General features: G+C 48.0%; 2 protein-coding genes across 2 annotated transcripts in view; both read left to right on the forward strand.

The window, feature by feature from the left end:
- The first annotated feature begins 6,562 nt into the window (after window positions 1–6,562).
- SLCO2A1 (solute carrier organic anion transporter family member 2A1) lies at window positions 6,563–89,218 on the forward strand. The gene is made up of 14 exons (XM_019436925.2): window positions 6,563–7,081; window positions 43,617–43,754; window positions 48,878–49,040; window positions 68,207–68,434; window positions 69,290–69,388; window positions 71,723–71,859; window positions 73,624–73,702; window positions 74,255–74,419; window positions 75,471–75,660; window positions 77,591–77,756; window positions 80,112–80,275; window positions 83,674–83,738; window positions 86,177–86,300; window positions 87,255–89,218. Exons 1-14 carry the CDS (start codon window positions 6,986–6,988, stop codon window positions 87,373–87,375), a joined length of 1,935 nt encoding a protein of 644 aa, XP_019292470.1. The 5' UTR covers window positions 6,563–6,985; the 3' UTR covers window positions 87,376–89,218.
- Window positions 89,219–116,414: 27,196 nt separating this feature from the next.
- RAB6B (RAB6B, member RAS oncogene family) overlaps window positions 116,415–143,364 on the forward strand; it is a 59,254-nt gene continuing 32,304 nt past the window's right edge. Inside the window, exon 1 of the mRNA XM_019436910.2 lies at window positions 116,415–116,596. Coding sequence (XP_019292455.1) covers window positions 116,527–116,596 — 70 coding nt within the window. The 5' untranslated portion in view covers window positions 116,415–116,526. The remainder of the gene's footprint in view (window positions 116,597–143,364) is intronic.

Genomic DNA, 143,364 nt, shown 5'->3' on the forward strand with positions numbered 1-143,364 from the left:
TATTTGTAAAAGATGAAAATTAGAGACATCCCCAACATTCAACACCAGTGCAGGGTTTAAATAAGTCCTCATTACTCTTAATGATAGAGAACAAACTGTGGGTCGATGGAGAGAGGTGGGTGGGGGATGGGCTAAAAGGGTGATGGGCATTAAGGAGGGCACTTGTTGGGATGAGCACTGGGTGTTGTATGCAAGTTATGAATCACTGAATTCTACTCCTGAAACCAATATTGCACTGTATGTTAATTAAAATTTAATTAAAAAAAATAAAATAAATAACTCCTCCTTACCATTTAAAGAATGATGAGCCCTTCTCAACACAGAACAATACTTATTGTTAAAAAGTAGGACACAAATGGTATTCTGTGAGTTTTCTAAGTAAAAACATACTCATTGTGAAGAATTAGAAAAAATAGAAAATTCAGCAAAGTTTAAATAGCAGTATGGAATGATGGGTGAATGAAACATCTTTTCTCTCTCCTAGTAGAGTTAAGATGCAGTTAAATTATTTTTGAAAAAGTATAAAGATGAACAAAGTTTAAAAAAAAAAAAAAAAACAAGCATCATGGCAGAGACCAGGCCCTGGTTTTCTGTTTACTTGGTAACATTCATATGACAGGATCCACTGAGTCCTGGGCTGCAACAGGGCCAAGGATGATGTAGGTGTTCACCGACTGTGTTATGTGGGACCCCAGCAGGATCAAGAGGCAGAGGCGAAGTCTGAGCTCTCCAGGAATGGCTCATTATCACACAGGCATGGTGATGAGCCAGCACAGGATGACAGACTGTGATAAGTATCCCTCTGGTATGACCCGAATGGGGGTGGGTGGGGTGCAGAGGCTTGGGCCAGGCTGGGCTCCTCACGCACAGGGAACAGACATGGGAGGGATGCAGGGTGAGGTCTATTTAGGTTTCTCCTTTTCCTGCCCCTACCGTGCCTCCTGCCAAAGCAGAGAGTGACCTCCATGGAGTGAGACTCAGAGGAAAGAGCACAGCCAGGCCTTGAGAAGTCTTTCCTGGAAGCAAATGGAAATCCACCCACTGCGGTTCCCCTGCCTGTGCCAAGGATTGCTATACCCCAGGTAATATGCTGAGAAGCTGGGGTCCTAGGAGGCAGAACATCCTGGCACTGCAGTGCCCTTCTCTCATCTCACTGCATTTTCTCAAGGAAGGGGAGGGCAAGGTTGGCCTCAGGTCCTGAAAGGGACATGTGGGGCTGAAGGAGTACAGGGTGGGCCCTATGGAAGAGAGAATGGCACGCAGTACGTGCTGCAGAAATGGGATGTGCATAGTGGGGAAGAGCAGAATGGAGTGGCATCTTGGAGCAGGATCTAGGAGGGCCCCAGCGGCCCCAGCCTGTGTTCAGACCTCACTTGAGGAAAGCATTCCAGGCCAGTGATGCTGGCAGCAGAGGTTCTGAGGGGGCAAGTATGGGCAAGACACCAAAATGGGCTTCAGACCCCTAAAAGACCATCATATGGGTGGGGGGTTGGACTTGGCCTGCCTGCCTGCTATGACTCAGTCTCTGTGAATAAGAACCCCCAGGAGCTGGGGCTTTGCACTGGGCTGCCAGTGTCTGGATCCTGGCTCTGCCACTTACTAGCTATGTGTCCCCAAGCAAGTTATTTTACTTCACTCCACATATAAAGTGGCACTAATAAAAGTAATCCCTCTCATCGGGTTGTTTTAAGGATTAGATGAATCAACACTGTATTGGTCTCAGGCATGGACAGTCAACACTGTGTGTTTGTTAATTAAAAATATAAACTAGTGGCCAGGTGGCCCACAAGGGAAGCAGGCTGCCCCACCGGTGACAGTGACAAAGTGGTAGAGCAGTTGGCTGCAGATGTGCCCTCTACCTGTCACAGGGGCAGGGGGGACAGTCACTGGGGACATCCTCCTCCATGCCTGTATATGTGCAAGGAGCCAGGTGGCCAGAGTTAATTCATGATCACACTTGAGTATCCAAATCGCCAGGAGACCCTCACCAGCTGCTGCAGGAGTAGGGGGTGTGGCCTGTGTACTGATTAACTTACCAAGGGACCCATGCCAACCATCAATGAGGACAAGGTTGACAATAAGAAGCCTGGGGGTGAGGTGTGGGCAGAAGGGATGGCTTCAGGCAATGGGGGTTTGACAGAGACAGTGGCTTGGAGGCCTCAGGACAATGAAACCTTTCCCAGTCACTGGGTCTTTTTGGAGTTCAGTTAAGCTCAATTCCATTTAATAAACATTTTTAAGCAACAAGATATGCTGGGCCAAATAAGGGACACAAAGAGAATTAACAGAGAAGCTCTCAAGGAGCTCACAGCTGAGTTAGAAAAAAGAGATATAGGGGTGCCTGGGTGGCTCACTTGGTTGAGCATCCAACTTTGGCTCAGGTCATGATCTCACAGTCTGTGAGTTTGAGGCCCACATCAAGCTCTGTGCTGACAGCTCAGAGCCTGGAACCTGCTTCAGATTCTGTGTCTCCCTCTCTCTCTCTGCCCCTCCTCCCCTGCTTGTACTCTGTCTCTCTCTCTCTCTCAAAAATAAATAAACTTTAAAAGGAAAATTAAAAAAAAAAAAAGAAAAAGAGATATAGAGCACACTTATTACCATCAACACTGCCAACCATCACAGCAAGAGCAGATACCAGCACTGACACCTCATTATACACTATAACAGCCCCGGAAGGTGCACATTAATATCTCCATCTTAAAGAGAAGGCACTGGGTATCTGGAAGGTTAAACAGGCCCTCTAAGGTAACAAACACAGCTGAAGAGAAGGGTGGTCGGCATCTATGTCTGACTATAAGGTCTGCGCCCTTAACCACCATATGTATTGTCTCCACTGTCACCTGTGATAAAAAAGGCAGAGACACGTTGTATGCACTAGGGAAGAACCCTGAGCCTTTACAGTTTATTCATCTGTAAAATGAGGATAATGACATCTAGTTTTCTGAGAAAGCAGGGATAATGTATGTGACAGGTCTGCACCATGCAAGGCATGTTTCTACTCTTGTTACAGAAGCCCAGAACAGGTAGTAACAGGAGCTGCTCTTGAAGGGTAGAAGCCAAATACGTACTATGAGGCAAGCAGTGCAGGCAGGGGGAACAGCATGAGCAAAAGCTGGGAGGTGTGAACCTTCAGCTGGTCCAGCACGAAACCTGAGAAAGCAGGAGATTCAGGCAGAGAGGAGAGCCCAAAGCTCTTCCCTCCCTTTCTTCCCTCTGCAACTCTGGGAAAGTTGCTGATAGCTCCTTTGCAGTTCCTCCTCAACTCCCATACTCTGATCTCTGCCCACTGGAAACACTCTTGCCAAGGTCCTCAATGCCAGCCTGTGGCCAGCCCAATGGCCATTCTTAGGTCTTATCTTCCCTCCTCCACAACCTGGATGTGTTTCCTGACCTTCTCTTTGAAGCACCGCTTCTCTATTGGTTTACTTTCCTGCCTGCTGGGCTCTCCTCTCTGCTTTGCTGGCTCCATAATCTGTGCCACCTCTGAATACTGCTATGGCCGGTCCTGGACCTACTTCTTGTCAACACATTCTTATTGGGAGACCCATCTGTTCCCGAGGCTTACCTCCATGTGGGATGTCCAAGACCCAATCTCTAGTCCAGTGCCCACCCTGAGCACTGAACCCCTATACCTCCCTGCTGGGCATCTAGACCTGCATGTACTTCCAGGTAGTTTGAACTCAAAATGAGCCCGGCGGGGGGTGGGGGGGGGGGGTCCCTGCATATGCCCCCTCCCCAGTAGCTGCTGCTCTTTCTGGGTTCTATTTGCTAGGGGTTGGCATCACTAATACAATCAGATCCTGGGAGTTGTCCCTAACATCTCCCTCACTAACACCTGGGTGCCATCTCCTACCAATGTCTCTCACATCTTTCTCTCTCCCCTACCACCCTCCCCAACTGCTGCAGAATACATCCTCATCATAGCTCCTGGGGTTCCTTCCACGGATAGCCCCAATGCTCTCCTACCCAGCTGTCAGACTGGCTCCCTATTGTGTTTGGGGATAAGGCCCACACTTCCTAGCATGCCACTCAATGTTCCAGCCTCTTCATCACATTCCCATTGTCCCTGGGTCTCCAGCCAGACTGAAATCATGGAGCAGATTTAGATGAATCTTACCCTAATTGTCCCAAACTTTCTAGTCCCTGGGTCTCAGCTTGAGGATCCCTTCCTCCTCCAGGAAACCTTCCTCCTGCCCCAAAATGAATTAGGGCCCCCTTCTGTGCCCCCATAGCGTCTGTGCACAACAGAGAGCTATGTTCTCTTTCTACAACGCATAATGCTTTCTTTTCTTGCTCCCCACCCTGAGACCATGGAGTCTTTGAAGTCAGGAACTGTCCTTGTGCTTTATTTTTTCTACAGTGTTAAGAAATATTTGCTGAAATCAAAGGATTTGGGAAGGGTCTTGGAAACAGACCCTGGGGGTGCTTTTAGGAAATCAGTTACTCTTTGTGCAGACACTGTAAGTTTAATACACGATATCCTTTCTCCCCTCTTCCCTAATAGAACCCCAATTTTGTTCAGGAGGTAGCAAGAGCGTAAACTACATTTCTTAGTCCCCTTTGCAGAGGGTAGCCATGTGACCTAGTCTTGGTAGCTAAGCGTGCATGGAAGAGATTTGCTTCCCTGATGTGAGCACAACCCCTTCCTGTTTCCTGTCTTCCACTTCCTTCTTGGAATTAAGAGAAGAGGCTGGAGGTGGAGCAGCTATCTTGTGACAATGAGCCAGCCACACATTAAAGAATCCTTACGGGCCTAGGTCATGACCCCTGGACTGCCTACTAGCAGACTTTTATTATGAGAGGCAAATTAATCTCATTGAAGCCACTTTGGTTAGGTCTCCATTACAGTTAGCTAACCCCCCCTCGTAAGAGCAGATAAAGGCAGAGATAACCATCTGGGAGCATTTCTGAATATGCCTTTCCTTTGGAGATGATGCTGGTCCTGACAACCTTACCCCAAAGAGGGTAAGGTTCATGGAGGAGGATAAAATGAGGGTTGGAGAAGCTGAATCTCCCTGGGTTTCTATCAGAGGACCATGACAAGGCCTCACTCAGGGTTTGAGGAAGAAACTCTAGCTATCGCAGGTGCAATGTGCCTGTGGCCTGGGCCTTCTGTGCTCTCTGCTTGGTTTACTTGTGGAATGAGTGTGCTGGAATAGGTAACTTTTCAATGGGCATAGGGCTTCAAGTCTGGGCTTTGGAATCAGGCAAAGCTGGACTTGGGTTCCAGCTCTATCACTTACTAGCTGTTTGTCTTTCACTCTTTTTTTTTTTTTTTTTTAGTTGACCTCTCTAGCATCATCATCTATAAAATCCAGATAGTAATACGTACCTATAATTGTTGCTAACCCTGGGGTTCTATGGAATCACGCGTGTGGCTACCCAACATAATGCCTGGCACAATACACTGTGAGTACTGCAGCATACATTGGGTGCTCTCGGTGGCAGCCATCATTGTGCTCCAAGTTCTCTAAGAGGGCAGACTAGTGACTTGGAGTTTCCTGCCTGTTCTGGGGTCTGAGGCTGCTGCAGGGCTCTGGAAAGCCTCTCTAGATACCCTTTACTCTGTGGGTGAATGAAGTGGGCAGAGGCGGTCCACTGTCCAATGGCTTTTCTTCCGGCACTGCCTGCTGTTGTGTCCAGGGTTCTTGGACCACAGGTGCATAGGGGAAGCCCACAGACAGAGGACAAGCCCAGACCAGGCCCAGAAAGGCATCATCCTGTGGGTCTTTGTCTTAGCCAAAGTTTCCTGGGCATTGAAGGTGGGTTTATGCTTTTCCAGGAGACAGGGTGGGCTTCCAGAGGTTGGCTCATCAGGAGACTACAGGGATTAGGGAGCTGGAAAAATACTTCCAGAATTGGATTCCTTACTGCAGCTGCTTTTGGCATAACTTTCTTATCCTTCTCTTGAAAAGTCTCACCTTCTTTCTCTTCTCTGCAGTAGGAATTCTAGTGGAAAAAGTCTTGGGGGAAAAATAAAGCTGCTGTTCTATTCCAGCCCTGAGAAGGAGGCCAGTGGGGTGCGTCCTGTATGTCCACGGGGGGTCCTCTCTCTTGGCCCGAAGTACTTCAGGCCAGACCCAGCCATGCTGACACTTGACAGCGCCCGCAGTTTACCTTGGCTCAGGTCCAGAGAGTTCGGGCCCTGCCCGGGCGGCCCCCTCTCCAGCGCAAAGAGCAGTTTAAATATAAATCAGTCCTCGACACAAACAGCCTCAGCGAGTCTCAGAGCCATCACCGGAACTGAGAGCCCAGGTTTTCGGCAAGTGCAAACAAGCAGAGACCCGCTCCGTAAATCTCCCCGAGTGCGTCGGGAGGGGCGCCGCTGCACCCCTCTCCTCTTGAAACCCCGCTCCCTTCCAGTTCCCTGGCTCCCGTTGGCCCCTCCAGCACCCCCTCGGTTCTCCTCCTGCCCCCGGAGTCCTGCCAACCTCTTCTCCGGTCCCTTCCAGTCGCCCGCCTGTCGGTCCCCGCTGCACCCCCCGTCCCGCCAGTCCCGCAGGCGCCCCCACCCTCCTATCGTCCCCTGCCCCTCCAGCAACTACCTCCCCTCCCCGGGGCCGCCGCTCCCGGCTCCCCAGCAGGCGGGACCTTCTCCGGGGCGGTCAAGCCTCGCGGGTCCTAGCCAAGCTGCGGGAGCAGAGGCGACCCCGGGCCGGGAGCGAAGTCACGCGCGGCCAGCCGCCGCGTCACACCTGTCTGAGGGGCGGCCGCGGCGGGGGCGGGGGCTCGCAGAGCCTTCAACAGCCGAGGAAAAGAGGGAGGAGGGAGAGCGCGTTTCATCATCGGCGACGGCGGCGGCCACTTATAAAACTTCTGGGCGCGCACTCGCTCGCGCAGTCTCCGCGCTGCGAGCCTCCTGCGGCCGTCGCCGCCGCTCTCACCAGCCACCCGCGCGGCCGCCCCGGCCCGAGGCGCCCGGCCCCTGCTCGCCCCGCCGCCCGCCCGGGGCCTGCCGCCGTCCCGCCCCGCGGGGGCCGCCACCATGGGGCTCTGGCCCGAGCCTGGCGCGCGCCAGGACAGCGACGCTTCTTCGCGCCAAGCCGGACGCTGTCCCCGCTCTGTCTTCAGCAACATTAAGGTGAGCGGAGAACCCTCGACCTCCGGGCGCACCTTTGGCGGGCCCGGGCAGGGGTGCTGCGGGAGCCCGGGGCGGGGGAGGGGGCGCCGGGGCTCCCCGTCAGCCCTTAGTGCCGCGCTCTGCGAAGCATCCCTGCGGGCCTGGCGGCGGGCTGGGGGCGCCTGGACTGGCGATCTCTTTCTGGGAGTGTGTGCGCGCGTGTGTCTGTGCGCACGTGTGTGCACGGGTGTGTGTGTGTGTGTGTGTGTGTGTGTGTGTGTGCGCACACTCACGCCCTCGTCGGGGTTAAGAAACAGGACAGTGACAGTACCTATTGGTTCAACTCTGGTCGGATAGTGTCTTCCTCTTTGAAAAAAGAACATCTCGCGGGACACTTTTTAGGTCTCCTGAGGGCAGTTTCTTCGTGAAGGGGTGAGCTTGGAGGTGCCGGGTGACAGGCTGTGGTTCCTCTGAGATGGAGGGCAGAGCCTAACTCATCCTGGGGTGGGTGGCAGAAGAGATGTTTTTCTGCCCGACGAGCAGCGGTACAGGGGCTCCGCTACCCCACCGCTCTGCCGCGCGCAGGGTTCAGAATTCCCCCGGGCTGGCAACCAACTCTGCGTGCTTCCTGGTCTGGAAAGGGCCCCAGGAAAGCAGCAGGCCCTCGCGGTATGTTCAGTAACATCTAAGCAGGTGCCTCTCCCCTAGCAAGTTATGGGGAGTGGCTCTATGGTGAGGACACTTTCTTCCCCAGGGGGTCGGGAATGTTTACCGCTTCCTCACCAGGCCAGGGAGGCCTGGAACAGTTGAAGCCTGAAACAGGCTTTTTTTTTTTTTTTAAACTGGTTCTACCTGAGCAGAAGTGACCTAGAAGTACACGTCCTGAGAGGACAGAGCTGCTATGGTGAGGACTGTAGAGTCCACATGAGGGCTCCTTGGAGACAGTGGGGGAAGAGGGGGGCGGGATTAGGTATGGTGCAGAGAAGTTGTTTCCAACAATCATACAGTCAGATGGGGCTAGGTAAAGCTTCCAGTGGTGCAATTAAAGGGATGGTCTGGGAGGAGTGTCTCTGTGAACTGATGATGTGAGTGTTGAACAGAAAGGGATCTGGAGGTCACAGTGAATCCCACGAATGTATTTACTCATATTGTTAGTAGAGGAGCTGGGATCCCCACTTCTGCTTCTGCTCTATCCCCACACCACAATAAATAAAGGCTGAGTTGATTCCATGGTTGGATGTAAATAAGACATAGACATTTTGAGATGGTTTCAGATAATCCTCAAATTGCCTCACCTTTGGCTAGACCTGGATGGCCAAAACACTGTGTGTGGCTTTGGTCCCACCATTCAGAAGAGTCTTGGAGAAGTTTCAGTAGAGAATTGTAACAAATTTGGTGTTTATAAATTAGGAACTGGGAGGAAAGGGTGGGAGCAACAGTTGGGTGGTCTGAAAAGAAAGAGGCCCAAGAAAGAGCCAGGGTAGGGGCAAACTCTCCCTATTTTCACCAACAAGGGCAAGAGAGATAGATTGTCCCAGAACAGTTTCCTGACAGCAAGGGTAACCCCCCAGTGAGGTTGATTCATTTAGACCCACCCTGAATCCCTAAAATGAGTTTATGGCAGCAGTTTCTTTGAAGATCCATAAAAATGAGATAATTTATCACATGTTGATGATTTAGCCACAAGTGACTGAGGCCTAGACCCAGGCCAGTTGGCCTCCTGAAGGCTCATACCAATTAAGAGTTTTTCTTAACTCTAAAAATCAAATTCTCTTAATTATTACCTCCATTGATCCATAGTAACACTGAGACCAGAGTTTGGAGAGACTTACACTTAGCTTCACTTAATCAACCTGAAACCAGGTACAATTTGGATATCTCAAGGCAAATCTGGGGCTTGTAATTCCATTAAACTCACTTAAGCCTTTTCTTCCAGGGGGGTGGTAATGGTTGTTTGGGGGGTTGCTATTTGTTGGGAGATTCCTTCCTCCCAATGAGAGGTTGGTTGAGTGGCTGCCCTGCACTCTCTCACTGGGGTATGGATGGCACATGTTTTGTGACATGTGTGACATGGGGGATAACAGGGGATGCCCAGCCCAAGGACCCATCATTTTTCTGGGTTCCTCATTGCTGGGACAGAGTAACCAATTGGCTTTATGACATTCCTGCAAAACCCCACATACCGTATGGTTTAAGGGAAGGGAATGAGGCCAGGGGACTTAGATTCACCTCTAAATCTAACCTCTTACTAAATAGGTGACAAAGGGGAGCATTTCTTACCTTTCCTGGACTGCAGAACCTTTACGTAAAAAAACAAAACAAAACAAAAAACAAAGACAAAAACAAAAAGCAGGTACTATGAATGATCCCTACCTCATGGGGCTCCTTAAGGATTATGTGGGATGAGGTGTAGGAAAAGGGTTTTGTAAACCATGCAAGACTCTCCAGGACTGACATCAATAAAATGTCAGTTCTTGCCTCTACAAACAGGACTGCTTGTTTAAATATCATTTAGGATCTGTTGTTTCACCAATTATGCCTCACATGAGGCATACTTAAAAGAAACTATAGTTAGCAGTCATGTCCAAAATAAAGGTAATAGTAGCTAACACTAATGAAGCCATCTGGATGTACCAAGAACTTTGGATATATTTCACCCATATGTAATCCTCAGTACAATTCTATCTAGTGAGTATTATTACTGTCCCCATGAATGATGAGGAAAACTGGGCTTAGTGAGGTGTAGACACATAGCCAAAAAGGGGTGGAGTGTAGAGGAACCAGATATGTGAGATTGCAGGGTCAGAGACTCTAACCACCATGCACCCTGCCCTCACCATCACACAGTGCTACTCAATTCTGGCTTAGCACTTAGGGATACTGTATGTATAGTTGTTCCCAGAGTCAGTACTGTTTTCAGTTCCCGGTGACGCTCACATCCCAGCTGTGAGCAGGGGTCACTGTGGTGGCTGCAGGATGGATATCCCCAGTCACTAACAGGCTCATTATACCTTTTCATTCTTCATAACTCTCCCCTAAAGAGCTTGGCAACTCTCACTTATGGGGTGAGGTTTTTGTATGCCCTCCTGTAGTAGTAAATATAATTGTGTTTAATCTGGAGACATTCTCAATTGCCTCTGGCTTACAAGATTCTTAAGAAACAGAAGACCTGCTCACTAGTCATTGTCAGAGAGAGCAGTTCAACATCCAGAACTCTTAATTAAAAACAGGTTCATTCAGCGATTATGGGGGTGTGGGTGGGGAGGTAGGAGACAGCCTTTGTGGCTAACTCATCCTGGCAGCCTCAGAGAGATCTGTTTCTTCTTAAAATGAAATTTTGGGGGGCAAACTGAGGTTATCTTATAAAAGGAGTAGATGATTGGTAATTGCTGCCCAAATTTCACGAACTCCCACACCCCAGGTCCCAGTTTAGGGAAATAGTGCATATCTCATCAGTGAGGGAGAGTCCAGTGGGAATGGAGGGCAGGGGAAGTACAGTGGTGAAGAAAAGGGTAGGCAGATGTCACAGCTTGGCCTGAGTGGCCTGGGGACCTTCGATCTGGGAGGGAAACCCAAAAATGAGGAAGAAGTGCTTTGTTTTGGCTTGTGTCTGTAACTTCCTAAGGCCTTTGACCCCCAACTGTGGGGAGGCATCTTGGGCTTAACCTCTTGGTTTCCAGAGGAAAGTGCTATATCCACCAAACTGATGCTCACAAGTGGGGAAAACACTTTCAAGAGAATCCCTGGAGCTAAAGAATTACTTAACAGACCTCATGGATTAAGAGGTGCCCATTCCTCCCCCAGGCTGGTGGGTGTTTCTCTGATGTGAATGAGGACAGCATTCATCTATCCCCTGAGAGGGCCTGGCATGCCCACCCTGCTTTTGTGTGGGGGCCGGGGGAGGGGAGACCAACGGGAACTGGTTGGGTGGGGTCACAGGTCACTGAGAGCCTTTTCCTCCTGTGATAATGCTCAGAGCCCTTCTCCTGGTGATGAACTGTGACCTACACTGCCACAGAACAAAGGGAAGGTGATTTATGTCTCACACTATGGATAGCTCATCTCTTTCTCATCACTCTCTTTTGCCTGTGACAGTGACTTTTTTTCCATTCTCGAAGACCCGGATGTGATGTTGGGGTGTTGGGTTGGGACCATGGCTTTCCCTCACCTTTTTTTGCCCTGTTTATGGAATGCAGAGGAATGTGCATGGTCCCCAGGGTAGACCTCATCCTTCCTTGTTCTCCCTCTTCACATCCCTGCTTGGTCTTATGCTGTCTCATGGGTTCAGCCACTCCCAGCCCTTGCTTCACCCCACTTTCTGCCTGTGGAGGCACTGGCCTGTGGAGAGCTCCAGTTGTGTGCCAAAGCCAGAGAGCTGGGCGTGGTGGAGCTGAGAAGCTCGGGATGGTCCCAGGCAATGGACCCATCGGAGGACCTTGCCTGGGGCTGGGCGAGTCTGGCCCCCATTTTACATCATAAGATCATTGCTGTGTACTTGGGCATTGCACTGTCAGTTTCTGTTGATAAAGGACATGAAGAAATAGCTGTGTGAACTTACACTTGTCTGTACCCCACAGGACTAGCACAGATGGGTTGTCACTGTGGTCCTTGGGGGCTCCTTTTGAGGGACCATGGGAGAAAGCTGAGTTCTTAGTACCAGACAATGCTTGATTTATTTTGAGTTCTTAAAAAACTTTTTATTTTGAAACAATCCCATATTCGTAGGAAACCAGTGCCGAGATGTCCTGTATACTCTTCACCCAGTTTCTTCCAAAGGTTCTGTCTTACATATTGCACTATAATACCAAAAGCAGGGAACTAACATTGCTATAATGTGTGTGTATAGTTCCATGCAATTTTGTCACATGTATAGATTCATGGAACCACCACCCCACTGCCTCAAGACACAAGAACTATTTCTGTCACCACAAAAATCTCTGTTGTGCTGCTCCTTTGTTGTCATGCCCACCCCCTTCCAACTGACTACCGTCACAACCACTAATCTGTTCTCTATCACTGTAATTTGTCATTTTGAGAATGTTGTATAAATGGAATCGTGCAATATGTAACCTTTTGAGACTGACTTTTTTCATTCAGCTTAATACCCTTGAGATCCGTCCAGGATGTTGCTTGTATTAATAGTTTGTTTCTTTTTATTGCTGAGCTTTATTCCACGGTATGGATGTACGGTGATTTGTCTAACCATTCACCTATTGAGGGACATTTGGGTTGTTTCCAGTTCGGGGCTATTATAAGTAAAGCTGATATGAACAATCAGGTATAGGTTTTTGGGTCAGACATAAACTTTCATTTCTCTGGAGTAAATACCCAGGAGTGCGTTTGCTGGGTAGTATGGTAGTTGCATATTGATTTTTTTTTAAGAAACTGCCAAACTCTTTTCCAAAGTGGCCATACAGTTTTATATGTACACCAACAATGTAGGAGAAATCCAGTTTCTCTACATGTTTGCCAGCATTTGGTGTTGTCATTACTTTTTAAAAAAATTTCTTAATGTTTTTATTTTTGAGAGAGAGAGAGAGAGAAACAGAGCACGAGTGGGGTAGGGGCAGAGAGAGAGACACACACACACACAGAATCTGAAGGAGGCTTCAGGCTCTGAGCTGTCAGCACAGAGCCCGACACGGGGCTTGAACTCATGAACCACGAGATCATGACCTGAGCCGAAGTCAGGTGCTTAACCGACTGAGCCACCCAGGCGCCCCAAGTGTTGTCATTATTTTTTATTTTAGCTATTCAAATAGGTGTGTAGTTACATCTCAGCATGGTCTTCATTTACATTTCCCTAATGGCTAGTGATGGTGAACATCTTTCATGTGCTTATTTGCCATGTGTACGTGCTCTTTATTGGAATGTCTGTTCCTATAGTTTGTCCTTTTTCTAATTGGAATTTTTACTATTGTTTTGAGAGTTCTTTATATATATGAAATACAAGTCCTTTGTTGGGCATGTGGTTTGCAAGTATTTTCTCCCAGTATGTAGCTTATCTTTTATCTTCTTAATAGGGTCTGTCACAGAAAACATTGTTTAGATTCTGATGAAATCTAATTTATCAAGTTTTAATTTTCTGGATCCTACTTTTGGTGTAAGTCTAAGAACTCTTCACCAAACCTAGTTCCTGAAAGTTTTCTCTTATGTCTTCTTCTAAAAGTTTTATAACCTTGCTTTAAATCTATGATCCATTGTAAGTTAATTTTTGTATACGTAAGAAGTTTAGGTCAAGGTTATTTTATTTGTTTGTTTTTTGTTTTTGTTTTTGTTTTGCCTATAGGTATCCAATTGCCACTGAACCATTTGTTGAGAAGACTGTCCTTACTCTATTGAATTGCCTTTACTCCTTTGTCAAAAACCAATTGGCCATGCTTGTGTGGATCTGTTCTGGGTTTTCTGTTCTGTTTCATAGATGTATGTGTATATCTCTCTGCCAATACCACACTGTCTTGATCACTGTATCTATACAGCAAGTCTTGATATCAGGATCAGGTAGAAGATTGATTTTCAGTCTGCAGTGGTATGTGTTTATCTTATGGTTACCATACTTCATAACCCATTCAGTTTCCCTTCTACTTTGCCTTTTGGGAAGATTTAAAGACAAATTTGAAGCTTGCTTTTAGTAACTGGATGGGACCTTGTGTATTTCTGTGCTCCAGCTTTTCTTCTGGGCTTATCTAAATAGTTGTGTTTTCCCTTGAACTTGATTTGTTAATCAAGAAAAGAAGTTTCCTAAACTTTTTCTACTCTCAACCATGGCCTCGCAAGGGGTGGGGGGTGCTCAGCATCTCTCTTTCATACTTAAGAAAATGGAGGCTCATTTAAGAACACCTATCCAGTAAATGGCAAGCAGGAATTCCCTCCCAGGGTCATCGCGCTCCCTAGTTCTCTTCTTCCCATGGCCACAGAATGCCTCTCGGTTCTGGATTCTCTCATTCGTAAACATTTGGGCCTGAGCTCAGTGATCTCTGAGGTTCTTGTAAGTTCTCAGATTCTCATCTGTTAAGTTGCTGATGGAGATGAGACTGGGAGCAGGGCCAGTTGGGTCTGAGCTTTGCTGGGAGACCTGCTATGAAGCCTGGCAGAAGTGGAAGGTGCAGGCTAGGTGGTTATCTTTGGTCAATCCCCAGCTCTCTCAGTTTAGAGGACCCTGATTCTCTGGGTGTGTCCTCCTGTTTGGGATGGATTACATTTGACCAGGGTGGGGAATGAAACCAAGGCAGGGAGTGTCCTCTGGCTGTTGAAGGACAGGTGGATACTCCAGTGAGCAGCCTTCTTCCAGAGCCTGTCCTCCCAGCCTCTTTGCCCTGTTGAGCGGGATACTCAGGAGGCTCAGAGGAGATGCTGGAGGCTCTTGGTGTGGCTGGTGGGGTGGGGTGGGGGCGGAGAGCAGCACCAGCCTGGGACGGTAAATCCCAGATGAGCTTTGGGACATTCAGTCTGGTCAGGATCGGTGCTGGCTCCCCACAGGCTGCCCCCCTGCCTCCCTAAAAATGGGCAGACTAACCCTTTGTTAGAAATTTAGTGTGCTAGTTCCTCAAATTTAGTTCCTGAGTTCTGTAGGAATCTGGGAGTCCTGGTAACAAGTTTTCTTTTGTTTACTCAAACACTGGTAATATCTACTTATGTTCTGAAGAATGCCCCATCTAACATCCTTGCGAGATGCTGGCCTAGAGCACAGAGGACCTCAGTTAAGACTCAGATGTTATCAGAGAGGGCTGTAGTAAGCTAGTGTTTTTCAAACTGCCTCACCAAGATGCCCTGAATTCTAGGACAGAGTGATCAGGTTTCCACGTACGAGTAGACAAGAGGATGAAGGGGATGAACTGTGATGTGAGCATTACATTTCTGTGATATTTTATGTTTTAATCTTAAAATCAAGTGAATTTTATATTTTCCTCCACAGTATAGGTATGTGTTTCCAAAGAATATGTTCTATTTCCCCCCAAATCTTGGAGTAACATTGATACTCTCAGAAGCTATGCTGTATGTGGCTCATGTCTCCCAGATGTGACTAGCAGGTAGGGCATACCAAGTTTGGGAAACACAACACAGGTAGACCTCAAGTCAGAACTAGTTTATCCGGTTAGTTCACTCAGCCAGCTTGTGAGGCACAGAGGGAAAGGTACCTAGAAAGTTTAAGTGGGACAGACATGGGGTGTGGATATCAGACAGCTCCTGAGCTGAGCCCTGTGGGACACCCCAGGAGAGGAGCCAGCTAGAGAATGCACTGAGGTCCCTGTGGACCTTGGGGGAAAGGGATGGTGGCAGAAGGAAGGGGCTGGGAGGACAGCAGGCTTCCAGAGCCACTCTTGCCCTGCTTATTGGACTGCCAAGGAGTTTGTAGGATGGGATTAAATTGACCACTTTCTCATTCCGTTTTACATCATTCCTGCCTTTTGCCTCAGGCCCTTTTTTATAACTTCCTGCTTTACCTTTGATCCTCAGTGCTTTTGAGGGAGTTGGCGGGAGCTGAGTGTTGGTGCAGGAGCCTGGGACTCACTCACTCAGAAGCCTTTACTGAGCATTCACCGTGTGAGGCTCTGTACCAGGTATTACTGTTTTGGCATTTGGCTCCCTAAGAGGTTCCCAAGCTTCCCATAAATGATAGCCTGTAAATTCCCTTGCCTCTCAATGTGACCAACTGCCTCTTTTTGCCCAGGACGAAGGCAGTTTCTGGAACACAGAGCTTTCAGTTTTAAAACTGGAAAAGTTCTGGGCAAATTGGGACAAGTTGGTCCCCTACAGCCTCCCTTGCTGTGACATTGTACACAAATGGACTTCCACCCTCTGTGGGGCAGTGGAGATGCCGAGGGAGGGTCAGGGATGGTGTCCGTGATGGAAATAAACCTCAAGGATCTATGGTAGGAAGGGATTGTAGTCTTCCAAAGAAAGGAGAAGCGGGAACCAGGACACTGGAGGCAGACTCATGGAGCAGCAAGCCCCATGACTCCTTGTCTGTACACCGAGGTCCTGCTATCTTCCTTGCTTATCATGATTTCTACAGCATTTTTTACTTCTCATGTTGTAGAATCCATATAATTCATGATAAAACTGACATGTAGAAAGATAGTACTTCCTGGCTTATAGAATATTTGGATTTCAGAATTGAAAGTGACAAGAAAGCTCATCTGCTCAAAGAAGCAGGAATCCTTTTGAAGATGTCCTTACCTCTGTTTGCATAGCTCTAGTAATGGGGAACTCACCCCCTCTCAAGGCAGGCCCAGGACTGGAAGCTCCACAGTCTTTCAGTCTCTCCTGTGTTGAGCCAAAATCTGCCCCTATCCTTCCATGTACATCCCCAGAGGGAAGCTAGCAGAACCCCTTCTTCTTGGCTACTCTCTCGATGTTTCCAGTGGAAAGCAGTCTCCCCTCTCCCATAAGTCCCTCTAACTGGAAAGCTGCTAGGCAGGGTTGAAATGGAAAGCCAGATGGTCTGGGCTACCTTCCTCTGAAAGGTGAACCAGGCTCTGAAGTTGGACGTTGTTAAGGGGACATGTATGACCCCTGATTCTTGTTGTCCCAGATCACAAAGGTCTTCTTGCTGGTTCTAGTCACTGCTTGGTCAGCTTAGTCAGCACTCATGAGGAACCCTCGGGCTGTGTGGAGTCTGGTGGGCCTTGAGTTTTCTGGAACCAGCAGAGATCTTCCCATGATGGGGACCTCCACCCATCAGGCCCTGCAAGTTTGTTGTGCCCTCATGAGCTCCAAGGCCTGCCCCAACCTGTCTCTCACACTCCTTCTCCTCACCCCTAACTTCCTCTGTTTTCACTCCCCAGCTCTCACTTCCCCCTGACTTTGGGGCTTTCATGGAGTGTCCATGCCAAACCTGGAAGAGCCCTGGATAAATCATTGCGTCTACTCTCTGGCCTCCAACTGGAGGACATCTCTTAGGAGGAAGTAGACGAGGGGCACACTGGGGACTTACCTTCTAACTTTATCACCAGAGGGCCCAGCATAGACCCTCAGAGAGGGATCTAGCCTAATGCTAACAGGAACATACCTGTGGAGTGTACTCCAAGGATGCACCCCATACATCCCTCCCATCCCAAGTGGCAGAGTCAAATTATTGTAGAACCAGCCTTGTCTTTTGGACCATCTCCACCCCTGGACCTTGTCACTGACTTGGAAAGTGAGTCTACATAGCCTTGTGATTGTCCATTTCATTTCACATTGCCCCTGCCATCAGGAGGCTGTCCTTCTAGACTCGCCTGAGACTCCTTCTTCTTCATAGTCAGCATCCCAGGAAAGCACAGTCCCACTGAGTCAACCTATAAATTTAACATATAAATATGTAAACTTAGCAAGGAGTGGGGACAAACCTATTCTGGATGCCCTAAAATCACAAATTCAGAATTCCCACCCTCAGCAACACATTTTTATTAGCAAAACTTATGATACGATTTTCTGAGCTATCATAACATAGATGGATACATTTTATTAGGGCACATACATATGGGCAATATATGGGGGCATTGGGATATTTAGTTGTGAATGCAAATGCATGTATTTGGGGGAACCCATTATGTGCCAAATTTAGTGAAATAATAAGTGGACAAGGTTAGGTCCTTTCAGAAATGCTGTCTTGACTAAAGCCTCCCTCCCATGCTCCAAGGTGCATATTACCCACATTTTATAGGGGAGGATACTGGCAGGAAGCTCCTGGGAATTGGCACGTTACACAGTGACAAAGCTGGTATCTGGGAACTCTGTCTTATGATTCTCTTCTCTATGACTGCTGCCTGCTTCACACCACAAACCCCAAGCAGCTGAGCCAGACTGTGCTACTTCAGTCCTCCATACCAACAGACACAAGCAGGGCTGCTAATGTTTGTAGTATTTTATTTTCCCAAGCCAAATTTGGCACTGGTAGCCCTGTAATTCTTTGTGCCTCAGCTTTCCTCTCTTAAACCTTTTTTATAGGGGCACCTGAATGGCTCAGTCAGTTAAGCGCCCAACTCTTGGTTTTGGATCAGGTCATGATCTCACGGTTTGTGAGTTTGAGCCCGACATCAGGCTCTGTGCTGACAGCACATGGAGGCTGCTTAGGATTCTGTCTCCCTCTCTCTCTCTCTGCCCTTCCCCTACTTGTTCTATGTCTGTCAAAATAAATAAATAAAAACAAATAAAACCTGAACCTTTATTTTAAATAAATTATTTTAATTTATTTTTCTATTTTCTTTTTAAGAGAGAAAATGAGACTGGGCGAGAAAGGCAGAGGGAGAAAATCTAAGCAGGCTTCATGCTCAGCATAGAGCCTGACACAAGGATTGATCCCACCACCCTGGGATCATGACCCGAGCTGAAATCAAGAGTTGGATGCTTAGCCGACTGAGCCACCCAGGCATCCCCCTCAGCTTTCCTTGTTGCATGTCCCCTCACCCATGTTGATAAGGCTAGACAGATACTCCAGCTGTACAGCACACAAGCACTTAGACCAGGGACTCGGCTTGGGGCGGGGGTGGCCATCAAGTGGCTTAGAAACACTTCCTGGAAGAATAAATGGAAACCCAGTCAGTTGAACAACATTTTATCATGTGACTCAAATGCTCAGAAGCTTATAATGACGAAGTGACTTGTATATCTAGCAACTGGAGAGTCAAATACATCAGGGGACATCCATCTGTAGCATATATACAAATTATTTTTAAAGTTCTATTGAGAATAGTTTAAACTTGGGAGAAGGGTTCATTCTATAATGTTAAGCAGAGGCTGCAGGATAGGCAACCAGATGTAGAGATGATCCACATTTTTAAAAGTCACAAGAAGACTTGAAGAGGGTCTATAGCCAAACAGATAGTTCTCTGTGTGGGAAGCCTACAAATGGTTTTATTTTCCTTCCTTGTGACTTTCTGTATTTTCCATTTTTCTGCAGTAAACAGGTCCTGGACTTGTAATTAGAAAAAACTGCCAACTAAAAAACTCTAGTCTGTGGTGACCCCCACAATCCCCTTTGCAGCGAGACATTCTGCTGTGATATATGAAATGCAATATAAGATGGACTGCATATCCATATAATGGACTTATATCCATTATATCTTATACCTCTGGTCTCCACGTACCTGAGGAGGAACCGAAGATGAAGCCAGGATGGCAGGCAGGGGCAGGGGCTTCTCTAGAAAGACCATTCCTGCAGTTTCCATCACTGTCCCCCCTGCATTATTAATCTGTTACCGCATTTGAGTGCTATGGCTCCTCAGAGTTGGAGATAAAGTCAGATAACAATACTTTAATTCTAAGAGAGAGGTCAACCTATGGAACATTTTCTTTTTTGGGAAGATTGAGAGGTGTTTGTCTGCTTCCCTCTCTTTCTTCTAGTGCCCACTCCGAGAGGCTGGCTCAGAGCTTGGGAATCTAACCCTAAAGATGGCCAAACATCTTAGGGAAGTGAGTATATCTGATGGGCTCCATGCCATGAAGGAAGAGAGGGCCTGAGGAGGAGGCAGTGAGGATAGAGGCTGGGACAGGAACTGCTAAGTGCTGCCTGGGGTCTGGTCCTGAGCCTGGACTTTTATACCTGGGAAGGTGTGGGGACATCCCTGGGTGGATTTTCACCCAGTCATTTGGTAAGCCTTGATTCACTATCCACTGTTTGTAAGATAGCACTCTGCTGGTGTATTCAGCAGGAGTTTCGGAACTTTGAGGGCAAGAACGGTGTCAGGATGGCTGCCTGAGATGCATTCATTTGTTCATTCATTCACGCAACATGTCATTACTGATCACTTACCATCAACCATTGGAGATACAACAATGAACGAAAAAGAGTGGGCTATGCTCTCATGAGAGATATAAACAGTGGGCAGATGCACAGATAGATGTAGTTACAAAATGTGTCAAATAGGAGGGTACCGAACTGGCTTTTATGAGGGAGAAGGTGGTAGAGACAGAACTGGATTCTGCTTAATACATAGGAGGCCAGGAACTCTAGATTCTAAAAAGTCACCTTCATACTTCTGATATATAATCTCTCCATGGGGAACACAGCTGCAAATCATACAAGGTAACTCTCTTTTAAAGGCTCTGGCTAGTTAGGATAAGATGGATCATAAAGAACTATAGTGAATTATGGCTTCCATCAGCATGATGGGTTCACATAACAGGGGACTTCATACTATGAATACCGAGACACTGCATAAAATAGAACACCACCAAATATTTAAATGCATAGCCAAGCTTGCAAGAAAGTGAAATTTTCAGGTGCAAGAAATGAAGAATGAGTTGAATACCAAAACAATGAGTGTACCAGCTGACCCTGCAGCAGGGATCGAGGGGGAAAGTGTGTGTGGTATGACTGGATCAGTAAAGAAACCCTGAAGAAAGCCCTAATGGAGACTGGGTATTAGTAATCACACAGATAGCAACGATGACATGGGGAGCTGGTCCTCAGACTTATGCCTAAAGCTGGCCCCTTGGTGAGAAGGGAACTTATTAAACTCTGCCCACCACCCTAGGGACAGCAAAGAGGCTGATCTCTAACAGGACCTCTGGGTAAAATAATGCCTCTAAGAAATCAAAACCCCAAGTCTGTGCCACATGGAATGGAAAACAGAATTTATGCTATCCACATGATATGGGAATCTCTAAGCAAATAAATTAGCATAAGAATTGTTAGGGGGCTGGTGATAACTCTTTGCTATCTGGTAGACGCAAAAGTGAAACCACTCCAGAAGGATGCTTCTATAATGTAGACCAACCGGAATCCCCAAGGGAAGACTGCCTTTGGAAGAGGAGCTTACAACAAAAAGTTACACAAGGAAATGACCCACCATAACAACAGGCAGCAAATATATCAATGGGGGAGATTAGCACCTCAAGATTTTGAGATAATGGAACATTTTGACAGAGACTATAAAAACTATATTAAAATGCTTAAAGAGGTGTAGGAAGAAATAGAAAATACCAAGAAAGAACAAATACTCTGAAAAATGAATGGGCAGTTTTGAGAAACGTGGGAATTCTAGAAATAAAAAAATATAGAAAGTAAAAATTCAGTGAATGGTTAAATAGCAGGTTAGATAATTTCCCAATTTGAAACCCTTAACTTAATCACACCTGCGCTTAATGATACTACCAAGTGGAAGATAAGATTGAAGAAGTCACCCTAAATATGGCACAGAGGAATAAAGAAACGGAGACTATGAAGGACAGGGTAAGAGATATGGAAACAGTAAGGACAAAGTGCAATGAAGGTCTGAAATGAACAACAAAGAAGAGAGTAGAATGAATAGGTGACAGACACTATTGAAGAAATGACAGAGAATTTCCAGAGTTGAGAACACGTATGGCACCATGATATAAAGAAAGCACCATAAGTTCTGACAGGAATTTACAATTATAACATGCCTCCGGGAGCCTGGGTGGCTCTGTCCTTGGGTGACCCCCTCTTGATTTCAGCTCAGGTTGTTATCTCACTGTTTGTAGGTTTGAGCACCTCATCCAGCTCTGTGCTGACAGCACAGAGCCTGCTTGGTATTTCTTTCTTTCTCTCTCTCTCTCTCTCAAAATAAATAAACTTAAAAAAAATTTAATAAAGAAAAGAGCACACCTCTGCTTATTATACTGAAACTTCAGAACAGTAAAAATAATAATTTTAAGAGTTCTATGGTGAAGTTACAGACTACTTATGAGAATAAGCAATTAGACCAACACCTGTCTTCCCAAAATAAATAATAGATACTAGGAAATAATGGAACAATTTTCAAAATGCTAAGAGAAAATTGCCACCAAATTCAAATTTTATAACTAAATAATTCAGGGAGACAAGTTAGAGATTTTTCAAACAAAAGCAGGTAATTTACTAATCACAAGTCCTCACTAAAATAAAGAAGGGTGAAATACATAAAGCAAGAAATGAAACACAAAAAAGGATAGGATGCAAAAAGTGGTAGTAATTATTAATTGGTGGTAGGCAAAAAATAATAATGATTTATGGAGGGAAGAAACATTAGAAGGGAAAATTGGAGTTAAAATCATAAGTCCTTGGCTTGTTTGGGAGGAGAGTGGAAAAATTAATTAACTTAATTTTTAATTAATTAACTTTGTTGTCAGTTATGTATGTTAAAATGTATGCATAATCATTAACAGAAAATGATAAAATGAGGTAGATATACATCTAGATTTGTCAGAAATTACAACACATGAAAATGGGCCACTCTCACCATTTCAGAGCTAGAGAATCTCAGACTAGATTGAGACAGGAGCAGAGACAGACAGAGGGAGGGAGGGTGGGAAGGAGAGAGAGAGAGAGAGAGAGAGAGAATCCAGTTACATGCTCTTTAAAAGAAAATGTTGAAAATCGAAGGACAAAAGCAGATAAATCAGGAGATATATCAACTAAAGAGAAGATTTATCTACTTTAATAACAAAGAAGAGTTTGTTAAGGCAAAAAGAATGACAGATTGTGAGATGCTTACAATGTCTAAAACTGACTAGAGACCAATATCTAGATTGTATAGGATCTCCTGACAAGAAAGAGGCAAGAACTACAATAGAAAAATATGCAAAGGATTTGGGCAGGTGGACTAGAGTGCCAGCTGGGCTCCCTCTGCCCTCTGTACTTTTCTCTGAACGTCATTGCCATTATCGTCCCCTGTAAATGTCTGACTTCATGGCTAAGTGATGGTCAGCAACCAGCATTCCTGTGGCCTTTCATTTTAGTTCCAACTTGGAATAATCCTGGGAAAGGACTCTGGCTTAGCTGGGTCAGGTACCCTCCTTGAGGCAGGGCAAGGTCCTCTGACTGGTGGCTTCTCCTAGAACCCTGTGGTTGAATAAGGGTCCTTCTCTAAAAGAAAGAGGGAGGCAGTGCTGGTCTCAGGAGGAGGGCTCAGCAGACAAGACGATTGAGACTTCCTATGGAAAGGAAGAGAACACGCTATAGCAGACACTGAAAAGGAGATGTGGTCCTGCTGAGGGAAAAGAGGAAGCCTGAATGAAGGCACTGGTACTGGGGAAAAAGGGAAGCGTCCTGGATGGACCAGGGTTTGTATTAGATTTTTACTCCTGTTGGAACAAATCACCATAAAATGTAGTGGCTTTAAAACAGCACCAATTTACTGTCTTAGAGTTGTGGAGAACAGAAGACCTAAAATCAAGATGTTGGTAGGCCCGTGGTCCTTCTGGAGGCTTTTGTGGAGAATCTGTTTCCTTGCCTTTCCTGGCTTCTAGAAGACTGCCTAATCCTTTGGCTTATGGCTCCTTCCTCCTCAGAGTCAGCAAGTTAACATCTTGAAATCTCTCTCCCTCTCACCTTTGTTTCTGACTCTGACCCTCCTGCCTCTCCCTCCTAAGGATCCTGTGATTACACTGGGCCCACCCAGATAATCCAGAATAATCTCCTATTCTAAAACAATTAATCACATCTACTTAAGTCCTTTTTGCCATGTAAGGCAACATGTGTTCACAGGTTCTGAGTATTAGGGTGCTCAGACACTGGGGAGGTCATTGTTTTGTCTATTTCAGGGTTCAATCAAACCAGAGCCAATAGAAGATACACATATATGTATGTATATGTATTTGTATTTCAAGGAATTTGCTTATACAACTGTGGGGGCTGGATAAGCAACTCCAAAATTCATAGGGCAGGCATTCAGGAAAAGATGATCACAGGCATTGGGCGAAAGCTCCTGTTCAGGGGGCATCTATCTTTTTCATTCTCTCTCTTCCTCTTTCCTTCCCTCCCTCCCTCTCTCTAGCTTTGTTCTCTCACACCTGCTTTTAAGACCCTCTGATTAATTGAATCAGGTCCACCCAGATTATCTAGGATAATCTTCCTTACTTAAAGTCATCTCACTATATATTGTAATGACATCTGCAAATTTCCTCCACAGCAATACCTACCTTAATGGTTGATTGAATAACTGGGGACTGAAGCCTAGCCAGACTGACACATCAAAAACATTGTCACAGGGGCAAAGGGCAGTGACATTCAGGACATGTACATGACAGAATGTGGCAACAGCAGGCAGAGGGCTCCAAGAAATGTGAGAACTCCCGGGCAATAGACAACCCCAAAAGGAGTGCCGCAGGGGCCAGAGGGGCTTTGCCGAGATCACTGAGGGGAGGAAGGCATACTTTGGGGTGAGTTGCTGCAAGGAGGCCTAGAATGAGGCATTCCATCCATTTCCATCCACTTCCCATAACTGGAGTCTTCTTCCCTCCTCTACGCTGATCAGATCCCAGCATGTCACCAGTGCCTTGATACTCCTTTCTTATGTTGCTTATCAGTATTTGTTCTGTTGAGGTCACAGGCCCCTGGGCTGCAGACATGAGTAGATAGCCGTGTTGGAAAGGTGGGTGAGCTCATGTCTGCTGCTCCTAGGGCTGCAGCTGGTAGGCGTCAAGTATTTGCTTAGCTAATCTTTTCCCATCTAAAGATGCTTATTGATGATTTCATTCATGAGTCTTGAAACCTACAGGTAGCAATCCCAGCCAAAACACACCAGGTGTGGATGATGAAAACATTCCCTTGCACTTGCCTCCGACAACTCTAGTGAGGTGGCATGGGGGAGTCAAAGGAATGGGGAGGTGGACAAAAGTACACAGTCAGGGCTGGTGTGCCGGCCTCTACCAACAGTACAGCCAGAGCCACACCATGTGAGGACACCTCATGTCAGATGGGCGGATGCACAAGGGGAATGCTGAGAAATCATGAGATTTCTCGATTTTACACCCCCCTTTTTTTTTGGTAATGGATTTGCATACAGAGGTTGGACCTTGTCTCCAGGAAAGAGATATCTGGAAGGAAAGATTTAGGTTAAAGCTCAAGAGGACCTACGTGAGTCTCAGGCGGTGGTTCCCTAAGTGTGGTCCCTGTACTAGCAGCATCAACATTACCTGGGAGCTTGTGATAAATGCAGACTCCTGGGCCCTATCCCAGAGCTTCTGAATCTAAAACTGGAGGTGAGGCCCAGCCAGCTGTTTCAACAAGCCCTCTATCTAATTCTCATGCACCCTGAGATTCCAGAACCTCTATTCTGAGGCAAGGCACAGATCGGAGCACTGATTCACATCAGAGGTCACTGGACTGTCTGTGATATCCTTGTCTCCAAGATAGTCACTAAAGTGACGTATGGGAAGTGATCCCAGTAAACTGAAATGATTCCCAGGAAACGGGGGTCTCTCAAGTGGAGCCACAACTGATGGGAGGAACTTGGGGAACCTTCTTGCTACATGTAGCCTGAGGCAAAGCCAAGGGCTGTGCAGCTCAGGCCCTGACACCTGCCTCTGGGCCACGGAGAAGGGAGGATGGGGAGGGTGCAGAGGGCAGTGTGCTCAGCCTGGAGGAGCATGACCAGCCACACGTTGGAATTCAGAGAATCTCCGGAGGTGCCTTGGGCCCACAGACTTGCTGTACCAGGCTGAGTGACGTTTCAATCTCTTTTTATTCCCCCAGGTAGTTTGGAAATGGCAAATGTTCTCAGGGGCTGAGGTCAGGGGTGTTCGAATTAATGATATTTATAGCTTAAAATTAAATCCTGTAGGTAAACAGAGAATTTGAGAAATGTGCTCGCTTTCCCCCTTGCTCCTACTCCTTCCCTCATTTCCTGTGTTTGGACTGGACATGTCACAGTGCACAGAAGACCTTGGCACCCTGAGTGAAGCCTCCCCACAGTGATGGAGATCACTGTGGCCCTGTCCCTTTGTCACTCCCTGGGGTCCTGGGCAGTGGTGTGGGAGGGGGTGCCAGAGGGTGTGGGTAGCAGGGAAGGATGTTCTGGTGGCTCTTATCTAAACATGACTTTCCGGTGGGAAAGAGGCTAGCATGCCTTGCTTGACTTCCTGCCTTGACTTCTAGTATAACAGTTTCCTTTCTTCTCGAATACCAGCCTAGGACCTGAGGAGATTTTCCAAGAGAGGCTTTGGACATTTTCTGCAGTGTTGCCTGCCTCTCTCTCTCTCTCTCCTCTCTGCCTGAAGACTGGTTCCCACCCAGCTTTTCTACCTTTCCCTATGCAGGCCCACTGGTGTTTCTCCCTCCTTGCCCTCCTGGCTGAGCTGAGGACTGGAACTGGGAGGAAGGCAAACAGAGGGGAGGTGGGGAGAGGGAGACCTTGAGAGACACATAGGAAAGTCAAAGAGGCAAGGTCACAGAAGGAGTGTCCCTCTGTCTGCAAGAGTCCAGAAAGAAGCTGAAGCAATGGAGAGAATAGAGCTGGAATAGCTGGCCGGAGATGCCGACAGAAGACCACCTATATCCTGATGCAGACTTCTACCCATCTGGAGGCTAGACGAAAGACTCAACTTGGACCAAATCATGTATGTTGCTAGCAACCAACCTACTTCTGTCAGCCTCCAGATCCTTCACCTTTAAAAGCCAGAGTTCTTCTGTCCCAGAGAGCCTTGTTAAAGGCCTGTGTATCATCCTGATTCTTTTTTTTTTTCTTTTTTTGAGAGAGAGATGGTGGGAGTGAGCAAGGGGCAGAGAGAGAGGGAGAGAGAGAGAATCCCATGAGAGGCAGAGAGAGGGAGAGAGAATCCCACGCAGGCTTTGCACAGTCAGCGCAGAGCCTGAAGTGGAGCCTGTGCTCACCCGAAGCAAGGCTCGAACTCAGATCCGTCAGATAATGACCTGATTCTTCTGCAAATTTAGAAAGTGAAGTTCTGTTAGGAGGTATGCCCCAGGGCTCCATTTCAGGCATCTCATAGATGGTAACTTGCAGCTGTGTAGAGTCTAACAAAACATAGGGTTCTTTGGCCTCAGGGAGAAGGAACAAAAGGTAACGGAGATAATGGGATAAGACATCTTCCCATAGCAGCATTCTTGCAATGTTGACCCCCAAAGAATGTCAACATTGCATAAAGCCCAAAGGGGATTTATTTCAAAACCCCACATATAGCTATTGAGTCACCATTTTATTCTGGAGATTGATCCTTATATTCCATGTGGTCCAAAAGAACTTATCCTATTTTCCTGGGTATGAGGTTGAATAGCTGTCAGAAGTAAGGCTCACTATCTGTAGAGGCACCTGCTGGCCAGCCAGCCTGAAACCCAGGGATGGCTCCCTGGATGTCCGCTTGGGTCTGCCCCAGCCCCATAGTCTACATGTGCCTCTCACCACTCACCATGTTCCCACTGTCTTTTGAGTTCCCTCTTTCCATTTCCTTGGTCTTCAGATCCTCACTCACTACCTCCCATTTTCCCTTAGTCATCAAGTCATTGCCTTCCCTGGAGCTTTTCTCCTGCTGATGTCCCCTGGTCCACTGCCCCTTCTGACTGGAGGCTTCCTCTACCTGTTCCAAAACCTTGCATTGGCCTACCTCCTCCAGTTGTCCTATTCTCTCCTCTATCCCTCATCCTGTTACAGTTTAACCTTTCTAAAAATGTTTGACGTGCATTATGTCTTCCCAGAAGTCTTCAGTGATGGCCAAAGAGAGATAAAATTCTGTGGCTTTCCTTGGGCACCAATCCTCTTTCCTGACTGGGTTTTCCCCTCTCACCTAGCCAGAACTTTCTCAGACTAACCAGATCATTCCCTGACCCCAATCCTGTCATGCTTGTGTTTTTCCATTCCTCATCTTGCCTCCTGGGCTAGGATGACCCCTTTGTTCCCCTCCACTTTCTGACATTCTCCTCATCCTCAAAAACCCAGCTCTGACCTCATTTTCTCCAGGGACCTCTCCCTCACCTTCTCATATTCTGAGTGCCTCTGGCACCATTACTTGTATCATTCCTCTAGCGTCTGCCATATTGCCTTGAGAGTAGTTACTACCACTATTGTGTACATATGTTTCATCTTACTAATACACTGCACCAGAAGGGTCTGGCCCTACTTGACCCTTGGTCTCTTCTGGAATATGCTTGGCTCATGGTGCTGTTCAATAAATATCTGCTTACTATATTATTTTTAATGTTCCTTCTGGGCAAAATTAGCAATAATGTACCCCCCCCCCCAACATACACACACACAGCCCCTAGTAAAATCTATCAGCACTGGCAGGCCAAAGAATTGTAAACTATATCTGCACCTTTGGCAGAGGAGGTGCGGTTTCAGTCGTCTTAGGGAGCTACCACATCCAGTGAAGGGTAAGTCTTGACTTGTGTGTGTTTTGAACTAAGTGAGGATTTTAAGAGTGGACCTGCCCCCCCCCGCAACCCTGAATAATCATGAATGCCCTGGAATCACAGCTGTGATGGCATTAAAGTGATGTTCAAACAGAGCTTGGTAAGGAAATCACAGGCCGACAAGGAGGTCTGGGCAGGGAGGACACAGGAGAGTGTTCTAGGCCGAGAGCAGCATGTGCAGGGGGCATTACCCAGATGAAGAGAGATGTGTTTAAGGAATGGACACAAGTGCAGTGTGATGGGGCTTGCACCACCTCCCAGAGCCAGCCACAGAGAGGAAGGGGGCCTCTTACAGGTGTGCCTGCTGGCAGGCATGGTTTAGAGGGAGTCTGGAAAAGGAAAAGTCTGGAAAAGCAAGTCAACCTGGAGCTATGTCCTTTATAAGATCTAGAAAAAATGGTGAGTAGATATTCTTTGGCAAAATGTCTGCAGACGATTCTCTGATGCTTGTGAGAATTTACCATCGACCAAGGAGACAAGTCTTTCTACATGGCAGCTTTGAAAGGTACGAGGTAAACCATTTCAGTTGGAGGAGAGAAGGTGTCCCCTGCCCCATCACATTTTACATGGGTTTCCTGTGACTATTGGCTCACACGGAAAAGAGGTCTGTGTGTTTGGGGAAAATTCTCATGAAACATGAGCAGTCAGCACCGTCCAGTTGTGAATAGAAGGCAGAGGAACCTGAGAACAAGTAAGAAGACACCCAGGGTTGGGGGAGCAGAGCCTAAATTGGGCAAGCAGATCAAGGATGGGAACAGGGGTGAGGCAGGAAATGTGTGCCCAGCACAGAAGGTCCTGGCTGTCAGTGTTTGTCCACAGTGGACAATAAGTGAATAATAGAGGAATTAAGGAAATAGCTGGGGTGAGTTTGGAGGGACTTAACAACTAGAAAAATAAAGCGAGGCGCCTGCGTGGTTCAGTTAGTTAAGCATCTGACTCTTGATTTTGGCTCAGGTCATGATCTCACGGTTCATGGGATCAAGCCCCCAGTCAGGCTCTGTGCTGACAGCATGGAGTCTTCTTGGGATTCTCTCTCTCCCTCTGTCTCTGCCCCTCCCCTGGTTTCTCTTTTGTGTTCTCTTTCTCTCTCTCTCAAAAAATAAAGCAACCTACTTCCTCAAGCAGCTGGAAAGCAGGTGAGAACACGCTCCTGAGAGCTGGAGGAGGTAATGTGGTGGCCCAGAGAAAGTGACACAGGTTTCTGTGAGGGTCAGCTGAGGACACCTGAGCCAGAGGGACAGGATTCTGTCACTGAACCAAGAGGATGAAGACCAAGGCATGTCCCTTGCACTTCTAATGATTGGCAAAAGTCCTTGGTATTCCTTGGCTTATAGACACATCAATCCATTCTTTCCCTCCATTGCCCTGTGTATCTCTGGATCCCAATTTCTTCTTCTCATAAGGATGCCAGTCATTGGGTTGGGGCCCATATTATTCTAGTATGACCTCACCTTAACTTGATTACATCTGCAGAGAGCCTATGTCCAAATAATGTCACATTCCTGAGTACCTGGAGTTAGGGCTTTGACCCTAACACAATCCAAGGACACAGTTAAACCCATCATACCCGGCAAGGAAGCTGGGGGCAGCATAGGCAGTAGAGAATGTCCTTAGCATTTTTCTGTGAGTTCCAGGGGCTAAGAGAGTTTGGTGTAGAGAGACATGAAATCAGTCATGAAGATCATAACAAAGAGTGTTGGGGGACCACCACTGTAGGTGGTATAGTCCTTTGGGTCCATATCTTTGATATTTTGTCATGGGCCAGTGGGGAAACTGAGATTACTGGGTTACATGCCATTGCTGTGATCTATAGGAGGTCAAGTGGCAGAATCTGGAATCATGATCATTGCTTAGCACTTAGGGAAGACATTTTATTCCCTTGAGGTTCTGATGGGATAGAGACATTTGAGTGTGAGACAAAGAACCCTTTCCTTCTGACATCCTTCCAACTGCCACCAGAAGAACAGAGGGAAGGAATAACCAAAGAAGTGTGGTGAGTTTCCTATGGAGGAGCAGTCAATTCCCTCTGTTGCAGGTTGGGTTTTCTTTTTTGTGCCTCCTGAATGTCTTATCCTGGCTGCCAAGGGTCTGCTCCACCTGGGGCCAAGTTATTAGGGGGCTGCATAGCTTTCATGGAGTAATGAGATTTTGGAAGGGTGTGGGCATCTGTGAGATCAGCCCGTGAATCCTGGGTCCCTCGGCGTGCAGGGGAATGCCAGGGTGATCAGGATGGGGTGTGACAATGTTCCCAAGCAGGAAAGCATGTCTCTGCCAGTGACAGGCCTGTTGCAGGGGAGTCCCCACCTGTGTGGGTGCACGTGGTGGGAGTGGCGAGCTGAGCACACCTGTCTGATGCATGTGTGTGCATGTGTGCATGTGTGCGTGTGTGCCTGTGCCGTAGCCTCGGGAGGCACTCTGACACCAGAGCAGCGGGAGGGAGAGTGCTGACAGGGAGCGGTGCCCAGCACAGTGGCTGGGCCTGGGCCAATGGGCGGCCACACGCATGTCAGAGCCTGGGCCTCTCAGAGTGGGCAACGGCTCACCCTCCTCTCAAACACCTGCTGTGTTTAACTCTCTTGCAGGTTCTTGACACTTTGTTCTCAGGCCTCTCCTGTGGCTTTGATGGGCTGAGCGTGTGCTGTGATTTATCCAGAACTCTGAGGGAGGCTATGGACTGGTCTTCCCAGAGCTGATGCTGCTGAGGCCCAGCATCAGTGGGTGGGCACAGGCTGCCCACTGTGGGGGTTTCCTGGGCAAGGGCTCTTTCCTTATTCTGCCAGGAGACCCACTAAACCTTCTCAGGCTCTTCACCTGGTGGCCCCTGGCCACACCCAGACACTCACTCACCACTCCCTCCTCACCGCTCAGGGCAAGTCTCCAGTCTCTTGTCTGCTAAAAGACCCGGAAAGGCCAAGAGTCAAAGATGGGTCTAGGCTTTCATTTCTCCAAGAGAAGATGCTTGGGAGCTCTGATTTGGAGCTAGTCCAGCACTAATTCAGAGGAAAGTGAAAGAATTTATAAGGGCTTGCTAAGTAACTTACCAGCCTCCAGAACTTTTTTGGAAGATAAATGAGTACAATAGAAGGAAAAAAGCCTACCTATTTGTACAAGGAATTTGCAATCCCTTTTGATAATTGCACATCCACTTACTTATGGTTTTTGGGTGCCGAGGTTACCAGTGGTGCAATTCACTAAAATGTATTCCTTCCCTTTGATTTATTCATTATCAAGCATTTGCGGAGCCATTGCCTCTTCCTCATAAAGTAGCAGCCGCGTTCTGTGGTCATTCTCCTCCTCTGCCCTGCTGGCAGGTGACAGGTACATGCTAGGTTCCAGGATTGCTGCAGGGCCCAAAACACTCATGGTGGTTGTAAATGCAGTCTGGGCTCAGTGCCCCATAGGAACAGAGACTGTGTAACAGGAGGGCCACTCTTTGCCACCAGAAAGACAGGTGAGTAGAAGCTAACCAGGGGAGGGGACAGGAGTAAAGAGCCCCCAGGTAAAGTGAATGGCTCTGAGGCAACACCTCATCTCACAGGGGCCATGAATTTTCCACTCAGTTTTCACTTTCTACAACAGGCTGAACATAGGAGAAAAGGCCCAGGTGGTGGGTAGTGCAGCGAGAGCAGAAGGTAGACAGGGGCTAGATGGGGGAGGGAGGTGCCTCTAGGCTGGGACACTTTGCTTGTTTTCACTTTGAGATGGAGGGAATCTATTGGAGGGTCACAACAGGCTCTGATATTCATTTTCAGAACATCATGCTGACATAGTATGTGATTGTATTTCGGTAAAGTACAAACAAAACACGCAGACTAGCCCATTGGCTAGAAGCCACTAACCCATGTGGCTAGAAGTCAGGAGAGTCATTCTGCTGGAGGTGGGGAGTGGTGAGAGGGGTACTCGGGCTTTTGGGAAGCAGGACATGTTCTGTTTTTCGATCTGTACACTGGTCCTTTAAGTGTCCTCAGTTTGTGAGATTTTACCAAGTTGTACTCTATGACTTAGGCCTTTTGTGTGTGAATGTTATACTCAAAGCTCTTAAAAGATGACTCCTTGGGGGAAGGAGGGGTGCCTTGTGGCTCTGGTGGTTAAGTGTCTGACTCTTGATCTTGGCTCAGGTCATGCTCTCACAGTTCATGAGATTAAACCCTGCTTAGGGTTCTCTCCCTCCCTCTCTCTCTGTCCTTCCCTGCTCGTGCTCTCTCTCTCTCAAAAATAAACAAATAAACTTAAAAAAAAATATGACTCCTGGCTAAGGAACAGATTGGAGGGAGGAAGGCGTGAGCTTAAGAAAAGGGTAGGAACCTGATTGCAGCCAGGCGAGATCTGACATTGGCTGGAGTGGAGGGCGGCAGTGGAGCTGGAGACCATGAGCTGGATTTGAGTCTTGGTTTGGAGCTTGAAGTCCCAGGGTGAGAACTGACATTGAGAAGAGGAGATCCAAGGTAAGATCATGGTTTGGGGCATGGATTTCAGATACTGGAGGAGAGTCAAAGCTGAAATGTGTGGAATGCAGTTCATTGCAGGACCTGGGCTAGAGGAGGAGGGGTCTGCCCTCCAGCGATGGCAGGACTTCAGCATCCCGCCAGGGTGGCCCTTTGGGGGCTGGTGGGCAAGGTTCCCAGGGCCAATGTGTGTAGAGAGATGGGCAAAAAGGCTGAGGATAGAGCACAGATACCACCCTTTTTAGGTGGGGAGCCAGAAAAGGGCTCCCCCAAGGATTTCTTTTTTTTTCTTTTTTTTTTTTTAATTTTTTTTAACATTTATTTATTTTTGAGACAGAGAGAGACAGAGCATGAATGGGGGAGGGGCAGAGAGAGAGGGAGACACAGAATCGGAAGCAGGCTCCAGGCTCTGAGCCATCAGCCCAGAGCCTGACGCGGGGCTCAAACTCACGGACCGCGAGATCGTGACCTGAGCCGAAGTCGGACGCTCAACCGACTGAGCCACCCAGGCGCCCCCCTCCAAGGATTTCTAAGAAGGGACAGACAGAACAAGAGGGATGATAAGTAATATCACAAAGGTGAGGGAAACCAAGTGTGTCGAATGCTAACAAAACTTAGAGCCACTGTTGGAGGCCACTGGATTGGCAATTAGATAACTAGTAATCTTGCTGAAAACAACTTCAGGGATGCTTCCTTCCACCAAAGTCTCATAAGATCGGGCAGCTCGGTGGGGCAGGGTGATGGCCTGATTTGGCGTCAGCTGGCTGCCTACCATTTACCAGCTGTGTGACATGAGACAATTGTGTAAGCTTCCCTGAACCTCCATTTCCTCATCCATAAACAAAAGGAATCCTACCTACCTCTCAGGGCAGTACGAGGACTAACTTAACGGAGCAAATATTAATTGGACATTTATTATGTGCCAGATGGTCAGCCAGATGCAGAAGATACAGGGTGACCAAGACTGATGAAAGGGAAAGAGAAAAAAGTAAGCAAACAAGATGATATGAAGAAAGCAGACAGCCCCTCAGTGCTCCCCCATGGCCACGAGCCAGCCTCCCTTCTGGCCAGCTTCCTGGGGATCAGCTCTCAGGGTTCCAGGCTCTTCTCACTCCACATCCCCCATCCCCACTTTCTCTGTGAAAAACTAGCTTTCCCTTCCTTGCGGGCTTAATCTTCAAACCCTTCAGAGAAGCAAGGGAAAATATTAACATCCTATCTTGTTACTGCAAAGAATAGCAAGAATATAAAATAGGTAAAGTCTCCATATTAATACAGTCTGGATGTTCTTTTCCTGCCATAAGTGGATTCAAAGAAGTTTCCCTAATAACGCCTTATTTCAATCTAACAAATTACTTTTGTGCCAACTTCCAAAAAAGACAAATGGCACTCGTACTCCATGAAGGGAAGCTTTTCTGAATTAAAAACATAATAATAACTTTGGGAATTTCTGAGGAAGAATTTGGACACATATTTACATAAATGTCAATGATATGTTTGTTTCAAAGTTTTTGTTTTTCTGGGGACACTTGAGTACCATACTTCTAGCTAATCTGATAAACTCATTTAGTCTCATGTGCTCATGTCTCATCTCTTCCAGAAATTTGATTTCTAAAGCCCAGAACTGCAGGTCCCTATTATATCAGGCAGTCTCTCACCCTCTGTCCTCCATTTTATTTTCCCTCTCAAATGCTACCAGATCAATCTAGCCCTCTGCCTTCTCCCTCCCTGGGGCCAAGTGCCGGACAGGCACCAGCAGGATAAAACCTAAGACAACCACAACCAAAAGTGTTTGAGAATCACTAGTGTTAGCAGCTAGAAAGCTCATGTAGCTCCCTTTCCTGTGCCGGTGTCCCCTCCAACAAGGACTGAATGGCAATCCCCATATCTCTTTACAGATGGTTCTGATCTTTGTACTTGCAAGGCCCCCAGGGCCTGGGCTTATCAAAGGCCTGTTCTGGCTCATAATAACATTAAACACAGAACACACAAAATGACAACAAAAACTACAGAATTATGCAGATTGGGACCTTCATGGTCCATCTAGTTTCATCTTACAGGCAAGAGTTTTCAGGTGAGATTTTTATCTAAACTGAGTAGACTAGACTAAACAATGGCCAAAAGATCTTTTTTCTAATTCAGAGCGTTGGGGACCTGGCTCCAAACAGTGCCTTGGCCAGGACCCCCCAGGCGGTGTGAAAGCGGGAGAGCGTCCACCTGCGCATGATGTCCCTCTGTGCCTGCTGTGGTTTCCAGTGGCCTCCTGGCCTCCACTGAGCCTCCCTCCTCCCTGAAGCAGCTCTCACAGGCCTCAGAGAGTGGCCTTTGTCTGTCATATTAGGAGAACCCTGCCATACAGTAAGGCCATTCTGTGGACAGTAGAGGCTGGCAAGGGGGCGCTGGAGAGAACAGACAGGGGCCTGGCTTGACCACTTCCCCTCCCAGGCAGGGTCCCAGTTACAACTCTCCAGTCTGGCTACTTCCTTCTTAAGGAACAAGGAGGCTGTGGTGGAAATCATGTTTTTCTTCTTAGATTATCCTGATTTTTATACTTCCAAGGGTCTCCCAGGGCCCTGTCATATCAAAGGCTTTTTCTAGTTTATAATAATACTAAAGATACCTTTTATTATTGCCCCTATGAATACCACCAACTTTGACCCTAGGCTGGCTATTTTGAATCTCTGAACTTTATCTTGTTCAGGCATTCTTCCTGCATGGGAAAATATTTGATTTCCTGAATCACTTCTTGAAAGAGACGTTCCCCTTTGGGGCCACTGGGCCATGGTTGGAATCCAAAGCCACACCCTGCAGAAGGTACAGGAGGGGTAAGCCAGCCGACTGATGAAGGAGGCCTTTCACCTCTGAGTCCTTGCTTTGCTTCCTTCTTTTTCTTGTGTCAGGACAGGGGAAAGGGATCCCTGTTTCCCATCCAACTCTGTCTGAGGGGCCTTTCAAGTGGGCCTCAGAGGAGCTAACACAGAGCCTCCTCCCCTTTCAGTTGCGTTGGTCTGTCAGGTCACTGGGAAACGGCGAGCATCACCCTTTCTGAGTTCTCTTCTTCGTCCACGTTGCACTAGGGCATCTTGAGCCCAGGGCCTCACCTCCAAGGTCTTACCCATGTGGTGAACTGCCAGCCAGGACTGAGATTGGGCTATGAGGGTAGAGACACTGAAAGACGCAAATACACGTGGAGATGGGCAGACACCTAGAGCCAGCACCACCTTCCAGCCATGTGCCTTCTTTTGGAGATACCACTGGAAATAACACTTTGTGGAAGATTCTGATCAAAGAAATGAGGTATCAGAATGCATGAATGTAGTAGGGAGGTCGTGGGGGAGAGTTGTAGAGAAAGACCTGGATACACGTTTTGGTTTGACTACTTCGTCCACAGACAGGTGTATACTGCTTTTTTTCTCCGTTGTAAAAGTGGGCACAGAATTATCAATTTGTTTGCTAGACCTAGCATCAGGAAAGACGTTGTGTTTATGATTCAAGATGGCAGGCCAGGCACATATTTGTCTCCCCTCATCTCCATCACCCTCAGTATAATGAGAGTGATGAATAAAAGAATGGTGAAAGCCAGTAACAGAAAAGAGAAAGGAGAGATTATGAGTAGGTGAACAGTTGCAATAATCTCAGTAAGATGGAGGCAGCTGAGAACGTCGATGGGCCGAGGAAGGCCCGCTGTCAGGTGCACGCATGGGGCCTGCAGCGTGTGGAACCCTTGCACTGGGCACAGCCCTAGAGAGCGACCAATTTAGGATGTGGAGGGCTGGCAGAGACAGAGATGGGAAGTGGGGCCAAACCCCAAGGGGTTCATCCATTTACCCTTGGGAAACACAGGCAACCTTCAGCTGAGGAACCATCAGCTGACACACGTGCACACTGAGAAGGGAAGTTTTGCGCCTTCTGGCTCCCTGCCTGCTTGCCGCAGAGCAAAGTGATCCAGTGTTGGGTCATTTGGTAGATCCAATATTGTAGAACTATTGCAAGTTGGAAGGAACTGGGAGAGGGGTGGGAGATGTAGGAATACATGAGCTAAATCCTCTCCTCTAATGGCATGCAGTCCAAAGTGATAAATCAGGAGACTGCAGAACAAGCGTGTTATTCTGATATGTGTGGATGTAATCCACCGAACAGCTCAGACCAAAGGTGGTTGTCCCTGACCTCCTGCTGCACTGGTGCTGGGCTTGAGCTGAGGGCAGGGCGGAGCCTTGGCAGTCTAAGCCCTTCCGTGTTACCTGATTTTTAAAAATATATGCACATCTTACATTGATACAAAACGAAGGGAGAGAATGAAAAAGAGAAAAGAAGTGTAAATGGGTTTCTGATTACATAGGAGAGATTCCAGTTGACCGTGGAAAGGGGGTTCTGAATGCCAGCTGTTGCTCAAACCCAGGAGGGTCTTCAGCGTGGCTCTGCAGCTCTGATGCTTCCTGAGAGACGTGTGAGCCTGTCTGGGGTGTGGTCAGCTCCAGCCGGGGGACAGGAGCGGCAGAATGGTCTCTGGAGCCAGATTTTGACTCCAGAGGTTGGAGGAATGAAAGCAAGCAGTGCCTTGGGGTCTCCGCCCTCACTCAGAGAACTGCTGAGTGGTCCTCAGCACACCCCTGAACTCTCCCTGAATTGCTGGGAGGGTGAGAATAAGGTCTCACTGTGCTCTTCTTTTCTCTTTCTTCTCTCTCCTTCCCTCCCTCCCCCTCCTCCCTCATTCCTTCCTTCCCTCCTTTCCTCCCTTCCCTCCTTCCAAAGAATAGTTCCATTTAGATTCGTGGCAGCTGCCATGTATGGAGGGAAGTAGTTGTTCAAACTGGGAGGTCACAGCCTAGGTCTCAGTCCAGCCCCACCTCCTGCTCCTGAATGGTTTTCTTCCTACTCCTAGCCTCTCTTGGTAGATTAAATTATCTCAGAGATGTCACATCCTAGTGGACATCACGTATCAAGTGAATTTTTTAGAGTTTTGCCTTCCCTAGGATGTGTGTGTACAAAATCAGAATTGGTGGACGGCAGAGTCCATGATTAAACAGGTAGCAACCTCATGGGCATCACATTTCAGAACCTCTGCCCAGTGTCCCTATAATCGTGAGTGGATGCCTCAGATCATAGTCATAATGCTTAGTTTGGAAAAGAGGGTGATGGACGTGTAAAGGACACCATGTATTAGCTGCACTTTGACCCTTTCTTATTTATCTTGAGCTGCGAAGGATTCCCTCCTTGTCCTTATGGCTTACCCTCTATGGTGGTATTACTTACATCTTGAAGCTTCGCTGGGGCCCAGGGCCTCACTCTGAACCCTCACTTGGCATCTCAGCCATCTTGTCAGCCTTTTGGAGCTCTTTGGCACATGTAGCAAAAAGATTTCTCTTCTTTAGAAGAAAGACCTTCATGACCACCCCAGTTTCCCTGCTTACCTCCTCTCCAAGCCTCCTCATCATGATTGTTAGGGTTGAGAGAAGGAATGGGGTTGTGGGCATGAGCATTTGGGTCTAAGAGCTTCCCTTCTACCACGCCTTGCAGAAATATTCCCCTGTGTTAGCCTTCTCCTCGAGCTTCCTTCTACAAGATGTTCCAAAAGACATGTACAGTTTTACACACACACGGAAACCTAGCTGCTTATATTGGCACACCACACAAGCATAGCCATTTACGTGGGTTCTGACCCTTTCAAAGTGGGCTCTTTGAGTAAATAAATGTATTCCAATGACATTACCAATGCTCATATTAAAAAACAAAACCAAACTGTGGAACTCCCTTCAAAGCCTCAGAACATTATCTTGAATACCTTCATGGTTGCAAGTCCTTTTAAAATCAGTTTTTCCTTAAATCAACTTTATTGAACTCTAGTTTATATACAAAAGTGCACAGATTTTAAATGATTGATGAGTTTTGCCAAATGTATACACCTGTGTAAGTACTGCCACAATCAAAATATAAAATATTTCTACTACCCCAGAAAGCCCCTTCAGACATAAATGCGAATGTTGAACTTTTTAGTTTGGGTTTAGAAAAATCCAACAGTGACTTAGCATTGAGCCAAGAAAATGAATGGGGCAGCAGAGTGGATAAATGTGATTTTGTGCCTTGAGACCTATGTGGCTTATAGACTGATCAAAGGCAGCACTGAGGGGGCATTCATAAATGACTGAGGACAGATCACTGGAATGAACCTGCAGCTTCCTCAGTGGCTCTGATGGACGAATTTCTTGAGCAAGGACTCATGAGTTAGAGTATTTATTTATTTTTTCTGTTTACTTATTTTTGAGGGGGGGGGAGGGAGGGGGAGATAGAGAGAGAGAGAGAGAGAGAGAGAGAGAGAGAGAGAGAGAACCCCAAGCGGGCTCCTCACTATCAGTGAGGAGCCTGATGTGAGGCTCAAACTCACAAACAATGAGATCATGACCTGAGCCGAAATCAAGAGTCAGACGCTTAACCAACTGAGCCACCCAGGAGCCCCTGAATGTTTCTTTAAATACTCTAACTCATGGGGTGCCTGGGTGGCTCAGTTGGTTAAGCGTCTGACTCTTGGTTTTGGCTCAGGTCATGATCTCACTGTTCATGGAATCAAGTGTGATTCCCCGCATCAGGCAGAGTTGACAGTGAGGAACCTGCTTGGGATTCTCTATCTCCCTCTCTCTCTCTCTGCCCCTCCCTTGCTCATGCATTTCTCTTTCTTTCTCTCAAAATAAATAAACAAAATTAAAAAATAAAGATAAAGACACATATATTCACTCAACAACAATTGAGCTCTGACATGGACCGGGCATTGTTCCAGGCAATGGGGAAGTGGCACCTTAAAAACCATTCATCATCTTTCCTCTGTGCAGTCTCTGTCTGGTGGGGCAAGATGCCAATAAGTGGCAATGATATAATTTAGGAAGCAAGAAGTGCCATGAGAAAGAAAAAACAATATAGTGAGGGGATTGAAGATGATAGGGAGAGAGAGGGTTCGGTTGGAGAAGTATGGTGAAAGTTGGCTGAAAGCTGGTGATGAGGTTGGCTCTGTGAGGGGATGTAGGATGTGGAAAGGTGCCAGTTGGCTCTAGGCAGAGGCTCCCACCTAGTATCTGGGGGGGAAAACGGGGAATTTCTGTGTTTCCTGGAGAGAGAAAAGGCAGATCTTTCAGGAAAGATTGGAGACAGATTTTTTTTTTCTCCCACTGTCCTCACCTTCCTCTCATGAGACTGCTGGGGAATTTGGTAGAGGTTAGTCATTCCTATTAATTCATTACTAATTTGGTTAGAGGGAGACTGGTCTTTTCTGAGCTTTATGCTCAGAAACTTGGATACTCCAAAACTGAACTCAATGTCCTCTCACTCCATATACACTCCCCTGCCTGGGGCCCCATCTCCACACACAGCCTTGCCCCCTTTCTGGCCCTGAGGCTGGAAACTCTGCCCTTTTTCTTCCAACTCAAATCACTGATAGCTTTGTGAATTCAACCTTTGTGGGTGCCTCCCTGGATCTCCGCTGCCCGACCCTTCATCCCGATCTCATACTCTCTCCCAGGCTGTTATGACGGCCCTCACTCCTCTGCTAGATGCTGCTGCCCTTAATGCCAACTATGTGCCAAGCCTCCAAGAGGCCTCTGCAGCAATAGTATGCTGGGATTTTTAGAAGCAACCTTGAACTAGACACATAACTGAGCCACATGCTGGGCAAGAAGAGCCAAGAAGAGTTAGTTATCCAGATCAAGAAGGAGAAGATAATTCAGCGCAGATTGTGAGCAGAGACACAGACAATGAATGTGTGCTGTGGAGAACTGGAGTAGTATGACCTTGATGGAGTTTGAAGGGCAAAGTGTATGGCCATGGGGGTCGTAGCAATCTAGTGCTGCATTACAAAACAATGCAAAACTTAGTGCTTCAAAGAATGACAGCATTCATTTGCTCACAAATATGACATCTGTGTAAGGCTTGGTGGGATCGCTCATTTCTGCTCCACTTGGCATGAAGGCTGGGGCTGGAACCCTCCAGGGGCTCTTTCAGTGACATGTCTGGCAGTTGATGCTGGAACTTGAGCTGGGGTTGGCTGAGACAACGACGCGTGACCTCTCCATGAGCAGGGAAGACTGGGCTTCCTTACTGAGCAGGATGTCTGGCTTCTTAGGGTCCCAGGAGAGTCAGAAGGATTCTCTGTCAGTGTCAGGACTTAGCCTCAGAGATCACATAGCATCACCTTCTGCTTCACTCTCTTCATTAGAAGCAAGTAAATAAGATTGGCCCAGATTGAAGGGGAGGGAACACAAGACCCCACCTCTTGGTGAAGGAATGTCATTGTCACATGGGATGGCAGATATTGTTATAGACATTTTCATAAAATACAATCAGCCACAGCAGAGTAAGCAGAGGCAGGAAAAGTCTGGGATCTGTAGTATCTTAAATACCATGCCATTGCATCTTAAAAACCAAGGCATTGGTTTTTATCTCGTAGGAAGTGGGGAGCCAGTGAGTGGTGTTCATTTGGGTATAGCCTGCTCACATCTGAGTTTGAGAAAGCTGTCTCTGGGGTGGTGGGATGGGGGATTTTAAGGGGAGGGCCTGAGGCAAGGCATGCCGTGCAAACAAAGCACAGGTCAAATACAAGAGGTGCCAAGGAGAAATCACAGGGCTCAGCAAGGGCACCAGATGTCAGAGTGTGAGAAGTACGGGCATCTAGGAGGATTCCCAGTTTCTAGCTTGGGGAGCTGAGTGAAGGTGCTGGGGAAAGAAGGGAAAACAGGAGAGGTCTGTGGGGACAATGAGTCATGTTTGGGACGTGGGTCTGAGAATGTCCAGGTGGACACAGTCAGCAGACAATAGGATGGACTTGAGTGTCAAGCCCTGGGGAAAGTTCTAAATGAGGGACTGAGATGTGGGTGCCACAAATGGGTTTTCCAATGAATGTGTGCAGAAAGGGTGCTGTGTCCCAGAGATGGGGACCACAGACAGAGCGTCAGAAGAGGTCTGGTGAGGCATCTGAGATCACTTGGCTCTTTCCTGGATCTGTCCTGGGCCAGGAAGCGGGGTTCGAGCCTGCTCCACTGCCGTGTCCATACTGGAAAAGTCCCTCACTCTCCTTTACTGCCACCCTCACTATCTTAAGGTGCTTTTCCATCTGGCCGATCCTCAGCAGAAACCCCTGTACATTCGGGACTGTCTGTGTTCAATTTGTTTTCTTTTCCTCATCTTCATACATTACCCTCTGCACACAAATGGTCAGAGCCACGGCGTCATAACACGCATTGCCCAGTGGATTCTGCTGGGTGAATTTGTCTAAATAACACACTTCGGGCTTCACCTCCACCAGTTTTGACTCAGCAGGCCTCAGTTTGGGCCTTATATTTCAGAGACCTTATATTTCAGAGACACCACCAGCCCCCACTAAGCGATCATGGATGAGAACTGAGTTAAGAACCACCAATTTAGCCCTCACAGGGCTAATCAAGACCCCAAGAGGCAGGGCCAGAACTGGTGCACTCCTGGTATCTCACTGCCTGGCACCCGAGCCCAGAGTGCTGACTGCATGCAGAATACTCTGCAAGGCACTTGGGAGCCCCATGTCGGGACTTCAGTTTCCCCATTTATAAAAGACAGTGGGACTAGATCGTTTTCAAAAACATCTTTATCACAAAATCTTAAGAATCGCAATATATGAAATGAAGCTAAGCGAGGCCTCCCTAGGGAGGCAGGTATGGAGTGCTCCCTCCACCTCCAGGTGTACAGGCTTCCTTCTGTCCCTGGTGAGGAGCTAGGTGGCCGCGGGCTCTAGTAGGCGGCACTTTGGAGAGGTGTGTGGTTTTGTGGGTGTCTTGGCCTCCTCGGATTTGGAGACTGTGAGCATGGATGCATGTGTGGGCAGACAGCCAGTGCCGGGCCCTGTCAGAGGCCCCAGGCTGCCCTCACAAGGGCTCTGCCCTGGCAGGTAGGAGAGGGAATGTCAGCTCTGATCCCACAGCCTGGAGGGGGGCCCCCGCACAGGGGGTGGCCTCGGCTGTGCAAGGAAACGGAAATGAAGGAGGAGACCCAGTTGCTCTTCTAAGATGCCAGCCCTTAATTAAGGGAAGAGTTTTGGCAGACTATGAAACACAAGGGCACCGCACCCTTCCCTGGAGGAAAAGTGCAATCTCCAGCAAGGGGCACCTTGCAGGGGAGCTCAGGGATGTGGGACTCCTGGCTCTGAGCCTGCTCTGGCCCAGCCCACTGGCTGAGAACCAAAAGGTCCCAGATCTCAGCCTGGAGCCAACTCCAGGTGCTACAAACCATTGTCACCCTCCCAGCTGTGTATCTGTCCCATCAACCCCAAACTCACATTTATATTTACTCATACTCTTAGGGCAGACATATAGGGCAGGGAAGGATGAAGAGACAGTGGCCCAGGGCCTTCCTGGGACCCTTATCATTGATCCATGGAGGAACAAGCACAATCACAGATACCCCTGATAAGAGGTGATAGCAAGCTGGGGGACATTCATTCAAACCAGGGGTTTTGGGAACCCACCATGGTGCATTAGAGACCAGCCTTGGAGAATGGAAATTGATGGTGGAGTGGGGAATGGAGAACAGGTCAAGAGGAGTGAAGCAAGTGCCCTCAGGCTTTCTGTGTCCCTGAGAGTGACCTGGACAGCTGGAGATTGGCTTCCAGTCTTCACAGGACTCAGGAGGAAGGGCAGAGCAGTGCCGGGGGGGGGGGGGGCGGGCACTGTGGTGTAGTTAGGGGACAATTCAAGGTGCTGAGTGCTCTAGATGTGGGGCTGATGAGTCACGCCTTTCCCTCCCCTTGGGGGTGAGGGTGCTTCTCCAGCCCTGTGGTTTTGCGGGGACCTTCATGCTGACAGGGCTAGGAATGGCGGGAATGATGGCAATGGCCAGCAGCCCTGAGTGAGTCCGTGGGGCAAAGCACTGATGCAACCATATCATTTCACCCTCCGGACCTAGCCATAAAGTAAGTGTTCCCAAGTAACAGGTGAGGAGGCAGGCCGGACTGCTGGGGCTCCATGCCGCAGAGGTCCCGTGGTGGAAGGCCAAGGTCCTAGCCCGGGCTCACTGTCTCTTCCCCTAGGTGTTTGTGCTCTGCCATGGCCTCCTGCAGCTCTGTCAGCTCCTGTACAGCGCCTACTTCAAGAGCAGCCTCACCACCATCGAGAAGCGCTTTGGGCTCTCCAGTTCCTCTTCAGGGCTCATTTCCAGCTTGAATGAGGTAAGCAGGAGGTTCCAGTCCCTTGGACCCCACTTGTGTGCCACCCTGATCACAGGGTCTGCTTGAGGGCTCTGAGAGGGGCAGGGGAGCTGGGGATGCACACATGGGACCTAGAGACTGCTAGATGCCTCAGGCATGGAGGCAGCTACCTTTTCCGAGGCTTTGCTGAACCAGGCACGGGGCTAAGAGCCTCTGGCAGCACCTAAACTTGGGGCCTAGTCACAGCAGCCCTGCGAGCAGGTTTATTTCTTTTTTTTTTTTATTAAATTTTTTTTTAATGTTGATTTATTCTTGAGAGAGTGAGAGAGAAACGGAGCACGAGCAGAGGAGGGACAGAGAGAGAGAGGGAGACACAGAATCCAAAGCAGGCTCCAGGCTCTGAGCTGTCAGCACAGAGCCCGACACGGGGCTCGAACTCACAGGCTGTGAGATCATGACCTGAACCGAAGTCAGACGCTTAACCGACTGAGCCACCCAGGCGCCCCGAGCAGGTTTATTTCTTAGACCTAACAATCCTGTGTGTGTGTGTGTGTGTGTGACTGTGTATTCCTGTGTGTACATCTGTATCTCAGTATTTGTGTGTGTTTGCGTGTGTCACTACATATATGTATCTGTGATCTGTGCCTCTATGTGAGACTATGTGTGTGTGTTATTTGTGTCTCTGTGTCTATGAAGATCTGTGCCAGTGTGTATCTGTCTGTGTATTTGTGTATGTCATTGTGTGTGGGGGAGGTAGATGGGTGAGTGTATGAAGGTAGGAGAGGAAACTCAGCCAAAGAGCTTTCTACACTCTTGTTGTTTCTGATGCAGGCATTTGGAAACAGACTGAGTAGTAAAGTAGGGCTCTTAGCAGCAGAGCAGGAGAGCAGAGGGCAGCCAAATCAGGGGAGGCCTTTATGGTCAAGCTCAAGGCTTCCAGCTTTTGTGGTAGGTGGTAAGGAACTGTCACGGCTACTTGAACAGAGCCAGGCAGGATGAACAGTCTCATGAATGGGAACCCCCTGGAAGAGGTGACTGGGAGACACTAGAGGTGGGGGACAGTGCATCCAGAAGTCAGCTGGCTGGGAGCTGGTGCCACCAAGCCAGGCTGGAGAGGCTGGGGGAGAAGAGGACCCCAGCAACAGTGCGAATGAAGAAAAGGCAGGATTTGGCAGCTGCTGGAGTGCAGGGTTGAAGTCCCACAGACTACAGGGAGGCTGCCGCCAGAAGCCTGAGAGGTGCTAGAGGAGAATGGGCCTGGCGGAGGGGAAGGTGAGGCCATCTTGACTGTGGAGTGTGTGGCCAGCCTCCAGGTGCATGAGGCTTCGGGCTGCTGCCTGGTCCCAGAGCCTTCCAGGCTGGCGGGTGAGTGAAGGGGAGGGGAGGGCTGGGTGCAAAAGGCCAGCGACAGGACAAGGAGTTTGGCTGGCGGGAGAAGACATGGGCATCTTGCCCTGTGAGGCAGCCTCTTCTGCTCACTGCTGCAGGCCAGGCCTGGGCAAAGTCAGAGGGAGCCCTCGGGGCTCCACCCTTAATGCCTGCCACCAGTTTGCCCTGGGGACACCCGTGTTTGGGGACACTGATGGGCAGGGAGGTGTCACAAAAGGGCTCAGTAACAACTTTCAGGGGTCTAACGGGATGTCAACGAGCTGTTCAGGGGCTGCCGAGGGGCTGAGGTGTGGATGGCAGGGCCCTCCTCACCTCAGCTAGAACCGCCTCATTCATGTGTATGAAATGATGTTATATTTTACTATGGAAAAATGGCTTTTTCAAAGGGACTCCACTGCTGAAGAGAACTTTGGGGACTAAGGTCTTAAGCCAGCATCAGCCATAAGTGCTGTGGAGGCCCCACTTCTCTCCAAGAAGTGAGCCCAGGCCCTGGCAGTGCTGGAGGGGCCAAATCCAGATGGACAGGGCTCGGGCACCACAGGCCTTCCTCCCCATTGTGGGGTGCTTTGCTACCCCTCCTCACCCAGACCTTTTAAAGTCAGCCTCAGGTAGCTTAGCCTTTCTAGTCTGACAGTTACAATCATTTCTTGAAAAAATGATAGAGAAATAAAAGGATGGGGAGATAAAAATCTAAGAAGCATAAATGAAAGCTTTGCTTCTGGGTATGGGTTTCAGAATCTTCTAGAACCATGTCTAGCCAGGGGCCGGAGCAACCCCCTAGATCAGGCTAGGCTGCCTCCCCGCGTACCTTCACACCCCCTTTCTGTATATATTATAAACCATCTTACTCTTGGCCACAAAGCAGGAATCTTCTGAGCAATTTTGCCTTCTTGAAAAAGCCTATCATTCATTCATTCATTCATTCATTCATTTATTCAACAAATATTTAATGAGCACTAACTATGTGTCAAACACTGCTCTAGGTATGGAGAGGCAGAAATGAACAGACAGATAAAAACTTCTGCTCATATATCATTCTAATGATAAATATGACATTTGTTTACAGAAATAAATAAAATTTGGTAAATCAGATTACAGTAAGTGCTATGAAGAAAGATAAAGTCATGGAGTGAAGTGGTGGTTTTATTTTAAATAACTTTTTATATAAATTCTATTTAAATTATGAAAATATTTAAATAGAACTTAAATTATAAAATGTATTTAGAGGCACTTGGGTAGCTTAGTCGGTTGAGCGTCTGACTCTTGATTTTGGCTCACGTCATGATCTCAGGGTTGTGGGACTAAGCCCCGCGTCAGGCTCTGAACTGAGCATGAAGCCTGCTTAGGATTCTCTCTCTCTCCATCTGTCCCTTCCCTACTTGTGTGCATGCACGTACACACGCTCTCTCTAAAATAAATTTAAAAGATATGTATTTAAATATAACTTATAAAAATATTTAAATACAATTTAAATTATAAAATATATTTAAAATAACTTAAATTATAAGTTATACTTAATTATCATAAATATGAGTTATATTTAATTCATTTTTTATTGAGATATAATTGACATTTAACATAATATTAGTTTCAGGTATACAGCCTAACAATTCGACCTTTGCGTATATTGCAAAATGATTTCCGCAATAAGTCTAGTTAACATCCAGCACCTCACACAGTTACAGCTTGTTTTTCTTCTGATGAGAACAGTTAAGATCCACGGTCTTAGCCACTTTCAAATAAACAATACAGTGTTATTAACTAGAGTCGCCATGGAGGGCATTACATCCCAGTACTTACTTATTTTATAACTAGAAGTTTGTACCTTTTGAGCACCTTCACCCCTTTCACCCAGCGCCACTCCCTTATTTTTCAGAGAAGACCTTAATGAGACATTTCCATCTGAGCAGAGGTCTAAAGTAGGTTAGATGACAAGGGAGCCCTGTGGACACGTAAGAGAAGGGGCAACAAGTACAAAGGCCCGACGAGGGCATGTGTTAGAACAGCTAGAGGCAGAGCAGCTGGGGCGAGGGAGGAAGGGGGATGGAGGAGAGCACATCAGAGCCTTAACACAGAGGGAGGCAGGCCCCATAGGGCTCGGGAGGCTCTGGGACAGACTTTGCCTTTTACTCTTATGAGTTTGAGCAAAGGAAGCATGGTCTGACATGTCAACAGGATCGCTCTGTCTGCCAGGTGGAAAATAGGCTGCAGGAAGGCAAGAGTGGCCCCCCTGGGGCCCAGTTAGGAGGCTGCTGCAATAGTTCAGGCAGGATGTGGCAGTGGCTTAGACCAGGAGGTAGTGAGGGAGGTGGAGAGAAGCACTCAGCTTTCAGGTGGCTATTGAAGGTCCAGCCAGGGGGACGTGCTGATGGTTGCATATGGGTGTGAAAAATCAGCCAGGGATGATGCTCAGGTGTCTTGCTTGGGGCATTGGCGGGATGCAGATGCCATTGACTGAGACATGAGGTTTGGGTGTGCTAAGCCTATGAGAATTAGAAGCACACACAGAACATGTAAAGCCGTGGGACCGGGTAAGGTCACCAAGACAAGAGCAGAGTCGAGAGTTCAGGAGAGCAAGGAGGAACCAGCTAAGGAAATGGAGAAGGAGCCCCCAGGAGAAGAAAACTAGAAGGTGGGTGTCCTGGAAACTCAGTGAAAGAAGTGTTTCAGGGAGAAAGAAATGGTCACTGGAATCACATGGTGCTGAGAGGTCATGTAAGAAGAAAACTGAGAATTGGCCAGTTGGTGGTTTGGCAAGAGCCATGTAGCAAGACTCTGACCCCTATTTCCTGAGACAGGGGTGCATGCTTTTCCAGCCAGAAGACTGTGGTGTGGATAGGGCAGGGCTGTGAGTGCTGGCATTTAAGGCTCCTCCAGTCCAGGTGAGCTTACATTCTGGGGCAGAGGACATCTCTTTGGATAGAGTTGTAGTCAGAAGATCTGCTAGCACCCCTTTTATCATTTGAGACCCTGCTCCCCAGGCTGAGCCTTCAGTTCCCTTCCCTGGCTCAGGGTGGGGCTCAGAGACCACACCTTCCAGGGAGCACCAAGAATGTGGAGTTACTGATGTTTGCAGCCTGGAAAGAACTCAGGGGGTGGTTTGGTCCTCCTCCCTCACTAGCAGGAGTGGAAGTAGGCCCAAGGAGGGCCAGGGGCAGGTCAGTAGCAGACGTGCTGGGACAGGAACCCACTGCTCCAAGAGACAGGAGACCAGTCTACCTAAGACTGGGTGCTTTAAATTCAGTAGTCCCTGCTCAAGCCACCTCCTAACCCCATAACATGGGCAAGTTATCTGATATTCTGAGCCCCACTTTTGTCATAAAGAGAGAGTTGTTCCAGGATGAAGTGAGATAGCACACATTGCTTGGTGATTTTCTGACTACCGAGCCAGAGTCTTTAGGGCATTTAGAGAACATGTGCTTTGATAGGAGCCAGCCAGAACTGGAGGCTCCCTTGGACTTTGCCGCCAAAAGATTTGGTTCTAAGATGGTTGAAATTTAGGCTGTGAGCTTTACATGGTCTCTAGATACTTCCCTTGGTCTGGTCCAGAAGGCTGAGGCTGGTAAGGGTTTCTGCCAATAGGGGAGAGCTGAAAGAGCGCATGCTGGACCCTCTGTGAGGGTCTCTGGGCGAGGCTGACCCTGGGCGGCCTCTCACCTCTCTGCTTTTCCTGGACCAGGTACAGTCAGGTCTTCCCTGTGGGTGGGTAGGGACAGAGTCTCAGGTCTCACTCAGCCCCTCTGCTCTCTCTGCAGATCAGCAACGCCATCCTCATCATCTTCGTCAGCTACTTTGGCAGCCGGGTGCACCGTCCACGGCTGATTGGCATTGGGGGTCTCCTCCTAGCTTCGGGTGCCTTTGTCCTCACTCTCCCACACTTCCTCTCAGAGCCCTACCAGTACACCTTGACCAGTGTTGGTAAGTGGCCTCCAAGAGTATAAGGAAGGAGTGGGCATCTCACCAAAGTTGGTTGGGATGCCACTGGGGCAGTGGATACCATTCTGGGCCATGCTGTCCCCTCCCACCAGAAAGCATCCTTGGATTTCATTGTTTTGTTTCTCCCCAAAGCACATCTGAAAGTGAGAACATATGGAATCATGAAGAACTTTGGAGCAGCCCTGGCTTGCTGAGGTCAGAGCGTGAAGCTGGTGGCTCACCTCCCCCTGTGATTCTCTGTAATTCCCTGTGCTTTGTGCCAGGAATGACCCAGCGCACACAAGTGGGGACGCTTGTGAGCAGTGCCTGTGATGGGCTTGTGGAGGGTCAAAGCATTGACCATGATGAGATCTGTGGATTTTCTGCATGTTTGATCATGTGTTTAAAACTTCCCAACATTTTACATTCATCCATCACTCTTGAGGTCACAACACACTTACACTGTGATCTCATTGGAGTCCCCTTGACACCTGTGAAGGGGAGAGAAGAGGTCTAAGATGAGAAGTTGGCACTCAAAGCTGTCCAGTAACTTTCCCAAGGGTACCAGTCAGTTAGGGAGAGACAGACCCGGGTCTCCCGATTCTTGGATAAGTGGCCTTTCTGTGACAAGGAGTCCCTGGTTCTTAGTGATGTGCCCTGTAGTATAAGGAGAGATGTAGGAGGATTTTACACAAGTAATGAACGAGGAATTAAATAACACCTGATTGCCCAGTAAGAGTTCCCTTTTCTTAAAAAGTTATTTTATTTTTGGGGAGCCTGGGTGGCTCAGTCAGTTAAGCATCCGACCTCGGCTCAGGTCATGATCTCACAGTTCGTGGGTTTGAGCCCCGCGTCGGGCTTTGTGCTGACAGCTCAGAGCCTGGAGCTTGCTTCAGATTCTATGTCTCCCTCTCTCTCTGTCCCTCCCCTGCTCACACTCTATCTCTCTCTCTCTCAAAAATAAACATAAAAAAAAATTAAAGTGTACAATCCATCAGTTCTGGCATGTTATTTTAAAATTGTGATAAAGTATATATAAAACATAAAATACGCCATCTTAACTGATAGAAGTGTACAATTCAGTGGCATTCATTACATTCACGGTATTGTGCAACTATCACCACTATTTCCAAAACTTTTTCGTCAACCCTAAGCAGACACTCCGTACTGATTAAGCAGTAACTCCGCATTCTTCTCTCCCTGCAGCCCCTGGTTACCTCTAACCTGCTTTCTGTCTCTATGAATTGGCCCAATCTAGATATTTCATATCAGTGGAATCATACAATATGTGTCCTTTTGTACGTGGCTTATTTCAATTTGCATCATGTTTTCAAAATTTATCCACGTTGAACTTGTATCAAGAACTTAATTTGTTTGTGGCTGAATAGTATGCCCTTGTATGGATGCAACACATTTTATATATCCACTCACCTGTTGATGGACACTTGGGTTGCCAGATACCCCTTTTCAAAAAAGAAAGAAGACATTAACACCCTCTTGACTCCTCACTTCTTCCCCAGAGGTGGCCACTCTCCTGTAGTTGGTGTGCTTAAGCCCGTTGTTTATTTGTATACTTTTCTTCCTTCTACTGTTATGTCCTATTTCTTTAGTCTTATTTTTTTTCTTCTACTCATTTGGAAGGTATACATTATTAGTTATCCTTGTGTTGAAACATTAAAAAAATTATTAGAGAGTAAAATTGCCTTTGTGTTAGGGGTGACACGCAGTTCTATAAATGTGAATACATTTATAGATTGTGTAACCACCACAGTCAGAATACAGAGCAGTCCCATCACTCCAACACCCCCATCATGCTATTCCTTTATGGTCATGCTCTCCCCAACCACTGCAACCATTAGCCCAGTTCCATCACTATAATTTGTGGCTTTTGGGAATATCACAGAAATGGAAATATATAGCATATAACATCTTGAAACTAGATTTGTTTCTGCACCATAGACATTTGAAATTCACTTACATTGTTGCACGTATCAGCAGTTCATTCCTTTTTTATGGCTTAATAGTATTCCATTGTATGGCTCTACCACAGTTTATCCATTTACCTGTTGAAAGACATTTGAATTGTTTCCAGTTTGCACCAATATAAATAGAGCTGCTGTAAATATTTACATATAGTTTTTTTTGGTAAATATAAGTTTATGATGTCGAACATCTTTTCATGTGCTTGTCAGGCATGTATTCTTTTGGGGGAGGTGTCTGTTCAAGCCTTCTGCCCATTTTGTAATTGAATTATTTGTTTTCTTATGGTTGAATTTGAGAGTTCTTTATAAATTCTGAATACAGATTCTTTACTGGACATCAGATTTGCAAATATTTTCTCCCAGTCCTCAGCTTTTCCTTTATATTCTTTTAACAGTGTCATTTGCAAAGCAAAAGTTTTTCATTTTGATGAAATACAACTTATCATTCTTTCCCTTTAATGGATCTTGCTTTTGGTGCACATTTAAGAACTCTTTGCCTAATCCCAGATCAGAAAGATTTTCTCGTGTGTGTGTGTGTGTGTGTGTGTGTTTCTGTGTTTCCTTAAATTGTATAGCTTTATATTTAGATCTATGATCCACTTGAGTTAGTTTTTTTATAAGATCCTTTCCTTCTTTTTGCATATGGATGTTAAGTTGTTTTAGTATCATTTGTCAAAAAAGACTGTCTTTTCTCCACTAAATATTTTTTGCACCATTATCCAGAATCAATGGGAGGGCCTGGGTGGCTCAGTCAGTTAAGCACCTTACTCTTGATCTCAGCTCAAATCTTGATCTTGGGTTGTGAGTTCAAGCCCCGTGTTGGGCTCTGGGCTGGGCATGAAGCCTACGTTAAAAAAAAATCAATTGGTCATATTTGTGGGGGCCTTTTTCTAGACTTTCTATTCTTTTCCATTAGTTTTTGTGTCTGCTCTCTCCCACTATCACACTGTCATGATTATTGCAGTTTTATAGTTTTTTTGTATTGGTTAACATTTTATTCATTTATTATTTAAATTTTAATTAGTTAATATACAGTGCAATATTGGTTTCAGAAGTAGAATTAAGTGATTCATCACCTACATACAACCCCCAGTGCTCATCACAAGTGCCCTCCTTAATGCCCATCACCCATCTAGCCCATCTCCCACCCACCTCCTTCCAACAACCCTCAGTTTGTTCTCTATCATTAAGAGTCTCTTGTGGTCTGTTTCTCTTTCTTTCTTTTTCCTCCCGTTCCCATATGTTCATCTGCTTTGTCTCTTAAATTCCACATATGAGTGAAATCATATGATATTGATCTTTCTCTGATTGACTTATTTTGCTTAGCATAATACATTCTAGTTCCATCCAATTCATTGCAAATGGAATACACACACACACACACACACACACACACACCACATCTTCTCTATTCATTCATCACTTGATGGACATTTCAGCTTTCTCCATACTTTGGCTATTGTTGATAATGCTGCTATAAACATTGGGTGTATGTACCCCTTTGAATCTTTATTTTTGTATCTTTGAGTAAATACCTAGTAGTGCAATTGCTGGATCATAGGGTAGTTCTATTTTTAGTTGGTTTCTTTTTTTTTTAATTTTTAAAAATGTTTATTTATTTTGAGAGAGAGAGAGCATACATGTGAGCAGGAGAGGGGGAGAGGGAGAGAAAGAATCCCAAGCAGGCTCTGCACTGCCAGCACAGAGCCTGATATAGGGCTAGAACTCATGAACTGTGAGATCATGACCTGAGCTGAAATCAAGAGTCAGACCCTTAACCACTTGAGCCAGTTAGGTGCCCCTATTTTTAGTTTATTGAGAAACCTCCATACTGTTCTCTAGAATGGCTACACCAGTTTGCATTCCCACCAGTAGTGTAAGAGGCATCCCCTTTCTCTACATCCTCACCCCCACCTGTTGCTTCTTGTGCTATTAATTTTAGCCATTCTGAGAGGTGTGAAGTAGTTATCATGGTTTTGATTTGTATTTCCCTCCTGATGAGTGATATTGAGCATCTTTTCATGTGTTTCTTAGCCATCTGGATGTCTTCTTTGGAAAAGTGTCTATTCAGGTCTTCTGCCCATTTCTTTACTGGGTTGTTTTTTGTTTTTTGTTTTGTTTGTTTTCTTTTTTTTTTTTTTTTTGGTTTTTTTTGGATGTTGAGTTTGATAAGTTCTTTATAGATTTTGGATACTAACCTTTTATCAGATATGTCATTTGCAAATATCTTCTTCCATTCTGTCAGTTGCCTTTGAGTTTTGTTGATTGTTTCCTTCACTGTGCAGAGAATTTTTATCTTGATGAAGTCCCAGTAGTTCATGTTTTCTTTTGTTTTCCTTGCCTCTGGTGACATGTCTAGTAAGAAGTTGCTGTGGCCGAGGTCAAAGAGATTGCTGCCTGAGTTCTCCTTTGGATTTTGATATAGCATTACTCTTACATGCTGGAAACATAACAAGCTTTTAAAACACACAAACAACAGAAACTTAGCCAAAATAACAAGATGGGGACTTCTTCCCAAAACATAGAAGACACCAGAGAAACCCTTGCTGCAGAGATCAAAGACCTAAAAACTAGTCAGGCTGAAATATAGAATGCTATAACTGAGATGCAATACAGACTGAATACAATGACAATGAGGATTGAAGAAGCAGAGGAGAGAATAGATGATATAGAAGATAAAATTATGCAAAATCATGAAGCTGAAAAAAAGAGGATAAGAAAATTATTAGATCATGAGAGACTTAGAGAACTTAGTGATTCTATGAAACAAAACACTATCCGTATCATAGGAGTCCCAGAAGAAGAGTGGGGAAAGGGGGCACAAGGTTTATTTGAACAAGTTATAGCTGAGAACTTCCCTAATCTGGGAAAGGAAACAGGCATTCAAGTCCAAGAGGCACAGAGAACTCCCCTCAAAATCAACAAAAACAGGTTAACACCATGACATATCATAGTGAAACTTGCAAAATACAAAGATAAAGAGAGAATTTTGAAAACAGCGGGGGACAAAATGTCCTTAACCTACAAGGGGAGACACATAAGATTAGCAGATCTGTCCACTGAAATTTGGAAGGCCAGAAAGGAGGGGCAGGAAATATTCAATGTGCTGAATGGGAAAAATATGCAGCCAAGAATTCTTTATCCAACAAGGCTGTTCATACAGAATAAAAGAAGAGACAAAGAGTTCCCAGACAAACAGAAACTAAAGGAGTTTGTGACCACTAAACCAGCACTGCAAGAAAGTTTAGTGGGGATTCTCTGAGTGGAGGGGGCGGGGATTCTCTGAGTGGAAGGGAAGACAACTAAAGCAACAATGATTACAAAGGATCAGAGAACATCACCAGAAACACCAAATCTACAGGTAACACAATGGCACTAAATTCATATCTTTTAATAATCACTCTCAATGTAAATGGATTAAATACTCCAATCAAAAGACATAAGGTATCAGAACATATAAAAAACCAAGATCTATCAATATGCTGCCTACAAGAGAATCATTTTAGACCTAAAGCCACCTGCAGATTGAAAGTGAGGGGATGAAGAACCATCTATCATGCTCATGGACGTCAAAAGAAAGCTGGAGTAGCCATACTTAGACAAACTAGACTTCAAAACAAAGACTGTAACAAGAGATGAAGAAGAGCATTATATCATAATTAAGAGGCAGTTTTATAGTTTTGAGACTTAAAATTGGGTACTGTGATTCCTCCAATTTTATTTTTCTTGAAATTATTTTATCAATTCTTATTTCTTCCCATATAAATTTTATAATCAGTTTGTGTATATCTAAAAAAAATCCTTCTGGAATTTTTATTCAAATTGTATTAAATTCATAGATCAATTTGGGGATAATGGACATGTTTACTCAGTTGGCAAGTCCATGAACACAGTATGCCTCACCCTTACCCTCACATTTTCACACGGACCTATGATTTAACAAACTCTAAAGATGACAAATGTCTCTATTTTCCAACAGAACAAAGTAAGGTTGCTAGGATGTTTTACTACTTGGTCTCCTCTTCTATCTTCCATGTTTTTGTTGACCAGTACTTTAGTTCTGCCTGTCTTTAACCTCCCCCCAGTGCTCATTATAATTGTTGTTACTTATAAAGTCAGCACTTATGCACATTTACCCACACGTTTACCAGTTTCTTTGCTCACAATTGCTTCTTGCATTTCACCTACCCCCTGTTGATTTAATTTCCTTTTTCCTGAAATATATTCTTTAGCATTACTTTCAGGTGGACCCATGGATGAGAAAATATCTAAATCTATGTCAGAAAAATGACAATTTTACCCTTGTTCTTACATTGTAGTTTAGTTAGTTTAGTTTAGCTGCAAGCAGGATTTTAAATTCACAGTTATTTCTTCTCAGTGCTTTGAAAGTACCTCAAAGCCTCTGTCTTCAGGCTTCTCTCATTGGGGCTTTTCCATCCGTCAAATTGTCATCCCTTTGTAGGAATTCCATTTTTTCTCTCTAGTTGTCTTTAAGATTTTTCTCTCTATTTTTGTGGTATTGCATGTGTACCATACAGTGTCTAAACATAAGTTAATTTTTCATGTCTATTTTGAAGTTCAATGTGCTGTTTCTTTTGAAGACTAAAGTTTTTCTTTGATTCTGAGAAATTTTCAGTCAAGAATGTTCCTGATATTGCATATTGCACGGCCCTATTTCTCCTTTCTTTCCTCTAAAGATCCATAAATATATATATTTTTATTCCCGTTCTCCTTGTCTCTCATCTTTCATAGTTTCAAGTGCCTTATTCATCTAAGCTGCTTCCTTTGTGATTTCCTCAGATATGTCTTCCTGTTCACTTAGTCTCCCTCCAACTCTCTTCATCTGATGTCCAACTCCTAGTATACATTGTATATCTTAATGGCTCTATATATTTTGCTAACTTCCAAAAGTTATTATGATAGTTTTTCAAATCTATCTGCTCGATCTTCATGATTTTTGATATTTACTTATGATTTATATTTTTATTTAGGTCTCTTGAGTTATTTTAAACATTTTAATTTTATAGTCTTTTTCAGAACATTAGCTGAAGTTTTGGGAATGCTAATCCTCCCATTTTTGTGTTTGCTTGTTCTTGTTCACAGTGGCTTATTTCCTGTGTGTTCTGTCATGTTTGGCTGTGGGGTCATTTGCAGTGGTATTTTTTTCTTCTGCAGAAATTTGTGTGTTCTTGGTTGGGAAATAGCCTTACAAAGTGGTTTTGCATTTGTATTCACTTGGCACACCAGGAACAACCCTGCTTTGGTGCTAATTTTATGATAATGTATTGGCTTGGGATAAACTTGCACTTCTTTTCAGGGATGTAAGAAGGGACAGTGGTTTTGTGATGAACAGCAGTGAGAGGCCAATCCACAAATGCTCATCCTTGGCCCGCTGTATTGGAATTGAAGATGTCTGAGGATAAATGAGCCATCAGAAAACAGGCCAAGGGACAACTGATTTCTGTTTGCTTAAATACCAGGCTTTTTTTGTTGTTGTTATATGTGGAGGTCAGATTCGAGAGGTGAATCACTTAGAATGATAGAAGGGATTCCTTTATAGGTTGTGAGACCTATGGTAGAGAGAGACAGGTGGCTGGATTGGAAAAAGAATGGAACAGGAATAATAGCATCTAGTGATGAGATGTCTGTTGGGTTCTGATCATGGGAATATTTTAGATTTCTACATAAATCACCAGTGAACTAATCTTTTATCAGGAACACATTGTGGCCTTGTGTCTATTTGGACTGTGTAGGGAGTGAATCCTTCAGGTAGGTCCAGGAGGAAGACAGAACCAAATCTAGGGGTTCTACCATGCTCTTTCTCCTCCTCAGTCTAGACAAGGGGTTTGAGGCCAGCTCTGAAGGAGAGTTAGGTGTTCCTGGCCACCCTCCCAAGGAGCTGTGTGCCAAGCCCACTCCAGACCCAGTGTCCCTGCCCTTCCCCACCAGCATGAGGACTGGGTTGATGAAATCAGCAAGGGAGCCTGGGGCGCAGGGGCCAGACTGATGGGAGGGCTTCCTGCCAGGCACCACACACCATGGGTTGGTGGGTTGGCTGCCTGCAGCCTGGGCCACATACCAGTGGCATTTCCTTCGCACAGAGAAGCCACCACAGAGGGTGGTTAGAGACAGGCGGGCCTCTGAAAGCAGTCACTCTGCTCCTTGTTAAGGATGGTCCATTGGCTGGGGTTCAGCCCACCAAGATCTTCCCTGCTCAAAGTTCACTCTGGCATTCCCTCCTTGACCTCAGTGCTCTTAGCCAAACTCCAGTGAGAGGGGACTGAAGGGCATGGGGACAGGGACCACAGCTTGCCTCTCAGCCTGTGGGGAGGAATCGCAGGCCAGTAGAGGAAACTTTTTCTTTGTCGTTGCTCATTTTGTGTGTGTAAATTCTATCTGCGATGGTGAGGCCAGCAGTCTCCCTTACTCTGGCTGGGTTCAGAGCAGCAGCTGGAAGTGCTTGGGCAGAGCCACCTTCAGGGCATCTTCCCAGTGCCAGGAGGTGGGATGAGGAGGACTTTGGCTCAGGAGCCACATCCATCGGATCTATCAGGGGCTGTGTGCTAGGCTCCAGTGCAGCATGGGCTGGCACTGTGCTAAAATGTGCAAATGAAAATATTCAGAAAGTCTTACTTCATGGGAAAAGTTTGAAATGCGACTCCTATTTCAAATGCATTCCTATGGGAACTTTAGTTTTGAATTATGCAAGGCGATCAGGAACAAATGAATTTTATTAAATGCACCACCCTGAGTGGTGTTCTGGAGTCAGGCAGTCCTCGGGATTTGACACTCCCTCACAGTGCGGCCCAGGCAACCTCCTCCACAGCTCTGAGGCTCAGTTCCTCCCTACATGAAATGGACCCTCGCTCACAGGGCTTCAAGGGCTGGGAAGATGCATGCTCAGAATTTGGTGGGGACAAGATATGTATTATGCTGGTTAAACTAGGGTCCCAAATGAGGGGAGGCCCTGCTTCCTGTGGTGAGCAGAGTCTCACAGCTCATGACTGATGGGCCTGTTGTCCTGGGGGCTTCGAAGGCAGCTTCCCCCTGGTCCTCACTGTAGGTCTTCTGCTCTGGCTCAGAGCAGGGCTTGTCCCTCAACCTAGTCCCTGCTGCATCCTCCATATGTGAGTCAGTAGGATTCCTCTTAGTTGAAGCTTAGGCTGCTTTTCTGCTCTCTTCCCAGACCCTCAGTTAGAGCAGCCTGGTATTATGGAGAGAGCACGGACTTCAACATTTAAATGGCTAAGCCATCTACTTGCCAAGCTCCTACTTTAACTTTCTGAACCTCGGTTTCCTTATCCGTAAAATAGAACCCATAATACCTTCACTTTCAGGGTGTCCTGGGGGCAAAATCAACACAAGATAGTATAGGTAAAGTGCCTGGCCTGTGTTAGCTGTCCAGCACATTTTTCTTGGCCTGCCCTTGTTGTGACATTTGAAATTTGTTACTCATGAGTAATGACCCCCAGACCTATTATGTCCTGATTGCTGATTTCGTCTCCTTGGAGCAAAGCTACTCCAGAAATGAACATGGGAAATGAAGAGTAACTATGTATTTTAGGAAAAAAAAAAAAAGAGGGGCTGAACATTGTGGAAATCATGGAGACCTTTAACAACTAATTGCTAATTTTAAAAAGGCCAGGCAGACATTTATGAATGTTTAGATTTTCTAAATGTCAGAGGGGTCCGGAAATGTGCCCTGGCGCCTTTAGAGAAAAGACTAGCTACCCAGCCAAACCTCCAAGACCACTTCTGGAAGGCGCAGCAACGTTTCGGTAGATGGGAAACAGGCCAATGTGACACCAATTCTCTCAGGAGATAAGAGAGGAGTCTTCGGAAACCAGAGTCTGGCAGGACGAGGTGTAACCTCTGAAGGCTCCTGGGCCAAGTCCAGAGGGAAGTGGGCCCCTACACAGACAATGGATGCACACAGGCAAGGAGTTTCCTGTAAGATAAGAGGTGGGGGTTGGATTGTATTTTTGGAGCAGTCAAGAAAAGAAAGGGAAGAGTCATTTTCTAGTCCTTTATTCATAAATGTGCCAGCCCCTCACCCAGGCTCATTCATCCCTGAGAAGGAGGATGGGAAGGAGGTGTAGGGAGGGGAAGCCTCTGGGCCCTGAGTGACTGTGCCCCTTGCTCAGTGGATGATAAGCAAGGCTTAGAATGAGCTCCCCAACCCCCAGAGCAGAATGCACTCCACTGAATGGTGGGAGCCATGCAGCGCCCTTCCGCTGGGAGAGCTGCTCATGGCAGACCAGCTTAGGGGTGTTCAGTGGGGGAACACCCAGCTGTGGTGTGAGATGGGTATGCTCAGAAGCTGTGCGGGGTAGACGGGAAGTATGAGTGTGTTTGTGGGGTAATTGTGTATAGGTGTGGAGGGGAGGGAGGTGTTTTATGTGTAGGGAGTTGAGGTGTACTGGTGTGGAGGGGAGGTGGATGTATTTGAAGATGGGAAAGGTGGGGGTGGAGCCATATGCAAGGGAAGAAAGGTGGGGGAGGTGTTTGGAGGGTGTAGGGGAACAGTGTGGATATGTGGGGGGTGGAGATGGGGATATACGTGAGAGGGAAAAGTGAGTGTGGCAGGGGTTGGAGGGGGTGTGGAGGTGGGGGGCATATGGAGGGAGGTGTAAGTGTGTGTGTGTGTGTGTGTGTGTGTGTGTGTGTGTGTGTGTTGGGGGGCATGAGTGTGTGGGCAGTTGGCGCAGTTGGATCTATTTAACCTGAAAAGAAAGAGAAAACAACAAGAGGGGAGAAATCACAAGACACATGGGGGTTATTAAATCAACTGAGGAAAAAACAGCCCCAAACGGATGAGCCCAACAAAAACTAATGAGATTTGATGTGGAACATTCTTTACTGCGGAGTGCAGGAAAGAATAGAAACCACTGTGGAGAAGTGATAGAGAATGCTAAGCTGCAGTGTTGGACATTAGGGGAAGGAGCCAATGGGTCATCTCCATGGCAATAGCACCATGGTCTCTCTAAAGGCCCAAGCAGTTGATATGAGAGTAGTCGACTCTGTCAGGCTTTCTTCCCATCTGTTTTGTGGGCAAGCTACAATTCCCGCCCCCAACCTTGGCCAGACTGGAAATGAGACCCCCTATTCTCCTGGGTCTCCGGCTGAGGTCTGAGTAGGGACCTGAGCTTGGCTCCCCCTCCCTGTCAGGCCCTCAGGGCTTGTTTAGTCATTTCCCCCATTCAGGAATGAGGCTGGGGTGGCAGCCGTGCTTGGGGCCGGGTGAGCTGTATCCTGCAAGTTGTATCCTGCATCCTGCTCCAGGGGAGAGTCACTTCTGCAGGATCCCTTAGGTGCGGTGGGGGGCTTGGAGGGTCTCCTTGGGAGAGTCAGCACATGGAGTAGAAAAGAAAGGCTGGTTACAATTCTACTGGCTTTGGGCACCCCAGGAAAACTGTTAGGGAGTGAGAGGTAGCCCCACAGAAAGAGTGCAGGCCCCTGTCCTGCTGGAGTATATGGTTTGAAGAAACCATTGATCTCTCCTGCAGGAGGCCTGGGGCTCCCTGAGGATCCCTGGGGGACACAGGGAGGAACTTTCTGCTCTTCTTGCCACACCTGGTAGAGCAGAACTTCTGGCGGTACCCAGACACCTCCTGTGGCCCAAAGGCTTGAAATGGGAATCACCAGGCACATTTGGGCAGTGTGCTACCCACTAGGAGGCAGGAAACCAGCAAGAGCAGTTTCTTTCTCTCAGGGACAAGAGGAATTTTCAGGGTTCAGAGCTCAGATTGGCCACCATCAGAAACGATGTGAGGCTCAGATCTAACAGGGGAGAACAGCAAAGAGAAGTCAGGACCAACATGATGGTGTTAGGAGGTGGCGCCTTTGGGAGGTGATTAGGTCACAAGGGTCGTGCCCTCATGAATGGGATCAGAGTGCTTATAAGACATCAGAGAACTCCCTCACTCTCTTTCTGCCTTGCGAGGACATAGAAGTCAGCAGTCTGCCACCCAGAAGAAGCTCTTGTTAGAACATATCTGTGCTGGCTCCCTGATCGCAGACTGCCAGCTTCCAGAACTGTAATAAATGTCTGTTATTTACAAGCCACCCAGTCTATGACACTTTGGTATAACAGCCCAAACTGACTCTATTAGATTTGTTCTCTTTGGTTGCAGCCCCACTTTATACCCTCAGACCTAATTTTGAGCTTTCAGGCTTTGGACTATCTTGTTAACCATTCTTCCCAGCTTTGTGTCATTCACAATTTGTCAGCTGTTCCTGCTTTCACCCCAGGCCATGACAACAGTGTTGAGTTGTGGGCAGTTAGGGCCACCATCTTCTGGGTCACACTGGCCCATTGATGCCTGCCCTGGGCATGCTTCGGGCCAGTTCTCCCCAGAGGACTCTCCAGCCACGTGTCCGCATCTTGTCTACCAGGATATTATGACAGGCTTTGTCAAAAGGCTTCCTCTAGTCAAGTAACACCATGTTACAACTTCCTGCTGGTCTGGGAGCCCCACTAACAAAGGAAATGAGGTTGGTTTGGCATGGCTGACTCTTGATGAACTCATGTTGGCTCAGCTAATCACTTTTTTTTTTCCAAAGAGCTCCTCATCAGCCTACTGAATAAATCTGTGAATAATAAGTTCTGCTTCATTCCCAGTTGGAGGGTGCATAGTAAGTGCACATCTCTTCCAGAATTAAAATTAAATGACTTTGAGCCACCATCCTGCTCATTGAGGTATGTTTTCCTTCCCTCCTATCCACTAAGAAACAGTTTTGATGACAAGCCAAGCCGGGTGATGCCTCCTTCCTTGGCCTGGTGGCAATTCCTCAGGGTGCAGGGGCAAAGGTATGGGTGGGGTAAGCCCCTTGCCTGCAGTATAATGTGCAGTGGACCTGCCCTTTCAATGCAGCTCATTGGTCGCATGGCCTCCTCAGTACAAGTAGGCATTTTCCCCAGGGCCCCTTTAGTGCCAGGGTGGCTGTGTGGGAAGGGGTGCCCAGCCTCAGCCTCAGAACTAGTTTTGGAAACTCAGTCTGAGAGCAGAACACAAGAATATTCTCCTTTTCCTCCCTCAAGCTCTCTTTTCCTTCACAGAGAGGAAACCTTCCAAGCAGCTCCTTTATTACAGTCTATCCACTGCCAGTGATCAGCACTGATCTTACTTGTCTCTGGTTTCTAGACCCAGTCCCCAAGTTCTTAGAAACTTGGGCATTATTGCCTGTCCCCAGAGTTCTGCCATCTCCCTTTTCCCTTTAAATTTCTTATAGCTTCTGACCCCTTTGGATGAAAATTGATTTTATGTGATCCCTATGTCCCAGGTTATGATATATACTCATTATTTTAAATCCTAATATAACATTACAAGGTAGGTATTATTATTATATCTATTTTTAAGATGAAGACGTTGAGGTTCTGAGAGGTCCCCCAACCAGTGAGCAGTGGAACCAAGATTTGAACTTAGTTTATCTGGCTCCAAAATGTGAATTCCTTCCATTGCCCCATGATGTGACTCAGGCTGTCAACCCTAACTCTTTTGTTTTCTGCTGGTGCAGAAGAATATGTTCTCCTAGTTTCCCAAAATGAAAGTCAGTCTAATGGGAATAGACCACATATTACTACAGGGGTATTTACAGATTAATAAGGCTTTGAGAACTCCACTGAGAATCTAATCACTTCTGACGTGTGAACAACCCACTTTGCAAACCGCTTTGAGATCTCGAATCATGGACCAGGTTTGGGACAGTCTGTTCCAGGCCTGATGGTGGGTGTTGCCAGAGTTTCCGGAAGAACTTGAGTAGCTGAATTTAGGAGGATGGGGAAATAGGTCCTTCAGAGTGGAACATTCTGAATGAGGTTCCAGGAGTTTGCTGATAGTCTGAGGGCTTGCACCTTGGCCATGTTTCCAGAAAACTCTCTGGAAGCACCTCCTACCTTTCCCTATTATTCTCTTATGGATTGCATCTGAGACTTGGGTCTTGCTAACCTCCTCCTCACTTGACTCTACTCACCCAAAGCCACGCCATCTTCTGAGCAGGGAGGTAATGTGTGGCTTTCAAGGAAATGACTTGAAGGAGGACTCACTGCTGCTGTTCTGTTTGCTGTTTCCCAGAAGAACTCTCTCTTTCCTCTACCAGAATGATGAAATGATCAAAGGAAAGCCCCATTTGCCATGGCCTTCCTGTGTTGCTTGACCCTTCTAGGCTTCTCTCTTGGACCCAGTTTCAGATCTTTATGTGCTTGGGAGCCTGACCTCAGGCTGGCCACACCTGGAACGTGTGTGCTTGAACAATGGAGTGGCTAGACCTAGGTCTGCCCAGATTTGCCCTGTCTTTATGGGTTCCATTCTGGGGAAGTGGACCTTCTTCCCACAGTCCCCTATCTTTCCAAACCCACTGAGAGGTCTAGAAATTAGAACTGAAACTCTGCATTTATATTGTGAAATGAGTCAGAGGGTTGACTCACGTGCAGCTGGGGTTGTGCTGGGGTAGCTGGAGGAGGGGAGAGGTCCCAGCCTGTTTCTAGTTAGCATTTCACAGCCCTGTGAAAACTGGCACAGCCAGACTTCTGGTGTCTTGTGGGAAAAGAATGTGTTCTGATGAACTTGAGCCTTCCAGAAGTCTGCCTCAGGGAAGATGAGAAACAGACTGACATCCCTCTAATGAAGACTCCCCTCCCTCCCTTTCCCAGGGCCCTCCAAGATGGAGGAAAGTGACCTTGGGTGGGCAGGCAGCCTCTGGAGTCTGCGGTGACTGGAAGAGGCAGGCATTTTTCTGACCTTACCACCGGATTTGACACGGTGGGAAGATTGGAGCTAGCAACACTGGAAGAGGAGGGTGATGTGCTTCCATAAGTCAATGGAGAGTAACTGGGTATAGGCCCTTTGCTGGAATGCTTGCGAAATGGGGAGAGGTTGCTCTCTCTCCTTCACATGGGCCTGAGCTCCTGAAGGAAGCTGAGAAATCCACTCTAGGGAGGAGAGGGATGCAGTGAGGTGAAGAAAGCCGAGCTCCCCCACCACTCCCAGTTGTGCCAAAGTCTTCTGATACAAGGTCTTTTCCTCCCCCTTCTTCCAGCCCTTGGATTCACCAACCCCTGTCCTCTAGGTTTTTAAGAGAAAAGCCTACTGGTCTAAATTCTAGAAGACTCTGCTCTCACCAGAGCAAGCTGGCCATGACTACCCACTGCAGAAAGTCCCAGGCATGAGTTCTTGGGAAGCTCACACTATGTCTGTCTCTGACATAAACACCTGTGCCTACATCAAGCCAGGGAGCAGTGGGTCCTACCCACTGCGGTGCCCTGTTCCTCCTGGCTCCAGGTCTCGCTGCCTCCAGGACAGCCAGCTGCTGCTTCCCTCAGGGCACTGCTCCCTGGTGAAGGAATCCTTGCCCTCTGCAGGTGAATTTCGCATGAGTCACAGCCTGCGCCAGGGTGGATTTGGCCCCATTCAGGACTGGCAGAAGGAAAAGAGAGTTTGTTAGGAGATATTCAATCGATTTGGAATGCAGAAGAGCCAAAGAGGAATTCTGTAGACTTGGAGTTGGGGCCAACTGGTTATATTTTTTAAATACACATTTTTAATAAAGGCAGTTCCTGACATATAATCTGATACTTGAGAAGTTAATAATAACAAATGATCCCCAGATCGTTTTCGCCTCCTGGACATTTCATTAGGTGAAATTTCGTGAGTATTTTTGTGGCACTGGTGTAGCATGCAAGGTGCCGTGTGAAGACTTAATAAGCCAGTCAACGTTTTTACGATCTTCGATGACCATGAAATGTCCCACAAAAAAATAATTCTGCCAGCCAAGACAGCAACAGTGTTCTATTAAATGTGAATGTAGTAAAATAACAAGAATCAGAGAAATAAAGAAGTATAACTTTTAAAAAAATATTTTAGTGTTCATTATTTTTGAAAGAGAGCAAGCAGGGGAGGGGCAGGGAGAGAAGGAGACACAGAATATGAAGCAGTTTCCAGGCTCTGAGCTGTCAGCACAGAGCCCGACATGGGGTTCAGACTCACCAACTGTGAGATCATGACTTGAGCCAAAGTTGGATGCTCAACCGACTGAGCCACCCAGGCACTCCAAGAACTACAACTCTTGAAAAAAATACTTCTCCAGTCCTTCATTTGTCACACACCTGCACTCCTGCAGCCAGCCTGGCCTGTGTCTCACATATGCCTCTGGGCTGTGCGTCACCATCTACATAACCACGGAGCGGCCAGCACCCCCTGCCCCTCCTGGAATGCACAGCCTTACCTATTTTGCCACTGAAATATCTCTTTACCAGGTCAATTCCACTCCCTACACAGGGGCCTTGCAAACTGGTCTTAATCCCTCCAGTGTGTTCGTTGCATTACCACCACTCATGATCTTCTGGAACTTTCCTTAGGAAACAATCCATGCCCCTTCCCAGCACACACAAGCCCTCCAGAAGCAGCCATGCCTCACCCTGAGTATACTTGCACGCTGACCACCCTGAACTTCATTTTGTGCCATGGAGCGTGTTACCCACATCTCTGAGCCCCGCCACAAGCTGCTTCTCAGTCCTCCTCACTACCAATCTTTGTCTACTCCCTTTGCTTCCTCTTAGTTCAGGGCCATCTTCCCCAGGAATCTTTTCCCAAACCCTCTCCCAACCAACACTGGGTATGGTGCTCCTCCTACGTGCCTTCTGTTCTCTCCCAACTCATGTGGACCAAGCTATATTATTTATTGTGGATATATATATATATATATATATATAATCTCATAACATTTACCATTCTAACCATTTTTAAACGTACAGTTCAACAGCATTAAGTACATTTACACTATTGTACCACTGTCAACACCATCCATCTCCAGAACTTTTCATCTTTCCCAACTGAAGCTGTCCTCATTAAACACCAACTCCCCATTCCCCCTTGCCCCTGGCCCCTGGTAACCAACATTCTACTTTCTGCCTCTATGAATCTGTCTATTCTAGTTGCTTCATATAAGTGGAGTCATGCGATGTTTGTACTTCTGTGCCTGGCTTATTTTAGTTCACATAATGTCTTCAGGGGTCTTCCATTGTGTATGCAGCACGTGTCAGAATTCCTTTCCTTTTTAAGGCTCAGTGATATTCCATTGTGTGTCTATATCACATTTTATTTATCCATTCATCCATTGATGGACACATTGATTATTTCTACATTTTGGCTATTGTGAATAACTCTGTTATGAAGGCTGGTATAATGTTCAAGTCCTGCTCTAAATTCTTTTGAGTATATACCCAAAAATGTAAATGCTAAATCATATGGTGGTTGTATTTTTTTAAAGTTTATTTATTTATTTTGAAAGAGTGTGATCAGGGGAGGGGCAAAGAGAGAGGAAGAGAGAGTATCCCAAGCAGGCTCTGCACTGCCAGGGCAGAGCCTGACACAAGGCTCGATTCCACAGACAGCAAGATCATGACCTGAGCTAAAATCAAGAATCGGATGCTTAACCAACTGAACCACCCAGGGGCCCCTGGTAGTTATATTTTTAAATTTTTTGAGGAACTGCCATACTGTTTTCCATATGGCTGCACCATTTTACATTCCTTCCAAAAACGTACAAGGGCCTTAACTTTTCCACATCTTTACCCAATACTTGATGTTTTCTGTTTTGGTTTATATATATATATATATATATATATATATATATATATATATATATACACACACACACACACACACACACACACAATGACCATTCTGATGAGTGTGCAAAGATATCTCATTGGGTTTTGATTGGATCAGGCACTATTGTGGGTACTCCTTCAATGATCTGTGTACCACAAAAGGCTGGAGAATTTGTAAGGGCAGAACCTATGCCTGTCTCAGTCACCTTCTTGTCCTCACCTGAGTGGTGTGTCTGCCCATACTCACTATTGGCCAAATAACTGAACAACTGAGGATGAATGAAATTTGGTCCAGTAGTCTTTTCATGACTTAGCATCCAAGCTTTCTCCCTGTCTGGATGGCCCTGACAAGAAGACATCTTGCCGTCCCTTGCTGTTCCTGGGACAGGACTCCCTGTTTGATGGGGGAACCCTGCAGGCCAGCAGTTTTCAAGTGTGTCCTATACAAACACCAGCGTAGAAGACAGGTGAGGGCGGGGCCAGGCTGTACAGAGCATGTTGTGCCTGGGGGAAGAGAGAGGGCAATGAGGAGGGCAGAACCTCCCTAGCCCCACCATCCAGAGCAGCCCTGGGCAAAGCATGAGGGGCAGATCTGGTCCACAGCCTTCATATTTCCTCTCTGTAGGGCTTTGAGGCCCACAAAGATCGGGGCTATACCCTCTCTGGGAGCATCCCAAATGGGAATTAGAGGAAATCGTGTTAGTAGAGCAAGATTGGTGACTTCAGTGGTTTCCATTGGCCTGGACAAGGTAAGTAAAGAAGGGATCTTATGGGAAGGGAGTCCTCAAGAGCTCTCAAGGCCTTGGAGAGCTGACAGTGCTTACTGGTTGGTGTGGGCATGAGATGGCAGTCCAGCCTGACCAGGTCCCCACAGCCACAGGCAGCATGGTGCCCACTGGAAGTTTCTGGGGGCCTCACAGAAGGGTCTAAGGTGCAGCCTGGCTCCTGGGTGTGCAGTCTTGGCTCCCCATTTGTAAGAGGAGAGATTGAACTAGAAGGTCTCAAAGTCCTTTCCAGCTTCCCAAGTCGTATGATTCTTGATTGCTGCCCATGTTTGGTAAGGACATTAAATGCCTTTGGCAAAAGGCTCTCCAGTATGACACAGTGCCAGGCTTATCCAGGAATCAGGCTCCAGGAGTCATGACACAGGAGGGACACATCCAAGGTGGGGGTGACACTGTCTTCTGTGAGACAGAATAACCTTTGTCCTGCTAAAGAGAGCCACACCCTGGGGACCCCAGGCCTGAGGCTGAGCACAAAGCACTTCAGGCTGGTAAGCCTGGGGTTTGATCCTGGATCCCCCTTATGCAACTGGGGGATTCCTCCAGGAATTATGGCATTGATCTCCATGCACAGCTCCCTGCCTGTTACCCATAGAGGACAAAGAATGGTTCCCCATGAGTGGATAGTGTCCTCTTCCACCTAGGAAGGGCTGCTTGCAGGACAGGAAGCCCACACTCACCTTTCTGTCACCTCCACTCACTCTCAAAAGGCCTGGGAGAAAGGCCAGCCTCGGAGGCCGGCTGGTAGAACCCGGAGACTGGGGTGGTGGTAACCGGCATGCTCTCTCATTGCAGGGAACAGCAGCCGCTTCCAAGCTGAGCTCTGTCAGAAGCACTGGCAGGACCTGCCCCCCAGTAAGTGCCACAGCACCGCCCGGGACTCCCGGAAGGAGACCAGCAGCATGTGGGGTCTCATGGTGGTCGCCCAGCTGCTGGCAGGCGTTGGGACGGTTCCCATTCAGCCATTCGGGATCTCCTACGTGGATGACTTCTCTGAGCCCAACAACTCACCCCTGTACATCTGTGAGTCACAAGCTTGAGGAAGGCTGTGGGGAGGGACCCAGTCCTGATGTGGCACTCCTTCAGGCCCTGAGGGACTGAATTGAGGCCTAACCCTCTTTGTGCCACAACACAGCAAATGAGGGCAGAGCTTTGGGGAGCAAATAGATCTGGTTTGAAGGCCAGCTCTGTTAATCTACCAGATGTGTGATCCTGGGCAGGTGGCTGGGCCCCAGGGCCCCAGGTTCCTCACCTACAGAACAGGGCCAATAGTATCTGTGCACTGGGCAGCTGTGGGATTACATAAGTAATGTATATAACCACTGAGCCGCATGCTGGGCACACGGCAGCTCCTTTATCAGCCCCTTAATGTTATTGTCCTGTCCTCCAGGCACGGGCCGGGGTACACATGTCTTCTCAAACCATCCACTTAGGGGCAGTTTGGCTTCAAAGAAGCAAAAGCAAAGCAGATAACAGATGACCATCTGACAGCCCCATCCTTCCCTTAGAGCACGGCACATTGAGCATTCTCAGGGCCCACATCCCAAAGCAGACAGGGCACACCCACCCACTTGGTGGCCCCACAGCTCCTGCATTTGCAGGAAGCTTCACCCACCAGCACCCCCAGCAGCAAACTTTAAATGCTGAGGAGGCTTTTCCTCTCGGCAAGTGGATCTCTCTGGCAGCTGGCTGGAGGAGAAACAGTTTTGGTTGTGCGCATCCTTGAGGGATTCTGGTCTTGTCTATGGGAAATGCCTTCAGTGTGGACTTGTCAGGGCCAGGGGACAGATTCCTGACATCTCAGGAATCCCTCAGCTAGGGAAAGAACCTGGTACCCTTTCAGTCTCCTCAGCCTCCTTTCTCTGCTCCCGTTTCCAGCCATCTTATTTGCCATCTCTGTATTCGGACCGGCTTTCGGGTACCTGCTGGGCTCCGTCATGCTGCAGATCTTCGTGGACTACGGCAGAGTGGACACAGGTGAGTGTGGGCGAGGATGCCCATTCCATCACCGGTTCCACGAAGCAGCCTCCCAAGCCCCAGACAGTCGAGGAAAAAATGAAACTTCAACTCCAGATGCTCAGGACTCCTCTTTCACTCACTCATTCACTCCTGCAGAGCCTCAGACAGCCAGCCAGAAGCAGACAGCACACCTCCTCTTCCCAGGCTGGGCTGGAAAACACACTTTCTGTCCTCAAGAAGTTTGTAACAGGACACCTTGAGACCTGGAGCAGGGCCTCAGGTGTTGCTAACACAGCTGCCCGTCTTGGTGGTGGTATTAAAAATAGTTTTATGGGGGTGGCACCTGGGTGGCTCAGTCAGTTCGGCTCAGGTCATGATTTCATGGTTCGTGGGTTTGAGCCCCGCGTCTGGTTGTGTGCTCACAGCTCAGAGCCTGGAGCCTGCTTTGGATTCTGTGTCTCCTTCTTTCTTTCTGCCCTTCCTCCCACTCGTGCTCAGTCTCTCTCTCTCTCCAAAAAAAAAAAAAAAAAAAAAAAAAAAAAAATAGTGTTATGGTTCTTTGATTCTAAGATGGTTTTGATTGTTTAAAAAAAAAAAAGATCTGATAAGAGCTGTTTTGAGGGGAAAAAAACCAAGCAGTACACAAAATATACACATGGATTATGAGTCACATCCAGAAGGGTATAACATCGTGTTTAACTCTGTGGGCATTGGTAGTAGACAACCTGTGTCTAATGCTGATTCCACTTCTCACTGGCTGAGTGCTCTCTAGCAAGTGTCTTTATCTTTCTGTGCCTCAGTTTTCTCATCTGTAAGATGGGGCTAGTGATAGTAAAATAGAGTCGTTGTAAGGATTAGCACATGCCTGATATATATTAAGAGGTTCACAGGTGTGAGCTCTTGTTCTTCACAAAATGGTATGGACTAAATCACTGTGTATCTTAGAAAGAGAAAATACAATCCATAGACCAGGGCACAAGCACTGAGTTAACCATTCATGGAGCCAGCCCCATGATGAATCCTGCGAGGGCTCCTTGACTTTGTAAGCTTGTTCCATGGCACCCAGCCTCCCACAAGGCAGGGAGGGCCAGCACTATAACAGAGGGGCGGGCGAAGTGCTTTGGAAGCTCCAAGCAGGCAGGAGACAGTGCTACTTTCTGAGGTGGGCAGGGAGGGCTTCTCAGGCAGCTGATGTCTGCGTCAAGCCCCACTGATGGGTGGGATTTCTGCAGGTAGTACTGGGAGGGAAGGCCCTCCAGGTGGAGAAAAACTCGTGGACAAAGCCAAAAGGTGGAATGTGTGTGGGGTGTGAGGGTGATACATAAAGTTCCTGCCAGCCAGAAGATATGGCTGGAAGGCAGGTCTGAGCCAGACCCTCAGGAATAATGCTCTCAACAGTTCTTCACACACAGATCAGGGTCTGCCCATCTCACAAAGAATGTAGACAGGCATTAAACCTGCCATGCTGCCAGAGTCCACAGACTCCTGTTCCTGGGGACCATCAGACCGTGATGCCTTCCTTGCGGTATCTCCTGCCTTGACTTCACATGATGGGGAAAAGCTAGGGGGAGCTTTCTGCCTCAGGGTCAAGCCATCTTTGCCCTTTTACTGGCACTTCCTGAGTTGATTCTTGCCTCTTATTGCCCCAAAAGACTAGCAGCTGAGCTCTCAGTACCAGGGACAGTGCCTAGAGATGTCTGTCATTGTTTGGCTGAGGGCCATACTGCTACCTTCTCCTTCCCTCTATGCCCCTGTAGTTTCTTTACAAAGAGAAACACAATGGCAGACTCTCAGATGCAGATGGGAGACCTGCCAGGAAAACCATTTCCTTTGGAGGCTAAGGAGCCCACTCTGATGATGGTTGTTCCTTCAGGCTCCTCCTAAGGACTATGGGGACTCCTTTCTTAGGGTCAATAAAGTTGGGAAGCAGTAGCACTCAGTGGTTAAGAATGGTTAAAATTGAGCAATCAAATGGCACTCACTAGCCTTAACCTTGCACCAGGGCAAGGTTGACTTCTCTGGTCCTCAGTGTTCTGATTGGTTAGAGGAGAATGGATGCAGCCTCCTTTGCTATTATTCCTACCAGGGGTTGGGAATAAAATAAGGTAAGGCCAAGGTTCTGATTCCTTCAGCCTGGGGATTCTCTGATGCTCTCCTTTATGCAGAGTGGCCGCTATGCTCTGGAGACCAGATGGCCTGGAGAGGGAATGTTGTCTTGACCCAGGTTCTAGCTCATGGCTTATCTCTTCTCTATCATGGGAGGAAAGTTCCCTTGATCAGAGGCCCTCATTCCAGTTAAGTGAGATTCCGTATTCATCCAGAAAACATTTGTTCCCTTTGCTTTCTCTCCAGCTGCAGTTAACCTGAGCCCCGGAGACCCCCGGTGGATTGGAGCTTGGTGGCTCGGGCTGCTCATCTCCTCAGCCTCCTTGGTTCTCACCTCTTTCCCCTTTTTTTTCTTTCCTCGAACAATGATCAGAGAAGTGGAGGTAAGGTTCTGAGAACCCCTGACTCTACCTATAGAACTTCAAGAAAGGGAGGTGGGGATCAAATTAAACTGAACTGAGAAGCTGCAGCAATTTATGCAAATTCTGCATGAAATCTAAATGAGTTGCATGATACAGGACTTCTCAAAGGCTTTAGGTGAGAGTGCTGGGAATTCCCTAAAGATGGGTTCTCACCAGTGTCCCCTTACCACTTCAACACCTCAGGTATCAGGACAGCTTCAGGGAATGTAGTTTGGGAAACTACATGAGTAGTTGAACAAATGAGTTCATCTAAACTGTGATGAAGAGTTAAGAGCTAGTAAAAGCAGAATATATGACCTGGCACCATATGAACCTGCAGGACTGAGTGGGAAGGGGGTCCCTAGAGCTAGAGAGCATAAGGGTGGCCTGAGAGTGAGCTTACTCTGAGCACTTGGACGTTCCATGTGTCTGCCAGCCCTGTCTGCTGGGGACGAAGTCAGGAAAGGATGAAAATGGAAAACAGAGAAGTCTGGTGGGGCTCTGATGTTAGGCTGAGGGTCTAAAACTTAAAGTTCTGGGGCACTGCAGTAACTGGGTGGCCAGCTGGGTTGAAGGTCAGGGAGTCAGGGAGGAGTGAAGGCTGACCATCTGAAAAAGCCGGTGTAGAGACAGGGGATGAGACCGAGCACCGGGGCAGTGGTTGCTGGACAGCTGAGGCAAGGGCAGGCAGAGATATTCTTGGAGGGGGTGCCAAGGACTCAGCAGTGAGCCAGACTGGAGGAGAAGAGGGACCGAAGTTAGCATCAAGGTTCTGAGCCAAAGCTCCACATTGGGCAGTGAGATGTAGGCCCCCGTGTGGGAGGAGGAACAGGGGTAGGAGAGCCTTCGCTTGTCTTGGGGAAGAGTTTTGGAGGTTGGCAGTACATCGTGGTGGTTCTGGAGTCAGGCAAACCTGAGTCTGAGTCCCGGTGTGTCACTTAAAACCTTGCCAAGTGATCTTGGACAAGCTTCCTCGTGTCTAAGTTTCCTTTACAATACTGGAGATAGAGCACCTGTCTCAGAGGAGGCCATGAGGAGTGACAGTGCATGTGGCATGCTGGGCATGGTGTCCGATGTGGACTAAGCACTCAGTGCATGGGAGCTCCCACGCCTGGTAGTGTGTTCCCCTGGGGGGCCGTGCACACCTGTGTAGGGGTGCAGAGCTGCAGCTGACGAGTTCATAAGTGGTAGGCGAGCTCACTGAAGTGGTATGAACAGAAAGCATGGGCCAGGGGCCGGGACCAAGCCTTGGTTGAGCAGGACTCAACTCTGGGCCCAGAAGGAAGCAGTGACTCCATAGAGGAGATAGAAAGAAAGAGCTGGAAACAGAGGTCATTCTAGACCAGTGTATCCCAGAAGCCTGCAGCCCATGGAATCTGAGGACAGGGAAGCAGTGCAGCCACGACAGAGAGACAGGGAGTGAGATCTGATCAGATACCTTTTGGCATCAGTCAAGGGAAAGTTAGAGGTGATAACATGCTCAGAGGTATTTCAGGAGGCATTGGCATAGATGTGTTCTGGCCGGCAGCCACAACTCTGGGTTCAGTAACATGCAGGTGGTGTTCGTTTCAAGAGAGCATTCTCTGGGTGCCCTCCCACACCCACACCCACACCCACACCCACCTGGGGTGGGCAGCTCACTGCTGCCCATCCCTGAGCCACCGAGACCAGAAGGGTCAAGGGCCCAGGGAAGGGTCATGACAAGGAGCCTCGGACATTAACATTTACCTCCTTCGCTGCCTTCAGAGGTCTCCTGCCATAGTGGACGAGGCAAGGAAGATGGACGAGGTCAAGCCAAGAAGCTCCCTGCTGGATTTCATTAAACGTAACTGACTGACCTGGCAAAGCCCTGGAGGTGGGGGGGGGGTCTGTCTTGAGGGAGGTTCAGGAGGTGCCCCAGCCCATGTGGTGTTGTGTGTGGTGAAGGTCAGTAAGAACAGGTGGTCTGTAACTGGCCCATCTCCCAGGAGGGGTTCTGCCAGGGGTCCTGGTGACTGCTTCTTTGCAGGTCTCAGGAGACTCAGATTTAGTAGTCAGCCCTGCCTCCATGGTCTGGCCCCGTGTTCTCTCCCCTCCTTTCACATGGAGGTGGCTGTCATGTGAGGAGAATGTTCCCGGTGTTAGTCCTATTTCTATCCAGCCTCCGCCTGATATCCTGTAGGCATGTCCTCATTTTACTTAGCCTGTGAGTATGTTGAGTGGGAGTCGAGCAGCTCTGTGCCCCCAGACTGGCCACTGAACACTTTGGTGCCTCAGATCTGCCATGAGAAAGAGAGGAGAGCTGCCTGGAGGAGGAGGAAGGGCAGTGACCTAGTATCAAGGTACCCCTGGGATGACTACCATGAAGGCCTGGCCCCTGACAGCCGTCTGATTACAGGGTTTCCCCGCATCTTCCTGAGGTTGCTGATGAACCCGCTCTTCATGCTGGTGGTCCTGGCCCAGTGCACCTTCTCCTCTGTCATTGCCGGCCTCTCCACATTCCTCAACAAATTTCTGGAGAAGCAGTATGGTGCCTCCGCAGCCTATGCCAACTTCCTCATCGGTGAGTCCAGAGGGTGAGGGCGCTGTAGGAGCTAGGGGGCCTGCCTGAAGGAGAGGCTGGGCCCTCTGCCGCCCATACAGGATGGGTGAGGCCAGACCGGACACAGATAAGAGCCAGAAGAGGACTGTGGCCCTGGGGAAAGAATTTTAAGGACACTTTTCCTGGTTAGCCATCTAGAAGGTCTTTGGCAGATCTCTGGGGCCCCTATAATTCCAGGCAGGGAGAGGCAGAGGCTGGGGTCTGCCTTCCTTTCCATCAGAGGGGCTGGAAGCCTAAGGGCTTCTCAAAGGTCCTGACATCATCCGGGGCAACAGAGGAAAGAGAAAGGTGTAATTTGGGACTAGGCAAAATGCCTCCTGGTTTTTTCCCTTCTTCACCAAGGACTTGAATACATTCGCCTGGGTAAGGAGTATGTGGCCCAGTGATTCTCCACCCTGGCTGCACTTTAGGACCCCCTGGACAGCTTTAAAAAGTACAGATACCCAGGCCCCACCCTCAGTCAATGAAAGCAGAATCTCTGGGTGGGGCCCAGCATTGGTATTTTTTGCCAATTGAGATTGAGAATCACTGATGTGGTCCCAACCAAGTACCGAAGTGAATTATTGAGCCCAATCCACAGGTGAGCTTGACCATAGGGATGTGGCAAGGTGGCCAGGGCCTCACCCCTCTAGCTTTCAGGCACCAACCGGCACATCAGGCAGGGAGCACCACTGTGTGACTCATGTGGTCACAGTGAGGGTGCAATGAGGGGCCAGGTAATGAAAGGCACTTACTAAATGCACATTCAACCCACATCCCTGTGACTGCAAGGGCCCCATTTATTTCTGTATCCTTTGCACAAGCAGGACAATCTGCTACATCAAGAGAACTCTGTAGATGTGTCTGGCAACAGTAAGCGCTGAATTAATGTCAGCTCTTACCACAGCATTTGAATGTATCAAATGTCCCTCCAGGTAGTCGTGTCTCCTTGTCCATGGCTCAGCTCAATGTCTGCGGCTCCTCACAAGACTCCCAGTCCTGTACACCCAGACCAGCTTCTCTTTACCTGTAGGTGCTGTAAACCTCCCTGCTGCGGCCTTGGGGATGCTGTTTGGAGGAATCCTCATGAAACGTTTCGTTTTCTCTCTGCAAACCATTCCCCGCGTGGCTGCCACCATCATCACCATCTCCATGATCCTCTGTGCCCCTCTCTTCTTCATGGGATGCTCTACCCCCACTATAGCGGAGGTCTACCCCCCCAGGTAATGGGAATGAGAGGTGAGAAGATCCCCTTCACTGAGGCCAGAGCCTGGATCTGGCTGCCGTGAATCTTCCTTTCTGCTTCCTCAACTCCTCTCTTCTCTCCTTTCCGCTTTTGATCTAATCTCCTGTGTGGCAACTTAGAAAATGAGGCCTTGAATAATATGCTCAATTATGAAAAGAAATCAGAGAGTCCTACTGGGTCACCAGCAATCAGGGTCAGAGTTCTGTCTTTTGTTTTGTTTTGTTTTGTTTTGTTTTGTTTTGTTTTGTTTTTAAGAAGTACCAAAAACTGGTTAATTTGGTTTCAGGATGAATCTGTAGGGCTGTGAGCCTCAGGAACCAGGAAATAAGCTATGTTTAGCATCAGCTCTGTGCCAGCTACAATTACAAAGTCTCCTTGAGCTGCTGAAGAAAGATGAGAGAAGGGGACTTGAAAAGATCTGGGAAAGAACAATGAAAGTGATGGCAGACTCAAACAAAATTAGGGCAGGTGAGGAAGAGGGCAGGTAAAGTACACCTGTCAGTTTGCATAAAGCAACCTGGTCCTAAGTTTTGAATCTGGTGTCATGTTCAGGAAGAGCTTTAGGGGCCTGTGAGGGAAGGGTGCTGAACAAAGAGCATTTGTTTTTACCTGAGTGCCCCTTCCAACGACTTCTTCTTTTACATTTTGCCTAACAAGGTTGCGACGTTTGGACATACTGTACCTTTCTGTCTTGGTGTTTTCTTTTTTTCTCTGAAATTACCTCTTCTGTCTTTGGTGGGTGAAGGAGGGAAGGGAGGGCTGCTCAGGGCGGGGACCCCCCCCCCCACCACCACCAGGGTGCGTTGTTCTGCAGGCTGACTGTGGATTGAGAGGGGCCGAGAGAGCTTGGAGCCCCTGGGCTGCTCTCAGTGGGTGTTTTTAAATTTTTTTTTTAACGTTTATTTATTTTTGAGACAGAGAGAGACAGAGCATGAACAGGGGAGGGGCAGAGAGAGAGGGAGACACAGAATCTGAAACAGGCTCCAGGCTCTGAGCGGTCAGCACAGAGCCCGACGCGGGGCTCGAACTCACAGACCGCGAGATCATGACCTGAGCCGAAGTCGGATGCTTAACCAACCGAGCCACCCAGGCGCCCCTCAGTGGGTGTTTTTAGCACAGGGCTCTGTCATCAGACTGGGGAGAGTCTGGCACAGCCCTTTGTAGCTGGGGAAAGTTACTTGTCTCATCTGCAGTTTTCTCATCACAGAAACAATGGAATTAATTGAAGAGTTGTCATGATGGCTGTGTGAAAAGCCGTGAGCATGGTTCCTGGCACATAAGAGGCACCCCATTACTGTTAACTATCAGTGGTGTCATTGTTTTAGCAGCCCCCTGGCTTGTGGTTTGTCAGCCTATGCCGACCCTCCCCAGAGACGATCATGAACATCAGATGTGGCGGGGGGGTGGTGGGGTGGTGAGAATGGTGAGGTCAGCTGGTGAAACCCCCTTGGGTGCAGCACAGGGGGTGGAGCGACCTAGGCAATGTCTCCATAGACCCAGAGACTGGAGCCCTCTCGACCCCAGATTGCCTCAAAGAGCCCCAGCCTTCCCTCGGCCTGAGCACAGATGAAGGAGAAGGGAAGGGAAATATTGCCTGTGACTTTGCGTAGCACCTGCCGTCTCTTTCATCGGAGTCCTGGCTGGTTGGGTGTCTTGACGTCCTTCTTCAGTGTGGGGTTTGCTGACCATGCCTTGCTGAGCTGCACCTGGTGATGCCATGAGCCCTGATCAGGCAGTCAATTCACCATCAGCTCCGATAAGCATCATTCAGGTCCCAGGGTGGCGCTGGCCCAAGACAGAGACGCACAGGCACACTAAACAGGCGGGAAACTCACACTGGGCTGGCGTGAGGAGACTTTTCTTTGGTCTTGCTTTGTTTGATTCCCCATTTCCTGTTTTGCTGGCAGGACATCAAGTCCTATACATCCGCAGCCTCCTGCCTGCCGCAAGGACTGCTCGTGCCCAGATTCCATCTTCCACCCGGTCTGCGGAGACAATGGAGTGGAGTACCTCTCCCCATGCCACGCCGGCTGCAGTGAGATTAACGTCAGCTCGGTAGCCTCCAAGCAGCTGGTAAGGGTGGGAGAAGCCCTGTGGGGTCTCTGTGCTTAGCATGTGCCCTCGCAGACCACTCCTAGGCTCCAGGATGGGCAGACTGCCACCCGCCCCACACTCATTCCCAGCCTCTGGCCTCTGGGCCACACCCGCCCTCTCTCCACCTCCCCTTCCCTAAGGTCATGACCAGATGCCTACAGCCCAAAGTCAATTAAAGATTGGCCGATGTTCAACAGATTCACATTCCTGAGGCCTAACAATGCTCAGAGCAGAAACAAGCCAAAGAACTGCTTCAGCTGAGGCCTTTGAGCCTCATCCCGAAGGATCCTAATGGGCATCCTGGATCCTGCATACTGGCTGTGTGGAAAGCCACAGAGGCAGGCCTAGATACACTGAGGGCAGAGGATCTTCTGTGATGTGGCCCCAGAAGGTTAGAGCTGGAAGTGTGACCTAGGGCATTCAGTGGAACCTGTCAGCCCCTACATGTGGCCACACAACTGACCTGAAGTCCTGAGCTATTTAGGGACAGATCTGGGACTAGAACCCAGGACCCGGCCTCAGTCTGGGACACATCTGTTCAAGGTCATATATCTCCTCACCACCAGCCTTCCAGTGGTGCAACCCACATTCACTATGCCCACCTGGCAAGGCTCTAATAGCCCTCTGAGTGCTATGCTTCCTGGATTCTAGGGTCATTCAGCAGCAAACCAAGTCAAGACATTTGTTCAGTTATTCACCAAATATTTAGTGAATATCCAGCATGGCCACAGAAGTTGAGGATTCAGCAGTGAACCCATCAGACAAGGTGCCTGCTCTCACTGAGTTTGCATTCTATCAAATAAACGCACAAGATAGTTTTAGAATGTAATCCATGCCCCCAAGAGACTTAATGGACAGAGAGTGTCTGGGGGCCTCCCTGAGGAGGTGACATTAGAACTGAACAACCAGAAGAGGAAGACCCTAGAAAGTCCTGGAAGTGAGGCATTCCAGGTAAAGAAACAGCAAAAGCAACGCCCTAGGGCATGACCTAGCTGGGTGCAGGAGAAAGCAGAGAAAGCCAGGGTTGGTGCTGAGAGGCATGTCACACATAGGCCAAGGCTGGACAGGCCAGGCCTAGGATTTGGATCTACCTTTTCCTAAAAGCAATGGAAAGTCTGTTCAGTTCTGCTAAAGATGCCCTAAGGAAAAGCATATGCCTCATTCCTTTAAGCCTGTGTGGAAGGCATGGACAAGGCTAGCCCCACTTAGCATCATCCTCTGAGAGCACAGGGCAAGGCTGCTCCCACAGCCACCTCTGTGGGCAGGTGGAGGACAAGGAGTGCAGACATGATGCTCTCTTCATTGCCTTCTAGTCAAATGAGTCTGTGGTGGCTTCTGTGGTTTCCTTATCTTTATTTACTTACCTCTGACTCATCTGCTTCCAGAAATCATCTTGACAGGTTTCCAATAATTACACAGAGCCATTAGCATAATATCAAGAACAGACGGTAAATTACAAAGGGAAAAGATCTATGTTAAAAAAAAAAATCCAGACTGAGGGAACTAATAGCCATACTGCACATAACTTATTTCCGAGCTTCCTGGCAGCCAAAACAAAGAAGGTGTGTAGTTCCTGCTGTCTGCCAGAAGGGGGCATACTAGCTCCTTAGTTCTGGTCCTAGCCTTGTAACTGCTATGACACTTAAATGGTCATAGGCTAGTCCATCAGATGCTGTGAAAGGTAAGGTGAAGACCACCTGTCATGGGCAGTGGCCACCAAGGGCAGTCTTACAAGAGCGCTGAACCATCTGGACTTGCAGATTTGAGACAGGGACCTCCTTCGCTAGAGGCCTTCACAGACAGGAGGAGTTCCGCTTAGGCAGAGGCCTAACAGATGAAGAGCTCAGCGGATTCAGCTGGGTTCCCACTGCTGTCTCCTATTTATACCTTTCTTACCTTCCGTGCAATAAGCACACAAACTGCAAGAACAACCACCCACGAAACCACTGCTGCTGGGCACAGGCCAGCCTGGCCCTGAAGAGAGCCCTCCCAGCCCCTGGTCCCAAGCTGGGTAGGCCTTGCCTGGCAGTGGGATCCTGCATGTCCTGATGTGAGTGGAACCGCTGGAGGGGCCCAGCCCATGCTAGACGACCGGTTTTGGTGAAGATGGTTTTGATTGCCCAAACAGAGGTCAGAGGTGGTATCCATGGGGCACCTTGAACCCCTCACCGGGTCTGCTCTCCAGCCTCCACATGCAGCATCGCCCAGCTCCCCAGGGCAGAGCTGTCAAAACCTGAGGGGCTCTTAGGCTAGAGCTGGTGCAAGCGTTTGTCATGTGTGGAGGCCAAATAATAACAGCAGATTTCCCCCTCCCCTCTCCCTCTCCTTCCCAAGACCTATTTGAACTGCAGCTGTGTGACCGGGGCGTCCTCTTCAGCCAAGACAGGATCATGCCCCGTCCCCTGTGCCCACTTCCTGCTCCCGGCCATCTTCCTCATCTCCTTCGTGGCCCTCATAGCCTGCATCTCCCACAACCCGCTCTACATGATGGTTCTGCGGTGAGTGCGCCTCTCCTTCCCCATGCTGCCTGCTTCTGCCTCTCCTTCCTTTCCCTCAGAGTCCTTTGAATGCCAATCTGCAATGCTCTTTGGATGATGTGGGATGGTAATACTAACACAACAATGCCGGGGCCCTGCCGAGCCAGACTCGGTGCAGAGCCCCTCACTGTGCTGCCTCAGTCTGTCTCAGGGCACCCATGTGCCCTGTTGGCACCTCCACTCTGCACTGAGAGACCCCAGCCCTGGGAGGGCAGAGCCATGAACAGTTAAGTCCTGATGAAGCCGGGCTGCCTGGTTCCATGCTGTGGAAATGCCTGTAGATTCACTCATATTTAAATCCTGGAAGAACTGAGAAGAAGGAGGAGAATTGAGTTAGATGCGCAAAATCAAGGAAGAAAAATGTGAAAAGTTTTTCCAGAGACAGAATGAAGGCTATGAGGAAGAATGAAAATAAGAAAAGCCCAGTGTGTGAGGAGCCAGGACCAAGTTCTCCAGTCAGAAGGGAGAAGCTGGCCAAGGTGGGAGGGGAGGACAGAGGTGTTCCATTACAGTGGCGGTGAAATGTCTCTGAAGTTTTAGCAGGGAACTGACCCTTCCTTCACCTCATCCTCTGCAAAAGGGAAAACAACATTTCAACCAAGTTCCCCTAACCCACCCCTGCCCGCCTCTTTCCTGTCCTCACCCACCTTGAAAGAAGAAAGGGAAAAACACAGGATTTGGATGCCCATCGCTGGGATCAGAGACCCAGCTCTGCCATGCGTTGGCTGAATGCCAACCTCACCGAGCCTCAGTTTCCTCATTTATGAAAAGAGGTTAATGATAATTGACAGGAAAGGACTGGTGTTAGGATTACCTGGTAAATTGCCTTGTAAATATAAGGTATCCTACATATTAGTTAATTATCACTATTAACCAAACTCTAAGAATCATTAACAGGTAGCTAGGTGCCAATGACCTATTTTTCCCAAAAGGCTAGGAGATGAAGAACAGAAGCAGCCGCTTGTCAGGACCTGGGATTTTATCCTAATTATGTTAGTTTGCAAACTACCAAGCTCCTGTTTTTGTTACTGTTTCAAGAATGCTGGCAGAAGACAGGAGACTCCTGGTTCAAAGATAAAGGACTATTACTCACAGCACAGTAAGGAGCGTGAACATCATTTATCCTTGTGTCCCACATCCCATGGGGTAACCTGGAGCACCCAGGTGTATGTTTCACATGCAGTGAGCTTATGACACAGTGAGGAACACTGAGCTTGAGAGAGGCACAGCTATATAGACCAAGACTGCTCTTTGTCTAGGGGAAGATTTTACCCCATGCCTCCAGGTTGCTCATTGCAACCACCATCCTGAGAAATGGCGCAGAAAAAGAGCAGTCAGAACCTTGTGTTCTTAGCATATTCCACAGGAACGTGTGGGGATGCTCAGAGCCAGAGCATTTTGCTTCTCCCAATACCATCAGTACCCTCTTTCTACCACTCCCCACCCTGTGCATTCCAAGCATGAGTACTTTCACCTGAGGCCCCTGGGTGGGGTTACCTCTTGCACCAGGACCAGATGGGCCGTGGAGGACCCTCTAACCCTGAGAAAGATCTGTGGGTGGCCAGGATGAGGAGAGGAAACAGGATAAGGAAATTTCACAGGGAAGTCCCTGAGCAGTCTGCCTCCCAGAGGACTAAAACAAGCCTTAGGGATAGGGAAGCTGTGGAGAAGGAGCATCATTTCAACCACAGGATGGGCTTTCCTAGGAAACCTTTCCCTTCTAAGTCTGGCAGGAGCTGAAGCGAAATTGAAGAGGCCCCAGGACCCCAAAATTGTTTAAAGATAAATCCCACTGGGAAAGATGGGAAAACGGATGCTATTTAGCGTGGAGAAGGTGAAGCTTAAAGATGACTTTGTAGGTGACCCAACTGTTGTTTGTACCCTGACCCCCAACCAGGCATGGAAATACAGGCTGGGAGGGAAGCTTCACCAGAAATGTGGAAGGAGAGAGTGGGCAGAATGCCAGAGTTAATTCACCTCCAATGGCAGCAGACACCATAAGAGGCTCAAGTTGTCCATCAGAAGGCAAACTGGGATGCCCAAGCCCCATTCAGTTCAGAATTTAGGGGAGTCTGCCCAGGGAGAATGACCAAGACTTATGAATTGGGCCACTGGAGGGACCTATAGGCATAAAGGGAGCATCCATTAGATTGAGATTTGAGGCACTTTCCACTGGGGGGTCCCAAGTGGCTGTCTTTTTCCCCTGCTGCACCCCATGAGTACTCTTTTCACTGGGCCTTCCTTCAGAGGAACCGGAAGAGGGTCCCATTCCACTCTGCTGGCAGGACTGTAGGGACAGAACAAAATGTGTGCAGAGACCTGGAGATTAGTTCTGACTTCCCTTCCTTGATGTCCCCTCGGCCCCGAATGCCCTTCCCCCACAGATACCCACCCAGGAGTGTGGGTTTTCAGAGCACAGAGAAGCCTGATGCCTCTTCAGGCCACCTCCTGGCTCCCCACCTTGTGGATGGGGTGTCCTCCCTTTCTGCCCCACGCCCAGCTGGGATGGCAGGGCCTGGCAATACAACTGACAGATAGCTTCCCCATCTCTCTCTGAATCTCCTTCCTCAGCCAAACATTCATCCCCTCTTGAGGGAAGAAGGGTAGGGGTAAGACTGGCTACATAATCTGTAAGATCCAGTGCAGAATGAAAATGGGAGGCTCCTGGTTCCAAAATTATTGAGAATTTCAAGACGGCCGCAGCAGACCGTTAAACCAAACGTGGGGCCTTTCTGAGGGTGGGGGCCTGGGAGGCTGCACAGGCCACACGCCCAGGAAGCTGGCCCCAGGGAGAGGATTCTTTTCGTTGCACACAGAAGCCTACAGCCCAGGGGCCTCAATTAGACTTTCATCAGGGCTGTCTTTATTGCTATTTACACTCCATGGGAGTTGTTCAGGCCTGCTGCTCTGAACACACCCTTCCCCATCCTTCTGTCCATTCCCAGCCTTTTCTGCCCTCTGCCTCTTGGAGGGGACACTGGGCAACCCTGAAAGTCACAGGGACCAGTGGTTCTCAAATGCGAGTGTGCAACAGAATCTCGTGGAGGGCTTCCTAAAGCACAGATGGCCGGGCCCCGCTCCCAGAGGATCTGATTCTTAGGTCTGAGGTAGGGCCTGGGAATCTGCCTTTCTAACAAGTTCCTGGGGTGTGGGGAGGTGCTCATGCTGCTGGTCCAGCGATGATGCTTTGAGAACCACAGATATAAACAACAGGAGCACTTGGCTGAGGTGAATCCAGTCGGTCAGGTGGCTGTCAGGCCACTGGAGGGCAGGTTCTGGCATGCTCTGAGGTTGGCTGCCCCTGAGCGAAGGCACAGCCCTCAGTCCTCTGGCTGCTGACTTCCAATCTTCCTTTACAGCGTGGTGAACCAGGAAGAAAAGTCATTTGCCATTGGGGTACAGTTCTTGCTGATGCGCCTGCTGGGTAAGTGTCTGCGATGCCCCCTTCCTTCCTGGGGAGTGGCACCAGGCATCTGAGGGCTGTGAAGTGCAGGTTGGGGCTGCAGGAAGCCCTCTCTCATCTCTGCTGTGAAGAGAAGCTGTGCATAATCAAGCATCAGCAAAGGCCAAGACCCTATATGGACGGTTTCCCTGTTCCTTGAGGTTAGGAAAGATTCCATCTATGGCATTAATTCCAAACAAAACCATGTAAGAAAAATGAAAAGTGGACACAGCTGAGAATACCTAATAAAGAATTGAAGGCAGGTATTTTTTCATCTCTCTCCAATAACTGGCTGTAGGAACAAAAACCCTGCATTCCTGTCCCAGAACAGCAGCTGAGCCCAGCCCTGGCTTCCCTCCCATTTTACAAAACTCCCTCCCTTGCCTCTATGCAGCAAATATTTCTCATTGAGGTGGGATGGGGGGGGGGGGGAGCCTCTGCCGACAAGCCCTGCCCACGCTCCAGCAGCCCAGAGCCCACCCTCCGGAGGGATGGAGCTGTGAGCACAGGATCAGTAATGCTCCCCACCCCCCACCCGAGGGCAAGCTCCCTGAGGGCATGGTCTGGGGGAGGCTGGGGCATGTGTGGACCTCACTGCCCTTTCCCAGAGGCTCATGCTGGATCCTCCCTTCTTGACACATTCAGGAATTAATGTGCAGACCCTTGCAGTGACAGGTAAACCAAGTAAAGGGACTAAATTCAACTGAGTATGAAGGACCCAGTGTGTGCACACTGCAGTGGGGAATATGGCAGTTGCCCCAGAGGGACTTCAGTTGCTATGGGAGTGGACTTTCTGACCCTACATGCTGAAATCCCTTCAGGGCCCACCGTGCATTATTATCCAGGAGCCAGGCCGCGCTTGGCCCTCCATTATCGTTCTGGGGTGTGTTGGTGATGTCCCTGGTGGGGCCTGCTGAGCGAGAACCTTTGAGGAATGAACCAGCCTTTTCAATGGGATTTCTCAGGCTCGGGTCACTTGCTCCCCTCCTTCCAGCACCGTGCCTTCGGACCCTCCTCCTCAGGCCTGTATTACCAGCATGGAGGATGCAGGGCAGTGGGCTCTACCCTGTCCTGGTGGCAGAGGCACTGCCATCACCACACCTCCTTGCTGTCATTTAGCCTGTCATGTATGATTCATGTATAACTTGCTCCAAAATCTCTGCTGGGAAGGAAACCCTGCATTGTGCCCAACACAGCCAGCAGCGAGGACGGGCTCTGAGGACCTTCTCCTAGCCGCCTTGAAAACAGTCACGGTCCCACTGCTCAAAGCACCTGCTGCCTTTGTTTTCTCACTGGAGCTCAGACAACTCCATCTGGAACCACAGTTAGAAAATCCAGGCTGAAGGCATTTCCATTCATCACCCATGAACACAGCCCCACTCTGGGGTGGAAAGAAGGACATGGATAAAACCCAGCAAGTTTTAAATTACCCACTGAAATTTGGTTGAAAATTTCTCTGGATTTTGTTTCTATTTAGGGAAGCATCCTTGGTGGACAATCCTTGTGGCCAGTTTCCATCCCCTGCTTAGCTGGAGACTTGGAAGTGAGCAGGGTCTGAGTAGAGAGGCTGGTTCTCAAAGGTTCCCATTATGGGTAGAGCCACAAGCAGATTTCCTCTTTCTTTCCTCCTGAAGCAGCTTCTCACAGGGCCCTAAAGACAGTCTGGAGACTGTTCTGAGGGCAGAGTTTGGGGTGTGAATCCCGGACAAGCCCCTCCCCAGTCCCAAGACTGCCTAGAACTGTAGCTAACAATACAGGAGTCATTCTGAATATTTAACACCAGGACGGCATAGCCTCTGCCTCACCACTCAGCTGTGGGGAAGTTCAGGGGGCTGGGGTAGAGGCTCTGAGCAGTCAGAGTGTGGGGGGGTCTTGTGGGGGTGCTGTCTCAGCCACTGAGGCAGCCTGTTGTGGTGAAAGGTGGGACCAGAGGAAACCAGGGTTCAGAGCCCAGCCCTGACCCTCCCGGCTGTGCAATGGTGAGCTAGCCATGCCCACCTTCCTCCTTCTTAAGACAAGGGTACCCACCCACCTGTGAGGATTTGAGGAGTCGAGGCCCTCAGGAGGCTCCTGCCACAAGGTGGAGGTCAGCCTATCTCCACTTGGGACCAATCCAGCGTGAGAACGATGTGGTATGTCTGAGCTGGCATCATGGTGCCCTCTGTGATTCACTGCCCTGAAAGGATGGCTCAGGTCGCTTTTCTAAGCCTCTAGTGAAAGAGGAATTCATGCTTCTCGGGAAGCTATTCGGCTTTCCAAAGTCACTGTGGTTCCCAGGGCTGGGGCAGAGCTGGTCTCATTCAGGCAAACCACACAGGGGCGATGGGTGGGTGGGTGTGCTCTCCTGTCACCCAGTCGGGTGCCTCAGCCTGCAGCTCCATGTGACTGGACTCTCTCAACTCTCTTCCCACCGACACCAGCCTGGCTGCCGTCTCCAGCCCTCTACGGCCTCACCATTGACTACTCTTGCATCCGGTGGAACTTGCAGTGTTCAGGGAGGCGCGGGGCCTGTGCCTACTACAACAATGATGCTCTCCGAGACAGGTGAGGGCCCGGCAGCCCGCCTTGGGGGGCTGGAGAGGGGGGTCAGACCCCAGCCCAGAGCAGAGGGCAGCCATCTGCTGTGGCAGCTCTGTGGGGGGGGGGGGTGGGGAGGGGGCAGCCAGGCTTCTGAGGGAGGGGACTAGAGGGGCGCTGCCATGGACAGGGACCAGGGGTCACTGGTGACAGAGAGCCGTCCAGGTGATGGAGAGAGAGAGAGAGAGCCCACCAGCACACGCACACACTACTGGGAGCTAGCCCCTAGTCCACAGTCCCTCAGGAGGGGCAGCAGCAGAAAGAAGTTTGTCAAAGGGAAAGGGACTGGCTGGAGTCTGAGGCGAGGCTGTGGCTGTGGAATGATGCAGGCCATCTCCCACTGCTCTGAGAGAGGTGGCCCCACCGTGGCTCATGGCACAGGTCAAGGGCAGGTGGGCCTAACCTGCCTCAGCACCCCTTCCAGCCATCTCACCTGTTGCCCATCACCATATAGGCCAGAAACCGAGGGGAGAGTGGGCTTGAGAGGGTGGAACAGAGTCTGGAAACGGTGTCAGAGTGGCATAGAAGGCCGGGAGAGGGCTGGACCAAGAGGGCAGTGAGCAGACACCCGTCTCCTGGCTATGCTGGGAGGACCAGATGCTCCAAACTGGCTGGGGCTGCAGTGTTGTCTCTGGCCCTGGGAGCGTGGTGGGGCAGGGAGAGGGGAGCAGGGAGGGGGGCAGTGCAGGGGTGGGGAAGGACTACTGGATTGGGAACATCATGCCTATTCTCTGGGAGGCTCCTGCCCGTGGGTCAGAGAGATGAGGAAAGTGGTCCCCAGCTGGGTGGTAATGGATCCTTACCTGACAACATAGTCCCTGAGCCACTGTGGAAATGATGATGCTCTTCTCCATGGCCCTGGGACCCAGTCCACAGAGCCTCCACACCCCCTCACTGGCCCCGCCTCCTCCTGCTATACAGGTACCTGGGCCTGCAGGTGGGCTACAAGGCGCTGGGTACGCTGCTGCTCGTGTTCATCAGCTGGCGGGTGAAGAGGAACAAGGAATACAATGTGCAGGAGAAGGCTGCGGGCCTCATCTGACTCTGGATGCCCGGCCCGGCCCGGCCACTGCCCTGCTCCAGAAAGTGGACCCTGCCCCCCCAACACCCACCTGTATTCACTGTTAACACATCACTTCCTTTTTGTTTTTTAAATAAGAGAGAAACCCCAGTCACCATTTGCCTTCCCTGCCTCCTCCTCCCCCAGGATTCCTTAGGTCCACTGTGCACCTGGGCCGGATGGGCACTGAGCTGGAGGGCCAGGTCTTCTCTGGATCCTCAGGAGGCTCTCCTCAGTGCTGGATGACCACCAAAGCAGCCCCGGCCCCTCACCAGCCTTGGGAGGTGGGGGTGGTTTCCTGAGTGGAGAGAGGAAAGGCATATCTTCCCAGAGGAAAAAGGAAGAGGGCTGGATTATGATTAATGGCCAGATCCAGGCTAGAGGAGAGGAGAGCCTGGCTGTAGCCCCTTTGAGTCTCCATTCGGCATCAGCACGGAGCTCAGGAGGGGCTGGCCTCCTTCCCCTCAGATCTTTGTGTTCTGCTCTTAAAGGCCATCTTGGAAGCTGCCATGTTGGGAAGTATGGCCAGTCTCCTCTCAGTTCCCTCATCCTCAGGCACCAGAGCAGGGACCAAGAAACCCTGAGGGTGGGTCATCCAGATGCTGTTCACGTTAACTCTAGACCCTTCTGTGCTAAGAAACCCACACCATGGTGAAGACTTGAGGAGGGCTGTGAAGTGGTCCGTAGCCCGACCTCCCACACCCACAAAGTGAGGACGAGACCACTCGACTCAGACTGATGAGAAGACCCTCCCCAAGTTTTCTTGGGAGCAGACGAGGTGGCCTCACATGGGCCTCCCTGTCTGGACCTCACCCTGTGTGTCAAAGAGTAAAGACGGGCAGTCCAGATGTCAGCAGAGCAAGTGATGAAGCTGAGGGGACGTCAAGGGCTACCAAGCTGGATGGCAAGCTGCAGCTCGCAAAATAGAGGCCAGCATGGTCGGCTCCCCTGTTCCAAACAAGCTTGTATTAACATTTTCTCAGCCTCTTCTCACTGCCCCTCTGTGGGCCTGGGTTGCACTACCCCGCTGCTATGTGGGAAAGGTTCAGAGTTAGAAGTCCACAAAGGAGGCCTTTCATCAACAAGTATTTTATTTATTGCAAAGCAGCTTTGTGCAAGGCAGTGCTAGTACATGGTGCTCCACCGAGCTTTCCTGAGACCTCCCCTCACCTCCCTCTGTCTACACTGGGCCTTCTTCCAGAGTGTGCTCAGTGGACAGCAGCAGGAGAGGCACAGCACGAGCCCAGAGCTTATGAACAGGATCTTGGCCATCAGTGTCCCACCAGGTTGCCCCTGAACCTGGCCCTTTGCCAGATAGACACCTGGCTCACCATGTCCTCTGGAGCACCTGGGAACTGGTTATTGCCATACACGACTCTCTTGAGTGCCACTCCTCTTAGAAGAACCCTCCAGAAGCATACCAGAAGCCACCTCTGAGAACGGCTTATATGGTAGTAAGCCAAAAAATGTATGTCAGTGGCCAAACTGCCATGAGACTGAAGTCTTTGTGAAAGCCACCATTAGAGATGGCTTTATTACCTAAGCCACCTTTTTATTTCCAAAGATCTCACTCAGGAAGGGAGGCTCCATGCAACCTCAGGGGCCAGTTTCAGCATTTAAAATGGGTCTGCTTGGAAAATGATTCCCTGCAACTAATCCTGGTCCTTCTTGCTGTGATGTAACCAAATTCTGAAGGCACTACCTTCAGCTGAGCTCACAAACATCGGATGCCAGCCTGCAGATTCTGGAAGATTGGTTGCCCTCCCAAGGCTTTATTCTATTATGATATTGCTATTAATATATTATAATTTTGCTATTGCTGTAACTTGGTTATGAATTTGTACTGTCATGTGTATCTGTCAGAGAGCCCACAGAACTGTACTTTCTGGCCAGAGAAGGTGCCCAGGCCACAACCTCAGGGGCCCATAGCCGTGGAGATCGGAGATAATGCGACTCTCAACCCATTAGCCTGGTATAGAGCAGGCCGCAGACGCTCCCTGTTCCTTCAGTGACATTCTGCAGATAACTGTCAAAGCCCATGGTCCTGGGCTCTCAGGAGGCCTAATAATCCCTGCCTGAGTTTATAGCTGTAAGTGGAATTGAACACCAACAGCTAAGTCCATGACATAAATCAGAATTAATATCATAATCATCATCGGTCACTTGGTCACAGCCAGTGCTACTGCTCCACAGCAAATCTTTTCTTCTGATTGCCAGCAGAGAATATAATGGTGTCACCTTCATTTCACTTCTAGAGCAAAGCTGAAGGAACTTCCTAGAGTGCTAGACACTCATAGAGGATGTGGTTAAAATGCAAATTCCCGACCTCTCCAGCTAGCCCCCGAGTTGATCTCTGTGGATCTAAGAGGGCCCAGGAGTGGCACTTTCAACCGGCTCCTCATGTGAGGCCGATGTGGGTGGTCTCTAAACCCTGTGTGGTGGGCCATCAGTGCAGCAGAACCTTGGGGACGCCCACTTGTGCCTAGGCCACTGAGAAATTTAGAGACTCTGTAGGCCTTTGGTAAGTAAAAGATGATTAGGGAAGGGGTGCCTGTTAATCTGATCTCCTGGGTGGCTGAAATCAGGAGGCAGCGGGCATGAACAACAGTCTAAGAGCTCACATTTATATTACCAGTTCTGAGAGTGGAATTCTCACTCTCCAAGCTTAAGTGTGCTTTAAAAAGCCACAATTATTCTTTAAATCAGTTATGTTTGATTTCTTGCCGTCTTCCTGCTGGCTGGCTGGAAATTTAGCACCAACCATCCTCAGGTCTGGCTCCCAAAGCACTTGGGTCCTGCCAGTATGAATCTCTGGTCCCTTCCCAGGCTGAGGCTCCCTAGTTGCCCTGCTTCCCCCTGAGCCTGGAAACCTTGCAGAGGCCAGATGCAGGGCTAGGCCCACAGTGAAAATCAAATACCATATCTTCATAAATTATCCTTTGGCCTAAAGCCCTCTAGGGTGATCCTCACCACAGCCCCATGAGGGAGACCAGCCTGGTCCTAAGGCCCCACTTGAAGACGAGGAATCTGAAATCGAGGAGATCATTGTGGCCAACTTCACCCATATAACACCTGGCTGGGTCTGGACTTAAACCAGGCTATCCAGATCTTTCTACTCCAGCTCCAGCTGCAGCCCCAGAGCCCCTACTGAGTTATTCTGCTGAAATGGGGGGAAGCCCCTCTATTCCCACGGAACTTCACTGACCCATGGTGGGGGCAGAATCTACTGAAGGCTATGGAGGTAGGGAGGACCAGGTACCACTTCATTTACCCAGCTTCTATTCAAGTGGCAAGAACATTACCCTTGCTGAGTTAAAGGAGAGTCGCAGAGAAACGGGACAAGGAGGAAAAAACTTTCGGGAGAAAAGGCCCTGAGAGAGCTGAACACAGACCCACAAGGGAACACCCCCACCTGGTGGTGGGTTAGCAGAGTCCCGCTTAGGAAACAAAGCCATAATGGGAGTTCTCTAACCGCTCTCAAAGATGGAGAGAAGCAGCTAAACTGGGGGCTGAATCCAGTCAGTCTCGGGTTGATATTAAAATATTATATTACCGAATCCCAAAGTGAGAGATTGGCAGGGGCTCTGTCTTTGTGTGTGTGTGTGTGTGTGTGTGTGTGTGTGTGTGAGAAAGAGAGACAGAGACAGAGACAGAGACAGAGACAGAGAGAGACAGAGAGAGAGGCAGACAGAGAGAGAAACCGTGCAAATCTAAAAGAGAAATCCTATCTTCTACAAGCACAGGAAGTACATACCTGGGAAAAATATCCATCTCCTGCCAATAGTACCTGCTTCATTATAACCTTTCCTCAGAGATTAAATATGTAAAGAGGTCGTGGGCAAGCCCTTGGCAAATCATAAGTGAAAGAAAGTTTTTCTCCTGCCATTCGTCCCCACACTACACAGGGGTCACTCCAGCTTGCTGAAGTCCCTATTCCCCCTCCCCCGGGCACCTGCCACACCTTGATGACAATAACAATAACTAAAATGCATACGGATCTTTATGGCTCTCAGTCACCCATCCACTCCATCCACTCACCTAACAAGCTCATCTAATTGGAATTCAGTCAGGACAGGCTTGGCTATGCTGTGGTCACTTGACCAATCTGTCATGTGACATAACGGGAGTTCCTGTCTTGCTCACCTAAAGTCCACTGTGGGTCTAGGTGGCTCTCTGGAGCAGTGGCTCAGTAATCCAGTATTCTGAGGTCCCTCCATTTCATAACATGCCACTACAGTTGACAAGGCAGGGGCAGATACTCAAAGGTCTCGCACTGGTAAGTAAATGTTCTGGCCCCGAGTAACATGCTTTCACCTCTGCTCCCAGCCTGTTGGCCAGAACTTGCATGTATGTCCCTGACTGAACTGCAGGTGCGGGGTGAGTTCAGAAGAAATAAAAAGCAGATACGGACAGTACTAGAATCTTCTACCACTGGGGGCGAACCTGGGGGACGTGGGTGCTCCCAGGGACACTTAGGCCAGGCTGTCGGGGAGGGGGAAATGCTTTCCAAAGGAGGCAGCATCAATGCTGGCTCCCAAAAGGTGATGAGATGATTTCCAGGCAAGGCTGAGCCAGCAGACAGTTTGCAGAGGGATGGGGAGGTGGGGGAGGAAGCAGAGGAAGCAGAGCTGGGGTGGCAGTTGAGAGAGATATACAGGGTCTCCTCTTGAGACAGGAGAGATTTGCTGAGCAAAGAAAGGGGTAAAGGACTGGGGAGGCTGAGGAGTCAGACAAGTACAGCTGCCCGAGTGACCCTGGGAAGGAGGTAGTGATGAGCCAGTGCATACCAGCCCTGGAAGGCCAGTATGGCTAGTCCTATCCTACGAACGGGGAAAATGAGGCCCCTTCTAGTTGTCACTTGTGTCTCCATTTATTCATTTAGTACCTGATGCAGATGAGGACTGGAGATGACAAACACAGGGTCGCTAGCCTTTAAGGGCATATCAGGAACCAGAATAAGACTTTAACAGAGGGCAGAGTTCAAGTGCTTTGAGCTCATTTGGCTGAGAGATCAGAAAAATGGGTTGATGCTCGTCCTGCAGGATGGACTGGATCTCAAGAGACTCCAAGGTGCAAAGACACTTCAGGCAAAGAGAAGGAGGCAGGAAAACCTGGACAAGTTCTGAGAGACCACTGGGCACAGGATCCATGAAGGAGTTCAGAGATAAGGCCTGGACAGGCAGTCAGGTCCAGGCTTAGAGACTTCTGGAGGGTCTTGAGGGCTGGCTTACACCAGGCTGTGAGTGGTGAGGCCGGCCTGCTCCCGGCTCCTGGGTCAGGGCCTTGGAGAAGGGCCTTAGGGCCCCAGCCAGCCAATCCCAGGAAGGTGCTCTTAGCTCAGGGTCCCCTCCTGGAGTCTACACTGGGGGGATCCTGGTGGGCCATGCCATACCCTCAAGGGGGCTGCCCTTTCAATACTCCCAGCACTCACACAGGGAGCCCCTCACCGCTTGTGCTTGAAGGAGCCACAATGCACAAATGCAGTGCTTGAAGGCTGCATTTGCAGCCTTCCTCTTGGCCAAAGCTTCAAGGCTGTCCCAGCCCAGAGTGGGGTGAAAACTACTCTATCCCCATCCCTTTCTTCCCACTGCTTCTCTCTGCCCATCTGGGCCCTGAAGCCCCAGGCTTGGAGCTGGGAGTCAGAGAGGTTCAGTCTCAGGGCAGAATAGAGTAACTAATTTAAAGGGGCACCTGTTCAGTCCCCCAGTGTTGCTAACCCCCTTCCCTCTACTCTGTCATCCATCAGCGTGAGAAACACGAGGTATCCCCTTTTCCAGATGCCAAATCCATAAAAGTGACCTCAGAGATCCCAGACAGGAACCAACATTGGTTTAAACCTTGATCCTCATCACACCTCATTACCCCTAGTTTACAGAAGAGGAACGGGGGTGTCTGGATGAGACAGAAGCTCTCCCTTTGCCGTCTACACTGGCAAAGGACCCAGGCCGATTTCACACTGTTTCTGTCTGGCCTCTAGATCCAGGCAGCTTCCCCAGACATACTGAGATTCCAGAAGGGCTCCTGAAGCGCAGAGTTTCAATACATCGGGTGTGTGGAGCGCTCAGACACCGTCCCAAATGCTTTAGACAATTTTGCACCTAGACCCATCACCGCAGCCCTATGAGATCCAATTATCTTGCCATTTTACAGACGAGGAGCCTGAGGCAAGGAGGACCGCGGTCTTGGCTGCTTTTCCCTCCTTTGCAGCGAGGCGGCGCGCGCCGGGAACGGCGGCGGCGGCGGGGGGGGGGGGGGGAGGGGCTGAGCAGAGAGCGGCGCTGCGGAGGGGCCACGTGCGCCAGCCGAGTGGCAGTCGGCCACCAGGGGGCGCGCGCGTCCCTGGGCCCTGGTCCTGCCGGGAGCCCGGAGGAGGTCAGCCCCGCGGACCCAAGACACGCGCGGCCGGGCCGGCTCCGCGCCCGGATGGGGTGCTCTGCCCGGGGTTCCGGCCGCCCGGCTTCCCCGCCCCGGCGCCCTCGGCCCTGCGGGGCTCCACACATCCATCCCACGGCGGCCTCCAGAGCGGCCCAGAGTCTGGGCACCCGCTCACAGGTCATGGCCTTGAGAAAATGTCCTTCTCTCCTGCTCCGCGACAAAGCACGATTTAGTCTGTTTACCTGCGTTTTCAGTACGAATGTGTATGAACACATTAAAGAACAAGGAAAGCAAAGAAAAAGATGCCAGGAAGCACCAAAAGGCACGCAGGGCTTCCAGAGGCAATCGGACCTGTTGTGGGCAGACGGTTCACTCAGCCTGCATATGCAGTCAGTCGTCACAGCGTCGCCCTCTCGGAACCCCTGTTCCGCGGCTCCAGGGGCCTCAGGTCCCTCTGACCCCTCTTTCCTTCAGTTCCCAGAGCACCTCCTAGGGCCTGGCCCTGAAATAGGAGCAGGCTTCAGAGAGAAAGCTATGTCTGTATTCTGGGCATCTCCACTCAGGGAGTGTCCCAATTGCCCATCCTGTGGATTCAGGTATCAGGTAAGTGGTGGACACCAGGCCTGTGGAGTGAACATGACAAACGGAACCCCTTCACCCTTGGAATTTACAATTTGGGAAGCAAAACAGACCTAACCAAGAAGGCACACGAATAGTGTGGCAACTGGCTAATAACCTATTACAGGGCCAGCAGTGCCATGAAGAAGTGCACATAGAAGGACACCCGTCTCGGAATGCAGGGGGAAGAGCAGGTATGTGGTGGTACCACAAAGGTGAGAGAGGCCAGTTCCCCAGCAGATTGGGGGTCAGGAGTACAGGCAGTGAACTTGGGCTGCATGGTGAAGGATGGGTCAAATTTGTTGAGCAGGGCCTGAGAATGGAGGTGTTCTGGGCAGAGGGGGCTGCAGCAGTGAGGGCTCAGAGGCCAGAAAGCTTGGGGTATGTTACCTGGAGGGCAGGGGGTGCATAGGTCTCAGTTGGCAGAGTGTAATGAGTGCTAGGTTGCACCGTGCACACCTGCTTTAGTACCTGGATGCTGCCTGTGGGTAATGGAAAGGCACTGACAGTGTAAGAGGCAAGATGCAACCAGATTTCTGGTCTTAATAAAAGGCCATTTGGGGCTGCAGGTGTACTTGGGAAAGGGAGCCTGGCTGGCAAAGGTGGGTTCTAGGGAAGGAGGCCTCCTTCTTGTCATTATGGCTGCTGGAGGCACTGGGGCTGCAAAAGATCGGAAGTGGGATGCTCCAGCGGGTCCAGAGCTGAGGGAAGGACCAGTCAGCAGCAGGAGCACCCCAGCCACACACAGGCTCCCAGCAGCTGGGCTGTGCGCTGCCTGAAGGGCTGGAGCCGATCCCTGTGCCTAGAATGTGCCTTGTTTTATAAAGCAGACATTGGGAACTGGCTGTCTCTGGGCCCAGCACATGGGTTCTAATTGGCCCACGTGACATTTGTGTTTTTAAGTTAACTGCAAACATTGGGAGAGTTTGAATTCCGGAGTTTCTCTTGAAAAACCCTGGCCCGGCACTCCTGCCTGATGTCAAGGGACTGGAGCTGAGCACAGAGCACTCCTTGTACCCTTAGGGTTGCTGCGGTCTCCACAGCACTGGCTTGGACCCTGTGAGTATTTACATTTCCACACGTACACACACCCTTAAAAAGTCCAGAGAAGCCACTGAGAATCCAGGTGAATGTTGGGAAAGGCCTGGAGGAGGACAGAAGGGCCGTGTTTGAGAAGTAACAAGCAGGTGGATGACTGGCGGGTAGAAGGTGGGAGGAATCGGTGCGGACCGCCAGGCGGCTGGAGAGTGAAGTCCAAACTGAACTCCCCATCTCTCTGCCCAAACTGACTTTCCCATCTCACTTAGTGGCACTCCAGCCTTCTAGCTGATGAGACCAAAAACTTGGAGACAGAAGAAAACAAGGAAGGAAAGCTTAGTAACTGGGGAGGCATGAGGGACCCTTCCGTGGTGGTAGCCTTCCGTGTTCTATGTCTTGAATTCGTGGTGGGTGCGTTGTTTTGTGATAACGCATGGAGTTGTACGTGGAGCTTTATGCGCTTCCGTGTATTATAGTTTACAGTAGAAAGTGGCAAAATGTCACGCACGTATCTCAGTTGGGCACTATTGTTACCATAACTTCACCCCAGGGAAAAAACACAGCATCGTCCTCAAAGTAAAACTCACACTTCAGATTTGATTTTCCAACAGTTTGTTAAATTCGGGCTTCTGAGTAAATTTTAGATTTGCCCTCATGGTTTCATTACACAATAACATTTTACTATCTTTTTAAGTAAATGGTCTTTGTATTGAAATGTCCTCAGATGGAAAGCATTCCCTATCGTAAAACTTTTACCAATTTACTTTTATGATTTTTTTTTTTAACGAGGGCCGATGTTACCATGTTGCAAGGTACCACCTGCCCTGTAATTTATTATAGATGGAGGTGGCTTCAAGCCAAAAGTCTGATTTTTTTTAACTTAATAAAAGAAATAAAGAAGTGACTTTTCCATTCCCCGCTTTCTCAGGCTGCACTGATAGGGGAGAAAACAAATTATGTGGAAAAAAAAATTGGATTATCATTTTTAACATTCAGCATAAATTGTAATAACATTTTAATCTTCATTGTTTGAAATTCATCTGGAACTTGAAATGTTATAATTAATAGCTTTTTACCCAAAAATATCTACATATATTTGTTCTCTCTTGTCCGAGCACAATATTTACTTATTAAATGGAAGCTTAATTTTTTTTTTTTTTTAAATTTTTTTTTTCAACGTTTTTTTATTTATTTTTGGGACAGAGAGAGAGACAGAGCATGAACGGGGGAGGGGCAGAGAGAGAGGGAGACACAGAATCGGAAACAGGCTCCAGGCTCCGAGCCATCAGCCCAGAGCCTGACGCGGGGCTCGAACTCACGGACCGCGAGATTGTGACCTGGCTGAAGTCGGACGCTCAACCGACTGCGCCACCCAGGCGCCCCGGAAGCTTAATTTTTTTTGAGAGAGAGAGCGCACAAGCCAGGGAGGAGCAGAGGGAGAGGGAGAGAGAGAATCTTAAGCAGGCTCCACACTCAGCATAGAGGCCAACATAGGGCTTGATCTCCTGGCCATGTGATCATGACCCGACCCAAATTAAGAGTTGGATGCTTAACTGACTGAGCCACCCAGGCACCCCAGTGGAAGTTTAATTATTATTATTATTTCAAATGTTTATTTATCTATTTTGAGAGAGAGAAGGAGTGCGAGCATGAGCGGGGGAGGGGCAGGGAGGGAGAGATTGAATCCCAAGCAGGCTCCTCCTTGTCAGAGCAGAGCCTGATGCAAGTCTCAATTCCACGAACCATGAGATCATGACCTGAGCCAAGATCAAGACTCCAACACTTAACTGAGTCACCCCTGGAAGCTTAATTATTAATCCATAGCTTACTTTGATATCCACAAGCTACCTCTTTCAAGAATAAAGTTTTGGATTTTTTATAAAGTCTGTCCTTTAACAATGAATTTTAATATTCATTTAATATGCTTACACACATCTTAGGGGTTGGGTTTTTTTTTTTTAATGTTTTTATTTATGTCTGAGAGAGACAGAATGTGAACAGGGGAGGGGCAGAGGGAGAGGGAGACACAGAATCCGAAGCAGGCTCCAGGCTCCGAGCTGTCGGCACAGAGCCCGATGTGAGGCTCCAACCCACGAACCAGGAGATCATGACCTGAGCCAAAGTCGGATACTTAACCAACTGAGCCACGCAGGCGCCCCTACACATCTTAGAGTTTTGAAATCATACTCTTTCATTTGGCTTTCTGTAAAATTGCAAAGATGGGCCCCCTCAGACTGCAGGGACGGGGGAAAGAACAACATGTTCATCAAGCCTTTGGTTGTTATGACAATGAGTCAGGAATACATAAGTCACTGTACTGTCTATCTGAATACCTCTGGAGTATTATTCCACATCTTTGGATAGATAACTGCATGTGGCCATGATTCATATGTGCTGGGTGAGAATCCCCAGAGACACACCCTTCTGTCTCTGCCCACTTCACTGTGTTCCTGGGGAACATCTTGCACACTCAAACAGTGGCACGGAGGTACTCAACCCCGTGCTGGGAGGGCCTCTCAACCCACATGACTTAGTCGAGTATGGGGATTTTCTGGGGGTGCAAAGCAGATGGTGCAAACCAGAGAGGGGGCTACGCATCCTGACACATACACAGCAAACACTTCCTTTTTGTTCTGGCTCCTGAACCGTGGGCCCCATCGTTTAAATGTGAATGGTGCTCCACACAGATGCCCTGTGCACAGTTAAGAAAAGAGACAATGGGATCAGAGCTGACTCCTGTTGAAACAAGTTGGGACCAGAAGCGTGAAACCCCATTTGTGGATCGGTACAGCCCCTTCTTCCTTCCTGTCCTTGCCAAGGGCCCAAAACAACAAACACTCAAGCCAGCCAGCACAGCTATCTTCTCTGACTGAGACTTTATCCTCTAGCTGCAGAGAGGCCCCACAAAGGAGGCCAGCGGGTGCCAGGGGAGCCCTGAGGAAAGCCTGAACCTCTACCTTGGTCTGGGACAGCGAGAGACCCCGCCCAGGTGGGGGCTTCCGATCAGAGTAATTCACGCATTCACAGCTTTGAAATGGAAACCTCAGTTTCTACAGTGTGAGGCACTGTAGAGCCTCACTGTAGAGCTAGACACTTTTCTAGCTTTCTTAATCTTACCACCTGTGGTAGGCTAAATGATGGCCCCCAAAGATATGTCCATGCCCAAATTCCCTGGAAGCTGTGAATGCTACGCTCTATGGCAAAGACTTTGCAGATGTAATTAAGGATCATAAAATGGGGAGATTATCCCGGATTATCTGGGTGGACCCTAAATACAACCACAAGTGTCTGCTAAGAGGGAGGCAGAGGAAGATCACACACAGAAGAGAAGGCAATGGGAAGAAGTAAGGAATGATTCTCCCCTAGAATCTCCAGAGACGGTGTGGCCCTGCCGACGTCTTAATTTCAGTCGAGTGATCCTACTCTCAGACTTCTGGCCTCTAGAACTGTAGGAATACATTTCTGTCATCCTCTGTTGGTCAGAACCAACTCCGACTGAAGTGGTGGTCATTTATTACAGTGGCCGCAGGAAGCTGGGACACTGCCTGTCAGCCGGAACCCTGCATTCTCAATGAAAACCACCTTGTGACCGAGCTTCTAAAATTTTGGTCCTCAACCCCATTGGCTGGCGGGCAGGCAACTCCTTCTGTATATGATTTAGTGGTTACACAGCAAAATCAACCCCTCATAGCTCTGAGCTGGTAGGGAAGTATTGTACCCTTGGCATCCCACCAGATAAAGCTCCATGCCGGGGAGGCCAGGCAGCCTGTCTCTCTGGCCACACTCCATAATTGTCATTAAAGACACCCTATGTTTTCTTTTTAAATGAATATGCTATAAATTCTTGCCTAAATATTTTTAAGGAAGAAAGCTTACCTTCAATTTCGTATTCCACAGACACTCTCCTTAGTTTATAAACCCAGATTAATTATAACAAGGTCAGAGGGGACATAGTCTAGGATTACTTGTCAAGTGGTTGTGAGCAAATCAATTTCCTACCCCCTATATAGTTTGCAGCTCTGGGTGAACATTCATAATTTTTTATAACGAGCATCTTGATAACTACTTTTCTCTACCAGACATAAAAAAAATAACACTTTTCTCTACTACACATACAAAATAAAACAAACATTTCAGTTTCTAAGGCCTTAAAGTGAGAGGTTACATTCCCAAGAAAATTTATGGTAATTCTAGAGTTAAACTGTAGAAGATTACAGCACACTCCTGCAAATAAACTACTTACGGTAGTGATAGCAAGATTAGAATGGGCAGATAATTTAAAATTTTTTTTCTTTTACATGAAAGAAAACCAGTATGAGTTTTGTAAAAAGAAGGCATACATATTATAAATTATTCAAGTACTGCATGGAGGTTAAAAAATTTCAAATGCCACTGCTCATAAATAATTAGCATTTACATTAGGAGGGTCTTCTCGTGTGTGTGTTGCAGAAAGGCTAAATAGATACATCAAAAGACTTTGATAAATATGTGATTGTTTTATATATGCTATTTGTAATGTCATTCCATTTAATTTCATTTATATTGAAAACTTGAAAAAGAAATCAAAAGGAATCTAAAAGATTACATCTAATTCTAATTGTTATGCCTAATAATATCAAAATATATAATTATATACATTAGCTATATATTTGAGACTAGGTTGAGAAATATATATTTCTCAGATATTAGATATATTATATATATTTTTATTAGCTATGTTAGATATTAGATTTTTAAAATTTTTTTTAATGTTTATTTATTTTTGAGAGAGAGAGCATGAGCGAGGTAGGTGGTGGGGCGGGGGGGTGCTGGTGCAGAGAGAGAGGGAGACACAGAATTCAAAGCAGGCACCAGGCTCTGAGCTGTCAGCATAGAGCCTGATATGGGGCTCGAACTCATGAACTGCAAGATCATGACCTGAGCTGAAGTCGGACACTTAACCTACTGAGCCACCCAGGAGCCCCGATATTAGATATTTTTTTAAAAGATCTTTTTATGATTACAAAAAAAGACTTGGGAGGAAAACACATTGAGATTACAGTAATTGTTCTTACATTCCATACTTCAATTTAGGCATTATCCTTTGATGCCTTGATATGAAAAATGAGGACATTAGATCCAGAGCCTTCTTTTCCCCTCCCCCACATCTTTACCTATTGTGATATTAATATTCTTACATAAATAGCATTTATATTTTATTTTGTAACTATAATTTGTAAAGTGTTTTGTAGTAATATTAGTAAATAGTTAAGTGTTTCCAAATCTTACCAGCTTCTCTACTCCTGAAATCTTCATTTCAGTTGATGGAAAGTTAATTTCAAATAAGATCTTTATACCCTCCCAGCTAATGATATTTATTTCTTGAATGTTTTTATTTTCAGAAATAGTTCTTTTCAATAGTATTTCCCCTTAAATTTTTTACTGTAACTTGTGACTTCTATTTTCTTGAATATTTAAATTTTTCCCAAGGCTGAGAGGAATTAAAGGCTTTTACCCAGTGTCACACAGCTAGTGTGCCAAGTCAGTATGCAAATGCAGGCCTCATTTCTTTTTCTTTTCCTTTTTTTTAATGTTTTTAAATTTATTTTGAGAGACAGAGCGCAAGTCTGGGAGGGGCAGAGAGAGAGAAAGAGAGAATCCCAAGCAGGCTCCATGCTGTCAGCGCAGAACCCAGCACGGGGCTTGATCTCATGAACGGTGAGATCATGACCTGAGCTGAAATCAAGAGTCTGACCTTCAACTGTCTGAACCACCGAGGTGGCCCTACAGGCCTAATTTCAAAGCACACCCTGTTGTCATCTATCCATTATCCACTGACACCGTTCAGTTATACATTCGCTCATTATCCATCACTCCTCACCTGTGCAGCTCTGTTTCTATCTATCTGTTACCTCTATCCATCCTTCAGACATCCATTTACCTGCTTCTTCATTATTCCATTCACACACATATGATACAAACTTACATACATATATATACATAGTCATTCACCTATCCAGACATTCTACCTGTTGCACCTGTCCATCAACCCTTCATCCTTCCATTCACCTATCTATCCATTTTTCTATATTAATATACTCCAACATCCATCCATCTACCTATACTGGATGCATACATAGATACAACCCCTCATCCAGACATTCATCTATCCATCTACTCACCAACAAAGCTACCCTTTTACAAATCAGTCCATTCTTTTCTCTTTAAAAATTTGTAATGCTTATTTTTGAGAGAGAGAGAGAAACAGAGCACAAGTGGGGAGGGGCAGAGAGAGAGGGAGACAAAGAATCCAAAGCAGGCTCAGGCTCTGAGCTGTCAGCACAGAGCCCGATGCGGGGCTTAATCTCACAAGCTGTGAGATCATGACCTGAGCTGAAGTCAGACGCTTAACTGTTTGAGCCACCCAGGTGCCCCCAAATCAGTCCATTCTATCTCCTATGGATCCTTTTATTCTTTCTATTAATTCATCTACTCATTCAACCAGTTTATCAATTTATCCAGTCACCGACAACTCTGAAAACCACACCTTCCATAGAATAGGGAGCTGTCTCCTTCTAAGATTCTTTTCTGATCTTGTTCCATTTCCTAGCCACCAAGAGAAGACCACAGTATTCCATGAGCACAATAATGAGGCTGAGCCCCTACCTGTCTCTCACTCATATGAAAATTCTTGCAACAGACTGTGGGTCTTACGGTACCCTGTAACACCCCAATAATTGAACCTACTAATCTTCGTACAGTAACTAATCCTCTCTTTATTGAAGAGTCATCAGCAAAGATTATAACCTAAGACTATGAGGCAGAAACTTTGCCTACATTTGGAATCCTGTAGACCTCCTTCATCATTGCCCTGATATTTTTATTGCAGTCACAACCTTCTATCGATTGACCCACTGCTTAGCTCTCCGACCATCCACACCCAGTCACTAGAAGTGACTTGCCAATTTACACATACTTTAACTTTCCCCACCCCCATGGTAGGTTAAATATTAGGGACGCACCACTTTAATGGATCTCGATAAGAACTTGACATGACAGAAGCTCAATTGCTCACTCAAACAAGCGATTCACAACTAGAATGATTGGATCAAGGCTATTCATGACAAATACAAGTCAAAACAAATCAAAAGAGTAAAGAAATAAAAACAAACTTTAAAGACTCTCTTGCAGACTATTTTGCAAAGTAGAGATAAAGAAACTATAATCAAACTTAGAGTAAGTAGAAAAAGAAAAGAAGAAAGACAAAGAAAAAAAGAAGAGGACATTAATCATAATGACAAGGAGTTCCAGGAGGAAAAGGTTGGAGGAGAAAGAGGGATAGTAGTGCCTTACAACATACAGAACTAGCCTTGTCTTCTGGCTGCTTCCAAAACTATCAGTGATAAAAAAAATTACAGAAATGATGTCACACAACTAATATAAAAATTGTGACTGGTTCCTGGAGCGACTAAAGCTGGGGTGAACTAATGTGAAAAGTTAATAGCAGTCTCAAGTGGGGGTGGGAGGTACAGAGGTGGGAAGAAATACTCGGGAGGGGAGATTTTAAGTTCTGTTCATTCCTCTCTCCCATATTTCGCAGGGAAGGTGACTGGTAGCCTCTGCCACTGGAGGAAAGAAGTCATTGGCAATAGCTTGGCTGCTCAGGAATCGCAGAGTAATATTGGAGCCATGCTGACTTGAGATTCTGATAAAAACACATGCAGGCTGACCAGATGCCCAGGCATTTACTCTTCCACCCCAGTCTCCTCAAAACCCTCGTGGATTGACAGATGAGCATTTCAATGACAGTGGGATGATCTCCTTGTGAATGGTGGCTGACCATTCTAAAGATCTTGTCTTCTTTCAGTGCTGTTTTTTTTTTCTTCAAAGAATTTAAGAGGAATCTCTGACTAGGGAAAGTTCTCTGTGACACGATGGCAAGAGGGATGTTGAGTAGCAATTCTGGAGTCCCTGAAGTTCTCCATCCTAGGGCTCAACTCCACTCTTTCCTTCATATTCACTGGAGGGACAAAAACAGACCTCTACTATATCCCCACCCATTATCAGACTGGGCAGCTGATAACCACAAGGGAAACAGAAGCTCACAAGCCACAATCAATGGAGACCCAAGGAGTAAAACCATTATACAAGATTATACAACAACCAAACACAATGTAGGTCTAGGACAGATCAACGGTATAAGATTGTATAATAAATATAACAAATATATTCAAAGATATAAGAGAGAATATTGGTAAAATTAAGAAGGAACAAGAAGCAATAAAAGAAGACAAACCTGTGCCTCTTCTGATAGAAGGACAGGAAATTCATTCAGGACAACAAGAGGAACTAGGCACAGAGTTTTAAAAATATACTTGAAGATACTGGAGAGAGAGCAAAGTAGTAAAGAAGTGGCAGGCCTAGGGGCGCCTGGGTGGCTTAGTTGGTTAAGCATCCGACTTCAGCTCAGGTCATGATCTCACAGCTCGTGGGTTCGAGCCCCACGTAGGGCTTTGTGCTGACAACTCAGCGCCTGGAGCCTGCTTGGGATTCTGTGTCTCCCTCTCTCTCTGCCCCTACCCCGCTCATGCTCTGTCTCTCTGTCTCTCCATCTCTCTCTCTCTCAAAAATAAATAAACTTAAAACATTGAAAAAAAAGTGGCAGGCCTAGATCTTGGAGAAAATGAGAATCCAGAAAAGTGTGCTCAACATTTGAACTACTTCTGCCCCAGAAACATTTACTGATTCTGGACAAGTCAGCAGTGTTGGTAATAACCAAACACTGGAAACAACCAAAATGTCCCTCTACAACTGATGGATAAATGAACTGATACAATCACACAATGCAATACTACACAGCAGGGAAATTAATCAACTGTAACTACATGCAACACCATGGGTGAATCTCAAAAACTCAGTATTTAATGAAAGAAGCTAGATGTAAAAGAGTACACATTGTTTTATTTGACTTATATGAAGTTCAAATATGGGCACAACCGATCCATGCTGACATATCTGAATAGTTATTTGCTTTGTGGGAGCAGCATAATGACTGAAAGGGTGATGGAGACTTCCAGGGTATTGGTAATATATACGTCGGAAGGTGGAGCACACACACTTTTCACTATTCCTCTTGCTAAATATAAGTGAATACTCTAGATGTTATGTAGAAAATAAAGCTAAAAAAACTGAAAGGTGGAGAGAAGAAAACCTGTTTTGGAACTTGGGACACAAGGAATGACATGGTGATGAATTCCCTATGTTTTCTTTTTACCTCATATATCCTAGACTTGGAGCAGAAGAAGCTGGTGACTCAAAATGCCACTGAGGGGTGCTTGGGTGGCTCAGTTGGTTAAGTGCACAACTCTTGATTTTGGCTCAAATCATGAGATCAAGCCCAGTATCAGGCTCTGCACTAACAGCGCAGAGCCTGCTTGGGATTCTCTCTCTTCCTCTCTCTCTGCCCTTCCCCTCTGTGCTCTCTCTCTCTCTCTTTCTCTCTCCTTCCCTCCCTCCCTCTCCCTGTCCCTGTCCCTCTCCCTCTCTCTCTCAAATAGTAAATAAACTTAAAAAAAAAAAACACATCGCCTAGTACAGACAAAAATAAAGCCCCAACGAAAGCCTGCTCTCTCTAACCAATGGGCCAAGAAAAGGAGAGCCTAGCAAGAAAGAAAACATTAGTCAATAACTGCTCTACTCTAGTCAAATACCACAGAAAAAAAATGAGATCTCCCCCAATACCTACCTATCCTGGCAAATGTCCACGCTGTGAGTATGGACTTCCACCACCACCAAGCAATATCAGAGCTGCAATGGTATGTCAAGGAAGGCCAAGATGGGAGACAATGCCTTTCATCCCCACCAGGCAGGACTGAGGGCTTCAACCTGTGCTATCAGTGGAGACCATGCGGGAAGTCTGGACATTCACCCTTCCCCTACAGTAACAGGGCCCAACCTTTGGCAAAGGTGCAAAAGTAATTGAATAGAGAAAATATAGCCTTTCCCAAAAACTGGTACTGAAGAAACTGGACATCCACAGCATAAAACAAAACAAAACCCTCCAACACACCTCATACAAATGTAATTCAAACTGGATCATAGACTTAAATGTAAAACATAAACCTATTTTTAAACTTTTAGAAAAAACATAGGAAACAATTTCCGGGACTTAGGATCAAATGAAGCATTCTTGGACATGACACCAAAAGCACCAAAAGAAAAAAATCAGTAAGTGGGCTTCATCAAAAGTAAAAACTTTTACTCTACAAAAAAAAAAAAACGAAAAAAACAAACAAAAACAACCAACCAACCAACAAACAAACAAAAACCCTGTTAAGAGGTTGAAAAGACATGCTGCAAAGTGAGAGAAAATATTTGCAAACCACATATCTGACAAAGGACTAGTATTTAAATATATAGAGAACTCTCAGAACTCAACATAAAAACTCCCCACAAACAATCCAATTAAAAAATGGCCAAAAAACATAAGCAGATATTTTACCACAGAGAATATATAGATGGCAAATAAGCATTGTTCAGCATTGTTAGTGGTTAGGGAAATGCATATTAAAACCACAATGACATATCACTTCATACCTCTCAGAATGGCTTAAAAAACAAATGAAAAGTGATGAAAACAAAGGCTGGTAAGGATATGGATAGACTGAATCCCTAACACATTGCTAGTAGAAATGTAAAGTGGTAAAGTGGTACAGCCACTCTGGAAAATAGTTTGGCATTTGATTTAAAAAAAAAACAACAAACAACTAAATGCAACATGCAACTATCATATGACTTGGCAAATGCACTCCTGGGAATTTATCCCAGAGAAATAAAAACTTACAGTCACACAAAAACCTGTATATGATTGTTCACAGCAGCTCTATTGGTAGTGGCCAAAATATGGAAATAACCCAGAAGCCCTTCAATAGGTAAGTGCTTAAACAAACTGGAGTAATCCAGGGGCACCTCGGTGGCTCGGTTGAACATCCAACTCTTTTCTTTTAATGTTTATTTATTTATTTTGAGCGAGAGAGAGTGAGAGAGATTGTTCATGCATGTGAGCAGGGGAAGGGGGAGGAGCAGAGAGAGACAGAGAGACAAAATCCCAAACAGGCTCCACACTGTCAGCATAGACACTGACTCGGAGCTCAGCACCATGAACCAGGAGATCATAACCTGAACTGAAATCAAGAGTTGGACACTTAATTGACTGAATCACCCAGGTGCCCCATGACTGACTCTTGATTTCGGCCCCAGTCATGCTTCTGGGGTCATGGGACCGAGCCCCATGTCCAGCTCCATGCTGAGCATGGAATCTGCCTGAGGTTCTCTCTCCCTCTCCCTCTGCCCCTTTCCCTGGCTCATGCTCTCTATCTCTCTCCCTAAAAATAAAAAGTAAATTAAAAAAATAAAAAACAAAAATCAAAAAACAAAAACAGCTGGGGTAATCCATACCGTGGATTCAACCAAGCAGTAAAAAGGGAGCCAATAACTGATACACACAAACTGGAAGAATTACCACAGAATTATACTGAGTGAAAACCAACCCCCAAAAGGTTACATACTGTATAATTCCACTTATATAACATTCTTAAAATGACAAAATTATTGAAAAGAACAGTTGGTTGGTTGCCAAAAGTTAGGAAGGGGTTAGGCCAGGAAGAGAATATAATGACAACATGAGGGACCCTTCTGACAATGGAAATTTTCTTTTTTTTTAAATTTACTTATTTAAATTCAAGTTAGTTAACACAGTGTAATATTATTTTCAGGAGTGGAACCCAGTGATTCATCACTTCCATATAACACCCAGTGCTCATCCCAACAAGTACCCTCCTTAAGGAGGGCATTAATGCCCATTACCCATTTAGCCCATCCCCCCACCCACCTCCCCTCTAGCAACACTCAGTTTGTTCTCTATATTTAGGAGTCTCTTATGGTTTGTCTCCCTCTCTGTTTTTATCTTATTTTTCCTTCCCTTAACCCATGTCATCTGTTCTGTTTCTTAAATTCCACATATGAGTGAAATCATATGATATTTGTCTTTCTCTGACTGACATTTCACTTAGCATAATACACCCTAGTTCCATCCACATTGCTGCAAATGACAAGATTACATTTTTTGATCACCAAGTAATATATACATATATATATACACACACATATATATACATATACATATATACATATATATGTGTGTACATATATATGTGTGTGTATATATATTCATATATATACATAACTATATATATACATATCTATGTGTGTGTATATATATATATATATATATACATATATAAAAATACACACCATCTTCTTTATCCATTCATCAGTCAATGGACATTGGGTTCTTTCTGTAATTGGCTATTGTTGATAGCGCTGCTATAAACATTGGGGTGCATGTGCCCCTTTGAATCAGCATTTTTGTATAAATGCATTTGGATAAATACCTAGTAAAGCAATTGCTGGGTCATAGGGTAGTCCTATTTTTAATTTCTTGAGGAATCTCCATACTGTTTTCCAGAGTAGCTGAACAACTTTGCATTCCCACCAACAGTGCAAAAGTGTTCCCTTTTCTCTGCATCCTCCCAATACCTGTTGTTTCCTGAGTTGTTAATTTTAGCCATTCTGACAGGTGTGGGGTGGTATCTCATTGTGGTTTTGATTTGCATTTCTCTGATGATGACTAATATTGAGCCTCTTTTCATGTGTCTATTAGCCATCTGGATGTCTTCTTTGGAAAAGTGTCTATTCATGTCTTCTGCCCATTTCTTCACTGGATTATTTGTTTCTTGGTTGCTGAGTTTGATAAGTTCTTTATACATTTTGGATACTAACCCTTTATCCAATATGTCATTTGTAAATATCTGCTCCCATTCAGTTGCTTTTTAGTTTTGTTTATTGTTTTATTGGCTGTGCAGAAGATTTTCATCTTGATGAGGTCCCAATAGTTCTTTTTTTTTTTTTTTTTTTTTTTAATATCTTTTCCTTCCAGAGACGTGTTAGTAAGAAGTTGCTGTGGCCAAGGTCAAAGAGGTTAGTGTCTTGTTTTCTCCTCTAGAATTTTGATGGTTTCCCATCTAACATTTAGGTCTTTCATCCATTTTGAATCTATTTTTGTGTATGGTATAAGAAAGTAGTCCAATTTCATTCTTCTGCATGTTGCTGTCCAGTTTTCCCAGCAACATTTGCTGAAGAGACTGTTTTTTCCATTGGATACTCTTTCCTGCTTTGTTGAAGATTAGTTGACCATATGCTTATGGGTCCATGTCAGGGTTATCTATTCTGTTACATTGATCTGAGTGTCCATTTTTGTCCCATTGCCATACTGTCTTGATGATTACAGCTTTGTAATACAGCTTAAAGTCTGGAATTGTGATGCCTCCAGCTTTGGTTTTCTTTTTCAACATTACTTCGGCTATTCAGGGCCTTTTCTGGTTCCATACAAATTTTAGAATTGTTTGTTCTAGCTATGTGAAGAATGCTGGTGTTATTTTGATAGGGATTACATTGAATGTGTAGATTGCTTTGGGTAGCATAGATGTTTTGACAATATTTGTTCTTCCAATCCATGGAATATTTTTCCATTTCTTTGTGTCTTCGTCAATTTCCTTCATAAGTGTTCTATAGTTTTCATTGTACAAATCTTTTACCTCTTTGATTAGGCTGATTCCTAGGTATCTTATGGTTTTTGGTGCAATTGTCAATGGGATGGATTCCTTGATTACTCTTTCTGCTGCTTTGTTATTGGTATGTAGAAATGCAACTGATTTCTGTACATTGATTTTATATCCTGCAATTTTGCCAAATTCACATATCAGTTCTAGCAGTTTTTGGTGGAGTCTTTCGAGCTTTCCACATAGAGTATCATGTCATCTGCAAATGGTGAAAGTTATTTCTTCTCTGCCAGTTTGGATGTCGTTTATTTCTTTTTGTTGTCTGATTGCTGAGACTAGGACTTCCAGTACTATGTTGAATAACAGTGGTGAGAGTGGACATGCCTGTTGTGTTCCTGACCTTAGGGGGAAAGCTCTGTTTTTTCCCATTGAGCATGATATTAGCTGTGGGCCTTTCGTATATGGCTTTTATGATGTTCGGGTGTGTTCTTCTATCCCTATTTTCTTGAGGGTTTTCATCAAGAAAAGATGCTATATTTTGTCAAGTGCTTTTTTTGCATCTATTGACAGGATCATATGGTTTTTATCCTTTCTTTTATTACTGTCATGTTTCACATTGATTGATTTGTGAATCTTGAACCAGTCCTGTAGCCCAGGAATAAATCCCACTTGATCATGGTGAATAATTCTTTTAATGTTCTACGGAATTCAATTTTCTAGTATCTTGTTGAGAGTTTTGCATCTATATTCATCAGATTAGTGATCTCCTTTCAGGGGTGTAATTCTCCTTTTTAGTGGTGTCTTTGTCTGGTTTTGGAATCAAGTTAATGATGGTTTCATAGAGTGAGTTTGGGAACTTTCCTTCCATTTCTATTTTTCTGGAACAGTTTGAGAAAAGGTATTGACTCTTCTTTAAATGTCTGGTAGAATTCCCCTGGGAAGCCATCTGGCCCAGGACTCTTGTTTGTTGGGAAATTTTTGGTAACTAATCAATTTCTTTGCTGGTTATGAGTCTGTTCAGATTTTCTCCCTCTTCCTGTTTCAGTTTTGGTAGTGAGTGAGTTCCTATGAATTTTTCCATTTCTTCAAGATTTCCCAGTTTATTGGCATATAGTTTTTCATAGTATTCTCTTATAGTTTGTATTTCTGTGGTGTTGATTGTGATCTCTCCTGTTTCATTTGTGATTTTATCTATTTGGGTCCTCTCTCTTTTCTTTTGATAACTCTGCCTAGGAGTTTATCAATTTTGTTTATTCTTTCAGAGAACTAGCATTTAGTTTCGTTTATCTGTTCTACTGTTTTTTGTTTGTTTGTTTCTATACTATTTATTTCTGCTCTAATCTTTATTATTTTCCTTCTTCTGCTGGCTTTAGGCTTTACTTGATGCTCCTTTTCTAGCTCCTTTAGGTAGAAGGTTAAGTTGTGTATTGGGGACCTTTTTTTGCTTCCTGAGATAGGCCTCAATTATAATGTACTTTCCTCTTAGGACTGCCTTTGCTGTATCCCAAAGGGTTTGGACTGACATGCTTTCATTTTCATTTGCTTCAAAGTACTTTTTTTTCTTTAATATCCTAGTTAACCCATTCATTCTTTAGTAGGATATTCTTTAACATCCATGTGTTTGAGGGATTTCCAAATTTTTTCTTGTGGTTGATTTCAAGTTTTATAGCATTGTGGTCTGAAAATATGCATGGTATGATGTCAATCTTTTTCTACCCATTGAGGGCTGATTTGTGACCCAGTTTGTTATTTATTCTGGAGAATGTTCCATGTGCACTTAAGAAGGTTGTGTATTCTGCTACTTTAGAATGAAATGTTGTGAACATATCTGTTAAGTCCATCTGGTCCAAGGTGTCATTCAAAGCCATTGTTTCCTTGTTGATTTTCTGCTTCAGTGATCTGTTCATTGTTGTAAGTTGGGTATTAATGTCCTCGACATGTTGGTATTATTATCAATGAGTTTCTTTATGTTTGTTACTAATTAATTTATATATTTGGGTGTTTCAGGTTGGGGGCATAAATATTTACAATTGTTAGATTTTTTTTTTTTAAACATTTATAAATTTTTGAGAGTGAGAGAGATAGAGCATGAGCAGGGGAGGGGCAGAGAGAGAGGGAGACACAGAATCGGAAGCAGGCTCCAGGCTCTGAGCTGTCTGCACAGAGCCTGACATGGGGCTTGAACTCACGGAGTGAGAGATCATGACCTGAGCCGAAGTCGGATGCTCAACCAACTGAGCCACCCAGGCTCCCCAATTGTTAGATCTTCTTGATGGATAGACCCCTTAATTATTATATAATGTCCTTCTTCATCTCTTATTACAGTCTTTGTTTTAAAATCTAGTTTATCTGATGTAAGTATGGCTACCCTAGCTTTCTTTTGATGTCCATGAGCATGATAGATGGTTCTCCATCCCCTCACTTTCAATCTGCAGGTGGCTTTAGGTCTAAAATGAGTCTCTTGTAGGCAGCATGTTGATAGATCTTGTTTTTTTATATGTTCTGATACCTTATGTCTTTTGATTGGAGTATTTAATCCATTTACATTGAGAGTGATTAGTAAAAGATATGAATTTAGTGCCATTGTGTTACCTGTAGATTTGGTGTTTCTGGTGATGTTCTCTGATCCTTTGTAATCATTGTTGCTTTGGTTGTCTTCCCTTCCACTCAGAGAATCCCCGCCCCCTCCACTCAGAGAATCCCCACTAAACTTTCTTGCAGCGCTGGTTTAGTGGTCATAAACTCCTTTAGTTTCTGTTTGTCTAGGAAACTCTTTGTCTCTTTTATTCTGTATGAACAGCCTTGTTGCATAAAGAATTCTTGGCTGCATATTTTCCCATTCAGCACATTGAATATTTCTTGCCACTCCTTTCTGGCCTTCCAAATTTCAGTGGACAGATCTGCTAATCTTATGTGTCTCCCCTTGTAGGTTAAGGACATTTTGTCCCCCGCTGCTTTCAAAATTCTCTCTTTATCTTTGTATTTTGCAAGTTTCACTATGATATGTAATGGTGTTAACCTGTTTTTGTTGATTTTTTTTTTAAATAATTTTATTTATTTTTGAGACAGAGAGAGACAGAGCATGAGCAGGGGAGGGGCAGAGAGAGAGGGAGACACAGAATCCGAAGCAGGCTCCAGGCTCTGAGCCATCAGCCCAGAGCCTGTCGTGGGGCTCGAACTCACGGACCGCGAGATCATGACCTGAGGTGAAGTCGGATGCTCAACCGAATGAGCCACCCAGGCGCCCCTGTTTTTGTTGATTTTGAGGGGAGTTCTTTGTGTCTCTTGGACTTGAATGCCTATTTCCACCCACAGATTTGGGAAGTTCTCAGCTATAATTTGTTCAAATAAACCTTCTTCCCCTTTTTCCCACTCTCCTTCTTCTGGAACTCCTATGATACAGGTTTGTTTCATTTCATAGAATCACTAAGTTCTCTAGGTTTCCCCTCATGATGTAATAATTTTTTCTCACTCTTTTTTCAGCTTCATGATTTTCTATAATTTTATCTTCTATATCACCTATTCTCTCCTCTGCTTCTTCAATCCTCGTTGTCACTGTATTGCATCTCAGTTATAACGTTTTTAAATTCAGCCTGACTAGTTTTCAGGTCCTTGATCTCTACAGCAAAGGTTTCTCTGGTGTCTTCCATGCTTTTTTCAAGCCAAGCTAGTAGTCTTATGACTGTTCTAAATTCTTGTTCAGATATATTGCTTATATCTGTATTGAGCAAGTCCCTAGCTGTGATATCTTCTTGATCTTTCTTTTGGGGAGAACTCCTCTGCCTTGTCATTTTGGCTAAGTTTCTGTCTTCTGTGCATTTTAAAAGTTTGTTAGGCTTTCTGTACCTGAGAGGACTGCTATATTAAAAAAGGGTCCTATACACTGTCCAGGGGCTGGTACTTCAGGAAGTGTTTCTAGTGCATGTTGTGTGCAGTCTGCCGTTGCATCTTGGCTGCTCTTTCCCACTGGTCAGTCCTCTGCAGAGCTCCTCCTTGCTTGCAGTGGGGAGTGTTTGAACCTTTAACTAGGTGTGCTTTGATTTGTTTGTTGAAGTAAGCCTGCCACACTGTCTCCCTCCAAATGTGGAGATCTTTCTGCCACCTGTGGTTGGTTTCCTGGGTGTTCAAAGTGATCTGGCCTCAATACGGCTGTTTTTGAGAAACAAGGAAAACCCAGTGTCCCCCTACTTCTCCATCTTAACTCCTCCCCAGTGATGGAAATGTTCTATACCATGACTGTTTGAGTGACAACACCCTAGCTGTGGCATTTTACTATAGCTTTGCAAGATGTTACCTTTGAAGGAATCTGGTTAAAATGATACACAGAATCTGTCTTATTTCTTACAATTATTTGTGTATCTACAATGATTTCAAAATAAAAAGTTTAATTTAAAAAAGTATATATCACAGCAAAGGGCTGAGAATATCAAGACTTTCTTGAAGAAAATAAAAAAACATAGGTGAAGATGTAGAAATACATGACCTGAGGACTATCTTTAGAAAACAGTTTGGCTTAAAATCAAAGACATATTTCTTTTTTTTTTTAATGCTTATTTATTTATTTTGAGAGAGGGAGAGAGAGAGAAAGAGAGCATGAGCAAGGGAGGGGCAGAGACAGAGAGAGACAGAGACAGAGAAAATCCTGACATGAGACTTAATCTCACAAATTGTGAGATCATGACTTGAGCCAAAATCAAGTCAGATGCTTAACTGACTGAGCCACCCAGGCACCCTACATATTTGATTCTATACCTCAATTCATCTACTTGATAAATATCTTGGAAAAACGTCTCCCAGGTGCATTAGGAAGCACATAAGGAACATTCATAGCAGCATTTGTAGTAGCAGAAAGAAACCTCTGTGTGTTTCCCAATGTTAATTTCCTTGTTTTACTAATGTATAATAGCACTGTGAGATGTTATCATTGTGAATTAAATGTATGATGGTGATGTAAGATGTTATCACTGTGAATCTAAAATTATTTTAAATTAAAAAAAACCCTTTTATCTGGACACATTTTACTGAAAATGATTTAAAAACTGTATTTAAAAACTGTAAAAAGCATACAGTGGAATACTAAACAGCAATGAAAACAGAAGAACCACGGCTATATGCAGCAACAGATATATCTTAGGAACATAATGTTAAGAAAAATGCAAGTCATGGGGAGACAATACAGTTTGATACCTTATATAAAGTTCAAAGGATGCAAACAAAAGTATTGTTGAAGGACATATCCAAATGCGATAAAACCCAAAGAAAAACCAGAGTTCTGCAATTCTGCTTTGAGGAGGGAGGAAGGGAAAAGGGCACAGGGGAGGGAAACAACTAGAGATCTCAAAAGTACTGTAACTTTGAGGGCTTGGGAGGTGCCAAGACAGGCCTGTGTTCCATCCACCCTCCCCTACTGCCTACCGCCTTGTGTGCAGAGGACCAGGTGATCAGAGAAGGTATATGACTTGCCCAGGCTCACCTAAAAGATGGTACACTTCCTGTCACATCTCATCTGCTTTGTCTTGCCACTGACAATGTCCCCAGTAAAGGCTGAGAGGGTGCAGGAAGACAGCACCAGGTGGCAACTTGACCATGATTCCTCTGGAACCTTGGTGGAGGGACCACTCAGAGGTAGGAAGGGCTGCGGCATGGGAGCGTCTTCCAGAGCCTCCTTCAGCCCCATGCTGGATGCAGTCTCCTGAGAGAATGAGAACCCCAGAGCGGAAGTACAGTGGGAGTTTGGAGGGTCCCCCTGAGCCTGATGCCGGGCACAGTGGAGTAGATATCCCAGAGTGCTGGCCTGCAATCCCTGAGGCTCCAAACCAAAGGTGACTGAGAAATAGAACAGCTGTTCTGATTTGCGTTCTAGACATTAGCTCAAACGTTCTACAACTATTTAGTAGGCTCTCAGCTAGATCCTTGAGATCCTATAGTGGAGCTTCAACACCTGCTTTCATGGAACTCACTTTCTAGTTTTTAAACAAGCAATGAGAGAGGGGCTTTAGGTCAACAAACCAGGGAGACACCCCAGTCAAGCCCTGTAAGTCAGAAAGTGGGTAGCAAATGTTCCTTGGTAATACCTGGGGATTAAGATTGTTTCTCATTCTTTCTTTCTCTCTGCGCGCGCGCGCACACACACACACACACACACACACACACACACACACACAGCCTGTTCCCAAATTAATGTTCTTTGAACCGCTGTAAGGAAGGAGGTGGTAGGAGAGTAGTAGGCAGCTTTGTGAAACCTGCATTAACCAGAATGCCTTACCATATGGCTGTCCTGAGAATGCTTCTAACACTTGGGATCCCTTGTTCTCACCCACTCACAACCTGTCCTTTGTGCCTCAGTGGGCCAGTGACATACAGGGGGTAATGGAAGGCCACCCTCCTGGCCTCTGGGAGCGCATTGTCCAGATACAACTAATTGCCAGGGCAAGCAGTAGTCTTGTCAGCCTGGTGGCCCAGGGTCAAGAACTCCAGAAGCACTGTCTAGAGTCGGCCACACTGATATTCCGGACGTCATTGCTCCTTCTCACCCAGGGGACAACAGACTTAGGGTAAAATTCTCTGTAGGAGAGGTTGGCTTCAGAAAGGCACACCTTGGACTGGTCCTCTTCTCTTGCTGGCCAGGTCTGAGGTGACACCTATGACCCCACAGAGGCACCCAGAGGACCTAGAGAGGGGAGGGCAGGCTAGAGGGCCCACGGGGTGACAGTAGAGCCAGTCTACCCGCACATGGTCCACCACACAACCTGGCTCTCCCCCAACCTCCTTTCCTTTCTGTCTTCTCATAAGGCCGTGCATCTGCGGCGTCGCGGGAGGTGGAAGAAGGGACTGGCATCTAGGTTTTGAAAGACCAGAAACAAACGTCCCCTGACAATTTCTCAGTTTCTCCTGTCATTTTTCTGGATTCAAAGGAGGGGCAGAGTTAAGAGTGGGGAAGACAGACGTAGTGGGGCAAGGAGAGACGGCCCGATCCGGGGGTCCCCCGGAGGCCGGGCCAGGCGGTTCTCTCCCGCCGAGTGTGGGCTCGCGGTGGGCGGGCGGACGCCCCCAGCCCCGCAGCGCCGCGGGCCCCGCATGACATCAGAGGCTGGGGAGCGCGCAGAGCGCAGGCGCCGACCGAGGAGGGAGACGGGAGGGGGCCGCGGCGCGCGGCTCGAGAGAGCGCTCCTCCGCCCCGCGCGCCGTCCCTGCGCCCCGCTCCGCCCGCGCCTCTCTGTCCGCGCCGCGCCTCGGGCGTCCAGAGCGCGCCCCTCGCACCGCAGCGAGCGCCGCCCGCAGCAGCCCAGCCCCAGCCTCCTCCTCCGCCTCCTCCGCCGCCGCCGCCGCCGCCGGACACGCAGCCGCAGGCCGGGGCTGGGACGCAGCTGGGGAGTCAGGGACGCGCGCAGCCAGCCCTTCCCCCTCCGGCTCCCGCACCGCCGGCCGCCTCCCCTCGCCCTCCTCCTCCCTCCCTGCTCCTTCGCTTCTCCTCCTCCTCCTGCACGGCCCGGCTGCCAGCACCATGTCCGCAGGGGGAGATTTTGGGAACCCACTGAGAAAATTCAAGTTGGTGTTCCTGGGGGAGCAGAGCGGTAAGTACCCCGCTTATTCTCTTGGCTTGGCGCCGCGCCGAGGCGACCCCTGCCGCCAAATCATCCGCCCCGTTAGGGCCCCGGCGCCGGCTCGGAAAGGCCCCTCCAAGCCCGGGCGGAGGGGAGGGATGGGGATGTGGGGGTCGAGGCTGGCTCGGGCGGCGCCAGGCAGGGGAGGGGCCCGGGGTAGGGATGGAGGGGGCGCTGGGCCCCAGGTGGGAGTGAGGGTGGGAGGTGGGGTGCGGGGCGAGAGCTGCGGGGCCGGTGCGGCGCGGCGGGGGGCCGGAGGGCGGCGGCTCGCTCGGCGGCGCCGGCCGGGGCGTGAAAGCGCCGGGCTCGCCGGCTCGCTCGCACTGCGGCACCGGCTGCGGGCGACCGCGCAGGTGGAGGGGTGCCCGCGGGGGCCGGGGGAGGATTGGCGCCCCTCTTCGGAGAACGAGGCGGGGCCGGCGTCTGGTCCGAGGGCTTCCTGCGGACCCTGCCGGACCCATGTTTAATGACGGGCACGTCCGGGCCCTGGAGCCGAGGGCCGCGGGGGAAGGCCAACACCTGTCTCCTGTGGAAGGAGCGGGCGCAGGCTGTAGGGGAACCGGGCGCCTACCTCCCCTGGCCTGCGTCCGACTGAGCACGGAAGGTTCTAGACGCTGCCCTGTGCCAGCGTGCGTTAGTGTCTCTCGGGCTCAGGGTCTGGGAGAGGACAGCTAGGGTTCCCTGGTGCGAGGCCGATTTGGGGGATGGTACAGGGCGCCGCGCACCAAGAGGCGGCGAAGCCTGGCGCTGGGCAGAGAAAGGACCAGGCGACACGCCCTGCCTGGCTTCCCAGCACCCCTCCTGAGAGCGTTGTCGGCGGAGGAGGCTTCCCACCCCCACCTCCCAGCTCACCGCCAGTCTTGGGGGAGGGGAGGTCACCGTGGCAGCCGGCCAGGGGCGGGGGGGGGGGGGCGGGTTGGGGGAAGGAGACAAACGGCTTCCCTGCCGCCCAGCAGCCTCCCCAGGGAGAGCATCTCTGAAACCCGGGTTGGCCCCAGGGTGGGACGACCAGAGTGAAGAGTGTGGACCCCTCTGACACCTGTAGGAAGGAGTGGTTCTCAGTGCACCTCTCCAGAGGCCTCTCCCCTGGGGCTGCAGAGGCGCAGGCTGGGCCTTGCCCAGCTCACCTCAGGAAGAACGTGGTTGCTGGGGACAGCACCCCCAGCTCTTGTTTTGCAGACCAGTCCAGTTCACCTGGTTTGCTGCCTGTCTGTACAAGGAGCTGAGACACAGGCAACCTTAGGAGGACCTTGTGGGCTCAGGAAACAGTGCTACTGTGGTGTGTGTACATGTGGGTTGTGAAGGTCGCATGGCAGTCTCCTGTGTTGCTGCTGATTACCTGGGATGGATGGTTGAGAGAAGGATGTCAGACATGGTCAGACCCTAACACGGGGGTGCATCCTGGGGCCAAGCAGGGCATTTCAGAACAAGATCAACTGAGCCAGCCAGTCCTGTGTCCTGGACTCTGAGTTTCTGATTTTAATAGAGTCCAGTTTCAGAGCTCACTTTTCCCATGCTTGCAGGGATTTCAGGGGTCTTCACATCCCAGTGCTTATCTTACCCAGCCTGGAGCCCTGGGAGAGAACTCTGAAGGGATCAGGCATCCTGGGAGTTGAATTCCTATGTGGTTTGCCTTGAGCAGAGTTTGAGGCCTCTCTGAGCCTCAGTTTCTGCCTCTGTGAAATGGTTGCTTGAGGGCACTTCTCTTCCTCCTCTGTGTTTCCCCTGTGCCTCTCAAAGGGCCTGGACCCTGGTAGGTTCTCAAGAAACATTTGTTTATCCCAAGTCTGAACTTGCTTCAGTAAAGGACCAGGGCTTTGATGAGACTGTCTCTTGTGAGTTTGAGTGAAAACTCTGGACTCACTCAGAATCTCTTATGGGTTGAGGTCCCTGAGGAGCCTTGCAAACCCCCTTTGTTCCTAAATCACAGAAATGAGAGTTTAGGGCCTTAGAGATAGAGCCCCCACCTTGCATGTGTAGATTAGAACTCTGAGCCCAGGGGTGGGGAGGGCTTGGAGAGAGAGAGAGCCCCTATCGGTGTGTTGCTAGCACTTCTGGGGCTAGAAACCACATCTTCTGTTCCCAATCATTAATGTTGGGAATCAAGATGACCTTGAATTGGGGAAACAAAGAATTGGGGAGCCTTCCAGAGTTGAGGTGAGGATTGCCATTCTCTGACCAGACTTGTGGCTGGGTTAGGTGACCTGGGAGGAATGCTGGGCTGTTTGGTTGGGGGCAGGGTTTGTGGGCCCTGGGAACACAGTCATTAGAGATGAAAGACTGCCATCAGTGAGTTTGGCTATTGGCTACTCTGGTTCCTTCTGGCTGGGATCCCTAGGGCCCTGAGAAGCCCTGAGTATATCATTAGTGGGTTGTGTACCTTGTATTCTGCATGGCTTTTGGGACCCCCCAAGTTAGGTGGGGATCATATGCATCCCTGAGCCTGATGGGATGGGGGGGGGATTGCCTTCATAGCCGTTGCTTCTGTCTTGCCTGCACACAGTTTTGTGTGTGTTGATCCTTTGTGCCACTGCAGTCTCTGCAGTGCAAGGAGCCCCTGAGGTCTGGCCCTCCTGCCACCCTGGCTCTCCCTCTCTATGTGACCTCGGAGGGCCCTCACCTTCTATACCTGGGACACTTGGGCCAGCTGAGCTTGACAGAGCCTTCTAGAGGAGCATGCATGGGTCTTCCTATATGAGCTGATTCCCTTGGATAGAGGCCAGGGGAAAGGGCTGGAGGGATGTGGCCTTCCCTTGTTTCCTGTGCCTGGTATAGTGGTGGCATCTCCCTAGACCAGTAGATGAGGACAGCTAGATTCCAAAAAGGAGTACCCAACCTGGAGCCCAGTGATGAGAAGAACACCCTGAAATAGATAATCCCAAGAGGGCATCAAGCCTTCAAAGATACCAGGACCTGGTTTGAGTGGGAAGACCTTAAGGAACCACTCTAGAGAGAACACCTCAGCCCAGGAGAGAGCCCACTTCCTGGCAGCAGAATGACGCTGTCCCCTGGACCATGGACTACAGGCTTGCTGTCTGTGTCAATCTGGCAGGGCGTGGGGTTGTGGAAAGGGTGCTGTGGATCTAGAATGAGTAGATTCTTTGCAGTAGGAAGGCTGTGCAATGCTGCTGGTGTTCAGATGGCTCTCTCTGGGCCTTTTGGCCATGCCCTTGTGCTGATGGCAGTGGCAGGGGATGGTGTGGAGGGCGAGGTACACTAATCTCAACTGCGACTCTTGGTGACATCCAGAGAAGAGAGGCATGAGCAGGTGTCTTAGGAAAGAGAGGGGGCCTGGGGACACATGCCTTCCTCCTAAGTTCAGATGGCATTCTGTGGGGGTTTAGGCTTCCTTCAGTGCATCTGGGTGTGTGGTGGGGACTAGGGATGTGGGATATGCCTGTTGGGTGTTCTAGCCTCTTCTGATCTCCCTTCCCTTTGACTCCTCCTGCCAAAGCAGGAAGATTGAGGGACCCCACAAGTTGGGTCTGTGTTCCCAGGCTGAGGCCAGCAGGACAGCTTCTCTCTCTGACCTGCCTTCTCCTTGTCCTTTCCCTGGCAGTTGTGCTCTGGAGGTGCCATCACAGTGAGCATGATGGGAATGGCATTCTCAGAGTGTACAACACAGTGACTGTGCACACAGCTTTGGCCATTTAGTCATTTGTTCACTCATCCCTGTCCCCACCCCCACCCATCACTCTCTCCTTTCCTCCTTCCATCATCCATTTATTTATTTAGTCAGGCCTTTGAGTGTATCCCTGCCTCCCGGAACTTATGGTCCACTGGGGACTTCAGACGTTTGTGGATATAATTACAGTAAAGGTCTGTGCAAGTGAAGACAAGAGAACAGCTGCTATGGAAGCACACAGCACGGCGTCCCACCCACCTTTGTTGGCAGGTGTCAGAGATGGCTTCTAAGGCTTCAGAGGAGGAGATGCTTCTATAGGCAACTGGCTGGTGCTCCTTTGGTGGGCTGAGTACAGGGAGTAGGTCTTGCGAGGGGCCCACCCTCTCGAGGGAGCTTTGTCTGTTCTCCCTGCCGTGGAGAAGAAGTGTGTGGGGGTGGGGAGCAAGAGGATGAGGGTGTCTGGCTTGCCAGTGCTGAGGAGGGGCTATCCCCGACTGTCATCCCATTCCTCTGGGTTAAGGAGTCTTCAGTGCCCCTCCACTGCCTGGAGGGCTCCCCCTGCCCCTCCCAAGGCCTGGCTCAGCCTGACCCCTGCCCTCCCACCACACACCACCCATAACCACATAGGGCGCCCTTTGTTGGCCTGGGGATTGTATCTGAAGCCCATCCTGATGTCTCCTTTCCAACACCTCCCAGATCCCCTCCCTCTGCTGTGCCCAGCCCACCTGGGCGCTCACCATGGAGTAGCTTTGGTTTCTTTCTGAGCATTTTTAAAAAAACTATCACATGTTGCCCCATGACCTGTCTGTTGTCTCAGTTATTCTGGATTTTTAAATGTTTATTAGCTTTTTAAGAAACAAAACCCCTAACTGAATTTTAAGCCCCTCAAACGTGAATTTAAGCACCTGAGAGGACTAGATCTTAGTTCCTTTCCCCTTCTCCCCATCTGCAGGAGACTTTTGCTCATTAAATATCTGGATTTAAAAATGATGAGATTATCCTCACTGTTTGATATTTACTGATGGTCCATCAGTAGATTAAAAGTGAGGGGAGTCAAGGCAGTTTGAAGCAAGATTCTTCATCCTGACACCTGCTGCTTTCTCAAGCTAGGAGATTTTTACCAGAAACACTTAAAAATCTTTCACATTGGGTTGAAGCCTTTACCCTTGGTTGTGCCCAACCCATAGTACATCTCACAGAAGGTGAAATTCTCAAGGGACTCTCATCCCCACCACCTTCTCTAAAGAAATATGAGAAAGCAGTAAGGCCACCAGAGGTGGGAAGGAAGGGATATGCCCAAATGGGATGCTGCCAGAGCTCACTGCGAGATTGGGCATAAATCCAGTTGCTCTGTTCCTCAGTTTCTGGGTCTCGTTTTTGGTCCTCCCACTTTTTTCCTTCCTTTCCTCAGTGTCTGGAATGATAGCGGGGTACCTTGGATGTGGGCCCAGAATGTTGGCTTTATTTGTTTAAAAAGGTGTGCATGAGATGAGAAAATCAGATGAGACGCCATGATGAGAATTAACCTGTACTTGGTAGAAGACAAACGTGGCACCCTCCATGCTAAGGGTCAGAGACAAGAGAACTAACCAGAAGAGAGAAATGAGACCGTTAGATTATGTTCTGGCTATGCAGATGTAATAGTACCGTCTTTTTTGTGATCCTATTATCATTTGCAGCCCCCAAATTATAATGAATCCCACTAAAATACAACAAAATAATCTCATTGTCCTTTTTTACTTATAACATCCATAAACTCAGCCAATGAATATTTAACTTGGTAGGTGTTACCTTGACCTTGCAAACTCCTTGGGGGCACATCTGAGGGTGGTACCATCTGTGTCCCATCCAGGCTGTGAAGTCTCTCTGTCCTTTGCACTCTGTGTCTTCCGCTGTTGCTGAATGAATGAACCATTGAATGTGCAGTGCTGCCTGATCTTAATGTAATGACTTAAAGAAATTATTGGGCAGAACCATTGATCAAGGTGAGAAAAGATTAGGGTAAAAAGCAAAATCCATAGACATCAGAGGTGAACTGCTAGAAAAACTGTGCTGGGCATTTCTCAACTGTCCACTATCATCCTTTTCCATTTCTCAGCACAGAGAAGAGAAGATGGGGGAGGTTGCCAGGGAGAAGTATCAGACTCACGTTGAGATGGGCAGCTTTGTTAGAGCCAAAAAGACAGGCCCCAGGCAATGGGGCCCCAGGCAATGGGGCCCCAGGCAAGGCCTGAGGGCACTGAGGCACAGGCCAGTCTCTGCTGCTTGGGACTCAGAAGGAAAGGAGAAAGATTCATAACACCTACAAACTCCTAGGGGTTCTTTATTGTATCTTAGGGCTTGAAATTTCCAGCTTTCCTTTTTATTTTCATAACTTTTGACCTAAACTAAGTGGGATCTTGTTTTAAAAGTAAACGTTCACTGCTATGAGTACTTTGTCATTTTGGTGAAGTGATTTATTTTTAGTAGAAAAACAGATTTATTCTGATCTCTTGGTAACAAGACCAGTGGGAGCCCAGGTGACTCAATCACGTGTCCTGGGCCAGGCACCACCTGTTCCCAGGTGGAGACCTACCCAAGGGACAGGGCAGGGTCCAGGAAAAAACAGATGATATCCTGCTCCTGAGGGCAGAAAAAAGCCTTAAAAGCGAAGGTTACTTCCAGGAAATGCATTAGAACACTGGCCACCTGATGCCCCATAGTTGCTGTGGGTAGTGGGCCAGGGAAGAAGGAAGACGTCAGTTGTGTGCGTTCTGTGATAGAAATCACAGCTTTCTTCCAAGAGCTGGATGGACAGTTGGGGAAAGGGCATGATGCCTTAGTGGGATTTCCCCCAGAGAAAGGGACTTCCAGCATTAGGTTAACCAGCTCACCCAGCTTCCCCTGTGGCTGGAGATGAGGTGTGAGGGCAGGTCACAGAGGCTGGCCATGAGCTGGGGCTTTATTCTGAGGGAAGTGGGGAGCTGGTGGAGGATCCTCAGCTGGGGAATGGCTCAGTCACATCTACACCTAGGAAGGATTCTTTATTCTAAGGGTTTGGAGAGGATGATGGGAAATGGAGCTAACCTTCCTGGGTTTCCGTGTTCTTCCTCCAGTTAACCTCAGATGGCATTTAAGAATACACTCTATGCCCTAGGCTCCACACAGGGCACTTTTCTTTCCGGCATCCTGTGATAGATGTGAAATTCTCCCTGTTTTGCATGTCAGGAGACAGGGGTTCAGGGAGAGCCGGTCATGGCCACAGACTTACTGCTGGTGTGAACCCAATCTTTGAACCCATTGTCCATGAACCCAGGTCACTATGAGAAGCACATAGTGATCTGTTAGACCTCATGCCTCAAAGGCAGGCTCAGGCCCTGTTGTGGGGAAAAGAGGACAGAACACTGAGGCCTTATAGACAAGAGGTCTGCCATAAATGTCTCCTCGGGAATCATGTGCCAAGCTGTTTGCTGAGGAATGGATCACAACATGGGGGTGGCTGGGAGGAGGTCTTTGATTCCCTTAGGCTGGTGAGAGGGCACTGGGGCCCTGAGCAGAGAGGAGGGCAGGGGGATAGCTCTAAGAAGCAAGCAGTCTCTCCAATGTGATTGAGCTGGATTGCATATCAGACACTGCATTCTTACATAGAATGAACTGCTTATTTGGGGTGGTTTGAAGGGAGTTGGTTGGAGAGGATGTGGGGCAGTTAAAGCCTTCCCAAGTCAGTCCTGCACACCATGGACAAGATGTCATCTGGGTTCTAGCTGAGAACTAAATCCTAGGAAGGGAAGAACCAATCAAACTAAGTGGCTGGTTCCCACCTGCTCTGGGGTAACCCTTCTCCTGGCCTCATCCTCCCTTCAGGCCTGGAGATATCAGGGCCTGGAGACCCTGATTCTGTTTGGGGTCAACCACCAGCAGCCTCTGTGGTTGGATAAGCCCACAGTGTTCTCTGGCTTTCTCAATATATCCTCGGAAGCTGCTGGATGGATGACCACTCAGGCTGATGGAGCTCTAACTCTGGTCCTGTAATTCACAGCTAGCTCAGGGTATGATGCCAAGCCAGTAACACTCTCAGCCTGGAGATTGCACTGCTGGCTAGAGAGGTCAGAGGAACTGCAGAGATGAAGGCATGTAATCAGGGCCTCTGCTAATTATATCCCCCCCAAACTCCCCTGGACAGCCCCAGTGCAGAGTCCTCTCCAGTCTGCTACCTCTTTTTCTGGGAGGCATTCTTGGCCCTCTTCCCTGGTGTGCCCCCAGGGCGCTGTGGCTCCTCTCTTCTGACAGTGTGTTTGACTCAGGTTGCCAGGCAATCGGGATGGGGCTATCCTGCCCTCCCTGCTGGCGGGCAGTTATTCCATACCGAGAACCTTTGGTGAGGACAGCAGAACAGGTGACAGCTCCCAGGTACCCCTACTCCAGGATACTTCTTTCTGCAGCCAGGTGGGTGTGTGGTAAGCAGAGAGGGCTGGGAAAGGGCTGGCATCACCAGACCAGCCCCAGCTCCTGCTCCAGCACCACCACTTACTGGTGCTCCTAAGCCCTGCACTTCTGCCCCAGCCCCACTTCTCACTCTCTGGGTGGAGCTGGGATTTAACAGGACCACCCTGTGCTCATTTTTCTCATCAGACAGCAGGGCAATCCTTACCTTGTTGAGGTTGCATGAAGATCTAATACATCAGTACATGGCACACGGTGAATGCTCAAGTGATAGGTAATTTTGTTAATGAAACAGTGACAGCAATCCCCCCTTTTATAGATGAATGAGAGAGAAGTAGGGTGGAGGTTTTGAGAATCACCCATTGGTCCTCTTGTGTAGTGAGCTGCATAGCCTACATCCTTGTGATCTGATGAGTGGAGCTGTGTACCCATTTTATAAACGAAGAAAGTGCGTCTCAGAGAAGGAAAGGCTTTAGCACAGATTGCAGGACCCAGAACGGTTACTGCTAACTGGGAGGAGCTCCCAGGCCTCTGACTCCCTGGTTGGCATTTTTCCACTGCCCGTCCCAGCAGAATTGGGACAGATTCACCTAGCCTTGCTCTGCTGGGCCCCCACAGCTGCTCCCAGGAAGAGCACCTCATCTTCACGGCTCTGTAACTTCCCCAAGGACAAGGAGTGCAGCCTGGGTAGACCACAGGGGCTGAGGCTTTGCCATGTTGTGATTAGAACAGTGCTTGGTGAGGTACGCAGGTGATAAATCTTAGCCAGTGTTAATGTGACTGTTAAAGCACACAAGCAAGGCTGTGGGTGTGGTCTGCTGGGGGAGTCAGGGAAGGCTTCCCAGAGGAGGTTTTGCATAGTGAGAGGGAATTCATAGGCACACAAGGGAGGCATCTTGAGCGGAGGGCCCAACTTTGCCAAGGTTGGGGGCTGGGAGGGGCTTGGAGCTTCTGGGGGAATTGGGTGTAGTTCAAGGTGACTGGACTCTGGCGTAGGTGTGGGAGGTGAGGTCGTGAGCATAGTTAGAAAAAAATCATTGAACCTGGAGAAGTGGGCAGGTTCAGGCCTCAGAGAATCTTGCTTCTACACACAGGGTCTGTGTCTTCCCTGCAGGCAGTGGGGACCCCCGGGTGGTTTTGACCAAGGAGGGACATGCTCATGGATTAGAAGACAAAGATGAATATGGCCCAATTGGAGGCAAGAGATGCAGGCAGCCTGAGCCAGGCCATGCAGGGAACAGTCAGAGAATGGAACACAGAGGAGGGTTTGTGAGCCTGAGCTTCCAGCTCTGAGATTTAGACCTCTGGGTACATAGATTTTATTGGTTCTTTCTCTATGTGGTGAAAACTTTGGGGCAATGAAAGGTTGTAGGGGAGGGGCTCCTGTCCTTCTTTACAAGGCCATGCTGTACTCAGATGTACCCAAACTGGCCTCCTTGAACTCCTCTGTCCTTCCTGCCTCCACAATGCCCTGGGTCCCCTGACTGCCTCTGTCCGCCAAAGGGGTGCTCCAGGGCTGCTGGCTGCCCTTCCAGACTCTTCCCCTCTGCCACCTGCTCAGGTTGGTTATTAGATAACTGTACCCCTAGCCTCCTGGTCTTTGGGTATGTGAACTTGCCTGCCTCTCTGGTCATTGGGTGTGTGAGCTCCCCTGGTCCTTTGTGCAGCCTCTTATCACTCCTTCCCTTTCTGGGTTCCTCTTCCAACAGATGCTTGATCCACTGTCTTTGCTTTCTCCCATGGATTCCCTTGCTCTTCTCTGATGAATTCTAGCTCCCTAATAAGCTTAGGGGCCTGTGAAAACTTGAGGGAGGGCAGCATTATATAAGGGAGAGCCCCTCTCCCTGACTTGGAGACAGAAACCCAACCTCAAGTGGCTGCACAAAAAGTGAATGACAAGAGCCAGGGAGCCAGAGTAGAGGCAGGGGACTGCCATCCTGAACCCAGCCCTAGACCAGAGAGGGCAGCCTGTTCAGGTCAGTTGATGCAGTCCCCCGCCCGTGGGTCAGCTCATGGTCTGTTCTCAAGGACTGAAACCTCACCCTGCAAAGCCCTGGTGACCCCTGCTCCCTGTCCCTCCTGTCTTCTGCTCAGGCAGTGCCCATGCACGTTACTAAGCACCCAGCTGGGTATTCCTTAGTCAGTGTGGCTAGTGAGTGAAGAATATCCTAATTGTCAGTAATCAAGCACATTTTAGTCACTGCCCATGGCCCCTCTGAGCAGTGCCAGATTAATCGTCTGAGGTCACAGTGGGTAAGGAGACCCATCCCCTTGCTTGGTGCTCAGCAGAGGTGTCACCCTTGCCTGGAGTTGCTGGCCTGGAGAAAAATAGACCCCGAAGCTGGCCACAAGCAGCTCAATGCAGCTTTGACCATTTGAACCCCTTCTGGTTCCTCCATTGCCCCTACCCCTGGGGCAGAGGCAGGACCAAGAGACCCATCCCTGGTTCAGGACTGAAGAGCTGTGATGGTGGCCTCCACACGAGAGACAGGTCCCACTGAGGATTGTGTGCTACTTTGGAAAGACGTGGAGAAAACGTTCTGTTCTGACCCTGTTGATGAGCAGGGAGTAAACACTGTGCAGAAGAGATTAAGTGAAGCATTTAGAACAAGTGTTTCTTGTTTCCCCATCCAGTGAAGGGAGAGGGCTAGGAGAACAGAATGGGGAAGGGAGAGCCATGGAAGCGCTGAGACGGGGAAGGGACGTGCTCTCATGAGACACAGATGGACCTAGGTGTGCCAGTCACAGGGCTTGTGGGCCAGCACTGGTGCCTTGGGAAAACCAGGGTGGTTTGCAGCTCTGGGCGGCAGTGCCGTGCATCCCAGGTTCTGTCCAAATAGAACGAAGGGCTGGAGGTTCCCGTGGCGGCACTGGTGTGTGCTGGGTACAGGAGTGAGGGGACCCATTCTGTGTTCGGGTCGAGGACAAGGTGAGGAACCAGGGCTGTGGCTGCTGCTGTGAGGAGGGTTGAGGACCGCCAGCCAGGTAGAGCCGGAGTGGAGAGAAGGGCTCTTACCTTGTCCTGGGGGATGAGAGAGGATGTTCAGCAGCACCAGTGCTCCAGTGCTGGGCTTCAAGGAGCAGACGCAGTTTTGTTCCTCCCTCCCAGAGTCAGGTTGGCTCTGCCCCACTGGGACCCTGCAGTTCCCAGCTCGGGCGGCTGTGAGTAGGGTCAAGTCTTGGGACCAGGAGATCTTTGTTTAGTTCTGCTCTTCTCTGAGTAGAGAGCACCTCTGAGAAGGTTTCTTTTTAGGGAGAAAAAAGGCTCCTCCCAAATTAGTCAATTTTTATGATTGAATACCTGTAGCGCCAGGATCCAGCAGTTCTCTGATTCCAGTTAAGTCTCCCCTCCCTTCCTCCACATCCAGCCAAAGCACTGCGGCTGCTGCCCAGATCGGAAGATAATACAGTCCTGAAAAAGTGCCCAGCTAACCTCCCACCTTGGTTCTCTCGCATTTACGTCAGAAGAGGGCAGAGCCCAGCTCTCTCCTGCCTCCATCATGCAGCAGAAGGGCCACTTAGCCAGCGTTCTGGTCTGGAGAGCTCGTCCATCCACCTCAGCTTGGGGAGGGCTGGATGTGATGTGCAAGAACTGTGCAGAGCAGTGTGCAAATGCACGATGTAGTCGACACAACAGGGGCCTGGCCTTTTCCCCCATCCCCCCCAGCCTCTGTCTCAGGCCAGCTTTTAGCTTCTGCCTTGAGGCAGAGAGACCCATGAGATTCTGCTGCAGGCGACCAAGCCACCTCACTACTATAGGAGAGGAAGCAGAGACTGAGTGAAGAGTAGAGGTGGTGTCTCTTAGGAATGTGTAAATGTGAGTGTGGCAGATGTGACCTCAGGTGATGCCGAATGAGTCATGCCCTTGCATAGCACTCCCCTTGAATGCACATGGTAACTGAGGCTTGCCTCTGGCCAGTATGGTATGGCAGAGGTGGTGGGTGTCCCTCCCATGGTTATTTCTGCAGAAGACCCCTCTTGCTGGCCTTGAAGACATGAGCCGCCATGTGTGAGAGACCCTGTGAGGGGTCATGTGGCAGAGAACTATGGGTGGCCTCTAGGAAATAAAAGTGGCCTCTGGCTGGCAGCCCCACCAAACTGGAACAAGCCACAAGGAACTGAATTCTGTCAACAATCACAGGAGCTTTGAAGAGGATGCCAAGCCCCAGAAGGAAGTGTAGCCTTGCTGATACCATGATTACAACCTTGTGAGTCCCTGAGCAGAGGACCCAGCTAAACCATGCCCAGACTCCTGCCCACAGAAACTGTGAGATAATCAGTGTGTGTTACTTTAAGCCGCCGCTAAGGTTGTGGTGTTTATTACACAACAACCAATAACTAATACAGATGGGGTGAAGATTTTCCAGGGAGGAGACACCTTAGCGATGCCTTTGTTTTGCAGACAAGGAGTTAGAGCATCTAGGAAGGGGCCAGGACCTGCCCCAGGTTAAGCAGCTGGCTGAGGCCACCCAAAGCAGTTATGAGGGAGGCCCCTGGGAGTGGGGTCCTGTTTCCTGCTCTGCTCTTGCTCTTTCTTCATGTGGCCTTGAACAAGCCCTCTTGCTCCCTGGGCCCCCAGTTTTCCTGTCACATGCTGCATCATGTCACATGTCAGGACTGGATCAGACTTTTATCTACCTGCTTTTTTGCCATGACTTGGTATTTTGTATTTTGTGGCCACTCAGATCTGTATTCCTTCTAGAACCCAGGCTTTTGTGCCTTAGTGCAGTTTACTCTGTGCTGCTCCTTGGCACTTCCTGTGTTGCGTGTTTCTACTGGGACTTTAGGAGGGTGGATCTCTTTGTCCTGAGCACACTTTGGAAAGCCTTATGGGCTCAGAGAAACCTCTGAAGTGGAGATCTGACTGTGAACCAGGAGAGATCCTGTCTGACCATGACCCTGGTGCTGTATGATTCTGGGCAGGTAGTCCCCTTCTCTGACCTCACATCTCCTCAGCTCAGTGAGGGACTTGAGCAAGATTAAATCTAGAATCCTTGATGACTCATGCTACTTCTGGTGCAGCTTTTGAGAGGGCTTCTTAGGGAACCAGAGCTTGTGGGATGGGGACTGGGTGAGCCTGGCTACCATCTCCTTGTCCTGGTCCCCAGGAGTTCAAGTCCAGAGGGCAGACCTCAGTATTGACTCAGGTCCCGCTGTTCCCTCCCTCCAGCCTGGCCCTCTGGCCACCCCAGTGCCTGGCCAGCAGTTGTCCCTGATTCACAAGGGCTGGAGACACAGTGCACCTCTCTCCCTGCTGGGTGGTCCTGTGCCCACTCCCAGGCCTAGGGTCCTGGAGATTTAGAAGCCTCCTCTACCTCCATAACAATGATCCCCATCTCTCAACTTCACCAGGAAGGCCATCCCTGCTCCCCAAGTGAATTGTGAGCAGGTGACCTTGAGTCACCTCCTGAGAGTAGGAGGAGGCTTCTTTCTTTTGACGGAAGGGGGAGTCTGCATGTCCAGTCTTCCGTCTACAGCTGGCTCTAGAGGTGCAGGGGCTGGGATTGTGCCCGGTTGCCCCCTTGTCAAAGCAACAAGGTGAGCAGCAGTGGGCAGGCTGTGTGAGAGTATACACAGGAGAGGAGAAGAAGCCACCGCCAATGGGAGTGCCAAGAACAGTTCCCTATGCTCATGGAGACCTTAGAGACCACACCTGTTGATGTCCAGCCCAGGGGCTTCTCAAGGGGGCTGGAGATCCAGGAAGGTTCCCTGCCTACATTAGCCTGCACTCTGAACTGCCACCTTCCATCTGCCTAAGCGAGGTTGCTCTCTTGGCCAGACTATAGCAGTGCCGTCATGGATGGGTGCTGGGGGTCCTTTGTCACAGGATCACTTTGGTTAGTCCTCAGCTGACAACCTGTGAAACACACGCCATGCCTCTCAGCACTGCCTGCCCGTTCTCACTACCCCACCCTTCTCTCCGTTAGTGAGGCTTTTACCACCAACACCAGCAATATGCTTCAGGAAGAAAGGATAAACATGAGCATGTATACTACTTTGCCAAACTCCATGCTGTGGATGGGCCAAGAGTTCCTATCAGTTAAATAAACTACCAAATTGCATTAACACCAGTCTTGTCAAAAAATCAGCTGCTGGTGGGAATTTAGCATGTGCTCTCTCCTTCTCTCAAACAAAAATACATATCCTTACTATGAATTCATTTTTCATAGCACCTGTGCTGCTGCTCGGGCATGTGGACATGACTGGCCTGTGTAGGGTCTGAATGGAGTTAGGCTGAGTTTCAGGCTGTTCTGCCTGCCCCACCCTGGCTCTCCAGGGAAGCCATGCAAGAGGGTAACTGTGTGTGCTGTGTGGGGGCTGTAGCTGGCACTCAAAGCTAGCAGGTACTGGTGCTGCCGTTGGGACCTGGAGGGGAGACCCTGCACCTTTTTGAAGCTGATAGGAGTGTTTGAGATGCATCAGGGAGGCAGAGAAGGTCCTGACAGCAGGTGCACTAGTTGTGGTCGGGACCAGCTCTGCAGTCCACACAAGCTGTGTGGTCAGGTCTCAGGTGGTTGTCAAGAGGTCCTTCAGATGCTGTCTTGACAAGGTTCTTAGTTTCACAGCAAAGTCACCAGGGGGATTGGAGAGTTCCCACACACACTGTAGGATTGACCATGGCACCTGCTGGATGGACCATGTGTGTGTGTGTCTCTGTGTATGTATTTGCATGCATCTTGGTGCACGTGCACATGTGGCGGTTACACATGGGCTCTGCCCACTGAGCTGATTTGTCCAGGATTGCTCAGCCTCCTGGCCCATGATTAGAAGGGTTCACAGCAGCTTCCCAGCTAGGTTCTGGTTCTGTAGAAGACTAAGTTGATGCCAAATACACTTACATTCTGGTTTCTTAGGAAAGCATCATGTGGATCAGAATGCTTAATAAATCAGAACAAGCCATTTCCTGAATGTGCCAGGAATCTGAGAGTCATGGATGTGTGTGTGTATGTGCATAATTTTTAAAAAATCACCATATTTTTTTCTTTAACTTTTTATTTTGACATAATTTTAGGCCTTTAGGAAAGTTGCAAGAATAGTACAAAGTCTTCCGATGTGTGCCTTTCACCCAGAATATTAACTTTTTACTGCTCTCGTAGAATTCATAATATAAGAGACGAGGGTAGGCATTTCTGCCCACATTATACATATGAGGAAGCTAAGCCTCAGAGAGGATAGTAACTAACCCAAGCAAATAAGTGACAGAGCCAGGATTAAAATCCAGATCTCTCAGATTTTTAAGTGCATGTACGCATGAGTGTGCAGGTGTCCTCCTCTGCCCAAAGAACTTTCTTCCTTGTGTTGTGGGTCTGCTAGCAGTGAATTGTTTTGGCATTTGATTCCTTTTTTTCACCTTCATTTTTATTTTTATTTATTTATTTTTAAATGTTTCTAAATGTTTGTTTTGAGAGAGGGAGAGAGAGAGAGCACATGTACATAAGCGGGAGAGGGGCAGAGAGAGAGGGAGACAAAGAATCCCAAGCAGATTCCAAGCTGTCAGTGCAGAGCCCAGTGAGGGGCTCAATCTCACCAACTATTAGATCATGAACTAAACTGAAATCAAGAGTTGGAAACTTAACTGACTGAACCACCCAGGCGTCCCTCACCTTCTTTTTTAAAAGACTTTTGCTAGGTATAGAATTCTGTGTTGACAACATTTTTCTTTTAGTACTTCAAAAATGTCACTTCATTTTCTTACAGTTTGCATGTTTCTGACAAGGTAACAAAAATTTTTTTCTTCCATGTTTTGTTAGGTCTGTGATACAACATACTGTTGTTATTTTTGTTTACAAAGCCAATGATCTTTTAAAGATGTTTTTCAAAGATGATATTTTTAAGCCCCAACATGGGGCTTGAACATACAACCCAAAGATCAAGAATTGCATGCTCTACCAACTAGCCAGCCAGGCACCCCAAACATTCTTAAATAATATGAAAGAAATATTACATATTTCACCGTTATTAATCATTTGTTGTGTTCATCATTCCTTTGTGTAGATCCACATTTCCATCTGGTGTCATTTCACTTTTTCCTGAGGACTTCCTTTAACATTTCTCATTGTGAGAATCTGTTGGTGATGAAATCTATCAGTGTTTGAATGTTTGAAAAAGTCTTTATTTCATCTTTGTTTTTGACAGATGTCAGACGATACATATCTGAAAGTTATTAACCTCGAGTTTTAGGTTAATAGTACTTTACAGATTTTGCTCCATTGTCTTCCTGCTTGCATTGTTTCTGAGGAGAAATTGCTGTCTTTTTATCTTTGTTTCTATGTACATAATGTGTCTTTTTTCCCTGGCTGCTTTTGTGATTCTCTATCACTGATTCTGTGCAAATGGGTTATGATGTGCCTTGGTTTCTTTTATGTTTCCTTTGCCTGGGATTCATTGAACTTTTCGGATCTGTGTGTTTAAAGTTTTCTTCAAGTTTCAAATATTTTTAGTGATTATTTCTTCAAATATTTTTCCCTGTCACCACTCCCACACAACCAGTCCTTTGAGGACTTTAATTACATATATGTTAGTCCACTTGACATCATTCCATGGCTCACTGGGCTTCCAATCATTTATTTCTATTCTCTTTTTCTCTTTGTTTCATTTTAAATATCACTGTCTTTAAATTCATTGATCTTTTCTTCTGCAGTTAATCTGGGATTAATCTCTTGTTAATCCCATCCAGTGTATCCAGAAGTTTGATTTATGTCTTTTAAATGTCTTCCACATCTCTGTTTAACTTTTTGAACATATAAAATGGAGTTATAAAAATTTTTTAATGTCTTTGCTGATTTGTCAAACTGTGTCAATTTGGGGCTGATTTTCATTGTTTTTTTTCCTCCTCATTAAGGATCTATTTTATTGGTTCTTTGCATGTCTAGTTATTTTTTATTGGGTGGTAGACATTTTGAATTTTGCCATGTTGTGTATTGGATAGTTTTCGCATTCCTTTAAGTATTCTTAAGATTTGTTAGCTGGGACTGAAGTGGTGCTTAGTCTGGTGCTAATTACCACCCACTATGGAGGTGTTCTTTGCATGCCTGGTAATTTTTTTCTTGAATGCTAGATATTGTGAGTTTTGCATGATATGTATTGGATAGTTTTTGTGTTCCTATAAATATCCTTAAGATTTGTTAACTGGGATTGGAGTGGCGCTCACTAGAGTGGGGCTAATTATTGCCCACTACTGAGGCACAGCCCATTTGTCACAAATGATGAGGCTTTCTACTCTGACTGGTAGGAACAGGCACTATCCCCAGGTCTGTGTGGATGCCAGTTTCCTTTAATCCATATGGGTGGCTCTTTCCCTAGTCTTGGTAGTTTCCTTACACACATTTGCTGATGCATCGTCAGGTGAATACTGAGAATGTTCTGGAGTTCCCTCTCTCTCTCCCTCTCTCCCTCTCTCTCTCAGTGTGTGTGTGTGTGTGTGTGTGTGTGTGTGTGTGTGTGTGTATCTGCCTCCTCTCCAGCACTCTGTCCTGTGAACTCTAGCTGCATTGTTTTCTCTGGACTCTAAGCACTGTCTCCTCAACTCAGGGAGTCCACCTGGCTCCACCCTCCATGTGCTATGGCCCAGAATATCCTCAGAGCAACAATTTGAGTTGTGGGGTTCACATAATTTGTTTTGTGTCTCTTAGGGTTTGCTGTCCTTCATTGCTTACTATATACAGTGTCTTGAAAATCATTTCATATATTTTGTATGCATTTTAGTTGTTTCAAGTGAGAGTATAAATCTGGTCCCTGTTATTCCATCTTGATCATAAGCTTAAGTCCTGGACCTTGGTTTTTCATTTAATCATTTATTTGTAGGAAACACTGGTCTGGGCCCATGACTATGAATAGTGACTTGGGTAGGGGTGTTATTGGGGCTGGTTAGCATCTTTGATTTTCATCAGTGATGGTCATCCAGTTGATTATATAAGTATGTAAATTTCTGCCTCATGATTTCTGCCCTCCAGACTCTTTTCAAGAACTTTATGCTGCCTAGCTCTTATAAAAAGCTCAGTATTGGGGTGCCTGGGTGGCTCAGTCAGTTAAGCATCAGATTCTTGATTTTGGCTCAGGTCATGATCTCACAGTTCATGGAATCGAGCCTCACATTGGTCTCTGCCAATGTGGAGGAGCATGGAGCCTGCTTGAGATTCTCTCTCTCTGCCCCTCCCTCTGTTGTGTACATGCTTTCTCTCTAAATCAATGAACATTTTTTATTCTTAAAAAAGCTCAGTATTGCAACTAGTTTGGTTTTTCTCATGAGTGCTGTGAATCTTACAGTTGGTCATGATTTTGGTTTTGGTTTTGGGTGTTTTTTGTTTTTTGGTTTGTTGTTGTTGTTGTTGTTGTTGTTTTGTTTGCTTGCTTGTTTTTGCTTTGACTGCCAGGGAGCTCAGATAATTTCTTAGTCTCACTTCCTGGCTGGGGTAAGATATCATAAGATGTATTTCTGTAAACAAACTCTTTACTCCAGCCTTCTCTTTTTAGCTCACTTATTTTTTGCCTTATATCTCTCTCAGAATTCTTAGTTAGAAACAAGAGACATCTGCTCTCACTATCCAGCTGATTTGAGCAAAGCCAACAGTAACTGTATTAGAGCAATGATTGGGAAGTTCAGCGTCTCTGGGAGGGTCAGAGAGCTAGGCCCAGAGCACCAGCCTGAGTCACACCAGGACTGGTCCAGGGGGAGACACGATTCCTGTGCTGGATACTGGCAAGAGCTCATGCTCAAACCCACATCAGGGCTACCTCTGTATGCAGACCCAGAGGGGGTCCCAGCCCCCTCCCCTAGATTCATGTTGGTCATTTTTGGTGGAGTCTCATGTGAGGGTCCAATGGGAGAGCCTAGGTCATGTGTCTATAACATGGCTGCAAAAGAGGCTCCTATACTGGGGGGGGGGGATGGCTTTGGACCTCCTCAAACATAGGAGGGGTATTCAAAAAGATTGGGAGGCTATTCAGTATTGCTATTGATACATAGTTATGATATCCTAGTATTATTTTAAACAGTTATATTTTCAAAAGTAACCAGTAATCCTTTGGGAGGAAAAAAGGTGGGGGTAATTAACCCCAGCTGTCATAAATGCAGGCACTCCTTGTATGTAACCAGTCACATGCCAGACAGCACAGCCTCTCCCTCCATGCCAGCGCACCCTCACTGGCTCCAGGGCCCCTTGCCCCTCCTTACAGAGTAGACAGCCGGAGCACAGCCCCATCTTGGGCTCTCAGGTCTCCAGGCCACTTGGGGGTGGTTGTGGGGATGGGATGAAATGTTTGAAGGTTGGCAAAGCCGAAGGGCCAGAGGGACTCTGGCCAAGCAGGAAAGGAGCCCGTGTTAGTGCTTTCATCCAGCTGTATTTCAGGCTTGGTAAGCATTTGTCACCAGCTCCAAAGTAGAAGCAGGCCTTCAAAACCATCTAGCCCGACCTCATTGGAATAGTGACCTCTTAGTCTACTGAGTGGCAGAGCTGAGATGTATGTTGGTAGGGGAGGGAGGCAGTGGATGACACCCTGTGGCCCCTGACTCAGAGCAGACTTCCCTAAGATCACTGGATTTGCACAGAGGGGATAGGGATGGGTGGAGGACAGTGGGGAAAGTGAGAGGGTCAGGAACAGGTCAGGTTGCCAACTGGAGCATAAGGAAGGGCCTCAGCCAGACCCAACCCCTAGCACTGTCCTGCCGACCCCTCCTCCCAATTCCTCCTCCCTCCTCTGTCTGTCTTCCCTGGGTCCCTCAGTGAGGCCCAGGTGGCTGAGCATCGTTTGTCAGAGGGAATTAACACACTTAATTAAAGTGTCCAATGAAGAGCTTTGCATATTTCTTAATTACTGTCTGAGTCTTTGGGGGGACGGTTTGAAATGGGATTTTTCACGTTTCCTCATTTAGCCTACAGTGAGCCAGCTGGCCCCTCAGGGCTCCAGTAGGAGCTGGCAAAGCCCTGGTCTGGAGCTGCCTTTGTGAACACAGGGTGCAGGATCGGGTGTGGAGTGGGAAGCCTGGTCCCCAGCCCTCCAGGCTTGTCAACCTTGCAGGAAGGATAGACCAGGCTTTTCTGTTGTGTAAAAACAGCACAGAAGGAAACAAGGATCAGACAGATGTAACTGGTGTCTCACCAGTTCCTCTCATCACCATAGGGCCCAGGAGCTGTGCACCCCATGGTCAGGACAAAATGGGGGACCTTATGGGCAGGGGGATTCAAGGGAATAGTGGAGTCCTCTCCCCAGGCCCCTGAAGAGCAGGGACATTGGCCCAGATGGCCTTGCCTCCTTCCTAGCTGCAGGGCAAGGACTGCACCCTTTAGCAGTCAGGCCCTTCCCAGCATTCATACAGCTTTCCCCACTTGTGTTCTGGAAACTCAGCTGACAGAATATCTGAGTCAGCTGGGCCCTCCCTAGGAACAGGTTATTATTGGCCTCAGCCTTGGGGATGCAGATTTGCCTTTTCAATCCCGAGGACCACTTCTGACAGACAGCTGCAGACAGTCTCTGACCTGGGACTGGCAGTGAGCCAAGGATGCAGAAGCCCTTTCCCTGGCGTGGGAACTGCTGTCCTAAAAACACAGGTATCAAAGAGATGGGTCTGCCAGGGTGGCCTAGAAATGGCAGGGGCTTCTTCCAGGTCTTTCCTGCCTCCCACTCTGGGCCTAGCTCTGTGAACCCAGGGAAGATCAGGCAGAACCCCACTGTCTGTCCAGCAGTGTCCTGTAGCTGGTGTGGGCGGTAAATGTGAATGTGTGGCCTAGAAAAGATTATGGGCCAAGGTTCTGGCTTAATTCACAAGAAGGCTACCGTGGGGGTGGTTCATGCTCTGCCAGGTCTTTCCAGACTTTCTAAATTCTCCAGCTAATTTCTTTTGCTCTGCCTCATGTTCTGCCCCATTTCTGGCCGTCACGGAATCTCTCCACCACACCCACACCTACCATGGACATGACAGGGAGGAGAGGGGTCCTTCATGGAGGAAGACAGTGTTAGACCAAGAGTCTGGGGGCTTATGGCCCACTCAACTATCATTCAGCCTGGGCACAAGCCAAACCCAGGAGTTCTCATAGGCACTGACCCCAGAGCCCTGGGAGACTTTGGCTTCACGTGGCAGCTCTATGCTCACGTCTCTAGCTCCATCCAGTCCCTCCCCTGGGGACTCTGTTCCCCCTGATGCCTCGTCCCCATCAATCAAGACCCAGCCCAAATGGCCACCTCCTTTAGGAGACCACTGCAATTCTCCAGCAGAGCGGCCTTGCCTTTTCCTCGGCTCTCAGTAGCCCCTCCCATGTTACTTCGTACTTTAGGTATCTGCACCTGAACGGCTCCACCACTGGAGCAAGGCTGCTGGGAAAAGCAGGGGTTCATCTGTTTTCTCACTGTGAATTCTGTGCGCAGCACGGGCCTGGCATAGAGTAAGCCCCCAGTGGGTGTTTGTTGACTGCATAGAGAGGCCTCTGCAGCTATCTAGAAGCCACCCAAATGTACAAAAAGCTATTTATTTGGATCGGCCACTGAGATGGGGACTGCAGCCCATGGGAGGCTGGCTGGTGGAGTGAGGTCCAGGTGGGTGCTGGTAGCTAATTGTGAAGGGCCAGCATCCAGTCTACACTGCACTGGTGGAATTTCCAGGGTGTATGGGACTGAGCTCATTTAGATAGGCTTGCAAAACTCCTGGGCCAGCAATCACACTCAGGTAAGAAAATGACTGTTTAATGATCATGGCAATAATGAAAAATAAGCTTAGATAATCATGGGATTAAAAAATTAGTATTAGTTCTTTTTTAATGGTTTCCTTTCTGAATTTAGTGCTGATATCTGTGCTTTGGCCTGACAGTTTTAAAGACAGCTTTTATGGATGACCTGAATCCAGGTGATTTTACTTATTTGGTATTTGCTCCTCATCCAGTTTGCTTAGGCTTAAGGAATGGCTCCATCATCTGCTGGTCACAAAGCCAGGTGACAAGGAGGTATCCGGGGCTGCCCTCTGCATCTGACCAGTCACTAGGTCCCACCACCCCCAGCTCTGTTTCTCTTCAGTGTCACTACCTCTGTTTTAACTGAGATCTGCTGTCTGTCACTGGACTGCTGCCCCCGGTCTGGCCCCTGTGAGCCATTCTGCCCAAAGCGGCATAAGTTTTCTTCCTAAAGCACAGATCTCTTGCCTTCAAAGAGGTGGGTAGCCTGCCAAGGTGGCCTACTGCTGTATAACAAACCACCCCAAGACTTAGTGGCATATGAAATGTGAATGTTTACTTTGCTCAGGAATCTATGGTTTGGGCAGATCCTGGCAGGGAAACTGTGTTTCTGTTCACTGGGCATCAGTGGCTGTCTCCAAGGGTGAGGGCTGGAGTCATTGGAAGGCTCACTCACCCACAGGTCTGCTGCTGTCAGGTGGGTGTCTGTGTGGTCCTCCCTCATGTGGGCTGCTGTGGGTTTCCACACAGCATGGTGGCTGGGCCGAAGAGACAGCTTTCAGAGTGTGAGGGAGAGGAAGCGCTCCAGACAGAAGCTGTGCCACCTTTCTTAACCTAGCCTTGAGAGTCACAGGGACATTTCTGCCATAGTCACAGGCTCACCCGGCTTCGCCCCTACACAGAGCATCGGTGGTACATGGTAAAAAGAGCATGTGGGATGGGGAATATGTGGTGGGCCATCATGGAAGTTAGGAAGTGCCACACTTGTTCCCCCCACCTGTCTACTTAAGACCCTTCAGGAATGGCCACCACCCTTGGGAGAGAATCCATGCTCCTTGGTGTGTTCCCTGCCCTTCTGGCCTTGCCTGTCTCTGCCTTCCCTCCGCTCCCTCCCTCCGTAGCTGGCCCCAGAGATGGATTTTGGTTTAAATCAACCCACTGGCCACATGGAACTTCCTTGAACAGGCAGTGGGTTCTTGAACTTCCTTGAACACTTACCCCTCTCCTCACACACTATTTGGGCTCCATTTTCTCTGTGACAAAACTCAGATGTAGAGGCTCTGAATGTATCTACCCCATGGCTCCTGGACACACCTCCACTCCCCCTGGTAATCTGGCTTATTGCCTCCAGCCCCTTGTCATAAGCTTTCTGTCTCTGCCTCTGTGCCTTTGTTCACACTGTTCCCTCCACCTGGAACACCCACTCTCTCTCACCCTCACCCTTCCACAGCCGAATGAATGTCCTGCCTCCTCCTTGTGGTCTCCCCGACTGCCCAGCCACCTGGGCCCCTCTCTGCCTTTTGTGATCTCCTGCAGTGTCTCATGTACAGTGTTGCACATGAGACATGACTGTGGTGTCATATCTGGGTCTGTATGCCAGCTCTAGTGCTTGCCAGCTCTATGACCTTGGTGACAATAGCTCACTCGTTGGATTGGAATGAGGATAAAATGAGCGAACCCAAGTTAAGCACCCGTTTCTTGTCTGGCACCAAGTAGAAGCCCAGTAATAGGGTTTCCTTTCTAAAGCCTCTGGCAAATGCTCAGTAATGAATTTCCTCACCCTCATTTGGTTGAAAGATTGAAAATGCATCTCCCTGCTTAATCACATGGGACTAAACTACCAGAAGATGTTGCTGAGCCCTGAGCAGAGAGAAGAGCTCAGTAACAATACACATGCTTATTTAACATAATCCTGCCAGTGGAGCTGAATCTTTGTCCTCAGAAAAAGCTCCACTTTGCTGCAGTGGTGTCCAAGAGCTGCAGTCAGAAGGCATATGGGGCAGTGTGACCTTGAGAACAGAGCTGCGAGGCAAGGGCAGTTCCCAGAGGCCGCAGGGGCCGGTGGAGAGCAGGAGCTGGTCGGATGCACAATGCTGCTGCCCCTCTCAGGCCGCCCCCAGCTTTGGCCCAGTGGTAGTACCCTGTCAGGTGATGGCTGCAGCTGTCTTGCCATCCTTCATGGGGAGACTGCGAGAACAGGATGGCCAAGGAGGTGGGTGGTGCAAGCTGTCCATTCGCAGGTTCCCATACCTTCCACCCAGGGCAGTTGTGGAGGATCTGAGCCACATTATCCTGGCACCCGTGGACAGAGTATGGGTGGTCTTGGGGAAGCTCTGAAGCAGGGAAGGGTGGGGGAGCTTCTGCTCTGAGAAATGAGAAAGGCAGACCTAGAGGAATAGTAAGAAATTATTCCCCTTTGCAGCAAATCAGTAATGAACCCCTCATTCAGTCCAGGCCTCAGTTGGGGTGCTGGGCCTAGGTGTTCATGCCCGCTCACCCTCACATTCTGATCCCCTTCTTGTCCCCCTTACTTCCCAGTTTCTGACCTTCCAGATTGGGTCAAACACGGCCTCAGTGCAGAAAAGCCCTCCCCCCCCCCCCCCCACCTCTGTCTGTTCCCAAGGAAAAGGGCTTGGTGGGGCCATTTCCAGAGTTCCATGACATCCATAGTGGTGGCAGCAATGACCTGGCAAAATCCTGAGACCCATTGTGACCCCAAGATGCTGAGGAGGGTCAGGGATAGGAGCTCATTCCCTGGTCAGACTACTTCAGCCTGGTCCCACTCGGTCTGACCCTGACAGCAAATAGCTGTCAATTCATTTCCCCTTGTATAAAATGAGAATGATGTGAGCACCTGTTTCAGAGTTGAGCGCCCCCCCACCCCCCCAAACCGTGTTAAGGGCTTCGTGCAGGGTTGCCGCAAGCACAGAACTCCTGAAAACTTGAGGTGGGTAGGGGTCTGATCTCTCTTGTTCACTCACTGTTATCAGATAAATCTGCACCTGGCACAGCTCCTGGCATGTGCCTGGAACACACTCAGTAGATACAGGAGGCACGTGCTGTCATGGTTGTTGTGGGAACACTCACACCGGCAGGACCCCACACCTAAACGTTCCTCCTGCACAGCCCCAATAAACAATTTGTTGTCTTGGGGCTTTCCTCCACCTGGAAGTCACCCTGCGAGCCGGTTCTAATCCACTGCCAGTGGCTATTGTTTGGTCTGGGATGGGGTGGCTTGGCATTCGAAGCCCTTGCAGGGATTTCTAAGTTCTCAGCCCCTCCGAGGACCTCCTGCGGCGCTAGTTGCTTTTTGCCATTCCACAGCCTCTTCCCTGTGTGCTCAGCTGCCCCGGGGAAACACCCCTTGCAGGGAGAGAACTGTGTCTTCCTGCCTTCTCTCCACCCTGCTCTCTGATGCTCGCCCCTCCCCCACCCAGGTGTGAGATGGGATGTGTCACTACCTAGGGAAGTCACTAGCGAGTGAGCCCCGGATCCCCCGTCTTCCAGAGGAGGCAGTAACTTTCCACCGTCTCTTGGAAAAGGAGGATGCTGCGTTGTCTTCGTTCTCTTTGATTTCATCTGCCTCTTGCTGGCTCAGGGTTTCACTCTGTGGTCCCCTTAGTATTTTGCAGCCAGGCCTTTCCATGGGGGAAGCCTCCACTTCTCGCCTACATGTGAAAGTTAAGGGGAGATTTAATGCAATTGGAAAGCACTTAACAGATTAATACCTAACAGTTGTCAAGTAAGATTAGAAGAGATTGTGGGTGTGTTACTGCTCACCCCAGAGAGGTTCAGAATAGACATGTGGCTATTCTGATGCCAGCTTGTACAGGACCTGGCACTACCAGGCAGAGCTGGCATCAGACCCCTGGTTTAAGGGCGTGCCCCCAACGAGACTGCCCCACACTTGAGATGCCACCACGAGTGGACTCCCCAAGGACACCACACTTCTGATCAACAGGCTGCAAATTTGAGGGGCCCTCATGACCCTCCTCAGGTTCCATAATTTACCACAACAACTCACAGAACTCAGGAGTGTGTTCTACTTATAATTATAATTCTATTACAAAGGATCCAAATCAGAAATGGCCAAATGAAGAGACATGATGGGCAAGGTCAGTCCAGTAGCCGTGGTAGTATTTTTTTAATCTGATATTCTGGAAATCGTCTCAATATCTCAGTTGCCTGCTATCTGCTTCTACTTTTAAGCATTTCCTGTATGCCTGGCTGGCACTTTTATTTAATTCTTACCACTGCCCTTTGAAGTCTTTGAGGTTATTATACCCATTTTAAAATGCAGAACTGAGGTCCAGAGGAATGGTGACCACCTCAAAATGACAGGGCCAAACAGCAGCCCAGCTAGGATTGGAATTCAGCTAATCAGTTCTGAGTCAAAGATGGGGCCTTCCCAGTTTGCCCCAAACAGTGTGTCAGATGTCCTTCCTGGCTAGAAGATGGTGGCCTTTCCCTTACAAATATTGGCTGTTTGGAAGGTGGTTGCTCATCTCTTCTGTGGTGTATGGCTAAGGCTTCAAAACCAGAGAAGGACCCTTCTCAGAGGAGCCAAGTAGGGCTGCCTTGCTCCATCTGGGCAGTGACCAGCCACCCCAGCAGGCCCAGCCTTGTGGACATCCCGTCCAAGAGTCAGGGAGAGGCAGGAGGGAGAACCTTCAGGTGCTGGCTCTTTTGCTTTCCCTATCAGGGTTGCCTGTGTCTAGCAGTCCAGAGCAGGAGGGCCTCTGAGCCAAGCTCAGCTGGGCCAGTCCCCCTCGGAGATTCCCAGGCCCATGGCGGAGACTTGATGGGACAGTGTAGACAAGCACTCCATGCTGGGCCTGACCCAACAGTTGTTCCTTTGTCACCCTTCCTCCCCTCCCAGGTAATTAGAAATGCTGCCTGCGATAGGCATTTCTGCCACTGCCAGGCCCCAGGGGACCTGCACAGGGTTAGGTCAGAAGCCAAACCCCACACAGTTTGGGAAATTAGCATTTGTGGAATTCCCAAGAGATGGCCTGGGTTCTCTCAGCCAT

Source organism: Panthera pardus, unplaced genomic scaffold (assembly GCF_024362965.1).
Source record: "Panthera pardus isolate Hobbes unplaced genomic scaffold, ASM2436296v1 HiC_scaffold_16, whole genome shotgun sequence".
Taxonomy (NCBI): domain Eukaryota; kingdom Metazoa; phylum Chordata; class Mammalia; order Carnivora; family Felidae; genus Panthera; species Panthera pardus.

Bases quoted from the DNA above. Each gene is read 5' to 3' on its own strand.
- SLCO2A1 (XM_019436925.2), top strand. From the start codon at position 6,986: ATGGGGCTCTGGCCCGAGCCTGGCGCGCGCCAGGACAGCGACGCTTCT. The intron at 69,389-71,722 runs GTGAGTGTGGGC...CTTTCTCTCCAG, and splicing joins CTACGGCAGAGTGGACACAG to CTGCAGTTAACCTGAGCCCC. The intron at 74,420-75,470 runs GTGAGTCCAGAG...CTTTACCTGTAG, and splicing joins CTATGCCAACTTCCTCATCG to GTGCTGTAAACCTCCCTGCT.